General features: G+C 41.4%; 9 protein-coding genes across 19 annotated transcripts in view; 1 reads left to right on the forward strand and 8 right to left on the reverse strand.

The window, feature by feature from the left end:
• Window positions 1-1159: 1159 nt before the first annotated feature.
• Window positions 1160-31842, reverse strand: fhl5 (four and a half LIM domains 5). 4 transcript variants are annotated; one of them, XM_070546857.1, is made up of 8 exons: window positions 31753-31842; window positions 8411-8503; window positions 6312-6422; window positions 6000-6162; window positions 5735-5909; window positions 3741-3910; window positions 3420-3606; window positions 1160-3316 (listed from the first exon to the last, which is right to left on the reverse strand). In XM_070546857.1, exons 4-8 carry the CDS (start codon window positions 6159-6161, stop codon window positions 3165-3167), a joined length of 846 nt encoding a protein of 281 aa, XP_070402958.1. In that variant the 5' UTR covers window position 6162; window positions 6312-6422; window positions 8411-8503; window positions 31753-31842; the 3' UTR covers window positions 1160-3164. The 4 variants fall into 4 exon arrangements, with proteins under 4 accessions (XP_070402958.1, XP_070402956.1, XP_070402957.1 ...); XM_070546855.1 differs by having other exon boundaries at window positions 6000-6166; XM_070546856.1 differs by lacking the exon at window positions 8411-8503 and having other exon boundaries at window positions 6000-6166; window positions 31753-31833.
• Window positions 25260-31890, reverse strand: LOC107392154 (4-galactosyl-N-acetylglucosaminide 3-alpha-L-fucosyltransferase 9). Its single transcript, XM_015969774.3, has 2 exons — window positions 31753-31890; window positions 25260-27410 (listed from the first exon to the last, which is right to left on the reverse strand). Exon 2 carries the CDS (start codon window positions 27400-27402, stop codon window positions 26329-26331), a length of 1074 nt encoding a protein of 357 aa, XP_015825260.3. The 5' UTR covers window positions 27403-27410; window positions 31753-31890; the 3' UTR covers window positions 25260-26328.
• Window positions 31891-41979: 10089 nt separating this feature from the next.
• Window positions 41980-61072, reverse strand: LOC107392156 (4-galactosyl-N-acetylglucosaminide 3-alpha-L-fucosyltransferase 9). Of its 3 annotated transcripts, XM_015969776.3 has the most exons (5): window positions 60513-61071; window positions 60283-60385; window positions 50973-51202; window positions 46438-46593; window positions 41980-46274 (listed from the first exon to the last, which is right to left on the reverse strand). In XM_015969776.3, the coding sequence occupies exon 5, from the start codon at window positions 46264-46266 to the stop codon at window positions 45187-45189; it is 1080 nt and encodes a 359-aa protein (XP_015825262.1). In that variant the 5' UTR covers window positions 46267-46274; window positions 46438-46593; window positions 50973-51202; window positions 60283-60385; window positions 60513-61071; the 3' UTR covers window positions 41980-45186. The 3 variants fall into 3 exon arrangements, with proteins under 3 accessions (XP_015825262.1, XP_054597676.1, XP_070402962.1); XM_054741701.2 differs by lacking the exon at window positions 46438-46593 and having other exon boundaries at window positions 60513-61072; XM_070546861.1 differs by lacking the exon at window positions 60513-61071 and having other exon boundaries at window positions 60283-60499.
• Window positions 61073-62657: 1585 nt separating this feature from the next.
• Window positions 62658-67888, reverse strand: manea (mannosidase, endo-alpha). 5 transcript variants are annotated; one of them, XM_015969783.3, is made up of 5 exons: window positions 67793-67888; window positions 66517-67092; window positions 66112-66221; window positions 64404-64480; window positions 62658-64328 (listed from the first exon to the last, which is right to left on the reverse strand). In XM_015969783.3, the coding sequence occupies exons 2-5, from the start codon at window positions 67019-67021 to the stop codon at window positions 63695-63697; spliced, it is 1326 nt and encodes a 441-aa protein (XP_015825269.3). In that variant the 5' UTR covers window positions 67022-67092; window positions 67793-67888; the 3' UTR covers window positions 62658-63694. The 5 variants fall into 5 exon arrangements, with proteins under 5 accessions (XP_015825269.3, XP_015825267.3, XP_015825266.3 ...); XM_015969781.3 differs by having other exon boundaries at window positions 67697-67833; XM_015969780.3 differs by having other exon boundaries at window positions 67580-67796.
• A 468-nt stretch (window positions 67889-68356) lies between these two features.
• LOC107392159 (serine/threonine-protein phosphatase PP1-beta catalytic subunit) lies at window positions 68357-79523 on the reverse strand. Its single transcript, XM_015969784.3, has 8 exons — window positions 79373-79523; window positions 74668-74799; window positions 71084-71314; window positions 70898-71002; window positions 70736-70807; window positions 70460-70611; window positions 69980-70114; window positions 68357-69885 (listed from the first exon to the last, which is right to left on the reverse strand). Exons 1-8 carry the CDS (start codon window positions 79422-79424, stop codon window positions 69781-69783), a joined length of 984 nt encoding a protein of 327 aa, XP_015825270.1. The 5' UTR covers window positions 79425-79523; the 3' UTR covers window positions 68357-69780.
• A 4838-nt stretch (window positions 79524-84361) lies between these two features.
• plb1 (phospholipase B1) lies at window positions 84362-105458 on the reverse strand. 2 transcript variants are annotated; one of them, XM_015969785.3, is made up of 43 exons: window positions 105137-105458; window positions 104675-104721; window positions 104536-104596; window positions 104365-104434; window positions 100292-100326; window positions 99731-99797; window positions 99524-99569; window positions 99317-99382; window positions 99108-99173; window positions 98957-99012; window positions 98771-98837; window positions 98573-98677; window positions 98423-98476; window positions 98104-98163; window positions 97934-98014; window positions 97802-97862; window positions 97674-97732; window positions 97462-97535; window positions 97357-97400; window positions 95876-95984; window positions 95713-95764; window positions 95552-95632; window positions 95385-95450; window positions 95204-95304; window positions 90049-90130; window positions 89760-89864; window positions 89586-89681; window positions 89439-89510; window positions 89277-89354; window positions 89137-89197; window positions 89009-89067; window positions 88587-88654; window positions 88442-88485; window positions 88240-88339; window positions 88101-88152; window positions 87938-88018; window positions 87318-87383; window positions 87136-87230; window positions 85206-85287; window positions 85025-85129; window positions 84828-84923; window positions 84669-84743; window positions 84362-84600 (listed from the first exon to the last, which is right to left on the reverse strand). In XM_015969785.3, the coding sequence occupies exons 1-43, from the start codon at window positions 105195-105197 to the stop codon at window positions 84388-84390; spliced, it is 3219 nt and encodes a 1072-aa protein (XP_015825271.3). In that variant the 5' UTR covers window positions 105198-105458; the 3' UTR covers window positions 84362-84387. The 2 variants fall into 2 exon arrangements, with proteins under 2 accessions (XP_015825271.3, XP_054597674.2); XM_054741699.2 differs by lacking the exon at window positions 105137-105458 and adding an exon at window positions 104824-105063.
• A 5042-nt stretch (window positions 105459-110500) lies between these two features.
• On the forward strand, window positions 110501-112895 carry LOC107392162 (protein yippee-like 5). The gene is made up of 3 exons (XM_015969788.3): window positions 110501-110664; window positions 111870-112042; window positions 112157-112895. Exons 2-3 carry the CDS (start codon window positions 111902-111904, stop codon window positions 112379-112381), a joined length of 366 nt encoding a protein of 121 aa, XP_015825274.1. The 5' UTR covers window positions 110501-110664; window positions 111870-111901; the 3' UTR covers window positions 112382-112895.
• Window positions 112896-116018: 3123 nt separating this feature from the next.
• Window positions 116019-127593, reverse strand: lclat1 (lysocardiolipin acyltransferase 1). The gene is made up of 6 exons (XM_015969786.3): window positions 127376-127593; window positions 121971-122138; window positions 121566-121764; window positions 120797-120943; window positions 118150-118266; window positions 116019-117236 (listed from the first exon to the last, which is right to left on the reverse strand). The coding sequence occupies exons 2-6, from the start codon at window positions 122136-122138 to the stop codon at window positions 116710-116712; spliced, it is 1158 nt and encodes a 385-aa protein (XP_015825272.3). The 5' UTR covers window positions 127376-127593; the 3' UTR covers window positions 116019-116709.
• An 11864-nt stretch (window positions 127594-139457) lies between these two features.
• The window catches only part of lbh (LBH regulator of WNT signaling pathway), a 5676-nt gene continuing 2697 nt past the window's right edge, over window positions 139458-142436 (reverse strand). Inside the window, exons 2-3 of the mRNA XM_015969789.3 lie at window positions 141584-141686; window positions 139458-139926 (exon numbers count right to left, since the gene is read on the reverse strand). Of these exons, the coding sequence (XP_015825275.3) occupies window positions 139699-139926; window positions 141584-141686 (331 nt within the window). The 3' untranslated portion in view covers window positions 139458-139698. The remainder of the gene's footprint in view (window positions 139927-141583; window positions 141687-142436) is intronic.

Genomic DNA, 142436 nt, shown 5'->3' on the forward strand with positions numbered 1-142436 from the left:
GAGATCGCTTTGGGCCTCTGCTGTAAAAAAAAAAGTGAGACGGGGACCAGAAAAGCTTCTGCCGATCACAATTCGACAACGGATTATAAAAACACAGATAACACTCAAAACATGCAGATTCTTCTTGGTGTAAGAGGGGAGGCTCCCCTTTGTTTTGGTAGTTTTGGCGTTGAAATCATCATACAGCGCAACATACTGTGACTCTTCAAAAAAAAAAACCTGAAAACGCTGAAAAATGCTGGCAGCGAAGGTCTTTTCTGATCAGGAAACGGCTGGCAGTGAATGAGTTAAGCAACAACACACAGCTACGGTTATAATCTTGACCCTCCCATATTCCAGTCAGATTAGAAAAGCGAAATGTCTTCAAGAAACCAAAGAAGTCCAGTTGCCTTCATTGAAACCCCTTTGGATTACCATGACCTGGATGACTGAGCAGCATACAGCGTACAGTGAGCGGTTACAAAACTTTTGCTATTCCTAAACGTTGTTTTACACATTTACCTCTTCACTCGTTTCCAGTGATGAAAGGGAATCTGAGGTTTTAATGGAGGTCGAACAATCTGACGAAGTACTCTTTCAAAAAAATGTCACCCTATAACCATCCGTTGGTAAGGTCTTACTTGAACACCAACATACTGCTTTGTTGCAATAATTTAGGTATGTGCTGCCCCCTATCACCAGGGGAAATACACACCGTCATTTAATTATCATCTCAACATTTATCGTTTTATCATTTTGGAACAGTTGAATTCGCCTCAACAAACATCCTTTTTAAATGGTTTATTGTCTTTTTTTTAAAAAAAAAAAAAGAAAGTGAATGTATTGTTTTTGTGAACATGAACAAAAGTTTATGAAAGGAAGGAGATCTTCTCCTGGAGGAGCAGTGGTGTGGCCAGGAAGTTTTCAGGGATGACCTTCCCCTGGACTCCCTTGGGGACGCCACTGAAGAATCCACAACTATCAGCCTAGTTTGAAGATGGACAACTTCAACATCTACACAATGGAATGATGAGCTAATGGTTAGGTATTTGTAACTGAATTTTTTTTTCACAAGCATAAAAATCACCAGGAGCAACGTGTAGCACTTCCTGTGCGTCGAAAGGTCAAACCAGGCCAGACTTTTTTAAACAAAGCTGCAGGAATAACAAAATGAACAAAACCGGGACTATAAGATACTTTATTGATGCTACAATTCTTGTATAAAACAAAATTCATGCATGGATTTTTTTTTCAGAGTGAAAAAAACAACAACAACACAACAATAGGCATGTTTCCACTGTCAGAACTTCAGGGTAGATATACAGGAACCTCTCAACATGCGTGTGATTCCACCTGACCGGACCGGCCATTTCCCGAGCTGTTTACAGGAACCTTCTGAGTACCTGATCAGAGATTGGTACTCGGAGAGGCCCGGTGTCAGTACAGGATCTGCTCGGGTGCAGGATCGGCTTGGGGTCCTTCGACTGCCGATGACGTCTAAGTAGTTGATTGGCTGAACATGAAGCTTACGGAAGTTACGTTATCACGTTATGATTTTGATTGCTCAGAACAAATTTGCGGTCGTAGTCTTAGCGGTTGTAGTCCTGTAGTCCAAAAATCAACACTTTTTGGAGAAAATATGTTTGAATTTCTAAAGGAAATGTAAAATATAATCAAATGATGAACGGTGACCCTCAAAAGCTCTTGATGTTGATGAAATGGGGCAAAATAAAATATATATGATTATTGAAAGACACCAAGCAATATTTTGAGTCAAAGAATGTATTTAGATAACAACTAAGGAAATATACAGATGAACTCCACGTTAATACAAACAGATGTGGCTTCACATATAAGAACTGTTCTATTTTTTGTCAGTCCGATGTTGGTTTTATGCAGTTTCACATTCTTTACAAATAAAGATAATATGGAGTTTTATTAACAAATTACAATTAGAAAGAAAACATTTAGGTGTTAACAAACAAGAATTTATTAACAAAACTGCTGATGTCTTTCCAAAACGTATGTGTGATTTGCAGTAATGTGACGTCATCGGCAGTCGAAGGACCCCGAGCAGATCCTGTACCGACACCGGTAAACAGCCCGGTGCAGTTGGTTGGTGGGACCGCTTCTAATTTCCCTCTGGGATTAATAAAGTATCTTTGAACTGAATTGAACTGATTGGTTGTAACTCAGTCGGAAATGATGTCAGCTCATTAGGAAATAGGAAATGGCTACTATTGCTGCCGTCTCCGTGGTGTCGATCTTTTGTTTACAGCTTTTGGCACGTTTTGCGCCAAACGACGACGCAACACGCTATGTAGCGGTTGCAACGTGTTGACGTCTTAGCTAATTCTTTACAGGGGTTATTAGTATATGGAGACATGTCAGCTAAGAGGAATGGGCCTTCGGATCTCCCGGTCAATTCCCCCCTCGCTACATTTAACCAGAAGTTGTGATAAAGAAAACACGTCTAATATTGTGCAAAATGCATGCAGGGCTGTTGCTAACAATTACACTCAACATCGAGAAGATTTTATACTTTCTTAAACAATGAAATGAGCTATTAGTTAAAAAGCAACATGATATTGGTGACAAAGAGAATAAATGTGTGTGGAAAATATGATTTTTACACTTGAAAGTCACCGCAACTTAAAATATGACATAAACAGCTGAGGTGATGAAACTAACACTAAAAAGGCTTAAAACCTGTGTGCACAAATTAGCCAAAACATTATGACCACAAGACTAATTTGATTATTACACTTTTTCCTTCAAACTAGCTCTGACTAATTAGTTGAGAACAAAGAAAGAACATCTGGTAGGAGTAATGCTAACAGTAGTGCTTCTTGAGAGTTTGGAGGCTCAGCTGTCACTTCAAACTATTTAATTTACTCTTCTTTAAGCTTTTCCCGCTGAACTAGATCTGTTGGGGTATAGATCTGCAGGAATGCTTATGTAGGTTGTAATGCCTAACCAACTCTTTTCCAGCAGACAATTATTTTACATAATAGGATAAATGCGACAAGGCGAGAAGTTTTAATCACTTTTCTTGGTACTGGTCATGGTGTTATGACTGATCATTGTGCGTATCAGGAAGTGTAAATCTAAAAAGATCCACCACATCAGAATATCAGTTTTTGCAGTGATTTGTAAGAAGTTGTTTTCCTTTCGTAAAAGAAAGATCACTTTTCTCTCCCGCAGTCGGTGCACAGAATGTCGTCCCGCTGGGTGAGGAATCCACGTCCCACCAGGGACATGGAGCACAGCGTGCAGGTGAAACACTCACTGTGCCACTGGCGCTCCTCAAAGGAAATATATTTTGCACCTGCCAAGCCTGAAATACCAAATTTGCCATTATTAACTAAAAGTTTCCTTGTGAAACCAGATGAGAGCAGCAAAGTTTCAGAATTAATGGATGGATGTGAGGAGTGACTTACTAGAAATGGGTTTGGTGCAGCCCACACACTTCTTTGCAAACAAGTTGCTGAAGCAGTCGAGACAATAGGGGTAATTTTCCCTGGAGGTGAAACGCTGGCCCGAGAGCTGCTTTCTGCAGCCGATACAGAGGAAACACTCGCGATGCCAAGGTTTGTCTTGGTAGGTCACGCCTCCTGTCGTGATAGCCTAGAGACAAGAAGGCAAATTTGCATGTTTAGATGTAAACTATGGCAAACTTGTCATAGTTGGAAACTTTTCCATGTGGTCACATTACAGAGCAGAAGTCAGAAAGAATAAAAACCTGTTTGTCGCCCTCTTACCTTTTTACAGGCACAGCACTGGTTTGCAAACTGCTTTTCAAAACAGGGAACACAGAAGTAGCCGGTGTCTTTGGGGATGAAGGACTTGGTTCCTATTGGCTGCTGGCAGCGGTGGCACAGGAAGCAGGTCTCATGCCAGCTGTTCCCCTTGTATTCCATTTTTCTGGAACCTGGCACATGTGGAAAGAGCAGCTAAGCCGCCATATGGCACCTCAAAGACAGAAATACATCTTACCTAAAATAGTACCGTTTGTCAGTAGCGTTGGGTTTATCCAGTCCCCGAGATGCACCAGTTTATCATTTACTGCATGTTCAGATATCATTACAAACACTAAAATTAATGTGAAAAAATATTTGACTGTCAAAAACACATTTAAAAATTCTAAAGAAGAGTATGGGCTGCAGAATGAATGCCAGGTCCTTTCCTTTCCTTCTCTTTTCTTTTAGAATTGAATAAAACAAATATTATAACTAAAAATATGAAATGTTTTGTCCACTATAAACAAATTCAGACTTTTCCACTCAACTGCCATCTGACCTTGATTCATTATCTACATTTACTCTACTTAAATTATCCGCCTTTATCTGAAGTACAGTGACTAAACCAAGGGGTTTGACAGGTAGCATGAACCGTCAAAGCTAGCGCTAGTGGCTAGCTCTGGGAAAGGCCTCAGGTTAATGGATTTTTGGCCATCTCAAGTCTCTGAACTTTAGTTGTGTCCTCTGTGTGTTCACGTACGGATGTTAATCATGGAAATATTGGACAAAGAGGGCAAGCGGTGGTGTTGATTGCTCTGTCAAACCATTTGAACTCTTTGCTTCTTTTTATTGGTAAGTAAAATGATATTTCTGTATTTTATTTTGCTGGTTGAATGGAGTAAAACGCTCTGCATAACATAATGCTACTTGGTCATAATGGGCTTGAATATGACGTTAGGGCTATGGCTAATGGACCTCTGATTGCTGCAGAGCAGCAGAGCGTGGGCTCATGCCCGGCTTTGATTGCTGCAGATGATTATCTGGCTTAAGTTTTAGAAGTTCATATTTAATTTTAAAATCTTCTTTCTTCTTTGAAGTGAGGAGTTTAGATAAAAGGGTGCTCTGTGAGGGACCTTGGAAAGAACATGATGTCAATGTTATGATTCCAGGATGTCAACAAGCAGTTCAGGATCTTGTGGCTTGTTGGCAGCTAGAAAATAAAATCCACCTCATAGGATTGAATTAGGTCTGTAGATGACCGATGACCTGTAGATCATCTGTAGGTGAAAGCTGACCATTCGTGGACATTACAGAACATATATTTCCTTTGTTAGCAGAAGCAAAACAATTTAACATCCTGTTGGCATCTGGTCTTTTGATTCATCCCCACATGTTTACACAGTTTCTATTATTCACAATCATTTTAAACCACATTTATTTCAAGTTGTGGTAACAGCAGGTTTAAATTCAGAAATCAGTTTCATTGGTAAAGGTTTGTTAATGCGGTGTGGAAGTGTTTTTGGGATTTTGTCTTATGAGTTTATTTATCTAAATAATGAATTGATCACCAGTGGAGACAGAACTAAGTAGACTCTTAAAGAGAGAGGACCTTAAAGACCAATTATTTTGTGAGGAGATGCTGCTGCAAATAATAAATATATATATATATATACATATTTTTTTCTGAATATAAAAAACGTTTGAGCCAAAAATGACCACATTTAGAAATATCTGCAATGCACTGTGTGAAAGACAATACGATCTGTGATTATGAGTTTATTAAAAGCAGAGCCTGGGAGTTCATTCAGCACCTTGGAAACAGTCATTGAGAGAACAACTGCAGCAGCTATTAATAGAAATTATTTTGGGACAGTTTTGTCATACTGTTGCCTGTTGCTATGGTCAAGACTTAACTTTTCACCATTTCTCATCATATGCAATATCATCAAAGTCAATCAGACTGCGCACTTTATAGAATTTTAGTTTGCAGAGATCCTGTAAATTGCTGCAAGTACCTGGCATGATGGTTTTCTTGCAGGTGTTGCACTTGGAGGAGTAATCGTGCGCATAGCATTCAGTGCAGAGCATTAAGTTGTCTTTGGCTGCAAGGGCCTTTTCAGCCAGCGAACGACTGCACTCTGCACACTTAAAGCACTGCTCATGCCAGTGGCGATCTTTATAGGACAGGTCCTGTGAACGTTTATGACATCATTTGAATAATGCATATTAGTATAAATATTACATCATGCATTACATCCTAAAGTAATCAGGCTTCCATACCTTGCAATTGGAGCCAATTGGTGAAGAGCAGCTCTCACAACAGTTGGCAAACAGGTTTTCATAACACTTTGTGCAGTACTGTGTGTCTTCTTTCATGATGCACTTCTTCCCCAGCAGAGACTCTTTGCAGTAATGGCAGTCAAAACGCTCACTGGTGGACATTCTTTCTTGTTTGTTGGCCAGACAGAATAGCAGGACAAAAATGGGACAATCATGTAGAAGAATAGAAGAGACAGAAACATTTTTTTAACAGCCCAAGCAATTTCTTCTCCCTTTCATCAAGTAAGGAAAGAGGCCAAGAAAAATTTTCACCTTCTTCCTAAAAGGCAGCACCGTTTTCCAGAAGCCACTCCTTCAGCTGATGTGGAGCAAGAATGAGGCTAAATTCAGGGACTGCAGATTGGTCCGGACACTGGGGTGAAGCTGGGATGAAAAGGGGCCAGAGAGGATTATGGGGTTTCTACTGAGGGACTCTTCTATAAATACAGGCCCTCTTATTAGTGGTACTCTCTGGAGAGAAAGCACACACTCCCTTGCATCATTTGTCACCTTTTAAGGGAGCTTGTGGAGCAGACACCAGTAAGCCTCAGGCCAGATATAATCAGTGCTGCTTTATCACAAGAAAAAAAAGTAAATGAACTTTTGGGAGGCAGCAGTAATGTTTGGAAAAGGGCAGCCAGCTGTCTAAAAAATATATATAAAAAATCCAGCAATCAAATGTTTCATTATTGCCTCATAAACCCAACAGTGTGGATTTTGGTGCCACAGCAGAGACAGCTGGTCATTTGGATGCCGTGACTTGTGTGGACACACTCGTGGCCTTTGTCAGTGCCTGCAACACACAAGCTATCGCAGATGGCTTACAAGAGGTATGTGCCAGCAGCGTTCCGGTTGCCAGGTCAGGAGCTCATTGGTTACTGAGAGCGAGTGCCTTGGCAGCACTTCAGAAAGTGGAAGCTGATTGTATGTCTAATCCATTCACAGCAAATATAAGAGTGGAAAACATAGTTTCCCAATCGCTCAAAATGCAGCAAATGTTGCTAGTGTGGGCTGTTTGGTTTCTTTGAGTGATCCAAGAACACCCGGATTAAAATGCTTGTCTGAAACCTAAAACCACTTTATTTAAAGTCTCAAAACAACTGGCATCTTTGACTAACAGGCGACGAATTACATTTGAATCTCACTATTTGTATCTGTATCAGATTTCCAACAAAATGAGGAGGGGGAGTTAGGGCGGACATCTTCATAAAAATAGCCTGAAAGGACCATCAGCATCCTGATCCCTCAAACACACAATCAGGAAGGTCAAACGGAGTGATGAGGCTGAGAGGAATGCAACTGTAAGGAGGTGAACTTGCTCCCTTCCGTCTTCTCCTGACATTTACTACAGAGCCACTCCTTGTAAAGAAATGCATCGAATCTGCAGCCTTATAAGGACGCCAATCTCTTTTTGGACCAGCTAATGATGTTGTATATCTGGGAGGTTTTGACAAACCTCCGAGGGACTATAGGTTATTTTTGGCCCACATATTCACCCCAATAAAGTAATTCCTTGAGGTTTCTCCTTATTTCTAAGTAGATCTGCCCGATTGCACATGCTGCTCTGGATTAAATTACCGCCGAGCCCTTTTCTTCTTCCTGGTGTTCAGATGAGTGACTGATAATCACAAAGCTGTGCAAACATTAAACAATCCCCAATCTGACCAGATGATAACTGTAGACATTGTGTTTTTTAATCTTTGCTGAATCGCAACACGTCCGCCATCACGTGACGTCCAGGCAGTGAGGAGGTGACCTATATTCTTCATGCATCGCTTGGACTTGCATGTCAAATCAGATGTCAACAGAAGCAGATTATCACAATATACTGAGTTTAACACATAATCCATGTCTGGTTCGGGAAGTTACTTAGGAGCTATGTTCTACATTTGATTGACAGTTTTTTGTCTCTGGATTATCAGCAGTGCCCGCTCTGTTGAGCATGAAGGTTGCTGATGTTGCACGTTCCTTTTTGTCCGTTTAATCCTCTGAAGTCATGTGCCAACAGAGTCTGTGTGCGGCCTGTCATGACTCATTAAACAGACCTTTATTTGACCTGGACTCAGGTGTCCTCTTTGTAATTTATTCAGATTTTACAATAAGGTGCAAGTCAAAGTTCTGTTCTTCCCCGAACCAAAAAATAAACAAAAAAAAAAATCAGACAATCTCATAAAATTGGAGGTTTCTTTGTGACGGTGACTCGATGGGGGCCGAGACGGATCAGCACGACACAGATGCCTCCTTTTTGAGGTGCAAAAGCTCTGCCGCAGCAAAGCTGACCGCTGTTTGGCATAGCGATGACAGCATAAGTGGGATCCATTAGGTCGGATTGAGGGGCAGTTCTAGTTGTTAATAAGGGGACTCATACAAACCTGTCCTTTTGCGGTCCCCTGCACTCTTCAGCGACATGGAGAGCTTGCTTTCAACACAGTGTTTTCAACTGAACAGGATAGTCACACAGGGGGCTGCAGGAGGCAAGGACATACAATCGTATCACTCTGCAGTCTTGTAAAACTTTAAACCCCTTCTGGGAGGCCTTGTGAGTGTTCGGGTTTTACCTCTCCTGTCAACCGCTTTCCAGCTAGTTCTCACCAACCTCAGCTGTGCTTTTCCAGGGAATGAGAAGGAGACTGGTGTTTCATCTCTACTGTTAAACAGCAGTGCATTTTTATTTTGCTTAATACTTTAATCTTGAAAAGTGCTTTTAAAAGATAAACTTGCTTCTTCAGGAAAAAAAAACTGTCAAAGATGGTCACCAAGTCAACATTTCATACATGTAGTATTCTCTGTCAGCTATTCACTTGAATATTAACACAAGTAGTGAATGACGTGGAAGCACCTCCATGCATTTTGGCACCTATAGGTGTGGTGAAGACAATCTGCCTATAGGACCTATCTTCTGATGACAGGATGATACTAAATGTCACAAAACTCAAATTTTCATATTAGTTAGACTCCAACGTGCTCCAGAGGCAAAAGAAGCTCCAACCCAGTATTAGCACAGAGTGTCTTATAATAGTAGCTGTGCATATACAGCATATCAAAGAAACCTTTGTAGGAGTGGCATACATATTTATTTGGGTGCTTTTGAAGCTCGAAATACTACCCTACACTTTGACCAATATGATGTGAATTTCCATATAAATATGGAAATCCAGTCTAATTGGTCTTTGAATGGTTAACCAGAAGATTTAAAATTCTTAGTTTATTCAGGGATTGTCAGACACTTCGTATTAATTCAAGAAGACAGTCAAGTTTATAAAAAGTAAGACATTTATTTTCTAAACAATTAAAACATGACAACTAGGACACCTTATGTGATGAATGAATCTAAGTGGATGGAATGTGAGGTGTGACGATGGGTGAATGTGATGTTATCAAAACCTTCATATCTAGAGATTTCTGAGTGGGAGTGAATTTGGTCTGCTATAGCTATAGTGATGGTTTATAAAACCACATCAGACGCGATCTGTTGAGTCTACGTACCAGCTCGAAGACCCCCGTGGTAGATCCGGAATGTTTTGAGGTCTGGGGACCCCAGAGGTACCGAAATCCGTAGAAGAAACCGCAGTGCCGACTAGACCAGTTTTGAGATGTCTCCAGGTCCCGACAGTTGTTATTTGCGTCTTAAAAATAACTCTTAAGGAGTTGAAATTGGTTCAGCTTTACTCTGAAGGAACCGTTTGAGGTCAGCAGTACCGTGCAACAGGTTTTTGACAGCTTGTCAAAAGATTCTCTGGGTTAAAGAGGGTTTGCTCCAGATGGCCGGTCTAAAGCTTTCTCAAGAACTAACTCACTGTGAAGCGAGCTCTGTTTTAATAACTGCCATATTTTGATTTATGGACAAATCAGAATTTGACAAGTAAAAAGGGTTTTACCAACAAACCTCAGAAAACACACCTCCCGTCATATACAGGAGTTCTGATTGGTGGAACCGAAAGCAATCTGTCATGACATTAGTTTAACCTTGTCATCGTCACGTGTCTGAGTGTGTGTGAGCTGTCAGTAGATAGTGATTCACTTGTTAAATCTAACTTTACTGATCATAACATAATAATATTCATTTCAACTTCAGTAATTTAAACACAGATTAATCAAAACATTGTTATTATTCTTCAACCATTATTGTCCATTCAACCATATGATTATTTACTCATTTTGTTCATTATATGATTTAATTATGAAAGTTCATCAGTCTTGTGCTGTGATGTGAAGCAGTCTTAGATAAGAGGGACCTTGGGCAAGCACAGTATCTTTCTTGCAGATTAAAGCCCCAATTAAGACTTATGTCTACCTGTGACCCGATACTGAAGAGGTCAACCTGTAGATGGAAAAAAGGACCATTTCTGGAGGCTACACTTTTATAGCATTTAACAGCAAGTGACATCCTGTAGGAAAGTTTGTAGAGAAATTATGAAAGAGTGACATCTCCAGGTATTAAAGGGACTTTATGGAGTTTTGAATTTTTATGCTCGCGATTGCCCCCTCAGGCCAAAAGTGTAACGGCAGCTTCAATAGTAGGCTCGTGCACGAGGCGCACATGCTGTATGTGCACACTCCTTAACGAAAATAACAGCTGAGACAGTCCTGTGTGTGTGTGTGTGTGTGTGTGTGTGTGTGTGTGTGAGTGTGTGTGTGTGTGTGTGTGTGTGTGTGTGTGTGTGTGTGTGTGTGTGTGTGTGTGTGTGTGTGTGTGTGTGTGTGTGCGTGTGTGTGCGTGTGTGTGTGTGTGTGCGGCCCGGAGGACAGAGGACAGGAGAACGTGCAGCTAATTAATTAAATAATTTGGTTCTGTACCTTTCTCTTCAGCACAGCCGACAAAGGTTTAAGATGGGTCAGTCCTCCCTCCTGCATGCTCAGATCATTCCATTCCCTTGCTTGAAAAATTGTTCCAAAATGAAAGTTGAACTCACATCTTTTTTTATCTGTGAATTCAATTAATGTAAAAAAGAAACTCTAAATAAACTATGTTTGCATCCAGAAACGATCCCAGATCCTCTGCACGAAAGCCTGACGTCTTACTAGGCGATCTAAAGCGCCAGTAATGTCCTTTGTATCTGTAACATTTATATCCTTTATGATAGCTGAAACAACGTTCAAAGAACGGTTTGGAGGGCTATGCCTGAGCGTGAACGCGCATGAAGCAGCCTGCTCGAACCGAGCAGCTCCCTTTTTCTGTGATTTTACAGAAAACAGGCAATCACAGTAAAAATGCCAGGGCTCATTCTACAGGACCAGGGCATTGCAGGAGAATGTATGAAGAAGAAATTTATTATTTCTACACACGTTTTGGCTGTCAAACTTCCATAATGCCCCTTTAAGCTTTAGGTGTTGTGTTGGTAACCTAGCAACAACTGAGCTTACAACATAAATGCAGCATCCGTTCTTTTTTCAGCAGAGCTCGTTATCTTGTCCAGGGTCACTGGGTGCTACCAACTAACCCAGCTGTCATCAGAAGACGTGTGTGTGTGTGTGTGTGTGTGTGTGTGTGTGTGTGTGTGTGTGTGTGTGTGTGTGTGTGTGTGTGTGTGTGTGTGTGTGTGTGTGTGTGTGTGAGTGAGGGAGTGGGGTGGGGTGGGTATTCTGTGGTCAGGTCACCACAGGGACAATTTAGAGACACACAAAACACACACAACCATACACACTCAAAAGAACCAACAATCAAACTAGAGTTGAAGGAAAGAAAGGCAATTCCTATATCATTCATTATTTTGGTAAATCTGCTGTGGTCTCTAGTTTGGATGAAAGCCCTGTGAGTCATTTTTTGTGGGAAAAAAAGCTCTGGCGCTCTGGTTTCAGGAAGTAGGAGGTCGTCAGAGGAGTGGAGGGCAGACAACAGCATCTTGTCTCTGACTGACTAACAGCATCACTCTTCCACTGCTGCTCTGCAACGTTTATGTTTTATCTCCACAAACAGCACAAACTTGAAGGATTTCTTCTATGTTGTGTAGCTGCTAATGCTAATAGTTAGCCTCTATTCGCTGATAGGCACTCTGCTCTCTCCTGGTTGCAGAAATCAACAACAGCCTTCCCCTTTGCAAGCCAAAATGGGCGAGTCCATGCATGCTCATTTTCAGTGTGACTTAAACCTGAGAGGCTTATTCTGACCTGAGCATTTCTCCGTCTATTTTCCATTAGCAACTAATGCAGGAAGTAGGGGTAGAAGAGTATTTCCACGCTATGCATGCACGTGAAAGTCTGTGGGATTGATCGTATTTAAAAAATAACAAGTATTATATGTTTGTAAGTGAACCTCATCTTTATCCATCAAAAGAAGAAATGATAATAAAACTGAACCCAAAACACTTTATTCATAACAACAAATACCAGCAAGCTTGTGCTAAATTTCAAAGTAATAATTAAAAACTTTACAGTATTTAGTAGATGCTAAGTCTTCTAACCAGACAACAAGTCACCATAATACAACAGTGTCACTTATATTATAAAAGCCAGATAAAAATAATATATTTGATCTCATTATAAACATGACGACTGCATTCAAAGATCCCCCAACCCAAGCTCATCCTGTTCATTCTAGTGTGAGCATCTTGCTGGAAGGGGAGAGTTGCCCCCCAGTGGGTTTATTGTGCAGTCTGGGAGAACAAGATGAGAACATGCAGTCCCTGAATGCATGCACTCTCCCAAGAAATGTTGATTGTATCTTTTATATTCTTTATGAACATGCTGCTTATTTTTTTGTTTATTGTCCTAGAGAGAAATCTGAGCACTAAAAAAGTTTTACTAATTGATATTTAAAGAAAATAGTTGTTAAAATTGTTGGCTCAATGGGTTTCATTCAATCTTTTATTGACTTAAATAGATTAAAATAATAGAAAGCTAGAAAACGTTAATTTTCAAGTAGAGCAGCTACGGGACAGCGATAAATCACTCTCTGTGTACTGCAGCTGTTTACGGCAGAACATTACAAATATAATTGACTCTCACTGGCATCATTTGTTTCAACTATCCCTTATACTGTGCCCATTTGATCCTGTTAAGGTAGTTTGTGACTAGTTCCTGAGTGGCAGGATACACCTTGAACAGGTCATCCAAATTACTTGAACAACCAAGCATCGTAATACGGAAAAGGATTAGGGTCACCGAAAAGGAAAAAAAAGAATTCTAACTTTCATCGCAGATTTCTAACTTTAATAATCCTGAGAGGAAAAAAAAGTCAGAATTCTGAAAAAAATGTCAGAATTAAGAAATGTATTTTTTTCTTTTTTCAGTGGCCCTAATCCTCTTCCGTATGCTTGCTCTCACACATGAGGCTTTTCTTTTACAATTGCCACTTACCATGTGGGTGTTTTAAACTATTTGAGGAAACCTGCATGTGTACATGTATACTGAATATCCTCGCACAAAGGTTCAGGCCCTTCTGAACCTTTGTGCTGTGAGAAGGTGGAGATGCATGTCCTGATCTTGTAATAGAGTACAAGAAAATGCTGCATCAGTGTATCCCTAGTTTGGATATTTTTGCATTCACTCAGCTGATGTTCCCAAAGAAACAAAGAAAACAAAATTACAACAGCAATACAACAATAATAATAATAATAATAATAATAACAATAATAATAATAATAATAATAATAATAATAATAATTAAAGCTGCAAGCAGCGTCATTCAGCCCTCGCTGCTCTGCGCCGCTCCGGCCGGGCGGACAGCCCGGTGCACCCGGTCACGTCCGCGGAACATAAACGTCAACCACCCCAACACCAGAAACCGCAAACGGTCTCCTCATCTGCACCTCACCCTGACTCAGCATCTCCTCTGAGCCCACCAATAAATTACACATCTCACCACTAGGGCATACTCTATCTTTACCAAACTGGTGGTGTGATGACACAGACCAAGTTTAAGTCTATTCTGGCCACGTTTTTTGAACTTATTGAAGGTTAACGTTATCTAGGGGGCGCCGTGACCAATTACAAAAAAATCCCATTGAGGTAAGCTTTGGTTGACAAAGGTGGTTTTCTGTTATTTTGGCATAAATCAGACGTTGCGTGTGTTAACTAGAGCCAGAGAGCCGAAAGGGGGTGGAGCTAAAGGGGTTTGAACCAACAACCACATCAATGTGTTTGGTGCAGTCATGTGATGACACAAGCCAAGTATAATGCCATTCTGACCTTGTCTTTAGAAGTTAATAAAGTTTTAACCTATCTTGGGAGCGCTGTGACCATTTACAACCAAATCCCGTAGAGGTCATCTTTTGTGATCAAAGATGGTTTTCTATTCATTTGGCATCAATCAAAGGTTGCATGGGTCACCTAGAAGCAAAAAGCTGTAAGTGGGCAGAGTTAAAGTGATTTGAACGAGTGAGCACATACATGTGTTGATTGCAGTTGTGTGATGACTCCCACCATGTTTGATATAGTTTGGAGCTGTCATGTAAAAGTTACAAAGGATTTATTGTATCTAGGGGGCGCTGTCCCAAATGTAGGAAAATTTCCCATGGAGCAGTTTGTAAGTTCACAACAATCATTTGCGAGTAGTTTGGTGTGAATAGCATTATGCATGTGTTATTCAGGACCTAATGTCTGTCAGGGGGCGGAGCTAAAGTGATATCAACCAATGACCACAGGATTGTGTTGGGTGCCTTTGTGTGATGACGTATAGCAAGTTTGGTGCAGTTGTGACCTCGTCTGTATGAGTTATTACAGTTTTAAAGGTATGTAGGGGCACTGTGGTGATATTATACAACGTTCACAAACCGTTTGTGCCTCATTGGTTGAAGGGCAGGATTGTTGATTGCCATGTTCAGTCTCGTGCAGATCGGAGGCTGTTTGTGGAAGTTACAGTCAAATGTAAGGTCACGGCATCACTCCAGAATTTGCCATGGCATAAAAGCCCCTCCCTTTCCGGAAAGCTATAAGAACTGAATGGTCATTACAGCATCATGAAGACAGCCTTAGTGTCATGTTGACTAAATTAGAGGGGACAACTATGGGCGTTTCACCATAAAACAATAGACTTCCTGTTGTCAGGGGGCAGGGCTTAGGTGATGTTAGCTGTCCACATTGTCATTGTCTTGAGATGTGGTCAGTAATCACACAGACAATGGTTGACATAGATGTGATCATGCACATGGGAGTTATTACGTCAAGTAATGTAATGGCGAAAGGTCAAAGTATGAAGCTTAGCCATGACCACACCTTTCAACTTTTGAAAAATCTGACGGTTGAATTTTTCCCCCTATGACTTAAGAGTATATAGCAGAAGTTTGAAGGCGATTGGTGAAAAGGGTGACGGGGCATCACTCTCCAAACAAAGTGTGCGAAAACCACTAAATCGAGTACTTGGACCAAAATGGCCGACCTCCTATGCGACATTGTGCTTGGCTCCAAAAGACTTTTTTGTAGGTCCTGAGACAATACATTAGTGTACGTCTGTGAAGGTTCTCAGTCATCCAGGTCATTGTAGTCTAAAGGTTGGTTTATGCTTGACGCGTCCGCGAGGTCCGCACGGCTCCACGCAGAAAAGTTGCGTCATTTTGTGTCATTTTAACAACCACGCCCCTCCACCACGTCTCCGCAAGGCCCGAGATTTCCGCAACGCGCACCTCGGAAAATTTCTAACCACGCGGACGGACGCGGAAAAACATGGCGGACCGGCAAGAACTAGTATGGCAGAGGTTCGTAAATACAGACATATGTATGATTCAGCTCTCAGAGATCACCGGGATCAACATGTTGTTAATAATTCTTGGAGAGAAATAGCTCGCACTGTCGGAAAAGATGAGGACGCTTAAAAATGCTGAAATGCCATGTTGTAAACAGTAATTTCTACTTCTACTATGGTGTAGTGTTGGGTGCATGCCGTAGAGCTCCATGCTGCCCCATTCAGTTTGGGAGAATATTTACTCACCGCAGAGACAAGCCGCACAAACCATAAACGCTGCGAGTTGTGAAGCGCGTTCCATCTGCGAGCCGCATCACCAAGCGGAAAGTAAATGCGTCAAGCATAAAACAAGCTTTAGGAGCTTTGAAAGAAAAGCGTCTGGACTTCATTGAGTTGCTTGAAGACGTTTCACCTCTCATCCGAGAGGCTTCTTCAGTTCTAAGGTCAAATGGTGGAGAGTCCCAGATTCAAACCCAGTGGGAGTTTCCCCCCGAAGAGAGAACAAAAGACCCCCTGATGATCTTCTACATAAACACATGAGCCAAGATGTGAGGGTGGGTGTGGGTCCTATTCAGCCAGAGTTTCGGGTGAGCTCATTGTGAAGCCTGGCCCCACCCTATCATGTGAATTCCTAAAGTCAGATGGCCCAGGATATGCATGGGCATTGAGGCATCTGGGAAGGGATCTCAAAACTGGATTATAGATGGCAGACAGATGTGAGGGTGGGTGTGGGTCCTATTCAGCCAGAGTTTCGGGTGAGCTCATTGTGAAGCCTGGCCCCACCCTATCATGTGAATTCCTAAAGTCAGATGGCCCAGGATATGCATGGGCGTTGAGGCATCTGGGAAGGGATCTCAAAACTGGATTATAGATGGCAGACAGTTGGTGTCGTAAACCACCGCCTCTGTTCAAAGATGGTTACTCACAGTGGACGTAAATGGCTTCCTTTACTCCTCTTTCAAACCATCTGTCCTCTCTGTCCAAAATGTGAACATTGGCATCCTCGAAAGAGTGACCTTTGTCCTTTAGATGCAAATGAACTGCTGAGTCCTGTCCTGTGGAGGTGGCTCTTCTATGTTGTGCACTACAGAACTTCCCTACCTACCTACCTACCTACCTACCTACCTACCCACCCACCCACCTATCTATCTATCTATCTATCTATCTATCTATCTATCTATCTATCTATCTATCTATCTATCTATCTATCTATCTATCTATCTATCTATCTATCTATCTATCTATCTATCTATCTATCTATCTATCTATCTATCTATCTATCTATCTATCTATCTATCTATCTATCTATCTATCTATCGATCGATCGATCGATCGATCGATCATCAAAACTCTAACATGAGACTGTGCTCTAACCTGTCACATAACGAGCTGAATGAAATACAAACATTTCAAATGGACCGTATGACAGCTGCTAACGTTGGCCCTGCCCTGCTTTACTTCTGCATTACAGTTCCTTTATTCGTGTCCATCCTAGAGCTCCTCTCTGACTTTTAAAGTTAGCAGAGTTCATCCTTGGTAGTGGGTTCACTCACTCATTTAACCCTTCACCACTGAAATCAGTTTGTTTATTCCAATCCTCCTAAATAATCCTCCAATCATCCAGCTGGAATCCTTAAGGGTCCCGTAACGTCCATCCTGTCAGAACAGGCCTTGGGAGCCCAGGTGTTACTAGACAGGGCCGGCCCGTCCTATAGGCATTATAGGCAAGTGCTAGGAGCGCCAGCCAGCCAGGGGGCGCCCTGGCGCCACAAAATAAATAAATAAATGAATAAGGTTACGTAACGTTTGTAAAGCAAGTTGATATTAATGTGTCTTAATATTAAAATATCAAGCCCACAACATAATACCTTCTTAGCAAAGTTTATTAAGTAGCACAGTGTGCATTTAAATATGATTAATGATACGTCACTGTGTTGCCGCGCGTCGCGCCCACTTCGCCCACCTCCTCGTCTTTACCTGCTACGAGAACGGTTGTTTGATGAGTCAGCTAGTTCATCATGTCTAAACGGCCTAAATTATCTGGAGCCCAGGGGAGGAAAAAAAGAAAAGAAGAGGAGGAAAAACGCGACAAAGACAGAGGTAAGGTGTAAAATATTGAAAGTAAATGATGATTTCATGACGTTATTAGTTAGCACTCTGGGGATGCTTTAGGACAAACAAAGCTATTTTCTTAATATTGTAACGTTTGTGCAGCACTAAAGCATGAGACACAAATATATTAGCTCTTAACAATGGTTTATTAAAGTTGTTAAACAGCTGGTATAAGCTGCATATCTGGCTCCCAGACTGTAAACATTCAGTCAAACAAGCAACGTGTCGATAACAGAGCAGCAGCAACACATTACAGCAACCTAGGATTATTTTAGTGCTTTGGAATATTTTCTGATGTTTCGTGTTCTGAGAATTCAGTGTTTCATAATAACGCCTAAATGTTATATGATGGTCCTTGGTAACTGTCTGATAGTTTCTTCACAATTCTGTCTGTTTTATATTTTTTATGATTGATTTTTTAAACCTCATAGTAGAAAATTATTTGTATTATGCAAAAATTCTCATTGATGGTTTTCTTCTTTAAATTACTGCAAAAGATTATTGTTGCAAAAAAGTTATAGTATGTCAATGTCCGAGTTCAATCGAAAACCCACAGTTAAACAGATACAGATCAGCAGCACGTGAGAACATTGTCCTACGTGGTTCAAAAATGTTTTGCATGAGACTCATATATGTATGCTGCCAGTTTAGCTCAAATGTTTTCATGAACACTGCATTGCGCATACATTTCTGTATTATTATTTTTTCCAGAAATTAATTTTATTCTTGAAATCATGTATTGATATTTAGCTTGGTGTCATATACTCCTCTTCTGTCTTCAGATGCACTGCTGAAGTTTCTATGTCCCACCCCTGCAAATCCTCCTATCGCCTCTACCTCAGCCGAACAATTAAGCAGTGATGTAGCTGCAGCATCATGCACTCCTCCTGTTGGCTCCACCTCAGCAGCACACCTTAGCAGTGATGCAGCAACATCAAGCACATCTTCTGCTTCTCCAATAGACCCTGCTGACTGGCCATCTCCTCTAACAGATAAAGGTACGCACAGAGTTGGTTCACAGAGGTCCATTTCAAATTGAAAATAGCTTCACATTCCCTACACAAAAAGATGGGCGAAGGTGTCAACATGACATTTTTAACAGACTCTTAGTCAATGGAGAAAAATATATTGAATAACACTGGCGCCACTGGTCCCTCCAACCACCACCAGCAGGTACGGTGGGTTGAGTGACTTGCACAAGGACACAACAGCAGCATTCTTTGGTCGGAGCTGGGATTGAACCTGCAACCTTCTGATTACTGGACAACCCACTCTACCTTCTGAGAAGCTTGAAAATACAATGCAAAGGCTGTTAAGTTGCAGTAACACAAAGACTGGAGATGAAAGAGTGGATCAGACCAGAGAAGATCAATGTTTCTTATTGGCTCTTTAAACATTAATCAAATAAAAATCCTGGGCATGTTTTGGAACGTGATGGGACATTGGTATATGTCCATCACATATTAATTTGTTTGCTAAAGAAATGCCTCATTAGTGTGTTTTTGCCCATATTTTTATTTTCTACACAGCACCTTCAGAGATCAGCACCGCCCCCCCAAAAAAATTAAATCAGCATGAAACAAAAACTGTCATTAACATGACAATATATATATATATATATATATATATATATATATATATATATATATATATATGCAAGAAAGAAAGAAATGAAGAGAATAGAAAAATCACGAGAAACACTACACATTTCTTTAAAAATGAGTTTGATGATTTCTAATTCATATCTTAAATTTTTTACATAAATTTCACAAATCTCTTATCAAATTTTACACTTTCACTGTGTTTTTCCTTCATAAATTCTGTTGGAACTTCATCAGACTGTTCAACAAATAGTAATGAGTTTACTTCATGTGTTGGTACTGACAGTCAAGAAAAAATATCAGTTATCAACAATATAGTTAACATTTAGACCAAACAGATTCTGGCTCATTGTGCATAAAACAGAATTATCTCAAACAATTTTGTCAAAAAAAAAAACAATCACCATCCATCCATCCGCTTACCCGGAGTCGGGTCGCGGGGGCAGTAGCCTAAGGCGAGAGGCCCAGACTTCCCTCTCCCCAGCCACTTGAGCCAGTTCCTCCAGGGGAATTCCAAGGCGTTCCCTGGCCAGGTGAGAGACATAGTCCCTCCACCGTGTCCTGGGTCTACCTTTAGGTCTCCTCCCGGTTGGACATGCCCAGAAAACCTCAACAGGGAGGCGTCCAGGAGGCATCCTGACCAGATGCTCGAGCCACCTCAACTGGCTTCTCTCAATGTGGAGGAGCAGCGGGTCTACTCCGAGCCCCTCCCGAATGACCGAGCTTCTCAACCTAAGGGAGAGCCCAGCCACTCTTCGGAGAAAACTCATTTCGGCTGCTTGTATCCACGATATCGTTCTTTCGGTCACTACCCAAAGCTCATGACCATAGGTGAGGGTAGGAACGTAGATCGACCGGTAAATCGAGAGCTTCGCCTTCTGACTCAGCTCTCTCTTCACCACGACAGAACGGCACAACGCCTGCATCACTACAGATGCAGCACCAATCCGCCTATCGATCTCACGCTCCAGTTTTCCCTCACTCGTGAACAAGACCCCGAGATACTTAAACTCCTCCACTTGGGGCAGGACCTCATCCATGACCCAGATAAGGCATTCTACCCTTTTCCGAATCAAGACCATGGTCTCAGATTTAGAGGAGCTGATTCTCATCCCAGCTGCTTCATACTCAGCTGTGAACCGCTCCAGTGAAAGCTGAAGATCACGTTCTAATGAAGTCAACAGGACCACATCATCTACAAAAAGCAGAGACCTGATCCTCAGGCCACCAAAACGGATGCCCTCCACACCTTGGCTGCGCTTTGAAATCCTGTCCATAAAGGTTATGAACAGAATCGGTGACAAAGGGCAGCCTTGGCGGAGTCCTAATCTCACTGGGAACGAGCTCAACTTACTGCCGGCAATGCGGACCAAGCTCTGACACCGGTCATACAGGGACCTAACAGCCCGTATTAGAGGGCCTGGTACCCCATACTCCCGGAGTACCCCCCACAGGGCCCCCCGAGCGATGCGGTCAAACGCCATCTCCAAATCCACAAAACACATGTAGACTGGTTGGGAAAATTCCCACGCACCCTCCAGGATCCCCCTAAGGGTATAGAGCTGGTCCAGTGTTCCACCAAGCAGTAGTAGTTTTCAATGAATTGTTCACAAAGGTGTTAGACAGACCTGTTCCTATAAGGAAACGTGCAGTGAGAAGGGTATCTGCTCCATGGTTGGATGAAGAATTAAAAGAATATATGAAGCAGAGGGATAAACTTAAAAATGAAGCAGTAAAAACTAATAGTCCAGATAATTGGAAAGAGTATCATAACTTTGTAACTAAATTAAATAATCATAAAAAACGGTTGTATTATCAAAAAAGACTAACTGAAGCAAAATCGGATAGTGCAAGATTATGGGGTACATTGAATGAAATTATGGGTAGGCGTAATAGGTCAGCTCCAACTTTTTTGGATGTAGGGGGAACTTATCTCACTAAACTAACAGAAATTGCTAATTATTTAAACCAGTTTTTAACTAATAAAATTAAGTTGTTGCAAGATTCTATGGAAAATAGTCAAACCAAAATATTTCCTATCAACTAATTAAACAAAAAAAATGTTAAATAAAAACTGCCAATTTCAATTTGATAAAGTGACTGAAGACAAGGTTGAGGAGATAATATTAAAAAGTAAAAATAAACCATCTGGCATAGATAATATTGATATAAAATGGTTAAAGTTAGTAGAAGATTTTATTTCATGTCCTATTGTTCATATAATGAATGGAAGTTTTAAACAAGGTATTTTCCCATCTCAATGGAAAACAGCAAAAATAATACCTTTAATTAAGAACAATAGAGAACCACTGTCTGGTCAAAGCAGTCAACCAATAAGTTTGCTACCAGCTTTAAGTAAAATCATGGAAAAAATGGCATATGACCAAATTCAAGATTATTTTGAGGTAAATGAATTGAACACAAAATATCAACATGCTTACAAAACAAATCACTCAACCACTACTGCACTTATTCAAATAACTGATTATTGCTTAGGGACTATAGATAATAATAAGCTACTTGGTTCTATATTTCTTGATTTAAGTGTGGCTTTTGATGTTTTAGATCATGATATTTTATTACAAAAACTTAAACACTATGGATTTCATACATCTGCTCTTAACTGGACTAAAAGTTATCTTACTGACAGAGAATATCAATTTTATTTCAATGGCAGTTTTTCTGAAAAGGGTCTGATGGAATGTGGTCTTCCACAGGGAAGTTGTTTGCGACCTCTTTTGTTTTCTATTTTTTTTTAATTATTTTCCGTGGGTGCTGCAACATGCAACTACAGCAGTATATGCAGATGACATTACTGTTTTAGCTTCAGCATATACGGAGAGTGCATTGAATGAAATATTAAATAGAGAGTTAAGAACAGTCAAGCAGTGGATAACTGCTAACAAATTAGTGATTAATGCAGGAAAAACTAAATGCATGGTAGTTGGCTCCAAACATACTTTACAGACGATGCCAAAGTTACATTTAACCCTGAGTAACAACGTAATGGAACAACTAGAAGAAGTAAAATTACTGGGAGTAATAGTTGATTGTAAATTATCATGGACAAGCCAGATTAATTATGTTTTACGCAAAATGGGGAGAGGTATGGGCATAATTAAATTTTGTTGCAAATTTATACCACAATATTTACTTAAATGCCTTGTTCAATAATTAGTGCTTTCTTGTGTAGATCAAGCATCTATTATTTGGTCCAGTACAAGTGAAAATAATTTGCATAAGCTACAAGTAGCACAAAATAAAGCTGCTCGTATTGTTTTAGGCTGCCCTTACAGAACGAATGTGGGAACCATGCATGAAAAATTTGCTTGGCTTGATGTGAAGAGTAGATTGAAGTGTTTCTTGGTAACAACTGTGAGGAAAATAATAATTACAAAAACACCAAAAATTATACATAGCAAATTATTGTTTTTTTTCAGATAATCATACTTATAATACACAACAGATAATTGAGATGAAATGTGTTTTACCACGCAGTAGAACAAATCAAATTCAACTATCTTTTTACTATAAAGCTATGCTTGCATGGAATGCATTACCTAGATTTTTAATTTTTGAAAGTAATATTTCTTTTCAGAAGAAACTGAAAAATTTTTTGTTTACACATTTAATTGTATAGTGACTATTAACTCTGCAACGAAGGATTGAGAATCTGGGGTTGAGGTCGAATACTGGATATCGATGAACTATGATACGAATCAATGGACATGATGTCACCATTCTGTTAGATTTTATTTTCAATCTTTATTGGTGTGATTAACTCCTTTCCCGATATTAGCTTATATATGTAATTTTGATCTAGATATGTGATTTCATCTTGATCTACTGGTATTATGTGAATTAGGGATGTGTGTGCGTGAATGTGTGTGTGTGTGTGTGTGTGTGTGTGTGTGTGTGTGTGTGTGTGTGTGTGTGTGTGTGTGTGTGTGTGTGTGTATAGGGTATTATCTTATGTAAACAATTGTATGAAAATGTATGAGACCCCAGGAAGACTAGCATCTGCACTTAGGCAGAAGCTAATGAGGATCTCAATAAAACGAAACGAAACCCAACTTGCCTGTGTTAGTGGTGGTCAGAGGGGCCGACGGCGCCAAATGGCAGCCTCGCCTCTGTCAGACCTCCCCAGGGTGGCTGTGGCTACAAGTAGCTTACCATCACTAGCAGTGTGTGAATGTGAGTGTGTGAAAGCGTCTTTGGGTGTCTAGAAAAGCGCTATATAAGTTCAATGTATTATTATTATTATTATTAAAGCTGACCCGCTGGCTGATTTTACCGCAAAGACTACAGCTCCCATGATGATTTGTGGCGTTTGCACGGAGCCGAAAAGCCCCCTCCTTTGTGTTTTTTCACAAAGAGCTCCGGTGTCTGCAGCTCCGCTGTCTCAGGCCCTGTCCACACGTATCCGGGGATCTGCCAAAACGTAGATATTTTTCTATGTTTTGGTCTGTCATCCACACGAAAATTGAGTTTTTTCACACGAAAACGGATCTTTTTAAAAACTCGGGCCAAAGTGAAGATCAGCGTTTTCTCCGTTTTGGGTGTCTGCGTGTGGACAGACAAAACTGGAGTTTTAAGGTCCGCAACGTCACTTTCCGCGACAAAAAATGCTGACATCACGTGTGCGACCTGTGTTTACACTAGCCGACAGCATGGATGCCCTCAGAGCTGCGCTCGCTTTATCAATTGTCCAAGCGCTTTTTGCTTGTTTGTTTTTGCAAGCGGAATTACTGCTCCTTGGGGAAGACGGCGCTGACTGGCTTCAATTCGGGGGAAGTACTGCCGCCTACAGGTCTGGCATGTCCTTAACAACGTATTTATCCGGGTACGTGTGGACAGAGTTATTTTTTTAAACAAGGTTGTGTGGATGCAAGTTTTTGGAGGGGCGGATATTCGTTTAAAAAAAACCCGGCTACGTGTGGACTAGACCTCAGACAAACTAAACACTCCTCTCACTCAGTGCCGAGTTTACTCAGCTATTTGCCGATGTTGAAGCCCAGAAACAGATATTTTAACCGCTCAGTAATGTGTTCACAACTGAAAGAGAAAGTTTTCCAACTAACTTCCAGACAGAGCTGACAGACTGGGGCAGCAGTAGCTCAACAGGTTGAGCGGGTTGTCCAGTAATCGGAAGGTTGCAGGTTCGATCCTGGCTCCGGACAGAGAATTCTGCTGTTGTGTCCTTGGGAAAGACACTTAACCCACCTTGCCTGCTGATGGGTGGGACCGGAGGGACCGGTGGCGCCTGTGCTCGGCAGCCTCGCCTCTGTCAGTGCGCCCCAGGGCAGCTGTGGCTACATTGTAGCTCATCACCATCAGTGTGTGAATGAGTGTGTGAATGGATGAATGATACACTGTAGTGTAAAGCGCTTTGGAGTCCTTACTCTGAGAGGCGCTATACAAGTGCGGGTCATTTATCATTATCATTTATCATAACTCCAACGAGCAGCGACACGCTCAAACCAGCCCGACTCTGTGGCTGCTGTCGTTCTTTTTTTTCCTCCCCAACACACAACAACGTGGTCAAGCTGCTCAGACATGTTCATCAGCACAAACCTATGTGAGCACCTGTTGTCATTTAATGTTGTCATTATTATGATGAAGATGAACAAAACAACAGGAGTCTCCTCCTCAGCTCAGATCAACCCCATGATGCAGGTATCTGGCTGGAACAGGTGAGCATCACAGTAAACCAGTGGAGCAAACTGAGCTTTAAATATGTTGGTTTTATGTTCTTTTTCTGCTCCAAAACATGAAAGTTAACAGGTGAGATGTTGCATTTTCATTTAAGATAAAATGATATTTTATTTTGTTGATGGCCCGTGAGAAAATATTTAACCTACAGTAAACAGGAAGTGGAAAGGCTGCAGATAGATGAATAGAATAGAAAATCCCTTTATTGTTCCTCAGTGGGGAAAGCTAGATGCCACAGCAGCAATGACACGTATTACAGGAGAAAAAAAGGAGAATAAAAAGAAAAATGAACAAATAACAAGAAAACATAAATCCTGAATAGATTTTAAAAATGCTGAATATACCACAAGTAATGAATACCAATGATGTGTTTTATTTAAAATTGACTTGCTTGTGTGTTATTTGGTTATTCCACATTCAGTGTTAATGCAAAAATAAGTTTGTTTCCAAATTAAAAGGTTCTAAATATGTTGATAAAGAAAATGTGCAAATTTGCGGTCACTTTTTAAAAAAATATTAAGTTTGGCCCGCGACTTCGTCCCAGATTTTCATTTCGGCCCGGTGTGAATTTGAGTTTGACACCCCTGCCTTAGACCATGCAACTGCAGCATATTTCAGTTGCTACAATAGCAACAAACATCTATGGCTTAATAATGTGCAAAAATGTATAAATAGCTGTTTCCAGTCATGTTTGAGGAAAGCACAACTAAGATGTAAATGGTTAGAAAAATGATTTAATATGCATAGTAGTTTGTCTGAGGTGTTGCATTATCAATCCGCTTGGACTGGAGCATTTTTAAATTTTTTTTATTTAAAAAAAAGGACAAATAAACCTCATGGAGCCTATTATTCAAGTGTTCAAGCTAGAGCAAATCAACAATTAAGGGCAATTAAAACCAAAAGACCATACTGTGTGTGTGCGTTATTATTATTAATTTGCCTAATAATAGTTAAATTAAGTCCGTGCATTCCACTATGAAATACAAGGTTCAGAAATTAGCCTTTAAATCAAGTTCTAGAAGTGAAAAAAGATCTGAATGAGGTTGCAAAAAGAATTGTGTGTCAGTGTCTATCTCAAGCATTATAATGGCATGGCAGATTATTGTTCTTCAAACTATTCATGTCAGATCACATGACTTAGTTTCAGACTGTTTTTAGAGGGGTCAACCTCAAGAACCACATTTTGTTTTGACTGTAAACCACGTCATAAAACACGATAGCTGCTGCACAAGCTCTAGGAGCACCATTATCCCCAATACCACTTGTTAAGATCATTGATTGCCTTGTACTCCTTGTGCTTTTGCAAGTATTCACACGCATGGCACGTGCGCATTGACCAGGAACCATAATTGTGTGATTTAAAGTTCTGCCTCCACTTAAAAAATCCCAGATACATTTGTTCATTCTTGTTTGCGATCAGCAGGTACTCCGCCAGCTCCTTGGGTGATTTAAAGTCATCCACGTGAATGAAGGAATCTCCTTGAATAAAGTTTTCATAGTTCTGTCTGGATGTCCCAAGAACTACTGGCACTGTTCCCACAGCAAGTGGATTGTACATTTTTTCAGTAATGTAATCTTTGTGGATGGAGTTCTCAAAAGACAAATAAAACTTACAGCTGGTCATGATGGACATGTAATCTTCACCAGAAATTTTGTTCCTAAAGGCTTGTCCATATGTGTGAATCTCAATGTGTTTGTGCAATTCATTGAAATACTGAACCCGGCGATGTCCCGGGTTCCAGTTACTCACAATCCAGCAGACCAATTTGTCTTTTTTTGGGGGTACAAAGTTCTCTGCAGTTTTGGTTGGAACAATGATGCCATAAGTTCCTTTAATGTCAGAATCCTGACGGTAGTTGAGAGTCACGTTGAATAAATTATTGATTCCAGAAAGCTGGGGTGAATGTGACGGGGACTCTAAGTTCATCCATATCCACTTCTGGAATGGTGGCCGTTGCTGTTGTGGCAGATTGGAGAGGTCCCTGGCGATGTCTCGGTGGTGAAAGATGACTCCATGTGATCTGTTGTACAAGTTTTTGTCTGCTGTGATGAAACAGTCTTTGATGTTGAAGGCAGAGCTGCAATTATCCAGTTTGAAAGTCTGTCCAAATGGCCAATGCCAAACCAGTACAATGGTCAGGCTTGTATTGGTTTTTGGAACTCTCTTGGCTCCATTTTTTAAAGACGTTGGCTCCACTTGATTATATGAAAAATTGCTGGATGGTTTTACATATAACATAAATATAATTATGAAGACCATGACAATGAACACAGTGGTGAAAAGGGGTCGCAGGATTTTGTTAGTCGTAGTAGTTGTCATACTCTGACCTGGAAAGGGCACATAAAAGAGAAAAGCCAGGATGAAGTCATTGTTAAAACGATTGAGCATCAGCATATTAATGATAAATGACCCACACTTGTATGGCGCCTCTCAGAGTAAGGACTCCAAAGGGCTTTACACTAAAGTGTATCATTCATCCATTCACACACACACATTCACACACTGATGGTGATGAGCTATGATGTAGCCACAGCTGCCATGGGGCGCACTGACAGAGGTGAGGCTGCTGAGCACTGGCGCCACCGGTCCCTCCGACCACCACCAGCAGGCAAGGTGGGTTAGGTGTCTTGCCCAAGGACACATCCCGGAGCTGGGCTCGAACCTGCAACCTTTTGATTACTGGACAACCCGCTCAACCTGTTGAGCTACTGCTGCCCCTTCTTTTAGACAACTAGTTGAAATAAAATCAATGCCACATTTAAATAGAGCTATTCTGAATTAATACCACATTTGGCATCAACTTTTTTGACTTGGGCTTTTCTTTGTCAAGAGCAGATAGAGGTTCTTAAGTTTATTTAGGAAAAGGATGTATTTGCAACTTCTTTGATGGACTGCTTCATTGACTGACATCCATAGTGGTGAGTACGTCACATTATTCGTTATCAAATAGCATGGAGGTGACAGTTTAAAAGACAACCATAGATCCTGACCTACGGCTCAGAGCCATCAATGGTAAGTGGCCAGACTATATATTCACACACACACACACACACACACACACACACACACACACACACACACACACACACACACACACAGACACACACACACACACACACACACACACACACACACACACACACACACACACACACACACAGAGAGAGAGATATAGGTATATAGTTTATAAATGGGAAGATTGTTACTGAGATATGATAATAATAACAAGAAAGTTTACAACTTAAATCAGTGGCTAATACCAACAATAATAACATCCTGATTATTTGTACATTATATTTTAGTATATATAAACTGAGCTAATCTGTTAACTCTAATTACATTTCCATCTGATATTATCACAGAAAAATGTGTATTTTTTCTGTTTATTTTAATATCACATGAGTAATAATAAATAAAATGTTAAAAATAAATTATGATACATTCTTGATTGTCTAATTTCTCTTTATGAATATAAAAAAGAATGAGTGTTGGACAATTGATGTCCTTTGAACTACTTGCATGCCATTAAGTGGCATGATCTTACTAACACGCTAAGGGGGGTAAATTAAAGAGCAAGTCAACCCCTACCAGAGTCTTACTCAACTCCCACTTCCTGTTTGAAAAGTGAAACAAATGCTGTCGCCTGGCAGACCGAGAGGGGGGAGCCGCTAACAAATACACACACACAAGCTCACAATGACATTGTGACATCAAATGGTACCAGCCAACATCATAGTGTACCAATTAGCCAATAGCAAAGGCAGATTTAAATTCAAATGCAGTGCAGAGTTTTTACCTGACGATGGCACAACAATGACAGTTTTAGGCAGAATATTTAAAGTTTTACGAAAGTGCATTGAAGTGTCAAATAATTGACTATGAGTGTCTGCAGCATGATTAGACACTCATTTATATAGTTTATCAGCAAAAAAATTTATTTGGGGTGACTTGCTCTTTAAAAGTTTAATTTATTTTTACAGTTTAGTGTTGCACCATGCAAATGAACATGTATACAGTGGTGAAGAACATTTTTTTAAACTCGTACATTGAGTAGAAGGAGTCACCGCTCGTCTGGGAAAGGTGCTGGATCAAAAATTGGAATAAACAAAATAAGAATCCGCACACTTCAATCTGCAATGTAGGAGTTTATTGGTCAAGCTTTCAGTCAGAAACCTTCATCAGGAATGAATGAAGGTCTCTGACCGAAAGCTTGACCAGTAAACTCCTACATCGCAGATCGAAGTGTGCGGATTCTTATTTTGTTTAAAACTAATACATTCCAATTTAAAACTAAAAAGAGATTTATGTTTGTGACTGGTTATGGTCTATGAAGAGGTACTGGTTAAAAGGTCATTCTTCCTTCTTACAGAGGCACATGCTGCTCAATTGGGTTAACAGAAAACCATCAAACAAAGTTTTGTAACAGGTAATAGAGATGAGCGTCCAAGAAAATGAAATTTGATACATTTTCTCGTCCACATTGAGCAGAATTAAACCTACAGCTTAATTTCCCCAAAATACTTTTTAAACAGCAGACAATGATCCAGACAATAAAAAAATTGTTCAATGTTCAAGATTTGTTTTTTACAATCCTAGTGGAGAAACATCCATATTAAAGTCATATTACACATAAAATGTTCAATAGGTCAAATGTTCTACACATTATCATTTAGATGTATATTGTGTTTGTTAATACAAGTGGACTTTATTTCAGTAATTCAACTTAGACTGAGAGACCATCTAAAGGCTCAGGAACCCACTTTAAAATATCTGGCTTTGCATATAACGAGTCTGTGTCATATTATAGTTTCACCTTTTAAGTTGAATTGCTGAAACAAATAATTTTTTTGAGCTTCACCAATCATTATAAAAATAATTTATCTTTGCCAGCCAAAGAGTGAAAAAAAGCTTTTTTTAACTTAGTTTTTATTTTTCCAAAAGGAGGAAATAAAAAAAGTTGACAAGGAAAAACTGGGAGCTTATGTTATTTCTTTTCTTCATATTTAGTTAGGAGCTTCATTGCAACATAAATTAAAAAAGTTATCTGTGTGTCAGCTTGATTTATTTTAAATACTGTTTCTAATAAAGCTGCAGGAATCTAGACAATTTGAATCCAGGCAAAGAATACAGTCACACTAAATGCAAAGGTCAAAGGCTGTTCAGACCAGCTCTGAACTGCATCTGTCTACTCTGTATACACACAAAAGTTTAGATGCAGGAATGGCTTAATCGGAATATTTTTATGCTCATTCCCACTGCTGTCCACACCCTAGAGGAAACAAATCCATTAAAGGCGGAGGTTCTTCGTAAGAGTTAACCTTTACACAGTGTTTGCTCATGACCTGGCTGCGGAGATGACGGAAACAGTCATACTTCCTCCTTGAAAATGGTCCACTTTGCTTATTTTTGTATTATGTCTCGTCAACAGTTGTACAAAAATGAAGGTTAGACATCTCTTCTTTTATTATGTAATTTAACATGTTCTAGTGAAGGGCTCTTTATTCTTAACCTTTAGCATAAATGATACTGTTCATCAAAACACATGAAAATGTCTTTGGAGCAGGTTTGGTTAGGTACTCATCTGAACAGGAACAGAAGGAATATTTTTTTTTATAAATTATTTACAACAGACATGATGACTTTGTGAAAACAAGATGATGATGAAAACAGATGATGAGGAAAAAAACATGATGACTTTGTGAAGCATCATGTTTCAACAAAATCATGTTTTCTGCATCCCCACCTCCTGCTCGCCATATGGTTTGTTCCAGTTTTCTTTATGAGTTTACAGATAGCAAATTTTCCGCTGCTTTTGATCCACCCTGGTCTTCCGGTAACGACAGACAATGATCCAGACAATAAAAAATTGTTCAAAGTTCAAGATTATTTTTTTTTTACAATCCTAGTGGAGAAACATCCATATTAAAGTCATATTACACATAAAATGTTCAATAGGTCAAATGTTCTACACGTTATCATTTAGATGTATATTGTGTTTGTTAATACAAGTGGACTTTATTTCAGTAATTCAACTCAGACTGAGAGACCATCTAAAGGCTCAGGAACCCTTTGCAGGTGTTTTTGATTAATTGATCTGATTAGAGTGTGACACGTTGAGTATACTGAATCTTTTTCACAATGTTCTAAATGTAAAATTTTGAATTTGGGGTTTTCCTAAGCTGTAAGCCATAATTATCACAAATATAACAAATAAAGGTTTAAAATATCTGAATTTACATATAATGAGTCTGTGTCATATTATAGTTTCACCTTTTAAGTTGAATTGCTGAAACAAACTTTTTTGAGCTTTACCAATCATTGTAAAAATAATTTATCTTTGCCAGCCAAAGTGTGAAAAAAAGATTTTTTTTACTTAGTTTTTATTTTTCCAAAAGGAGGAAATAAAAAAAGTTGACAAGGAAAAACTGGGAGCTTATGTTATTTCTTTTCTTCATATTTAATTAGGAGCGTCATTGCAACATAAATTAAAAATGTTATCTGTGTGTCAGCTCGATTTATTTTAAATACTGTTTCTAATAAAGCTGCAGGCATGTAGACAATTTGAATCTAGGCAAAGAATACAGTCACACTAAATGCAAAGGTCAAAGGTTGTTCAGACCAGCTCTGAACTGCATCTGTCTACTCTATACATACAAAAGTTTATCTTACCTTCTTCAGATCTCACAAATGAAAAAGAAAAGATGAATGCCTTCTTTTAAATAAAGTATTTTGAGTCATTTGATGCTCTTGATATGCCTTTTGTGCACAAGATTCAGGAATCGCTTTGTCTGAATATTTTTATGCTCATTCTTACTGCTGTCCACACCCTAGAGGAAACAAATCCATTAAAGGCGGAGCTTCTTTGTAAGAATTTACCTTTACACAGTGTTTGCTCATGACCTTGCTGCGGAGATGACAGAAACATTCATACTTCCTCCTTGAAAATGGTCCACTCTGCTTATTTTTGTATTATGTCTCGTCAACAGTTGTACAAAAACAAAGGTTAGACATCTCTTGTTTTATTATGTAATTTAACATGTTCTAGTGAAGGGCTCTTTATTCATAAACTTTAGCATAAATGATACTGTTCATCACAACACATGAAAATGTTTTTGGAACATGTTTGGTTAGGTACTCGTCTGAACAGGAACAGCAGGAATCTTTTTTTTTTAAATAAATTATTTAGAACAGACATGATGACTTTGTGAAAACAAGAGGCTGTTCATAGTGCAATAGTTAATCATTGATGAGATTACCATTTTTAATCATTTGACAAAACAAAACGCTTCAGCGCTTTGGGCTTCCTGACAGGGTTGCGGAAGGCGCTTTATAAATAAAGCTTTGATTGATTGATTGATTGATTGATTGATTGATTGAAAACAATGGTAAAAATAACAATGGTTAAGTAATGGCTGAAAACGCTGGGCAGCAATGTAAGTGGTGAAGTTTAGTAAAATTACATTCGATTTCCAAACTTGATGCTTAAAATTTTTGTAGTTTTGATCTAACGCAGCTCTTACAGCACAACGTTACCAGGATGCATGAGTTTTCTCAATAACAACCCTAAATCGTACCCAACAAACCCATCCCTTGAGTCGCCTAAAAACCCACCTCCTCCGCTTGGCGTTTCCTGAACATGTTTGAATTTGTCCCTCTTTTATGTTGATTTTATCTCAGTTTTCATTGGTTCACTTTTTCCCTTGTTTTATACATTTGTCTTCTACTAGAATGTTTCACCTTTTTTGTAATTTGTAATCTGTAATTTGAATTGCTTTTATTTTCTGATTTATTCACTTTCTTTAACTTTGTACTGTACCATGTTCAGCACCTTGGGCTTCCTGACAGGGTTGCGGAAGGCGCTTTATAAATAAAGCTTTGATTTGATCCTTTTGTATTTACTGACTGATTTTGTGTCCTATACCAACCTGTTAGGGCTTAATATGATACCAGCTCTTTGCTGGGCTGGAGGAAAATACTTTAAGCAGTCACTTTATCAAACGTCATTTAGTGCTTGAAAGTGAAAATGAAAAATGTGAAAGAAATAAAGTTGCAATTATATGGCGTCAGAATCCCGCCAAAACCCATGTACGCATACTGTCCACATTGCGCGTGCGAACGGGGCTCGCGCATGGAAGTTAGAACCTCTCGAGTGAAAATATACATGGCGAGGAGGTCATTTGTACACTGAGAGGGAGCAAACTGTGTCTGTGAGCGCACAAGGATGTGCACAAGTGACAAACCTGCGTGCGCACGGTGGTCAACGAGCACACGGCAGAGGAAAACATGCGCACGGTAGCCTCACTGCGCGTGTGGCAGCCTTTCTGCGCGCTCGGTTTCTGATTCTGCTCGCTCGGCTGTTGGGAGTTTTGGCACTCTGGAGGCGTGGAAGAATTAAAGTGCCAGAAATTGAGCACTTGAACTTTCAATTTGAGAGCAGAATTTCATATCAAGAGATCGACTTTTTAATTTGAGAATAAGATTTTATATTATTGCTCTCAAAACTTGTAATGCGTGCACTCAAAATGTCTGCTCTCTTTCAAGTTCACTCTGTTCTCCTTCAAATCTTTGTTTCTGCGTTCAGATTTAACCTTCTTACAATGGTATTGTCTTCTCACGTGACAGCTTTTTCTATGCACGGAACAAAACTCCTCCCACAAATCTGTCCCCTGCTCTCACGGATTTTGACTGCTCTTGGCTCTTGCTCAAAACTTGGAAGTACAATCTCCTAGAACCGCTCAGCCAATAGAAAGACTTGTGGGACTGGGCGGGAACAAACCTCTTTGAGGTGCGCTCGTTTTGACCAAGCCCCCACAATGCGGGTGAAAAATTGAAGCAAACCCGGAAATGAAATAAATTGCAGTTCCACCCTCATCCGCTGGGAGCTGGTGTCAGAAGCGAGCAAATCCTCATTGACTCCCATGTTAAAAATACCAGTTTCACAGCAGAAATAAACATGTTTACAGCCTGGTTCCAAAACATGTTTTTTGTTTAAATTATCTAGTTTACACTCATGACAAGTCTGAGGGGGGTGAATTTTTTTCTCACTCTTCTGTTTAAGTGTATTATAAGCATAAAATTCTGTATAATTAATGAGCATCAGACCCACGTGACCACAGAGGCCGTGGAAAGGCCTCAGTAGAGCCTCGGTCTGGCTTGGAAACTGTTCCGGGATTTTGAGTCTCTGTGTTTGTGTATTCTTTTTTGGATATTTTTTGTGCAATTGTTGGACAAAATGACTTGCTGTGGCATTAATTGCACTAATAGAGCGTCCAAGGAGTCTCCACTTCATTTTATCGGTAAGTAAAATTATATTTACCGTATGTATTTTAGGTCACTGCCGAGCTGAGCTTAGATTTTAACATGTACTGTTTAACCATGAAATTTAAATGTAATAGGGTAAAACCCAGTGCATTTAACATAATGCTGCACTTTAGAAAATGGGTTGAAATATAACATGTTGGTGGAGCTGGGTTCCGACTATCGGCTTTTTGGAGCTCTCGGGAGACCGATGTTTTCCACCCGGTTCTCCCCTTCCCGCAGCTCGGCGTATCTCTGGCTGATCGCGGCTTCTGTCTGCTGCGCGGGCTGATGGCTGGGTCTCCCGGCAGCTCGGCGCATCTCTGTCTGATCGCGGCTTCTGTCTGCTGCGCGGGCTGTCTGCTTGTGGAGCTCTGGAGGGAATCCGATGTTTTCCACCCGGTTCTCCCCACACCTCGGCGCATCTCTGTCTGATCGCGGCTTCTGTCTGCTGCGTGGGCTGCCGGCTTGTGGAGCTCTGGGATGGAAACCTTTCCACCCGGTTCACCCCAGCGGAAGCTCTGGTGTTGTGCACAGTTAACTCCAATTGTAGCTAGGTTGCTACCTCCGTTAGCTTAGCTCCCACCTCCGTGTTAGCTTCAGGTTAGCTTGTGGCTAGTTCAACCGGGTGTCGTCAGTTGATCCCAGCCTTACAGCCCCACCCTCAGCTCCACCTCTCTTCCCTTTTGTGGAATTGTCTGAGCTTGATGGAACCTGTGACACAGTCAAAATGGCGGTGGTGGCCACCTCCCATTTATCTTCAAAAATGTGTTATTGGAGCCTATGGAAACCCATTGTCCAATATTTATATGTCGATGGTTTTGACGCTCTTTGGATTTTCCTGTGTGGCTGCCGCATCTGCGCACTAACAGCCTGGCTAAAACTCGCCGGCTCTGATCTGGAGCGGGAGTTTCACCTGCACCAGCAAAATGGACCAGAACCAACAAGACGCTCAAGTAAGTTATTTTTCAAGGCTACTAGCTGCAGTTTATTCCATAAAATTGTTTTGTTATGCTACTTTTTACGACTCCTCGCATTTAATATTACAACAAGGGAACAGCTAGGTGGATTAGGGTCCTACATGGAATAAAATGTCCGGTGTTTCATCCAGGAGCTGGGATCGAGTTATGAGGGGCTAGATTTCTGTCAGGGAAAGATCCAGAAATTTTTTCAAGTGCCGTATTCCCCAGAGTTGGATAAGTGAATGAAAAGGATCGTTTTAACCAGCGCAGTAATTCTTACCTGCCAGCAGTCTGTCTGCTTTAGATTAGAATAAACAATGTAAGTTAATGGGAGGTAGTAGCATTTTGTGTTTAAAACTGTGTAAAATTACTATATTATGGTACCAATTATTCCTGTTGAGCTCAATAATCATGTTGACTGCAAATGAAAAGTAAGAAGTAACACATTTGCAGGAGCCAATTTAGACAGTAGACAAATTTTCACTTAGAGTGGAATATCCCTTTAAATCAAACTTAAAACATGCACGTAAGCAATATACAGAATATTTTAATTACATTTCATGTTTATCATTAATGTTTACTTAAGGCTGATTGCTGGTCACTGATTTTAAAAAATGTCATTAATAGGTTTTCTGTCCATTGTGTGATAAAGAATTTACTCAGGAGTCTATACAATTGCATGCCAGCTTTTGTGGTGAAGAGGAGGAAGAGGACAGGTACATTTTACAGGGTATCTGCAGGTTTAAGGGAGCCAAATGTAAGACTTTTAAAGACCTTTTTTAAGGCCACTTTGACCAAATTTAAGCTCGTCGTCGTCTTCCTCCGCTTATCCAGGTCTGGGTCGCGGGGGCAGCATCCCAACTAGAGAGCTCCAGACCGTCCTCTCCCCAGCCACCTCCACCAGCTCCTCCGGCAGGACCCCAAGGCGTTCCCGGAACAGATTGGAGATGTAACCTCTCCATCCAGGAGGCATCCTGACCAGATGCCCAAACCACCTCAACTGACTCTTTTCGATCCGGATCCAAATTTAAGCTATAATTTCCAATTATTGCCTGGAATGGGTGCTAACCACGTCGCAAATGTGGGATTAACCATCCATTTACCATTAAACTTGCACTTCTCCATGGCGCAAGCTCCCACTAGCTTAACCAGCTAATGTGCTCATCCAAAAATAGTCCCCTTTCATAACCAACTGAATGTGTACGGTTCCGCTTACGCCAACATTGCACACAAAAAATGCTGACCACTAACTAGAAATTCACGAAAATGTCATAGACATAAAATAATCTAGTTCATTGGGTCTTTGGTAATTTAAGACCTTTGGAAACTGTATTTAAGGATTATTTGTAATTTTTAAGGATTTTCAAGGCCTTAAATTTGGAAAAGTAAATTTAAGACTTTTTAAGGACCCGCGGATACCCTGATCTTAGGTGTGTTCTTGCTGTGTCGTATCTCTAATTCCATGCTGTAGTTCTTTTTTAAAACACAGAGCAGTTTTGTTTACCTGTTTTCCCGCTACGTTTTCGCAAACTTCCTCAGGCTGACGCTGATGGTGGTGTCACTTCCTTCTCCATTTATCTGCGGGCAGCAGAGGACGTTGTCACCCTCTGCGATGGACAGGGGAGAGTGGGCTCCTCTCGAACGTCTTAACAGCATCATACTGGATGTGGATGACTCTTCCAAGCACTTAAGCTGGTTTGAATTTTTACAAACATTTGTGTTGATATGTAGGTTTTAAAATAAATAATAATAAACACAATGTTGTTGTCAATAGCTTATCAGACATGCTTTCGTTTTTTTTTAAACACAGAAACAGTTTTGTTTACCTGTTTGTAGCTACGGTTTCGCCGACAGCTGCCGGCTTCTTCAGGCTGACGCTGATGGTGGCGCGTCACTTCCTTCTCCGTTTATCTGCGGGCAGCAGAGGACGTTGTCGCCCTCTACTGCCCGCTCTCCCCTCTCCGACGATGCAGTCCCATGCGTGGTCCAGCATGTAAACTCCGTCGTCCCTGTTCATGGTCCCACATCCACGTCTCCTTATCTCTATTGCTTCCTTGATCCATCTTTTGTATTTTTGTTTTTCGGTGGTTATGATCCGTGTGCTGTCCCAGTCCATTATATGGTTTTCTCTTAAGCAATGTTCTGTTACGGCTGACTTTTTTATTGTACTTTCTGCTTCTTCTTTTGCTGCTCTTGTGTGTTTACGATTTGCCTCTTTCTCGCATTCCTTTCTGTGTTCTATTGTCCGTGTGTTGAGTTGGCGTCCGGTTTCTCCTATGTATGTTTTATTGCATATTTTGCATGGGATTTCGTAGATGTCTCCACATTTTTGTCCAGCTGATATTTTGTCTTTTGGGTGTACTAATCTGTTTCTAACTGTTGTGTATGGCTTTGTTGGTGTGTTTATGTTGTGTTTTTTCATTGTTGCTCTTATTTTTTCCGTTATGCCTCTGATGTATGGTAGGGTTATCACTGGTTTTGGTTCTTGTCTTTCTGGGTTTCTGATTCTTTTTTTGGGTTGTTCTTTGCTTTCTGTTTTTGTTTGTTGTTTTCCTTTGTTTATTGCCCATGTCGGGTATCTGCAGGTCTTTAAAGCGTGTTGTATGTGTTTGTCCTCTTGTTTACGGTCTCTCTCTTCTGTTATTATGTTTGCTCGGTGATATAATGTTCTGATTACTGACATTTTGTGTATGGTGGGGTGTTCTGATGTCCATAATAAATATTGGTCTGTGTGTGTTGGTTTCCTGTATGTGTTTATGTTTAGGGTCCCGTCGGTCTGCCTGGTGATTTTCATGTCCTTAAATGCTATGCTGCCTTCTGTTTCTGTCTCATATGTGAACTTTATGTTGCCCGTGTCGTCAATATTGTTTAAGTGTTGTGTTAGTGTTTCTGTTTGACCTTTTGGTATGATTTCCAGTATGTCGTCTACGTAGCGTTTCCATAGTTTTATTTTGCAGTTTGGGGGGGCGGTGGCTATGGCTTTTTGTTCCAGGTCTTCCATAAAAAACTCGCACAGGGTGGCTGATAACGGGTTACCCATGGCGAAGCCTTCCAGTTGTTTGTATATTGTGTTGGATTTACAAAGACACAGCAAGAACACACCTAAGATGCAGAGAGCTGGTATCAGCTGAATAAATTGTAAATGTTTGTGGAAAGACATGAAAGTGTGGACACATCTCTATTCATTTACTCTTTTTTTGTGACCCACTGTGCTCATCCTTTATTGGCAGACTCAATGAAAACACTGAAAAGTAGTATTAACTCAAAAGCGCCTCAAGGCTGATACTGATTGAGCAACAGAATTCAGAAACCATCATCCATTATCCATCCGTTTTCAGCCGCTTATGTGGAGTGGGGTTGCGGGGGCAGCAGTCTAAGTCGAGACGCCCAGACATGCCTCTCCCCAGCTATTTGAGACAGCTCTTCTGGGGAAATCTCAAGGCGTTCCCTGGCCAGCCGAGAGACGCAGTCCCTCCAGCGTGTCCTGGGTCTTTCCTTGGGTCTCCTCCCAGTTCAATGTGCGTGGAAATCCTCACCAAGGAGGCATCCTGACCAGATGCCCGAGCCACCTCAACTGGCTCCTCTCAATGTGAAGGAGCAGCAGGTCTACTCTGAGCCCCTCCCGGATGACCAAGCTTCTCAACCTATCTCTAAGATAGAGCCCAGACACTTTGCGGAGAAAACTCATTTCAGTTGCTTGTACCCGCAATCACGTTCTTTCGGTCACTACCCAAAGCTCGTGACCATAGGTGAGGGTAGGAACGTAGATCGACCGGTAAATCAAGAGCTTTGCCTTCTGACTCAGCTCTCTCTTCACCACGACAGATTGGTACAGCTCCCGCATCACTGCAGATGCAGAACCAGTCCGCCTATCGATCTCATGCTCCGGTTTTCCCACACTTGTGAACAAGACCCCGAGATACTTAAACTCCTCAACTTGAGGCAGGTTCTCATCCCTGACCCGAAGAAGGCATTCTACCCTTTTCTGATTTAAAACCGTGGTCTCGGATTTAGAGGAGCTGATTCTCATCCCAGCTATTTCACACTTGGCTGCAAACCACTCCAGTGAAAACTGGAGGTCGCTGTCTCATGAAGCCAACAGGACCACATCATCTGTAAAAAGCAGAGACCTGATCCTTGGGCCACCAATCACATCCCTTCAACATCTTGGCTGCACCTAGAAATCCCATTCATAAAAGTGATGAACAGAATCGATGATAAAGGGCAGCCTTGGCGGAGTCAGAAAAAGTCAAGTAATATGTATATATATATATATATATATATATATATATATATATATATATATATATATATATAAACAAAATTAGCCATCTTCAGTTTCAGTTTAGACTTAATTTAACCAGAGTTCAGGCCACATCCAGACGTTCTGGAGCCATTTTTCCAGGATGTTGGTAACACAAAATATTAATTGTTCCTTTTCACTCCTTGAGAGCTTCAAAAGCATTGTATTTTTATGTCTGAGACGTTTTTATATGTAGATCTTAGACGTTAGACGAAAATGTGTGTAGAATCACACAGCCACCAAAAAGAACAACTCCAGTTTTTTTTCTCCTAGAATCCCAAAGACAGAACTAAGAAGGTCTTCTTTCGTTGTTCACCATCTTGGGAGAGCATGCACCAAAAACTTTAATGCAGAGATCATAGCTGTCCAGGTGGTCTTCACAAGTTGCTTTGTCTCCTCTGCTGGTGAAGAGCAAAAAACCAAAGGCTTATGTGCTCAGCTGCCTCTTTCCTCCTCAGCAGAGAGAGTTCTCAGGGTCGGGGTGAAACTCAACAAACAGAGCCTCTCCTTGAGTGATCGTTGAGTGATTTCACCACCTGATTCATTCTTAGAGATGCCGTCATGTCTCCGCTGCTTTCTTTATGTGGAGCCAGGCTTGCTATTCTGGTCTGTGAACTGAGAAGAATCTGAGGGGTGTGGGTCAAGGGTGAGAGAGTCAGGAGAATAGTGAGCTAGTTGAGTACAGGGGTAAAGGTGTGTGAGTCACACACATTTCTAGGTGATGGTTGCATCTTGGGACTGAAACAGCTTTCCTCTGATAATTGGGACATGATGGGGAGAGGCTATGAGGCTCAAGGAAGCTCATTTTCGTTTATTCCTTTCTTTATCTCTACCAGAGGTTTTCCTTTGTAATGGTTTAATTTACATGTTATTTAATGAGCCATAAGACAGTATTCCATAGCAAATATGAAATCAACCTCATGGATCTGTAGGTACTGTTTAACCAGAAGATTGGAACTTTTTATTGCAGGGATTATGTAACAACTTCGTGTTAACTCAGAGACAACAGAAGAGAGAGTCAAGTTTAAAAGTTTAAAGATTTATTACTAAACAAATTAAAACTAGACTAACTTAAACACTAAATGTATGGTGTAACTAAGGTGAATGAGACGGAGAAAGGTGTGTGGAATGTTGCTCAGAACCAGCAAATCCGAAGAAACGATTAGTTCTGGTGGGAAGTGAAGGTGATGTCTTCGCGCTAAGCTTTATTAGGAGATTCATAAACATATTCGAAGCCATTCCATCAGTCTATGTACCCTTAGCAGAAGTCCCCGTCTAGATGAGGAGGTGTAGAGGCCCAGCTTGACCTTTATGGAGCCGAAGCCTGTAAAAACAGCCGCGGCAGCCGACCACCTGTCTTGAGATACTTCCGGGTCATGACAGTTTTGTTGGCATCTAGCGAGACCCAAAACTGGGTCGTGATGGTTCAGCTTTTATTCTGAAAGGGACCATTGCAGCAGTTGGAACAGCAACAGATTTTATCCAGCTTGCCATTGGTACTTTTGGCTGAAGAGGAAAGTTATGGATTGGCCACTCCGACAACTTCTCTAGAGCGCTTTGAACTGGCGTTAAAGATGACGTGGTCATAGTTTTATACTTCGGATGTTTTGGTTTATGGTCTAATGAAAAGATGACAGATTTACCAAGCACCACCCAAATCACGCCTCCGTCAGATCTGGCAGATTCTGACTGGATCAGTAAAAGCAATGTGTCATGTCTTAATGCTACGTGAGATCAGTCCTAGTGGAACATTTAAAGTCATATTACTTATTATATTCTATAGGATTATAATAAAGTAATTAATATTTTGATTTCACAGATTGGTCACATCTTATTATTGAGTAACACTTTGTTTGATTAGCTTTATTAAAAATAGAGTTCTTTGATTTATTAAAAGGAGAAGCAGTTTAGAAGCAAATGCATGAGACCTTGAGGCAATAGCTCATGCAGACTAGTTCTGTGTCAGAGGAGAGGGGAAAAATGACTTTTGGTGGAAAACAGTCATTTCATTCCGTTACACCTTCCCATGCAATACAAATGACTTTAGGAATCTTTTGGAATGCCTCCTATTTGTTTCACAGCTAGTATTTGATGGAGGGATTATAAAGCAGGGAATGGTATGAAATCCTAAAACGGAGATGTGAGGTGTCACTGAGGACAGGGATGGACAGCTGGACCATACCTCTCTGACCCAACCTTGGATAGGAAAATTGATCAATAGTTAGATTAATGTACTAATTTTGAGTTTTTATCTATCATTTACCACAATAGGTCCAATTTGAGGACCCGACAAGTAAATTTGTTTGCTGAAAGAACCAGAAGCTACACTCATACTTCCTCATTTGCCCATTTCTTTTATTTTCTTAGACATCTACATTTAAAACACATTTGGTAAATAACAACAATTTGGCAAAAGAAAAAATAATAATTTCTCACATAATGACTGACTCACTGATTGTTCCAGTAAACTTGCAGAATTTGTGTATTTTGGGATAAATCACGCACTTGGATTTAGTCCCACTCAGTGTATAAAACTAAAGTCAGCACCTGGAAAAAAATCTAGGTGTTCTCTGTAGTCCTGGAGCGCACTTATTATATCAGACAGGGACGGTGATCATCATGTTTGTTTTTGTGCAAAAGATGGAAGAAAGTAAGATCAGACAGACAACATTCATTAAAAAAGAAAACTTTTGCTCCTGTCACCTTTGGACAAGAAAGTTTAGTTTTTGTAAAGAGAGAGGACTTTACTTATGGACCCATGAACAAAAGTTTCATAGTTTTATACACCAGGGCAGGTCGGAGGTCATGATTTTGAACTTAAAACAGCTCCTTTAAGACAAACAAAAGCACAGTGAGTCACACAACCTAGCACAAATAAAGGTGCCCTAAATATCTCCGCTGAATTTTGGCACAACCCTCTCAGTTCCAGACATGCCAGTAGGATTAACGCCTGATACAAAACTCGTTAAATGTAAAAATACCCCGTTTCCCGAGAGGGTGCTCGCTGCAGAACCACAAAGGCGGAGCTGCACCATAAGGTGGAGCTGCACCAGGGTCAGCCCCGCCCATTCACGCAAACTCAGCCTAGCCCACTGACTTCCGTTTTTGTTTTCCAACTTCATCGCAAACTAACCTGACCCACATGAATTATGGCTGTTACTACTTTACAAATGTTAATGCTCCAATTAAACAGGATAAATATAACTTGCTACATGACAAAGCCTGAATACATCTTGAAATGAAACGATTTATTTTAGCAGATATATGCCCACAGCCGCTTTAACAATAATATGGGGCAATAGCATGAGTGAATGACCAATGTGCTCTGGTAGTCCAGTGGTAAGATCATCTGAAACAAATTTTGCTTCCCCCTCAGCTGATGCTGGTTCGATTCTCGGTGAGGTCGGCATCACTCTATTTACCCAGCTGAAACATTGAATTTGTTTATATTTTAGTTGTAATGTTTATTTTCAGCAAAATATTTATGTCTCTAAAAGTTCTTTGAATTTGGTCGTTCCTAAACAGCATTTTAGTTGAAACTCTGCTCACAAATGGACTCACACTGGCTAAATAAACGAATAAATAAATAAACACATTAGTCATTGTATTGTAAACGGTATACCAGTAAATTGTTGTAAACATAGTACTGGCAAGTGTAGCTAGAAATTAAGAAAAGGGGTTGTAATCTACCTAAGATTTCTGCCACTGGGAGTCGAACCTGCGCAAAACTATATGCCAACCTGCCTCCATAGCCTCTACCCCACCACATCTGATATGAAGTAAGTGGTGTTACATGTAATTGTACTATCCAGTGTGTCTTTGGAGATGGGATGTATGGTTTATTGGCGGTGTCTCAGTAGAAGACATTTCAGAAATAATTTGTCAGAAAATTCACAGAATGTCCAGATTTGAGAACCAAGACCAGACCCACTTCAGGGGAGGAGACCAAATTGAAGCTGAGATGGGAGGAAAATGCATGAATGAGGCCAAAAATGGCTTTGGCGTGTTTCTTATGAGGAAATGACAATATAACATGATAAAAAAGTTCCAAAAGTTAGATTTTTAATTATATAGAACCTTTACAAAAACTGTTCAGTTAACTTCTCACCTCCGTCCTCAATCTTGTATTTTTTAGCTATAAAACCCTCTTTGGTTCCAGAATGCTATCAAGTCTGACAACTGGAAGGAATTGTACTGACTCTGATGGAATGGACGGGGCTGACTCTGGAATGGGTGGGGCTGACCCTGGTGCAGCTCCACCTTCTGGTGCAGCTCCACCTTTGTGGTTCTGCAGCGAGCACCACTTGCGTTTCCCAGCGCTACAAGCATTGATTCTGCTGCTGTTTTTCCACTTAAAGTGTCGTTAACTTTCACATTATCTCAAAGCCTCTTGAGGCACCAAAAGTTACTCACAAAGATACAGTGGACTCACATTCACCTCCATACAACACCTGCATGAGATTTGAACTTGTAAAATATTTACAGCACGCTTTGTTTTTCTTCTAATGATTTTTTTAGAGCTCCATACAGTCATTCTTTTTTCAATTAGCAGTCATGTTTGATCCAGCTGACGCCGTCGGTCGGTTGTAGTGATCTTATGGCGTGTCAGGACCAGATTCAATGAGTGAACTGATTTGATCTTACTTCACCTCATGGCCCTCTAGACAGTCAAGTAATATTACAGTCATCAGCAGAAATATGGACAGGAAGCCATTGGCTCATCTTGCATAAAATGTTTGTGATTTTGCTCAAAAACTTTTTTTTAGAAAACCACGAAAATTATTTGGTTAAATCACAAAAAAATAAATCAGTGATGCAACATAACTGAATATCCAAAGCATGTGTGGTCCTAAACAATAAAATCACAATGCATGCACTTTTGCATGGATGAATTAAAGATGCAAACCCATTTTAACTTAGAAATCTTAATCAAATAATCATTTACTTTATCTTCTTTTAGAATATTTATGGAAAGATATTATGTTGAAAGGAAATATTTGAAAAAAAAAAAACAACATTACCGAAAACTAAGAAGGAAACGTGGGAGCTTCATTTTAGTGCACTGCTTCTCCGCTCTGTATTGTTTCATCATCCAGATGGTATCCAAATCAAATATGGCACAGGTGAAGATGAGCAATTCACAACCCGATTAATCAGTAACCTCCTCCTCAAAGGACAACGACTGTTATTGAAGAATGTAATGGGGTAATGCCCTCGACAGCCAGAAAATACAACGACTGTCAGTCTAACTTTACATAATCAGGTATCAGCTGGATCAGCAGTGCAAGTTAAAACTTAGAAAATATTCAACAAAAAGACAGAATTAAAAAAATAATGAGCATCACCCTATTTACCCAACTTCACATTTTCATTGCACTGCATAGGTGACTGCATCGCTACCACAGATGAGATGTATTTATATTTTAATAATGCCTCATTTAAATTTTACACCTTCTTTAAATTTCTGTTTGTCTTCTTCATGAGCTGCCACATTTTATATGTGCTGTAGACCACTTCATTAAAACATGATGAGGAGTACCATCAACCCCAATACCACTTGTTAAGGTCATTGAATGCCTTGTACTCCCTGTGCCTTCTCAGGTAATCACACACCTGGCATGTGTGCTCTGCCCAGAATTGGGCTCTCTTCACTTTAAAGTGCCGCCTCCACTCAAAGTATCGGAGGTACATTTCCTCATTCTTGTCCAGGAGCAGCAGGTACTCCGCCAGCTCCTTGGCTGAAGCAAAGTCGTCCACGTGGATAAAAGCGTCCCCTTGGATAAAGTTTTCATAGTTCTGCCTGGATGTGCCAAGAACTACTGGTACTGTCCCCACAGAGAGCGGGACATATAGTTTTTCTGTGATATAGTCCTTGTGGATAGAGTTCTCAAAAGACAAATAGAACTTACAGCTAGCCATGGTGGGGATGTAGTCCTGGTCAGAGACATGTTCTCCAAAGGCTTGTCCGTACGCATGAACCTCAATGTGTTTGTACAACTCATTGTAATATTTTACCCGGGCATGCTCTGGGTTCCAGTTACTTACAATCCAGCAGAGCAGTTTGTTTTTGCTCGGTGGCACAAAGTCCTCCTCGGTCTCTGCTGCTACGATGCTCCCATAAGGCACTTCAATGTCAGAATCCTGGCGGTAGTTGAGAGTCAGGTTGAATAAGTTGTTGATCTCAGGCAGCTGGGGTGAATGCGATGGTGACTCTAAGTTCATCCACACCCATTTCTGGAATGGTGGTCGTTGTTGGGTTGGCAGGTTGGAGATGTCTCTGGCGATGTCTCGGTGATGAATGACGACCCCATCTGATCTGTTGTAGAGGTTCCTGTCTGCTGTGATGAAGCAACCTTCGATGTTGAAGGCGGAGCTGCAGACATTTAGGTCATAAGTTTGTCCAAAAGGCCAAAGCCAGACCAGCACAATTGTCAAGTTTTTATTGTTCTTTGTGGAGAAGAGAGTCTTGACTTGGTCTGTGGAAACTGTTGACTCTACTGGACCATATATCCAGCCGGTGGACGGCTTAAAATACATCAGAAAGACAGTCACAAAGCATCCCAGAACAAAAATAGTGATCAGAAGGGGACGCAGGATTTTGTTTGTAGTAGTAGATAACATACTCTGACCTGCAAAAAGCACACGAAAGAGAAAAAACTAGATTAAAGTCATGGTCAAAAAACCCAACAATACTATAATAACGTATTAAAGTCAAGACTTTACCAAAAGTTTAATAGTAATTCCATTTTAGATCTCTAACTTTCATTGGTATAGTTTCCTTATTCCACAGACCTGGTTTTGACTGTATGATGGAATCCACACAATCTCCTTTAAGGTTCAAAGCTCACAGAAGACATCTTCAGATGCTTCTTGACTCTTAAGGAGTACGATGAAGCGCTCATGTGGTGTTGTTGATCTGGCATTGGCTGATCTTACTAATGATACCTCCTGTACATGAACAGAAAAAATGAAAATGGAAAGAAATGTGTTTAAATAAGGAGAAATAATTTAATTATGGCACTGGAAACCAGTACCACATCTCCTAAAAGATGCATCTGCAACAAAAGCCAGAAACCTGGACCACTGGAACTCTGCATTTTCAACCTCCCTTATGATTCATGAATGATGCATTTTTTTGTAGCACCAGCCATTGATGGAACACATGACTAATTCAAATCAGTCATCTCCATTGACACATTTATTTTTAATTCAACACAGAAGGGGCAGATACATTGAATGCTGTGACTTTCAGTTCTGAGAAAGAAATTGGAATCTGCCAAAACTGGAATTAGCGTCTCAGAGTTTTACAAAAATAGAAAACATGAAGTGGCCCAGAAATATGCTATCAGTGCATCTCTACCAAGGACACGCTGTATCCCATCTTCCAGCAGGACCACCGAAATCAACTCACTATTTATTTTTACCTGCACTTAAATTGACCTTTAAAATCTGTGTAGCTATGACGACGGAGAATATGCCAACTCATTTGGCGAGAGTGAACATACCCTGATTAAAAAACAGCCTCTGTACTTCAGCTCCAACTCTTTAATTTTCCATCGAAATTCTTTGAGATTTAAGTCCGACTCGTTGTAACCAGATGTTCCAGATGTAAGAGACACACGTGCTAGTAAAAAGACAATAGTAATAGTCCAAATTTCACAAATAAAACTGATGACAAGGCATGTGGGGTCTACTGTATATTTACACATCATGACTGTTGGGCACCAGAGAGAAGAGGACTCGTCATAAAATGTTGTGCACCAATTTTCCAAGTTCAGAGGCACGGATTATAAAACAGAGGGCACAATTAATAAGGGGACAAAGAGATTTGGATTGAGCTCAGGGAACAATAATCTGTGATTGTTCCACAGCTGCTATTTTCAAAGAAATAAACAGAAAACACAATACGACAGAACTGGACTTAATACTCCGATGTACTGGGAAGAAAATTTACGTGTCAAATGACTTAATTTCCCTAACATAACATCTACTTGGGACTTCACTGGAAATGAAGCAGCTACGAGGCTTATCTTCCATTACAGGAAAAAGAGATCAAAGACAATTATGTTGACCATCATTGTTTAAACATCAATAGACTACTTCTGTATTTGTGAAGACATTGTAATTTTTTATGTCAAGAGATATCAGCCATTGTTCTCTCCTCCAAAGCCTCGCCAATTGGCGTATCACTACACTGTGCCACAGCAACCAAATGTATTCCCATTATTTAGGCATGTGTCCTTTGGGTGTCATCTCAGGTTTTGAATATTGCTTTGCACGTTAGCTAGCAAGACTAATCCTTTGTGAGAGAAGCTTTCAAACCTCAGGATGCACCATGAAAACGCGTTTTGTTTGATGCATTGGCTTCTTCCACCTCTGTGATTATCTGGGATCATACTGTCTGCAGAATTGGATATATTTAATTTAGTGATAGCTAAAGGGAAGTGTGTGTTTACACTTTTCATGAACTAATTTAGTGGGAAATCCAAAATGGAGTAATTGGATCTTGAGGCAGCTCGGTTTAAGACTAAAAGAAACAGAATCAGCCCAATAAAAGCATTGTTACTAGTCACTAAATAAAGACGTTGATGTTTTTGCAATTACAGTAATGTAGACAAAAAAAGTTCACCTTTTTTATTGTTTATACGATATTCATTATTAACAATTAAAGGAGCAGTGTGTAAGAATAAATGAAGATGACATTCTGTGGTAAAATTTGGTTACTGCATTCACTCATTCCTGTTTCGTGAGTTCCGTGGCAGCTGTCACTTACAGATAAGCACCAGAAAAGTCTAGATTACAAGTTTTATGGTAGTGAGCATACATTCGTTATGGTAATATACCTTCAGCATAGAGGAAGTGTGGTTTTATAGTCTTGCTGATAGCTTGCTGTTGTTGTTCTGAATGAATCATTTAAGGAAGGAAAAAATTTGACTCATTGTTCACTTCACACTCACACACACACACACACACACACACACACACACACACACACACACACACACACACACACACACACACACATTTCACTGTAATATCAAGTTGGTAATTGAAAAAGTAGCTTGAGATATTTTTTATACCTTGTCATCATTAGCATTGTTAGCTCAATGTTAGCATGGTTATTATCTGATATTAGAGTAAAACAAAATGATGCCGTGACTTCTTGTGGTAAAATAAATAACTTCTGGGTCGCTCTTGTTACTGTCTTTGGTTCTTTAAACAACTCTGATGCTTTTTGCTGGCTGAAGATTAATTAAAAATGGCGGCGCTGCAGCGTTAGCTTGCAGAAAACACAGCAACCCCACCAGAGCTGCCAACTGTAACGCACTGAGCATGACACACGCATGTGACCCTCTTCACACGCTCTCACGCCACACCTCCAATCTCTCATGCTAAACCAGCGCCTGCGCTCCCCAAACGTGTATCACGCACAGTGTGTAGGGCTTACGAAAAATAAAAACAGATGATATTATTTATAGCGCTACTGAACAACATGCACACAAACAACACTTAAGTAATAATTTAACTGGCGTTATTTCACACACAGAATCCCATCTGTATAATCCAAGCCAATGTGCTTTTTTCCGCTCTGGTTGTGAGATGGGCGGAGTGGTGAGCTCCACCTGCTGTTGATGGGATGGGCCAGGTTCTCCCAGAACCGTGAGCTGCAGCTGCCCGCCACCATGACATGCTTTATTTAGAAATGCAGCCGTGTCACCAGCCGGTGTTGACGGAGCTTCAGTCCCGAATGTTTCTCTTTTGTTTTCACTCATCAGTCACAGATCGCTTGCTCACAGCAAGCTAGTCTTTCTACCGTGGCTACTCACTCACATGTTCCCTCTCCTACATTAGTTGGTGACGTGGTGAATTCAAACATTAGGAATCCTAATATTTTAATGTTTTAATTCACCACTTCACCCGTGTGTTTTTCCTGTTTGTGAGACGAACCCCTCCTTCATAACCAGGTAACAGGAACGGAAGCCTGGAAGGGCCAAAATTCCTCAAAATTTTTTCTACTGCTGATATGAAATACATATGATAGAACTGAGTACATTTTATTAGTCCCACAGAGGGGACATTAACTCACAGCAGCACACACACATAGAGAAACAGATTACAGGTAAAACTGATTCCAGCCATGTTTGCTTTGTTAACTTCAATAACTTCATGCTGATGACCCACATGAACACAATCCTGTGTAGTGGATGCAACTACATCATGAAGTTAGCGTAACATGATAGATTTTTTTTCTTTGCAGGAAATAATAACTGGTAATATTATGAATGACATGATATTGCCCACCCCTAGATGGAAATTTAAATAATGTACATTAATTATAATTAAAAGTTCCTGTGTGACATGTATCTGTAACTCTTTACTGCAGATAGATAGATAGATAGATAGATAGATAGATAGATAGATAGATAGATAGATAGATAGATAGATAGATAGATAGATAGATAGATAGATAGATAGATAGATAGATAGATAGATAGATAGATAGATAGATAGATAGATAGATAGATAGATAGATAGATAGATAGATAATGTGAAGAAGTTCAGGAGAGTTGGATGTTAAATTTTCCACACGAAAAGAAAATTTGTATTAAAAAAGGTCAGTTCCCTCTGTAAAGTCTGAGGTACAGAAGAGGATTAGGGCCACTGAAAAGGGAAAAAGAAAAGAAACAGAATTCTGACTTTTTCCCCAGAATTCCCTGTCAGAATTCTGAGATTAAAAGTCAGAATTCTGAGAAAAAAGTAAGAATTCTCTTTTCTTATTATTATTTTTTTCTTGTCAGTGGCTCTAATCCTCTTCGGTACAGAGTAGTATTATTATAAAATGCTAAAAAGAAAGTCGTATGTTCTTTAGATCCAATAATTCCAAACAAATTGGTGAAAGGAAATAATGCACACCCAAAAAGAAAAAGCTTCAGTCGAAGCAAGTTCATTTGAAAATAAAGACATAAATAAACATTGAAATGAATTAAAATAGAAAATGATTAAAAAAAGGTTGCAGATGACACCAGCAGGCCCTTCTTTTGGCAGACATGCTGGTAATTTAAAAAATTAGGAAAAGTACATGTTTACAAGGTTGCATGCTGGCTCTTCATTAAAAATGTTAATACATGTTTGCATTTAAGCAAACAATGTCTGCTGTGACATATGTCAACCGGTTTTGCAGACTCTGTATTTAAAGCTGCAACCTTGAAATCTGAGATTAAATACTAGATGTGTACAGGTGTGGTCCTCTATATACATAAACTGCTTTGTTTTACGAGAGGCAGCGCACAGGTGTCAGCAGGTGAGAACTGTTTGGTTTGTCTTACCCTCTTTGGCTCTGAAGGAGGACCAGGAAGATGAAGGCTGGTTTTTAAAATGTCCAGTGAGATGATGACAACTCCCCTGCTCTTGGAAAGGTTTGTCTTTTGGAGACAGTGTGGAGGGTGGCAGTCTGTCAGTCTGGATTTTTGAATGTTCATTCTTACCGCCGTCTACACCCCAGAGGAAACAGATCAAGGTGTGGTGGGACCATCGGACAGGAACGCCTCTTTGTCACCTTGGAAAACAGAAAATGTAAAATGAGATCCCGGTGAGAGAAACTGGTTGATTTAGTTTTTTTCTTAATCAGACGTTCATTCAAAGACAAAACAGTTGTTTCTTCACAGCAACAAAAAAACAATGGATCAACTTCCGTAAATTTGTAACACATTTTAACACGCTTATCTGCATGCACCACACACACACACTTTCATGCAGACGACCTGCGTTCAGAAGTTTGAAGGCAATTGGTGAAAAAGGCGATGGGGCATCACTCTCCAAACAAAGTGTGCGAAAACCACAAATTCGAGTACTTGGACCAATATGGCCAACTTCCTGTGCAACATTGACCTTGGCCCCAAGAGACTTTTTAGTAGGTCCCAAGGCACTACATTAGTGAACCAAATTTCGTAGTTCTCAGATAAAGCACGGCTTGGGGCTGACAGTTTTAATGGTCCTAGGGGGCGCTACATCAGAAAATAGGCCACGCCCACAAACCTATCACATCCATTTGCAAAACCTCACCAGGGAGACGTCCAGGAGGCATCCTGATCAGATGCCCGAGCCACCTCAACTGGCTTGGAACGTAGCTTGAAGGTAAACCGAAAGCTTTACCTTCCGGCTCAGCTCTCTCTTCACCACAACAGACCGGTACAAAGCCTGCATCACTGCAGACACAACACCAATCCGCCTATCGATTTCACACTCCAGCTTTCCTTCCCCATGAACAAAATACTGAGATACTGAAACTTCTCCACTTGAGGCAGGACCTCATCCGTGCCCTGGAGAAGGCATTCAGATTCAAGACCATGGTTTCAATTGGAGGAGCTGATTCTCATCCCAGCCACTTCACACTCGGCTGTGAACTAAAAATATTCAGTAAAAATATTTAGAAGTTTGAATCAAACATTAAGGATCACCTTAAATTCTTAATTTTCATAAAAATAAGATCTGTACCTATTTAAATTTTTGTTGCATTTTTGTGGTTACAGGTCCTCCTTGTCCCAGAAACTTTCCTTTAATGTCCCGGTAAGTACATCTGAAAACGTTCCCCTTGACATGAACTCTTCCTCCCTCTGATTAACCTCTTGAAAGAGGTCTTTTTTTGCCTTTACTGGTTTGTAATAAAAGACATCTCCAAACTGTATAGTTCTAGTGGTTTATGTTAAGTTACAGCATGTAAAGTTGTGGCAGAATAATCCTCTGGGACTTTTTTTAAACTCATATCACATAGCAGCTGAATAATGGAAGCTCACTGCAGAGACGTCATAATAGAACCGACGTGACAACCTCTGTTACCATTGTTATTATTATCTTTGTTAAGACCCGAACGGTCAGTTTCCCAGCCTAAGTAAAAGAAGCAAAACAATTTCGAACCGGGTCACTGTAACGTGGTGGCATTTACAGAAAACCAGGATCACACACATCTGCTTTATTGTTACGTTCTTAAGGTTAAAACTCAGATTCACTTTTCCTTGTCTTCATCAAAGCATCTTATTTAAATCACCGATTAATCTGGATGCTTCATAATCAAATTATAGGGCTGTTTCAAATCATGATGGAGAGTTGGACATATTTTTATGGATTAATGTAAATATTTGAATAAAATGAGAAAACAAACCAGTTAATTACATATGATTTATGTGCCATTAGAGGCTGGTTGATGTCCCAATCTGATACGATATCAGCACAAATCATACATACTGTTTTGTGGTGTGGAATGTATTAAAGGCTTGATCAAGTGATATTACTCAACCGGAGAACAAGAGCTAATAACAGTAAGTATGAAAAAAGGACATTTTTTCTTAACCACTGGTTGAAAAAACGTGAACCTTAACGTACTGCTAATATTGAAGATTTTTGATGCCGTCTGATATAATCCGATACTGTGTTTTTAGGCTGATATCGAATTACTTCCGATATCAATATCGGAACAGGACATCCCTAGTTTTATTGATGATAAGTCACAGTTGTTTCTGATAAGTGTCAGACTTCATCATCATTTATGTTCACAGCTTTTATGGACTGAATTTCCAGGTGCAGCCAAGGAGGATACTGTCTTTTGTTTGGGGCTTTGGAATGCATTGCTGCCTTATGCAGATGATGCTGTCCTTTTGGTGCGGTGGCGGCTCCAGAAATTTTTTTCTGCATGTGCTATGAAGGAGCTAGTCTTTTTATTGAGGGTGCTATGATGGAAGTGGTCTTGTGTACCTATTGTTCTCTAAAACACCTTCAACACTAGCAGATACACATGCCTGCACAAAACCTCAACAACACCTGAAACAATCATCATAAACATACGAACAATCGCTGACTTTTCCATGAAATCATAAACACATACAGCCACACAGAAAACCATCTATAGTGTTGCAAAGTTAGCTAACGTTAGTGTTAGCATTTCCAGCGGCAAAACTCTCGACTGCTGCGGCGGTTGAGGGTTGACTCTCTTAATCCAGAGCCATGGGTTTTTGTGGGTCTGAGATCACTTCCAAAGATTCATTTGTTTCTGACTGAACCCATGGAGCTTTGGGCAACAAAAACCGATCCACTTTACCACTAGTTCTACCTTTCACTCGTTCGCAGGTGGAAAATGAGGTCAAAGGTTAACATCAATTTCCTGTTTTGGTTTAAGTTTCTACTATCTATATGAAAATTTACTGAATATTTTTGTTTTGTATGTTCAATATCATCACATCCACATGTTAAATTAAAATGAAACTGTAAAAAAAAATAAAATCTAATATTTACTTGGGGGTGCTATGGGGGTGCAATGACTGATCCAGGGGTAGCTATAGCACGCCCTGGCGCCGCCACTGTTTTGGTGTCATCAAACCAGGAGCTTCAGTAGATTCTGGAATGGTTTGTGGCCAAATATGAAGCAGCTGGGATGCGGATGAGCACCTCCAAATCAAAGAACATGAGTCCAGAAAAGTGTAGATTTGCTGGTTTGGCTTAGGAGGGCGCCTCCCTGGTGAGGTGTTCCAGGCATGTGCAACTGGAAGAAGACCTAAGGGAAGACCCAGGACACACTGGAGGGACTATGCTTCTCAACTGGTCTGGGAATGCCTTAGGGCTCCCCCCGAGGAGCTAGCCCAAGTGGCTGGGGAGAGGGAAGATCGGGCTTCTGCTTTAGCTTCTGCCCCGATAAGCAGATAATGGATGGATGAATGTATTGGGAGAAGCTTGGATATTTAGTAGGGACTCGGAGAAGAATTGTTGTTCCTCCACATGGAGCTAGGGTAGTAAGGATGACCCTTGGACGCCTCCTGGTGGAAGTGTTTAAATGTTGGAATAATCCTGGGGTTGACCGAGGACAGAGGTAGACAACCCTGGTCCTAGAGAGCTGCAGTCCTGCTTGTTTTCCAACTATATTTGTTGTTTTTGCTGTTGATTACCTGGATCAGGTGTGTTCTGACAATTGGAAGCTGCAAGTTCATGCATGACTGGAAAATATGCAGGACTGCAGCTCTCTAGGACCAGGGTTTCCTACCTCTGACCTAGGACATGTAGAGGGATTATGGCTCTTGGCTCTTCTGGAAATGCTTTTGGGATGCCTTGGGCTGGGGGACGTGGCCTTCATTGACTTTCTATTGAAGGTGTTGCACACATTTCCTTCCAGTTGGAGACCTCACGGCAAACTCTGGACTCCCTCCAGAGATCATACCTCAAAGCTGGCTGAGGAACACCTTGGAACCCGTTTGGATGTGCAGAAGGAAGTCTGGGGATCTCAGATATCAATACAGTTTTGTCATTAACCAACTACCATAATTTCTAGATGGAAGACCTACCTCTCTGCTAACTCCTTACTGCTATTTAATGAACTATGGAGGACCACCAAATGACTTTTGTCCTTGACCTTGTCTTCCTGACTGTGTTTGGTGCATCGCTGCATGCAACACTCACATGGCCAATGACTCAGATTAGATAATAGCACTTATTAAGTTTTACAGGCTGTGATCATTTGAGCTAAACAGCTCATCTACACATAAATAGACTGATAAACTGTGCTGCAAGATGTCATACTCCACTAGCCCAAAGGTTACTCTAAACCAGTAATGATAATATTTTTGTAAAAAAATAATAATAATAATAATAAAAATAAAAGTGGCACAGCAAAATACAACCTCTCTTCTCTTAGCTTACCATGGGAGCTGGATCAAAAACACAAGAATCCCTGAGTTTATGCTAAATAAAGTTCATTCTACTTATTATTATCATTTTCATATAACCTTTTTTATATAACAAAAATCCCTTTTCTTATGGCTTCTCCTCATTCTCCTTTCTCTGATAAATCTGAAATGCTCACCACATCACTAAGTGGATGTCTCAGCTGAAGAACTCTCAGGCAGATGCATTATCATCCTGAAAATGACTCCATCATCATCATTAAATTTACTTTCCTCTGTTGCAGTGAGAAAAGCACCCAAACTCTTATCGTCTACCTTTAACTGTAGACAGAATAATCCAGATCTCTACTCTGATGCACATCATCAGGCACAGCAAATGTGATTCTTATCTTCAGGCAATAATCTTTAAATGTTATTAAGCTAGGGTGCATGGTGGCACAGTTAGTAGAGCTGTTGCTTTGCAGAAAGAAGGTTGCCAGTTCGAATTTTGCCACTGTGGTCTTTCTGCACAAAACTAGCGTGTTCTCCGATACTCCGGTTTCTTCCTACAGAACAAAAGACGCGCATGTTCAAAGCCCAGGCCACCTTGCATTTTTTGCTTTTGCGGAGGACTGCGTCGTGTCACGCTGTGAGGACACTAGAGAGGTGGCATCCTGTATGGATCAAGATTTCAGTGAAACAAAAGGCACGATGTCTCACTCTAGCAGGACACGCTAACGTCACCAGCACACTCGCTGAAAATCATACATCACTACATTGATGAAAAGAGACAAAAGTGCCACTCTTAACTTTTCTTTTATTAGACCGTGAACCAAACTCTAAAGAGGAGTGGTCGACATGTTCTGGAGTAGGGGTAGGGAACCCTGGTCCTGCAGAGCTGCTATCCAGCAGGTTTTAGATGTTTCCCTGCTTAATCACAGTTGAGTCACCTGTTCAGCAGCTCACCAGGCTCAGGTTAATCATCTGCTGATTAAAATCAGGTGTTGGCGCAGGGAAACATCTAAAATGTGCTGGATATCAGCTCTCCAGGACCAGGGTTCCCTACCCATGTTCTAGGGCAGGGATTCCCAAAGTGTGGTGCGCGCACCCCCGGGGGTGCGCGAGCTGCCGCTAGGGGGTGCGCGAGGTGAAAAGTGTAATGGCTGCGGAGCTCAGAGAAGTCTGTCATATTTCACCAATATTGTAGAAACTCATTTGTGGGTGGGCCAAAGAAAAACTAAGTGGGCCCAATAAATGTAATTGAAAACAAGTATATTTTTGCGCGCGTGTCCTCCGCATGTGCCCTAGCTTCATAATAACAATGCGCCGAGCTTCAGCACTCTGGCCTGCGCACGCCGATATGTTCCGTATTTGATCATTTTTAATGGTGTTGGAGGAATCTGAAGGTGGTGAGTCATTCTGGCAGATTGTAATTAACATCCTGTCTCATGCAGGTGTTCTGACGTTGTAAACCTCACACACAGAACATTGTGGATGTAACAAAATAAACCAAGAAACGATTCAGGCTATTAAAAGCGCGCTGAAGATCTGAAGTTCAGTGTGCGTCTGTCAGATCAGACGCGTTCCAGCGGAACCACGGCTCTTGGGTGCACAAGTGAGCACATCTGGGCTGGGCAGAAGTAATTTTACAACATTGGTTTAAATAGCGCCAAGAACGAGACGTAGTGACTTGAGCGGCTCATGGAGCTGTGCCGCGCGCGTGCACACACACTCAAACACACAAACACAAACACACACACACACAGACAGATTCAATAAGCGCGCACGCTGCGCAAACTCCGGCGCGCCGTCAGACTGAAAGCAGAAATGAGCTCTGCCTCACTGTGATAAAAACTTTTAAGAGGTTTTATAACATTTTTCATTCAAGGTCAAATTAAGATATTAGCTTCTATTTTGGGATGACGTATTAAAGTCGGGTCCGCTCCAGCCAGTGACTCCGAACCTGAACTCATGTTACTGCAGCATTTATTATTCCAGTCCACGTGGCAGCGGATCGCAGATTCAGCCATACCATAAAACAGCAATAAGTCGGTCTGAGGCAAAATATCTTTTCCATATTTTCCCCTTTAGACATTTGATTACGCACAAGTAGGTGATCAGCTCAGGTTTACGCAGAGCAGAAGGAAGGAGAGCGCTCTGGCTGCACAGGTTAAACGTTCCTACTTTAAGAAAACCGTTAAATTGCATTGTTTATGTGCTACCTGGGCACTCTAAATATTTATTTAAAAGTAAATCAAAGGAAATTGGAATGGTATCGAATGCGTTTTAATTACTATTTAAAGAATGAAAGTGATGGGGAAAAAGGTCGATCATATTTTTTTAACCCTGTCTGTTTAGCTTGACGTCTGATATATATATATATATAGAGAGAGAGAGAGAGAGAGAGAGAGAGAGAGAGAGAGAGAGAGAGAGAGAGAGAGAGAGAGAGAGAGAGAGAGAGAGAGAGAGAGAGAGAGAGAGAGAGAGAGAGAGAGAGAGAGAGAGAGAGAGAGAGAGAGAGCCATGCCCTGATGTGGGGGCTGGGGGGTGCGCGCGGCTAAATAAGTTTGGGAACCACTGTTCTAGGGTGTGGTTTCCATGGTTGGTAATGTTGCTAATGCTACTCTCGCATTGTACTCTCATCACTACCCCCCCCCCCCCCCCCCCCCCCCCGTTTATATCTGCATTGGTCGATTGCAGACCAGAGTTGTAGATTTCCTGACAATGACTGAAGACTGATGGAGGCAGAATTTGTTTGTGAGAGAGATCAATAAGCTGTCACTGCGGCCACAGATCTGCAAATCGCCCTGATGTTCACCGTTGTTTGTTACGACTCAAAACACACACAGTATGGCTTGAAGTTGATTGGAGACCAGCTCCCCGTGTGTTGTGGATGGGTGGATGTTATTAAGCAATAAACAATCTTCCATAACATCCCCTTCAACTAGGATTTCAGGAAGCCTGATTTTCCTTAGGGGTTTTTATTTCTTACTTGGAACAGTCACCGTGTTTAAAATAACCTCTTCTGCCGAAACTTCAAGTTCTCAAGCAATTCAGTTAATATTGACAATTCAGCTTCTGCTTAAACACACATTTTCACACCTTTTTTTTTGTATTCTGTCATCAGGATACACACACGACTTTCTGTGTGTTTCAGCATTCCAGCCACAGTCATCTAAACCACTTGTGGCAATAAGGGCTGCGAAAGTCCATCAGATCGGCGTGCTATCACACATCTCTTTCAACATACCTCTCACTACTATAATGAAAATGACACATTTAAAATATGCAGTCCTACCCTAGTGTAGATCTCTTGAATCTCCACACTTGGAGTAAAAACTCTGACATTTTTAGTTTCTTATGGCCATCTAACATCAATCAGATATAGCTAACACAATTTTGTCCACACACACACGCGTGAGCATGCTGTCCTTGCAGATAAACATGTTTTCATGAGGCTTGCAGACATTCCGTTCTAAAGAACATAAATATGGAACATTGTGACATTGAATTTTACTCTATATTACACAATCAAACGCTCACTCTGGGGGCATCCTTAAACGTTCAGAAAAACGTTCTTTCTCTCGAGTTATTTTATTTTAAACAATGAGCACCAAGCTGTTCACCTTATGGAGAGCTTTGTAAATAAGCTGATTTGCAAGACTTCCTTCCTTGTTTCATGCTGTTCTTTCTCTTTTGACCAGCTGCATTGATCTGAATCAGATCTGAACTTCATTCCAGGACAGTTTCACAGTAATAAACACCTTCAGGAATGTGATCAAAACATCTTGCATGTTGACCAGGATGTGGAAGACTCTAACGACCTTCAGGAAGGAGGATCGGGGGTATAGCTGTAGCATTAATAAAGCTCTCACAACAAAATATAAGCAGGTTATTCATCAGTATTCTGCTGAATAGAAAAACATCTTTAAGGCTAAAGACATCGAGTTATTTCTGAAACCTCCAGAGTGACAATAACATGTTTATTGTTGAAGGGCTGAAGGAAATTCTTTGTGCCTTTTGTCTTTGTTTTTTTGTTTGAAACTGACAGCTGTCACTTTAGGGTCTTCAGTTAATCAGGAGTAACGGTTCATATGGTCTATCTGCAGACTCATTTGCATACTTTTTAGATTGACTGAGTGCATATTTCCTCTATTCTATGTATTTTTTCAGGCATGGGCTTTGAAATGTGGGTGCATAAAGTTGCAATTAGCAATTATCTGTAATTCCCCTGCAAAGCGAATGAACCTCCCCCAGCAGTTTTAATGGCACAAATATAAAATGAGAGGCTGCAGCCCATTCAGACTTTAAATAACACGGCTTTTGGTAAATACATTGTGATGTATTTGGGACACGAGTGCTGCATGGGTGAGTAGTCTGCAGCGGGGCTACATTTGAGATGCTGCTGGGGGGAAGAATCAGAAAAAAAAGACGAGAAACCATCTGATTCTGACTAGTCAGAGAGATGCACGAAATCCCAGTTATGATTTTAGTAACAGGTAGGGTCATTTGGGTGCGCTCATGTCCAGGTGGATGCAATCCAGCCGGATGTCCAATGCACTGCTTGTGCAGAGATGACTGCATGCAGGTGACAATTTCCTGCCGTATCGAGCACTGAAGGTCATTTTAAAACACGATCATCTCACAGAGACTTTAAAATGGTTGGGAATATGCTGTGTGTGGGTTGACTCGACACACTAATTGGACCCTAAACGGAGCGGAAATAGTCTAAATAGTAATAAAATGTGGTGAATGAGGCTGAAAATGACTTGAGCTGCAGCTTAGAGTGCAAGATTTAAACAAGAAGTCACATTCATGGGTGGGAAGGAACTGTCGGGTGCATGATGCATCTGAAAAATACAGATATCACCTCGAGAATGAAAGGAAAAGCGAGTGATCGGTGATTATCTGTCCTTTTCTCTGCTCAGGTCGCCTCTAACTAGCCGATTTTGATGTCAAAATCGTGAAAATCAAGAACGTGCATTTCACTCACCATCTCGAAAGGCGTGAGCCAAAACTGAGCTTCCTTTCATTTCCCCCAGAGGTCCGTATCCTTTTCAAAGACACCTTGCAACACGCAGAAAACGTGGATGCGCCTGGAATAAATAGAATTAATTAGAATGAATAAAAATTTTAAAAAGCCACTCCGCTGGGAGTTTCAGCAGCAGCAGATATGTCCACATCCGTCGTCTTGATCTGCGAAAAAAAAATGATGATACCTACAAAAGAGGCTGCTCGAGCAATGTGCGCCGCATCTTCTCTCCCTCCTGCGCCGCACACCGACTACAGATGATGGCTGCAAATGGAAAAAAATAAAATAATTTAAAAAAGAATACAAAGGGCGACTACCTCGTTAGCCTGCACATTAAATTCATTGTTCGGTGTCAAAGGACGCCATGGACGCTCAGGGATGTGATGCGATGTGGAATAATTCCCTGCTGCCTTGCCCATGCGCTACCTTTTGCTCTGTTTACCATTAATGCAGCTGCAGGCTGTGGTGCTGTGTGCCCTAAACGTTTGTCCGTTTGCGCAGAGGGATCCTACAGATCCAGACGTTTTCACTGATAACCACAGAAAAGGGTTTGGGATCAAGAATTTAACCCAGAAATCTCCTCTGGAAGCAGCTGGGATTAATGTCATAAACATAGAAGGATGAGACCTTGAGGGAAAGCCCCTACTTAGTCATTTGTGAATTCACTCATCAACCCAAATCTGTAGAATTTTAAACCAGACATAAAAACTCTTGTGCTGCAACATATGTTAAATGCACTATATTCCCACTGCTGATCACAAATGAGCCAATCACGTGGCGGTAACTCATGTGAAAAGGTGATGTTAGTTGTGCCGGTGGCATAGGTGTTCTTGGCTCACTTTGGACCGTGCCACCTGAGCCTGGTACACCACAGCCTACCTGTGTATTGCTGCTGGCCGCTCGTCCCTTAATGGCCAAATAGTGGACCATTCATCTGATGGCTACTTCCAGCAGGACAATGCACCGTGTCACAAAGCTCAGATCATCAACTGGATTTTTAAACAGGAGTTCACTAGGCACCAACAGTCTCCACAGTTGCCAGATCTCAATCCAGTCCAGAACCTCTTGGATGTGGTTGAATGGGTGATTCGCATCCATTGTTCATCCGGTGATCCTGGGGTCGAGCCATGAGGGCAGAAGCCTAAGCAGAGAAGCCGAGACTTCCATCCACTTGCGCCAGCTCCTCCGGAGGAAATTCCAAGGCATTCCCTGGCCAGTCGAGAAACATAGTACTTGTGTCCTGGGTCTTCCTTTGGGTCTCGGCCATGTTCGACGTGCCCAGAAAACCTCACCAGGAGGCGTCCAGGGGGGCATCCTAACTAGATGCCCAAGCCACCTCAACTGGCTCCTCTCAATGTGGAGGAGCAGCAAATCTACTCCAAGCCCCTCCCGGATGACCAAGCTTCTCTTTGTGGCAAGGTGGAGAAATGAGGGCCCGGGCAAGATTGATCCACAGACTCCCAGGTGAGAGCCACGCACTAACCAGTCATCCAAATGGATTTCCCCTTGGCCAAGTAGCCAGGGTGCATGATCAATCAGGATAGTGACAGGATGCTCACCCTGTCACATCTCCATCTCTAAGAGAGAGCCCAGACACCCAGGGGGAAAAACACATTTGTACCCGCGATCTCGTTTTTTCGGTCACCACCTAAAGCTTGCAACCATATAGGGTAGGAACGTAGACAAACTGGTAAATGGAGAGCTTTGCCTTCCAGCTCAGCTCTCTCTTCACCACAACAGACCAGTACAGCACTGCAGACGCAGCACCAATCGGCCTATGGATCTCACGCTCCATTGTCCCCTCACTCGTGAACAAGACCCCGAGATACTTAAAACTCCTCCACTTGAGGCAGGACCTCATCCCGGACCTGGAGAAGGCATTTTACCCTTTTCCAACTCACACCAACGTCTCGGATTTAAAGGAGCTGATTCTCATCCCACGATTCACATGATGGATGGAACTGTGTGATGCTTTCATGTCAATAAAGACCAGAACCTCTGAAGATTTTTCCAACACTTTGCTGAGTTGTTATGAAGAAGTAGGGATGTTTTAGAAGGCAAAAGGGGAGAGTTCAATCATTCTGCTATGGGACCAGTCAGTCAGAAAACAGAGGGCACACTGCAGGATGAACATATCTCGTAATCTAGAAAGAATGTTTAACTGAAGAGAGCTTCTATGGCTGAACAATGACCCATACAGACATGGAACACATTCTGTTGGGATGACTTTCTCCCTGCTAAGACCTGAAATCCTCCAGATAGCTATTAAGTGTGCACTGTGAGAAAAAATTGAGTTGAAAAGCGAATGCAAAATGACACACAAGAAAAACGATGGCTGCACAACAAAAACACAACTTGTTTACTTGGATTCAGGGACAATTTTTGGAAGTTTCAAAGGCAGATGTGAGGCGAGTCTCAGCTTTTCTCCAAAGGGTTTGACAAAAATAAACGTGGTGGAAGAGCACCAATTTATAAAGTAAAGTAATTTAAGAAATGTGGGAAATAACTCTGAAGTTTGGATCTCACAGACATCAGAAAATGCTAAATTTCCTTCCTTGAGATATATTTCCTGACCTTAAAGGCAACCGTCTGCTGTTGCTGCTCCTTAGCGAGCCCTTCCATGTTCAGTTTGGACCTCATTAAGGTGAAGACTTTGAGTTTAAAACATGGCTTTAAAAAGCTCTTAGGGTGTGTTTTGAGTCATTAAATCATCCCATAATGTGCCACCCTACTTTTATAAGTTTGCATCACTTTATCAAATCTGAATATAAAGCAGAGTTCATCTGCATCAAACCTGAACTGTTCGATAGGACGCTTCCACTTCAGAACCTCTCGGGAGGAATTCGACAAATAACGTGCCACCATTCAAAAATGTGAACTATGTGTGATATGCAGTTTCTGTATCTAACCAGAGAATTTATTCAAGTGATTCGTTCAGACACCTACGCCAGGACACATACCACAGCCAGAAACCATCAACATGAAGATGAACACACTAAAGGAAATTATTTGCCATCCGGTACTTCAGGATAAAAACTGCTGTTTGTTTACGACTCGTGGTAACCTTTTACTCCGGCACGGCTTTGAAAGAAGTGAAGCAACAGCTTTTTACCACCACACTGTTTTGCGTACCTATTTCCTGTTCAACGATGATTTTGGACCACAGAAGGCAAAAACAGCCTTCGCTTTCAGCTGGGTTTGGAGGAACAAATCATGCAGCTTATTTGTGAATGACTAAACATAAGAAGTGATTAAAAGCAGTTAATTCAGTGCAAGATACAGCAGCCAAAATTCAAATAAGTAGTCATTTCTCAATCAATAAATCACCACTTTGTGTTTTTTGCTATCGCGCTCCATCAGTGATTTGGTATCATCAGTCTGGCCATCTTTGTCGCTCGCCACCAAATATGGCGGCCCATTTGCGAGTTATGTCTAGGTAGATAGTTGGCTTATTGGGTAGGTAGTCCAAGTACACCATATGGCTTCTTTTAGGGACTGCTGTTTCAATCTGAGTCCCCTCATGCCACTCATTAAAAGACGTTATAGAGATGAAGTCGGGCCTGGTCTCCAACGCCGCACTTAGCGATGTTTCGTAGTATTTGCCACTGATTCGGTTTCTCGTATTCCGGAAGTTCCACGGTCGAATGCTTGTGTCAATATAGCCCGGACCCACGCTTGGAATGAAAATCAGGTTGTTGTCTTCGCAGAAGGATTTAACAGAGGCCCAGTTCTTCTGAGTAGAGCCGTAGGAAAACCCGTTAGTGGCGAAGTAGGTGTAGATGCCATCAAAGCCCGCAGTCAGGATCTCCATCTTATGTTTCTCCTCAACCAGCAGAGCGATGAAGATGGCGTCATATGGAGTATCCCTGATGCTGTTGTGCTCTGTGTGTTTCAGCAGCTTGGCCCATTGCTCAGAGTTCATCAAGTACGAGTCGTAAACATAAAAGAGCGGAAGGAGTTTGCCAGAGTTTGTTTGATACTTAAAAAATGCCGGGTGCTCTCCGTATCTGGGAAGAGAGAAAACAAGCAGATCATTGATCAGAGGTATTTCCTGAGTGAGACCACTTACTTATGATACTCACTTCTCAATTATGTATTTGACATTAGTGAACATGTTGACTTCATCTCTTCCTTTGTATGGCTCAATGTGGAAAACAACCTGTAAAACAAACATTAATACACGTGCTTTACTCTTTTCTATGTGTATGATGACATTTCTGAAGTAAGACAATCAAATCAAATTTAATTTGCAGAGTACTTTTTATGATTAAATTAGTACAGAGTGCTTTACATAAAAAACAGCAACATATATAGATTAAAAACACAGTTTTTACACATTTTGCACATGCAGCACACACCCTAACCCTCACCCTTTCACTGCACACCACACAGCACAATCAAGTTCTTCAGTATAATAAACTGTACATTCAGGTGCTGGTCATAAAATTAGATTTTCATGATAACGTTGATTAATTTCAGTAATTCCATTCAAAAGTGAAACTTGTATATTGGATTCATTCCTTACACACGTACTGGTATATTTCTAATGTTGACCACAGTTTATGTACATAAAAATGGAACATTTAAAGCTATTAGGAATATTTAAGATAGACTTTGGTTAGAATTACTAGTAAAAAAGTTTGTGGACGTAACACAGAATTTAATAGTAAACAATAGTAATGCCCCGATATGAAATTTTTGGGCCGATACTGATATTACAATCACTGTTATGGCCGATAACCGATATTTGCCGATATTGACATGCTGACATTAATGCTTCTAAAAGCAGCAGATTTTGTATAGATTGAAAATCATTAAAGTTGAATTTACGTTATTATGTACACACAACACACACATTTACGGTTCTGAGATGATTACATTCACTGTTCACGTGACGAAACAATTACACATCAGCCCCTCACCCTCTGAAACAGGCAAACAAATGGAGACCAGATGGAAAAAAATATTGGTTGTCAATATCGGCCCGGTTTTATGTATCAAAGCAATACTGATATTTAAAAAAATTACTAAAATCGGCCAATACCAATATTGATGCTGATATATTGTCCATCCCTAGTAAACAAGTACAATTATTACACACTGTGGCTTTAAGTGATTTATACTGAAGGCCTTTTCAAATCAAACTTCAAAAACACCGGTTTTCTAATCTCACGAGGTTTATTTTTTTTATCCATGACTTTAGTTAAAGAGCAAGTCACTCCAAATCAACATTTTTTTTGCTGATAAACTATATAAATGAGTGTCTGTGCTACAGACACGTGTAGTCACTAATTCGGCAATTTAGTGCATCTTAGTTAAAATTTAAATATTCTGCCTAAAACTGTCAGTGTTGCACCGTCGTCAGGTAAAAACTCAGCACTGCATTTGAATTTAAATCTGCCGTTGCTATTGGCTGAGAGGTACACTATGATGTTCAATGGTACATTATGATGTCACAATGTCGTGTGTGTGTATTTGTTAGCGGCCCCACCCTCTCGGTCAGCTAGGCGACAGCATTTGTTGCATTTTTCAAACAGGAAGTGGGAGTTGAGTAAGAATCTGGTAGGGGGTGACTTGCTCTTTAATTTTACACTGAATACACTTTGTTCATATAATGTGCCATTAGCCCATCCACAGTTAAAGTTTTTATGCTGAGGAGGACTTTTGCAACCCTTTATATCATCCTGTTGTGACATTTATTATTTATTATCCTTTAGCATTTCATTTTCACTATATTTTGAGCTGGAAATGACCATTCAAAGCAGTAGAACGTGCTTTTATCATACAAACCTTAATGCGGTATTTCTGTGCCACCTCCAACAGTGCAGGCACTAGCTCGTCTACCGGCTCACCGTTGTCATCGTTTGTCGAGGGGGGATACCAGGAAACAGCGATCACACCTGAGAACAAACACTAATGAGGTACAAGATCTGCTTTTCCTATGAAACTTCTTTCTCCAACAACATCTACATAACAAATGGCTTGGACCAGTGTTTGAACCTTAACCCTCTCAGGCTCGAAATAAGTTTTGATAAAAGGACGATCAACTAAGTCCTTCAGGGGTACTTCTGAGTTAAAAATGCTCATGAAATACGTATGTGGAGTAACCAGGTAGGTAGGTTTTAACTGTTGCAAACCTGCAACGCCTGTCTCCAGAGGGTTAAGCTAAAAGGCAGAGTAACTGTTTTGTCTCACCGATGGCTGCTGTACGCAGCTGTTGCATATGAGCCTCCATTACAGAAGTGTCCCTGGAACTGTAGGGCCCTAAAGACGGGTAAAAGTTGGACCCAATGTCATCAGGAGGGACATGCCTTCCTTGTGGATATCCCCGAGCTACTTCAGCATCCCAGTGTGGCAGCTGTGGATGGTCCCAGTGGACGTATTTTCCATCAAACTTAGGGTTCCCATACCAGACGTAATAAAAAGTATGGAGATAGTAGTTTGGAGGAGGATACTTCCTCAGTGCAGCTTCCAGCTCTGAATTCCTATCTGACTCATTCATATTGGTGTCTTCTGGTGTTTTCTGATAGTTTCTCTGGCTCTGTGGATCATTCTTTTTGTCTGGAATTACCCAAACATCTCCTGGGCTTTGGAAAGAAGAATCCTCTGTAGTGAGAGACTTTAAAATAAGGGTTACGATGAGTACAAACAGCACTAAAGCGATTGAAGCAATGCAAGTTTTCAACCTAAACCTCGCCATCCTTCATTATTGAAACAGCTGAGCAGGAGTGATGTTGGGCGTGGTGCCATCGAAGATTCAATGGAGTGTTTCTGTTACATATACAAAAAAGTGTTAGATCGGGCAAAATAAATTACGCTAATATTTTATTTTAATAAAGGGTATGTTTAATATTGCATGCAATGTTGCTACTAGTTGTAGTTTGTATCAGTTCAACGTTTATCCGTTTGAACAGCATTTTTATTAACTTTACAAGATATTGTATGAACTTAGGAAAAATAATAGCAAATTTTTAACATCACTTCAATGTTGTCAATTAATTAGCTAAACCGGAAATGCTTTATACGATGCAACTCTAGATCAATAAGGAAGTTTTCTCGAACAATTCAGGCAGGCATAAAAAACTGTCGATTTGTGATCTTTATCAATTATAAAGAGCCAACTACAGAATCCCTAGCTAACATGCTGCTTTTAACTGACCCGTCAATAATGCTAATAGATGCTTCTTTAATCTTTGTCGTTTCCAGTACTTAGGAACTTAATGTGTGCCAAATACACAAAGACCAATACATTAGCTACCTGAACTCATCCTGCACTGAACTTCAGACTTGTTAACAACAGCCAAGCAGGACAGGGCAGACATATTAACTTTATCCTACACACAAAGTGACTCACGTTTATCTAAAATAAACTCACGTCAAAATAAATATGTGCGGATTAAAACGATATTTAATCCAAGTGCTCGAACAACTGCATTTGTTTAGCTGATAACGATGCAGAGGACGGGTTTACCACTTCTGGTTCAGCAGCGTGTCGTGGGCAACATCACCGACTTCTAAACACCATCATTGGTCTTTTCGTTAAAAGTAACTCATCCTCGTGTTTTAGGAATCTAGTGTCCCGCAATGCGTTTAGGGCGTTGAGCTGAATCAGACATTTATATCGCCCCCAATCGGTTGGAAGGCGAAACACACCAACAGTAATGCAACTTTAATATAAAAATGTTTTTTATTCTGAATTAACACATTAGCACCAAACAAGATGTAGAGGAACATATTTTTGAAAACATAAGCAGATACCTTTATTTTTTAATCATAAAGGACTGCATATCAAATAACTTCTATTACATGTAGTTTTTATAGTGTCATCTGATTTTCCATGTTTAAAATCGGTTAATATAGATTTTTTTTTATTTATGCAAACAGCTGAATGAATAAAACACCTGTTTCAAGCAAAATATTTTCAATCTCTACATGTGCTGATTGTAGTGAGTTTTATCAGTTTGTGGTCCTAATAAAGTTTCTCTAATAAAGTTTCTCTCTTTTTTTAAGGAGCTTAAAAAAAGACAAAAGCAACTACAGGTTTCATTGATTTTATTGAATGCATTGACTTTCAAACCAACTTGTACAAATTGCAAAACAGCTTTTGGTAACACTTTTATCATTTTCTTGCCATCCTGAAAGAGATAAATTAAACAAGTAAGCAATATAAATGGATGAAATAAGAAGTAAAAAAAATACTACAAAGAAAATAAAAAGACCAATTTGCTTTCAATTAAATTACAACAGCAGCTTATTTTTGCATTTGAGACTGAAGCAAACACAAATGATACTTATAGCTGGTTCGTGTATCCGTGATAGCATGTAACAGAAAATGAAGCCACATTTTATACTAGGAATGTAACGGATGACTCACTCTGATCTACTTGGTAATACAAAACATGAGATGTGCTCTTTGCCCTGCAGTGCTGTATTCACACACCAGGTGGCAACACAATTACAGCAATGCTAAAGCTGGGTCACCCACTTTTACATCAGATGAGCTGCTATTTCACAATAAAGCTTCCACAAGCTAGTTTTCTTCCGAGTAGTACCATATGTAAATTTGAATAAACGATCAGAATGAATGATTTTTCAAGACTTGTTTATCCTTTGTATTATTCGATGGGTTAGATTTTTTTAATTAGTCACAATTTTCCTTTAACAAATTCCAGATTTAAAAAGCACAATTCCAAAAACACATCTGATTTCTGCATGGAAATCACAAATGGGTGTAATTAAAATTCTCTCTCACCACAAAACAAGGAAATTATCTTTATAAGAAAGAATATTACCAGGAATCATCATTAGCTTTCTGTGTGGGAGCAGTCGAGACATAAAGTAGAGAAATTGGTGTCCAGATTAGGCTTTTAGGTAGATCTGTTCATTTTGTTTTCTAAAAGTGTGACGCTGTACGTTCCTCTATGTTTAAATCTAAATAATATACTTGTGCACAAAAACCACAAAGTGTACTGCTCATGCTGTGATGAGATGGAAATGGAAACACGTGTTGCACAGCTCCAAATTAAACACCCAAAATGATTCATTTAGATGAGGTCAAAAATTAAAAAAAGAAAAAAAAAAAAGAAAAATATACATATATGATCAATCTCTATTTAGTTTTTCTGGAGAAAAAAAATCAGGATTTCTTTCACTTGGTCACACTGCCTCTCATTATAGAAGGCATTTCCTTAGACAACACAGAACCCCAGAAAACCTTAAATAGCACTGGAGAGTAAAACCACGAAAAGAGAGTTAGAATATCAAAAAAGAAAAATCCCAAGACACAGACAGGAAGTAAATAAATAAAACAGATTGATCACAGCAAATTTCTGTATTAATACACATTAAGAAAAGTGGAGCGGAGGAGGGGCTAGGTGAGGAGGGTTACAGGGGGGTGCCATGACGGCTGACCAGGAATGGATTGGATGAGAAGGAGGGAAGAGAGCCTCAGCTGGGTGTTCACCTCTTCTTGGGTGCTTGGGTGGTGCGGGGTGGGGTGACAGGTCGGCCAGAGTTCACACCACCGTACTGGTACTTGGCCTTCTTCTCTGAGGGCTTCAGGATCTTAAAGACGGAGAATCAAGACACGTGGGTTGTTGTTTTTGACATTAACAGATTGTTCTAGAAGAGTATTGGGTCATTTTGGGTTTTTGATTACCTGGAAGGAACACATGAGAGATTCATCAACACTCATCATGCCGCCCGCATTGTCAAACTCCCCGCAGTAGTTTGGAGCAGAGAAAAGTGTGACCAGTTGGCGTTTGGCAAAGAACTCATATCCATCCTCCACAACCTGTTTTAGGACACAACATTATTCCAACACCCACAGCGATCGATACCAAGAATCACATCTTTGGTTAGCTTCAAAGACAAACTGCTCTTGCTGGGCTGAGCTGACAACGCCAACCAGAAATATATGTGATATTTTCAACTAAAACTCAAGTATATAACCCGGTACGGCGTAATCCTAATGAAAAAACACTAAAACATCAGATTAACCGTAACTGGGAGCTTGTGATTATAATAAATGTAAGAAAAGAAAGCAGGAAATGAAATAATTAAAACACAGCTGCCGTTTCATTCCCAGAGAACAGAATAGAGATGCTGCATTGATGTGCATCATTCCCATCTTAATTACCTGGTGGGCTCTGCAGATGAGGTCCAGGTCATGGCGGTTTAAGAACTTGCTGACCACATCAGCCCCAAAGGTGAAGGAGACTCCACGATCATTCTCTCCCCAGCCCTGCACATCTTTATCTGGATCGGACCACAGCAGGTCACACAGCAGGCCTGAGAGACGGACAAAAAATACCAGAACAAGGCAGGAAAGTGTTGAATATAGAAGAGAAACTCTCAGAAAGGGATTTGAAGTTCTGACTGTTACAACTGAAGTACAGCGAGACTCGAACAGCACCTGTATCTGGAACGTCTGTTGGCCTCATGATCCTGCGGATCTGCTCCATCGACTGCAAATCAGGCGAAAGCCCTGAAGCAGAGAATATAGAAAACATTTAATTTTAGAAAGGCTAGTAGGGAAATGTAGATCCTTGAAAGTGCAATGGCGTCAGCGAGTCACCTCCATGGCAGCAGAAGATCTTCTCATCAATAATAGCCGCAATGGGGAGGCAGTTGAAGCAGTCTGTGAAGGTCTTCCATAATTTAATGTTGAACCTCCGCTTGCCTGTAAACACAAACCTCTTAGGCACCAGACACTGGATGAGACACGCGGTAACACACACAGCCTGCGTTTGGGTTTGCTTACACTCGTCGTAGAAGCCATAAATACGGTTGATTGAAGCACATTCGTGGTTTCCTCTGAGCAGGAAGAAGTTCTCTGGGTATTTGATCTTGTATGCCAGCAGGAGGCAGATGGTTTCCAGGGACTGTTTGCCTCTGTCCACGTAGTCACCCAGGAACAGGTAGTTGGCTTCTGGAGGGAAGCCGCCATACTCAAACAGCCTCAGGAGATCTGTGTACTGCCCATGGATATCACCTAAAAATACAAGGTGTTAATCTGGCTACTAAGGATCTGAAAACACTTTATTCAGAGCAAATGGAGCTGAATCAAAGCTCTGCTTGGGTTTCACTGAGGCTGCGTCACATGAATAAAAATCATGACAACTGACACCGGACAAATACCCGTTGAAGAACGGAGCTGTCAGGGAACGGCCAATCACAATCCAGGTTAATTGCAAAAACAAAGCACACACAAAACCCACCTCCACACAAGCTAACAGCTCTCTCAGGAACTCTGGGCCAACCTCGGCTATCTGTGACATTAGAGCTGCTTCCAGCAAAGCACCTGATCTCTAGAGGGGAGACTCGTGTCATCACGCAGGCAAGACCTTCCGTTTATATCCTCTTGTGCCACCTTAAGAGCTGCTCTAATTTTGGACAAACGCTGCTGACACAGATGACTAAAGAGAGTCCCACCTGAACAGGAACTATATTATTAAGACCAAAAATTTAATCACCCACAGTTCTCTCTAGGAGCAGCACTTATGCTACGTGGCTCAGATTTGTTTGCTTGCTGCGCTGAGGAGACAAGACATCCTGCTGTAATGTAATAACATACGATACATAAGAGAAATGTGTTCCCCTTTAAAAACACTGGGCAGTTAAATCACGAGAGTGATGGAGAGATAGTATACGACTGTGCAGCCTGGTTACGTAAGAAAGGTCTGAGATGCATCAGAGAAATAGATTGCTGCTCGAGGCGGTGCAGAACACGCTTTGTGGTGTTATGCACTCTGCACAGTGGGAGTTTGCCACTGGTGCACCAACTCTTCAGAAAGCCAGAACGGAGGTTTCATGTGTGTGTGTGTGTGTGTGTGTGTGTGTGCGTGTGTGTGTGTGTGTGGGGGGGGGGGGGGTGGATTTTTATATACAAAATAGAATTCTGATGTAGATTAAGAGGGTGAATAATGGGCAAAAGACAGCATTTGCTTTCATATTGCCTTCAGGTCCAAAGTGGATATGATGATTACTTTGACAAAAGAAAGTTGTCCAGTTTTACACATTTTGGGGTTAATTAGGATCATGAAAAAGATCCAATGTGCTGTGCTTTATACATTAAAACCTACAAGAGAGAAACAGTCATTCTAGAGTAGATCAAATCTTTCTGAGGCTAAACGGAAGCGATAATCACTTTAACAGGGTTAAATACAGGGAGTGCAGAATTATTAGGCAAATGAGTATTTTGTCCACATCATCCTCTTCATGCATGTTGTCTTACTCCAAGCTGTATAGGCTCGAAAGCCTACTACCAATTAAGCATATTAGGTGATGTGCATCTCTGTAATGACAAGGGGTGTGGTCTAATGACATCAACACCCTAAATCAGGTGTGCATAATTATTAGGCAACTTCCTTTCCTTTGGCAAAATGGGTCAAAAGAAGGACTTGACAGGCTCAGAAAGGTCAAAAATAGTGAGATATCTTGCAGAGGGATGCAGCAGTCTTAAAATTGCAAAGCTTCTGAACCGTGATCATCGAATAATCAAGCGTTTCATTCAAAATAGTCAACAGGGTCGCAAGAAGCGTGTGGACAAACCAAGGCGCAAAATAACTGCCCATGAACTGAGAAAAGTCAAGGGTGCAGCTGCCAAGATGCCACTTGCCACCAGTTTGGCCATATTTCAGAGCTGCAACATCACTGGAGTGCCCAAAAGCACAAGGTGTGCAATACTCAGAGACATGGCCAAGGTAAGAAAGGCTGAAAGACGACCACCACTGAACAAGACACACAAGCTGAAACGTCAAGACTGGGCCAAGAAATATCTCAAGACTGATTTTTCTAAGGTTTTATGGACTGATGAAATGAGAGTGAGTCTTGATGGGCCAGATGGATGGGCCCGTGGCTGGATTGGTAAAGGGCAGAGAGCTCCAGTCCGACTCAGACGCCAGCAAGGTGGAGGTGGAGTACTGGTTTGGGCTGGTATCATCAAAGATGAGCTTGTGGGGCCTTTTCAGGTTGAGGATGGAGTCAAGCTCAACTCCCAGTCCTACTGCCAGTTTCTGGAAGACACCTTCTTCAAGCAGTGGTACAGGAAGAAGTCTGCATCCTTCAAGAAAAACATGATTTTCATGCAGGACAATGCTCCATCACATGCGTCCAAGTACTCCACAGCATGGCTGGCAAGAAAGGGTATAAAAGAAGAAGAACTAATGGCATGGCCTCCTTGTTCACCTGATCTGATCCCCATTGAGAACCTGTGGTCCATCATCAAATGTGAGATTTACAAGGAGGGAAAACGGTACACCTCTCTGAACAGTGTCTGGGAGGCTGTGGTTGCTGCTGCACGCAATGTTGATGGTGAACAGATCAAAACACTGACAGAATCCATGGATGGCAGGCTTTTGAGTGTCCTTGCAAAGAAAGGTGGCTACATTGGTCGCTGATTTGTTTTTGTATTGTTTTTGAATGTCAGAAATGTATATTTGGGAATGTGGAGATGTTTTATTGGTTTCACTGGTAAAAATAAAATAATTGAAATGGGTATATATTTGTTTTTTGTTACGCTGCCTAATAATTATGCACAGTAATAGTCACCTGCACACACAGATATCCCCCTAAAATAGCTAAAACTAAAAACTAAAAACTACTTCCAAAAACATTCAGCTTTGATATTAATGAGTTGTTTGGGTTCATTGAGAACATGGTTGTTGTTCAATAATAAAATTATTCCTCAAAAATACAACTTGCCTAATAATTCTGCACTCCCTGTATTTTCAGTACTTCACTCCAAACAAACTCCACTTGAAAAAAACAAAGCAAGAGTCTCTGGAAACAACTGTAAAGGTTAAAGGAGATATACCTGCTAAAGGCCTTGTTATTTACTGCTGACAGTTTGATTTGATCACAGTTAAGCTCTAGACTCTGAGATGCTGACGCAGCGGGTGTTATACGCAATCAGTTTTTTGCATGCTGTCTTTGTGACTATGATGTTTGGCACTGAACATGACCGCAAGATTTGGTTTAAAAATGGCAATTTGCGCCAAAAAGCAACAAGTTTGTAGGTATGAGCTAAAGATGCACGTTCTCTATTTGTTTAACCGGCTATTGAAGTCATTAAAGGTCAATACTCAGTTAACTATAAACACCCCCCACGGCAATTAACTGGTTAACTATGTGCATCCCTAGTATGAGTGAAGCAGGACTGACATTTTTCCCAAATTGAGCATCATAGCAAGATTATCATTGTGCACTTGTTGCTTTTATGAGAAAACTAAATACGAGTGATACAAACGAAAGCAAAGCAGTAATAAAACAGAGCAAGTAAACAAGCAGATAAAGCATAAATGGTGATAAACTGGGAGAACAAAGACACTAAGGACATGTCCTGACCACAGATCTTCAGGGGAGCCTCCAGCTCCAGTAGGATGGGCTGGCTGAGGAAAATCTCTCTGGACTTGATGCAGAGACCCCGAACCTCTGCCTCGGTCATCTGGACCACCTTCCCCGGACGACATCCTCGCACTGCAGAGGAAAAACAGAGGCTTTCAATCCAACAGACCGCTTCTACGGCCCGTTCTGTTGACCTTTGTGAGACCGTAATGGAACCTCCTCCACTTATGAAAACAGACGCACGGATTTATTCTAACCAGATCAAATCCGTAGGTGTGATCATTCTGTAGCTTTGACAACCAACCTCTCAGGTTCTGAGAGAAGCCTGCACTTTTTAGCCATGTTGTAGCTTTATTGGCTTTGAAGATGCAGTTAGCTAAAATTACTTTATGACTTCTGAAGCAAATCTGAGAAATGCAAACACCAGCTACAGTCAGCACCAACCTATATGGAAAAGAAAAAATACACAAAGGCTGCTACCTTAATATCCTTTCTGTAGGGCATTCAAAGGACTGTTTTTTTTAACAAAAGCCTTATTTTATGTCAATAAAATCAGCAATGGGTAAAAATTAGCCGTTCTGAAAACAAAAATACGAGTAAATCTGAGGAATTATGTAACGAATAACCATTTCTGTGCTGCCTTACAGCTAGACGCCCACTAAACATCCAATAATGGCTAGCTGAGACTTGTGGAGTAAATGCATCTTAGTCAGAGAAGACAATTGGTTACATCTTCTCTCTATTGTTGTTTTATTTCTGTGACAGAAGACAATTCACAACATGGCCACAAAAAGCAGTTAAAATGAAAATAATGACAAGCTGCCTCAGAAATTCAGTCAGACTTAGTGAATACAATTCTAAATTCACACCAAATCAGAACATTCACGGAGTTAAACCCATCACTGTCTGATTTGTTTAAAAAAAAAAAACGTTAAACAGGGAAACAATTCTTCAGATGATGAATCTGACATCCCCGTGCAGCTCAGCAACTTCAGCTTTACCGACTGTCTTTCTATTTCACATTTCATGCATCACATGAAGCATGAAACTGCAGAAGTTGGGCTCTTCACCAGGTCTCATCCATCCAGACTTACTAGAACTGGGATTAACTGGTTTAGCTTTAATCTTTGACCGTTTTAACTTTGCACAGGCTTTCTGCAAGCTTGAACTTTGGTCTGAAGCTAAACAATCATGAAGCATTCTGACTACAACAGTCACCACTTGTTTCTGTATATAAAGCTGTGCAGATGTATAAACAGGTACGGAAAGTATTCAGAACCCTGTCAATTTTTCACTTTTTGCTTTTTTGCAGCCATTTGCTAGAATAAATTAAATTCATTTTTCCCTCATTGATGAACACACAGCACACCACCTTGAATACAGACTATAGAAATATAGAATGTCAGGGCTCTGGCTGGGCTATTTAAGAACAGTCACAGAGTTGCCGTGAAGACACTCCTTCATTATTTTAGCTGTGTGCTTAGGGCTGGGGGTCAATGATTATTTTTAAAACGATTATTCGGACGATTATTTTATCGAATAGTCGACTATTCTAATGACTAGACGATTAATCTAATGATTATTTTTCTATTGCACAATTAATGAAAACCAGAAAATCTCAAATAAATTCCTCAAAAAAATTGATAAATTGTTACTGTAAGAGAATAAACACTACAGGCCTTCCATTTTGTATAAAACTGCTTTTATTGTGTTGGTTGGTTATGTTCTGGTGACGTGTAGACCTTGGGAGAGCAGGCTGCTGCCTGAGAGGTGGTTGGAGACGGAGTGTCTCCATACTGCTTTGTTTTGGTCACTTATGAGCGTGAGGCAAGTGGTGTTACGACTCTCCCTGGGGAGTTCGGCTCGTGTGCAAAAAGGAAGGGACAATAACACGGGATGTAAAAGTTAAAATGATGATCAGGTTTATTTACAACAACAACAAAAATAATCTTTCCATCCACAGGTTGGGAATAATAAAACAAATTCTGCCTGTGGGGAATTAACACAAAGGTACAAATAACTAAGGATGTCCCACTGGGCAAAGATTACTGGGTTCTGGACCAAAATAAAGATCTCCAAGGGGGGGGGACAACACTCCTCCAAACACGCATTATTATTTTCATAACTTCGTTATTATTTCTCCTCAAAGCGCTCAGTCAGACCGAGTGTTGTGATGCAGGGAGATCCGGTCTCAGGGTAGGGGCGGGGTCAATGATGGCGGCTGCAGCGTGATCGTCTGTCTCTTTTATTTAGGGACACGAAAAAGTTAAAAGGAGAGAGAAATAGAAGATAGAAGTTCTTTTTCCACTTTATTCTTCTGTTTCATGATGATAAACTGATGTTAAATTCAGCTTAAAGAGAAGCTGGGAAGAAGCTTTGGATCATTTTAAGTTACAGGAGATCTTGTCTCCTATCTGCTCCTCCAGAGACATCAAGGACATGAGGGTTACATGGTGAGGGTCCCACAGGACAGGTTAGTGGAAAGGTTTGTAGTTAGCTGGTTAGTGAAGGAGATCCATCAGCTGGCTAATTTAATCCTAATCCAGCCTACAGCCTTCTGCTGGTGTTATTATCAGAAAGAATAAAACACACATCTTAAATATTATTGGAAGTTTAGAATTTGTTTTATGTTTTATTATTTTCTGCATCAAACAGAACTTGATTCATTCTCCAACATTTCAGAAATGAACCACTGGGTTCAAATAAAATAACTAGTCAAACATTTCATTTGGTGTTATTTCTGACACCCTTGAACTGTGGCATAAATATTTGACTCTGGAGTTGCTCAGAGACATTAAACACTCATATGAACCCATTATGTATTTTATTATTACATTATGTGTCCTGTAGGTTTTCAGTGCTTTTTTAGATTTTGTGAGTTTTTGCAAAGCGTGTTTTTCTCAGCCTGAGGCGTGGTGTTGAACGAGGAAACAGATGGTTTTACTTTGTTAAATCTTCTTAAATGTTTAAAATGTTTTATCCTAACCTGTTGTGACTTGAGAGCTTTTGAGGGATGGCAGGTTGTGTCAATTACGTTTTTGATTAAAAAATAAATAAATAAAAATAAAAAGCAATTATCTGACATCTTCTATTTATTGATGAAAACAAATCAATATGAAATAATCATGATGCATCGAGATGTCGAATTGAATTGTTGACCCAATAATCGTAATCGAATGACAAGTGAAGATTCACACCTCTAGTCAACATGGGTGCTGTGTGTACATTAATTAGAAATTAATGATTTTATTGATTATAGCAAATGGCTGCAATATAAAGAGTGAAAAACTGATGGATGTCTGAATACTTTCTGTATACACTGTGGCTGATAAAAGGACCATCTCTTAGGTATAATTTGGGACAGAGATATGATTTTATTTCATAACAAATATAATGTAAAAAAGAGGTTTTCTGTTGATTTAATGGAAATGTATCATTTCTATTTTTGCTTTTACACAGACTTTATTTTAAAATGTAAAACATAACACAGCTGTAGCATCATTAGTTAAGTTTAATGTCACCATTTCACTATGAGCTTATTTTGGATTTAGGCTAAATGAGAAAAATAGCAACGCACTGAGAAAGGCTGCGAACACAACCATTTTAAAATTAGTAGTGGTAAAATTTAAGATGATGTATTTACTTTACTGAAAACTCCTCTTTAGATAAGACTATCTCTGTGATAGCCTTGAATGTGGTGTCTTGTCCATAACAGTGTCACAGATAGAAAAGGAAAGTGTGCCAAGGACAGTTAGCTTTAGAGGTTTGGTCTGACTCAGAGCATCTCACAAGGGAACAGAAAACTCCTTTTGTGTGCAGCTGGTAAAATGCCAGCGCAGAGATTTCTGAACACCTTTCTTTCCTTTTGATATTCAACAACAAAGATCATAAAACAAAAAAATGGCTGAACGAACACAAACATCTGATGCAAGATATGCGTGATCAAAGCATGTCTTCTATTATATTCAGCAGATTTAAAATCTCATATTAATGTTCAGCTAATTAGTTTTGGCACTGATACAAATTCATAAAGTTAAAGAGATTGTGAAATCATGAGAGGTAGGAATCATAACAGCCTGCCAACTGTAAAACACACATAAAAATCAAGCCAATCACTCTTTTTGTCATGTATGTTTTTCTGCTCAATTAGTTTAGCTGAAATTCTTTTCTTTGAATCCTTGATGCTCTTCGGGTAAACCATTAAACCAGAACAAACCTCAAACAGAAATGAAATCAGCAAGAAAACAGTCGAGTAAAAATGTAGCTATTGTAAGAAACATATGCTGGGAAAACAGGAATAATCAAGAATGTCCCTGGGTTTAGCGTCCATTGCACTGGGAAAAACGTTGCTGCCCCTCCTACTAAACAACACAAACAGATATATCAGAATTCCGCAACAATTATTTCAGGCATAAAGTTGATTCGTATGCTGGAATAAAAACTAGGACCATTCAAAATCAGATAAAATCCTTATCATAAGTGGGGCACGTCGGCAGTAATTGCTCGTAGTGTTTATAAACATAGCCAGGCAGCTAACGGTCGGTTACGTACGTTGTTAGCTAGAATACAGCGTTAGCAACAGCAGCTAACAGTTCCCTGCGTACTAGAAGCAACAGTCACCGAAATACTACACGTGCAATACCCTAGCCAGATAGTGCAACCCCCCATACGTACTTGATATTATAGATCAAACAAAACCGTGTACCTTCAAGGAGTCGAGAAATGAGGCTGTCCACGTTCAATTCACCCTCCGCCATCTTCACTCTGGTGTTGTAAATTGCGATATCGTCGAGAACGCTAGATGGCGCTGTTTTTAAGAAACAGGTACATTTAAGAGGAGAGCCAGCAAGCAGATTCACACCAAATACCTACCACACACACACACAAACACACACACACACACACACACACACACACACACACACACACACACACACACACACACACACACACACACACACACACACACACACACACACACACACACACACACACACACAGTTTTAACTATCTCTCAAAACTTTATTTAAAAAAAGGTGCAATTCAGTTATAGATTGGTTAACTTGTTTTTAAAATGACAGCAAATACAAATAAACTGTTGTTATTTATTTCTTTGGGAAGGGGGTGTTAAATGTCAGTAAGTATAAATGCCACACACACACATATATACACACCACACACACAGTTTCAACTATCTCTCAAAACTTTATTTAAAAAAGGTACAATCCAGTTATAGATTGGTTAACTTGTTTTAAAAATGACAGCAAGTACAAATAAACTGTTGTTATTTATTTATTTGGGAAGGGGGTGTTAAATGTCAGTAAGTATAAATACAATAACAGATTATTTCCTTTATTATTAGAAAAAGCTATCCAAACAAACCTGCTTGACCCTATGTGGAAAAGTAATTTGCCTAAATTGGATAAATGGTCTTATAGCACACAGGAGGGTGTCAATTTCCTTCCTCAATCATATAAATCAAAGAAATCCCTGAGTTCGTAGTGCTGTAGCTGGGTTTAACACTTTTGACTCCACCATGTTCAGGCATAAAGCTGACCACAAAGGTTGGCACCGAGATACCTTAGGCCGCAGCTCGATGATCGACTTTGTTGTTGTCTCATTTGATCTTCGGCTGCGTGTCTTGGACATTCAAGTGAAGAGAGGGGCTGAGCTGTCAACTGACCACTACCTGGTGGTGAGTTGGTTTCGGTGGTGGGGGAGGATGCTGGTTAGACCTGGCAGGCCTAAATGTATTCTGAGGGTCTACTGGGAACATCTGGCAGAGTCTCCTGTCAGAAGGAGCTTCAATTCCCACCTCCGACAAAATTTTGAACACATCCCGGGGGGACCATTAAGTGCAATTGGGGCATGTTCCATGCATCCATTGTTGAGGCGGTCGACTGAAGCTGTGGCCACAGGGTCATTTGTGCCAGTCGTGGCGGCAACCCCCCAAACCCGCTGGTGGGCACTGGCGGTTATCGATGCTGTCAGGCTGAAGAGAGAATCTTATCCGGTCTTTTGGCCAGTGGGACTCCAGAGGCAGCTGATAGTTAGTGGCAGTAGAAGCAGAATGCAGCTCGGGTGGTCGCAAAGGCAAGAACCCAGGCATAGAAGGAGCTTGGTGAGATCATGGAGCAAGACTTCCGTGCGGCTTCGAGGACATTCTGGTCCACCATCTAACATCTCAGGAGGGGAAGCAGTGAACCAACAATACTGATTACACTGGGGATGGTGTGCTGCTGACCTCAACAGGAAATGTGGATTGGTGGGCAGAGTACTTTGAAGACTTCCTCAATCTGACTGGCACGTCTTCCAGTGAGAAAGCAGAGTCTGGGGACTTTGGGTTGGGCTCTCGGATCTTTGGAGCCAAGGTCACTGAGGTGGTCAAAAACTTCTCACTGGCAAGCCCCAGTGGTGGATGAGATCCACCCGGAGTTTCCTTAGGCCCTGGATGTTGTGTTGGTTGACGTGGCTCTGCAATATTGTGTGGACATCGGGGGCAGTTCCATTGGATTGGCAGACTGGGGTGGTGGTACCCCTATTTAAAATCGAGGACCGCAGGGTGAGTGAGCCTCCCTGGTAAGGTGTATTCAGTGGTTCTGGAATGGAGGGTCTGTCGTATTGTCGAGCCTCACATTCAGGAGGAGCAATGTGGTTTTCAGCCTGGCCGTGGAAATTTGGATCAGCTGTATACCCTTAGGGGGGTCCCAGAGGGTGCGTGGGAGTTTGCCCAACCAATCGACATGTGAGAGGGGAGAGCAGGCAGCAGAGGGCGACAACGTCCTCTGCTGCCCGCGGATAAACGGAGAAGGAAGTGACGCCACCATCAGCGTCAGCCTGAGGAAGTCTGCAGCCGCAGACGAAACGTAGCGTGAAAACAGGTAAAAGTTAAAGTCCCATTAGTTGTCACACACACAGGTGTGTGTGCGAAATTTGTTCTCCGCATTTGACCCATCCCCTGGGAGAGCGGTGAGCTGCAGACACAGCCGCGCTCGGGAACTAATTGGTGGTTTAACCCCCCAATCCAACCCCTTAATGCTGAGTGTCAAGCAGGGAGGCATTGGGTCCCATTTTTTCAAAGTCTTTGGTATGACCCGACCAGGAATCGAACCCCTGATCTCCCAGTCTCAGGGCAGACACAAAGTAACAAAACTGTTCTGTGTTTTAAGAAAGAACTACAGCATGGAGTTAGAAATATGACACAAGAACACACCTAAGACAATCTGCTTGTGTTTTGTGGATTTAGAGAAGGCGTTCAACTGCGTCCCTCAGAGGGCCCTGTGGGGGGTACTCCGGGAGTATGAGGTACCAGGCTGTCAGGACCGGGTACAGGCTGTTAGGTCCCCATATGTCCAGTGTCAGAGCTTGGTCCGCATTGACAGCAGTAAGTTGGGCTCGTATCCAGTGAGAGTTGGACTCCACCAAGGCCGCCCTTAGTCACAAAGTTTGTTCATAATTTTTTGGACAGGATTTCAAAACACAGCCAAGGTGGTGAGGGGATCTGTTTTGGTGACCTAAGAATCAGGTCTCTGCTTATTGCAGATGATGTGATCCTATTGGTTTCATTAGACCTTGATCTACCACTCTCACTGGAGCAGTTCATATCCAAGTGTGAAGCAGCTGGGATGAGAATCAGCTCCTCTAAATCTGAGACCATGGTTTTGAATCTGAAAAGGGTAGAATGCCTTCTCCAGGTCAGGGATGAGGTCCTGCCTCAAGAGGAGGAGTTTAAGTATCTCAGGGTCTTGTTCATGAATGAGGGAAAGCTGATGTTGACTACAGATCCTATTACTGTGTCATTCTGGAAGCATCATCGAAAATAAAGGACGCGTGAAAACCAGACATTTTAACAAAAAATCTTTATCTAGAAAAAAGATGTCAGGACAAAAAATAAGCATTACAAAATTGCAACTCACTTTTTCTTTGTTTTACCAAAAAACACTGTAAACACGGTCAAAAACTACGTTGATCCATGCCATTATCCTTCTAGAATCTTCTAATTTCAACACCAAAAACCGTCTTAACCGGAAATGGTACTTTCAAAATAAAAGCCCACACTTCAGAATAATAATCACTTCAACTGATATTAACCTTATTTACTAAGAATGCTAAAGTTCAAATATAAAACTAATTCTCACAAAAATATAACTTAAACAAGTCTTATTTATGGCTATAACAGATGGAGCATGAGATCGACAGGCGGATTGGTGCTGCGGAGATGCGGGCATTGAACCGGTCTGTCGTGGTGAAGAGAGCTTCGCCTTCCGGCTCAGCTCTCCATTTACCGGTCAATCTACATTCGCTCATTTATGGTCACAAGCTTTAAGTAGTGAACAAGATCGCAGATACAAGCGGCCCAAATGAGTTTTCTCGACTGGGTGTCTACGATTTCCCTCAGAGATAGGGTGAGATGCTTGGTCAACCAGGGGCTCGGAGTGGATTTGCTGCTCCTCCACATCAAGAAGAGCCGCTTGTGGTGGCTCAGGCGTATAGTTGGGATACGTCCTGGATGCTTCCCTAGTGAGGTTTTTCGGGCACATCTAACTGGGAGGAATCCCAAAGGAAGACCCAGGTCACGCTGGAGGGACGTCTTGGCTGTCCAGGGAACGCCTTGGGATCCTCTTGCAGGATCATGGCCCAAGTGACTGGAGAGAAGGTAGTCTAGGCCTCCCTGCTTAGACTGCTGCCCCCGTTACTCGACCCCAGATAAGCAGATGAAAATGGGTCTTTCTGTTCTTTTAATGAGCAAAAGTTTTGTCAAGAGCTCACTTAAATTTTTTTAGATTAATTATCACATGTATTCTTTTTCAAATCCCCTTCTTTTGATGACAATATGAACTAACACATAAATTAACACTTAGTGGATTAATTGAGCTAATGAACCTCACAGCCTCTAATAGTTTTATTTTTCAATGTTTGGGGGCATTATTGTGTATTTTGATTCACATTACATTATTTAAAACCATTTAACCACTTGTTTCAAATTACTGCAAAAACATAATAATAATAATAATAATAATAATAATAATAATAATAATAATAATAATAATAATAATAATAATAATACATTTTATTTCAAAGCGCCTTTCAGGACACCCAAGGTCACTTTACAGAAAACACGTAATAAAATACAATAAAACAATAATAAAACCCAAACAACAAAAAACAAAGAGAGAAACAGTTCAATAAAATCAGAGGTTGTAAGCAGATTTAAACATGTGTGTTTTGAGTTTTGATTGGAAAAGGGTAAAACTGTCGATGTTCCTGATGTCTGGGGGAAGTGAGTTCCAGAGACGGGGAGCAGAGCGGCTGAAAGCTCTGCTCCCCATGGTAGCGAGACAGGCAGAAGGAACCGCAAGATGGATGGAAGAAGAAGATCTGAGTGAACGGGATGGGGTGTGAATACTTATAAGGTATGACATATATGGAGGAGAGAGGTTGTGGATAGCTTTGAAGGTATGGAGGATAATTTTGAAGATGGACCTGAATTTAACTGGGAGCCAGTGAAGCTGCTGGAGAACCGGGGTGATGTGGTGAAAGGAAGGGGTTCTGGTGATAATACGGGCTGCTGAATTCTGGACCATTTGCAGTTTATGAACATACAAATACAAACATGCCAAAGGACCAATACATTTGGGTTTGCATGGTTATGTGATGCTGAATTAAACTCGTTATTGGAGCTGAAGTGCCCCCCCCCCCCCCCCCCAAACAAGTAGATTTTTAAAACGTTGTCTCCTTCATCCCCAGTGAATATGTCATTATCTTCCTCTTGCTGGTCTTGTCTCTGCAGAAGAAGACAGTCCAGGTGATGACCCAGCCAATCAGAAGGCCCACAATGGCCAGCACAGCGGCGAGCCAGGCTGGAACACTACCAGAACAATCTGAGGTGGTTGTGGGAAAACTGTTCCCCTTTGTGAAGATATATGGATGCTCCTGAAACACACCGCATCTTTTTAGTGCACAACTAGGTCAGCAGTAGCATCGTGTAGCAGCTGTCTCACCTCAGTGGGGCACTTTAGGTTATTTCTGGCATTAGTGAAATTGTTGTACGTCTGTTTTTGCCCCACCGGCTCCAACTAAACGGAATAGAAAAACATCTGAGCTTTGGAGAATAGTTATTTGTGACTCTGTTCTGAGCCCTTCAGCTTTGCCAGACTCACCATATTGTTCCACAGAGCAATTGCCATGTCAGCATGTCCTCGTTCGCTGAAGTGGAAACAGTCCTTAGAGAAGTAGGTGGAGTCGGGCCTGCCATCCTAGAAGAAGCAAACATCACTGCGTGTGCATGTGCTCTAAAGAGGATGGGAATCTAAATATGTACACTTGGCACGGTGGTGAAGACTGAGCGATGGCTTACAGTGTCTAGGGGAACAATGGTATTTTTGAAGAAAGGTTGGAGTACTACTGCAAAGTCTTCTCTGCCATCATAGTTGCCTCCATACACCAGCTTTTCAGTCTCAATCTGACAGAAAATAACAGTAATGCAGATGTAATGACCCATCTTAATCAGGACATTTTGGATTTACGGTTTTACTAACCTGTACATCCCGATTGATCCGTTTGATTTCGGCCAGCTCTGGTGAATCCTCTCCAGGCAGGAGGAAGCAGGGACAGACCTGCCTGTGAAAATTAACACAGAAAATCTGTTTTGGCAAAATTTCTCCACAACAAAATTGCCAACAATCATAAAATCTGAAGATGAAGCAGAGATGAAAAAACCACACAGATAGACAAAGTGCGCAGAGAGGTGTCATTATTTTACCTCCTAAGAGCTTCATTATTTTCCGAATGAGAGAGATTATTTGGAAAACAAAATAGTTTTTCTGAACAATTAGTAGCTCAAACAAAGTAAAAAATTGGAAGGTAAATAACTTTAAAAAAAAGCAACACCTCTGATCATTGAAGGTCTCAGGAGGGTTTTAGAAGAATTTACTTAATAGATTTTATACTAAAAACACATTCAGCTTCAGACTCAGTCCCAGGATTCCAAAGGGGTTTGAATGAAAGCAACTGGATTACATGGTTTCTTGAAGACATTTTGACATAGCTTAGTCAACTCTGACTGGAATATGGGGTCAAGCTTATAAACTATAACTGTCTATTACTGCTTAACGAGCTGAAACTACCTATGAATACCCCTCCTCCCTACCCCTGAGAAGTCATTGATGTCGTTAGGTCCTATTGTGTGGGAATGGTTGTTTTGATTAGATGCAGGAGGGTGTGATCTAGACTAAAACTGCTTTGGAATTAGGTTCAAAGCTGCATTATATGGGCCATTCCCATCTGTACCGGGTCGGCCCGGGCCGGGTAGCGTAGGTTGTTTACATATCTGGGTGGCCTGGTATTTTTCCGGGCCAACCAAGGCTCATTCTCAGCCCTCTTCTCGAGGGGGTCTGCTTCAGGCCGACCAGGGCCAACACACCCACTGCTGACAGCAAATTCACACCTTCCATTAGAGCAAGCCTCTGATTGGTGGGTAGAATCAGCCCACATGGGCTTAAGGCAAGGATGTGTGGAATCAACCGGGCCAGGCTGGGGCCGACTGGGGCTACCCGGCCCGGGCCGACCCGGTACAGATGGGAATGGCCCAATAGGTGCTGAAAAGGTGAAACCTGAGGCCTCCTCCTCTATTTAATGTAGGTCTTTCCCGTTTGGCATAGCTTCCTTCACTCCTCTCTCAAACCATCCATCGTCTGTCCTCCAGAATGTGAACATTGTCCTCTTCAAAAGTGTGTCCTTTGTCCTTCAGGTGTAAGTGGGCTGCAGAGTGTTGACCTGAAGAGGTGGCTCTCCTGCATTGTTCCATGAAAATTCAAACCTCTTTGGATTACCATGACCTGAATGACTGAGAATTTTACCAGCATAGTCCCTCTAGGAATTTACAGACATTTTTGTGATTGTTGTGATTCAAACCTCAGATTTGGCTGTGTTGATTTAAAATAGTGGTGCAATCAAACTTTATTTTATATAATGGCTGGTGAAATCATATAGTTATTATATTCTCCCTGAAGAATCTTTATATTGTTGCGTCACTTTGGGAGGGGCAATTGAACGTGCACTCCCACTCTTAACGCCAACAAAAAGGCAAAATAACAGGATACATGACTGGTTTGAAAAGAATACACATAAAAAGCATGCAGATGCAATAAAATGTTCAGATTATACTTGATACTGTTACTCTAGCTCATGAAATAATGTGTGAGTTAATTTTTGTGCACTGGTGCCAGTCAGAGACACAGAAAATAAAGAAGAAAGTGATGATTAAAGCTGAAATTTAAACAAATAACTAAATTTGTAGAATAAAAATGAAATGTTGAGGAGAAGTATAATTAAATGATCTGGTCCAACAAGCAGATGATGTATGGTGCATATGCATGTTTGAGATGTGCAGGGTTAGGGTTGGTTACATTTGCGATACTAGTTGGGATTGCAACATGGCATCTCCCTCCGGTTAATGAAGAATCGTACTTTTGTATCAATTTACACCCGAGACTGTCGCTTTTAATCCTGCGAAGGCCTTCAATCTCCAGGATCTCTAAGACGTTGACAATTGCTCTGGGAACCTGTGCTCAAAAAAGGAAGAATTAAAATTTTTTCCTCATGTAGATCAAATTTTTACTGTATTTAATTAGTAGGAAACATCACCTCACCTCTTTGTAGAGGATGTCCAAGCTCATCCTCATATGATGGCTGTAGTTCTGAGGTGACAGAGTAACCTGCAAAATTTAGACAAATTATTTATGCATACGTTAACACGCACCTTTTTAAACCCCTTTGAGAAAAGGTGCATAATACAGTGAGTGAGACTGGATTTAATCACAAATCACTTCAGGGTTTCTACTCAAAAGACACAAATAATATCTAACAGCTGCCATCACAAAGCCACATCGTTATTTGATGCCACTTTCTGATGTTCTGCTTCAGAGGACACAAACGGTGAGAAGGGCCGTCAATGTCAATGAAGCACGAGGATCCTAATGGAGGGAGAAAGCAAAACAAGATGTTAAAATGAAAAACGGAGGAGGGCGAGCAGAAGAGACACAGGATGTTTATGCCTTGTAGCGAACAAGGCCCGTCTCTGTGGTCCCCTCACTCAGACAGACAGAGGCTCTCATCTCAATCTGACACAATGAAGCTCTAAGGGGAGGGCTGCTTACAAAGCGTCATTATTCTGCTGATATCCAGTGATATCATTAGACAGGGGATCACCAAACACCCAGAGATGGCTAAACACCGGACTGGTGCACCCCCGGATCCCTAACCAACTCACCCGGTCGTTGCAGTACTGACACAGGTCATTGCCTCCAATGAAAAGAGTCACAAGCTTCCAGTCGTTTTGAAAATTCACCGTCTATTAATTTTACATCCAAAAACAAATCAGATCATTACAGGATTCAGCAGAAGGATTTTAACCAAACCACTTAAACACTCACAGAGTCGTTCTTCATGGTGATAATCAGATTGTGGATCTGCTGTGGGATTTCTCTGTATCAGATTAGAAACATAAGTAATCAGTGTTTATGAGGGCATTAATGGTGCAGTAGCTGATAAGAAGAGTGTGGTAAAGCTCACGCCATCTTAGCCCCAGACACCGCCATGTTGAAGCCCGTCTGCCTTTTCCCAATTCCCTTTGACACCCCTTTGATGTCCGGGTTGAACTTCCTGAGGATATCTGATGTATAAAACAAAAAGTAATGTGTTTCTGCACAAATGACCCAAGGATTTGTTTAGACTCCGAGTGCCATCTAGTGGTGATGAAGAGCATTACACTTACTGGGAAGTGTTGTGACAGTCTCAAGAGAGTCATCTCCTCCAATGCTTGGGTTTAGACAATAATAATAATATTTTAAAAAAACAGAAAGTAAGAGAATGTTCACAACAAAACAGATTTCATTACAGATTAGTGTGATGCATCTCACCTCCAGGACACTCCCCTGTATTCATTTTTTAGCTGGAGCAAATTTTGTGCTTTTGCACCAAAACCAGCCTGGGAGCACAAAAGTAGTGGTCACACCTAAGTGTTCAGGGAATATGTTTTTCTGTTTTAACTTCTAGTGTATTTATTTTACTACAAGCCAATTCATTTGGACTTCATTCCTGTTCAGTTAGCTTGCTAGTATGAAACAAACCCATAATAGTCTTCTAAATGATATCGATATCTATAGATATATAGATATATACACACACACACTTGCATTATCTTGCTGTGGGAACTCAGTGTCCTTATTGTAAATATCTGGATGGCTAAACTGCCTTAACCTTCCCAATTTATTATTGTCAACTTGAATATAAACCAGAGCAAGAAGTTGGAAAAACCTGCTTTATGTCAACGTTCACATACCGTTATAGAGTCTCCTAAAGCTGCCACTATCTTGATATCTGCTGGACGTAGTCTGTGAACTAACAAAGGCCCAAAATGAGCATATTTCCTGTCCTAAACCCACCTCAGTTAATAATAGTGTTGCGTACCTGAAGTGGGCACAGAGTTGGATGGAGCTGTGTTCACACAGGAGAAGTCGCTGCCCCAGTTCTATAAAAATAACATGTTTTATCTGATAACAGCATCTTAGAGCTAACATTAAAAATGAAGTGAGGTAAATTAGACTTACCGTAACTGGAGGAGGACTGGGTGGAGGACCTGGGAAGGTGTAGTTGCTGTTGAGGGCTGTTCTCAAGAAAGGGTTTGTCTTTAGTAGGAAAACCCACCAAAAAGTAAAATTAATAAATGTCTTTTAAAACTGTTTAAAGAAAGTTCCTCATGTGTTTCTCACCTGAGAGGGGCACTTCAAATCAATGCCTGATGTAAAGTCTTCTCTGAACGTCTTATTGCCCACTGGCTCCAACTAAGAGATGGTAAGAGTAGGTCTATGTGGGCGAAATACAACATGTAACTTATGTTTTCTGGTAGCTCACTTTACCATGTTGTTCCACAGCGAGCGAGCCATGAGTGTGTGAGCTTTCTGACTGAGGTGGAAACAATCTGGTGAAAAGTAGGAGCGATCAGGTCGGCCATCCTTTTCAAATAATAAAGAAACAGGAAAAGATTCATTAAAACATAAAAGGGTTTATGTGCCATAACTGTCTGTTCTTACCTCTAATCTGGGAAGGAAAACCTCTCTGAAGAAAGGCTGCAGAATCACTGAGAAGTTGTCGTGTGTGTCGTATCGTCCAGAATCAACAAGCTCTCTCATAGCAAACTGAAATGAATAAATAAATGGCCCCAACCATAAGATACCGCAGCAGTGTGTGAATAATAGACATTTTTTTGAAAAGCACTAAACATTGAAGAACTTTGTAGTTTCGGGTAAAAAAAAAAGATTCAGAATTCTCCTAAAGATGCTTCTTCATTTAAAAAAATGGCAAGAAATGTTTGATTTGCACCTGATACGCTCTGTTGAAGTCGATTAACCTCTGCAGTTCAGAAGTTCCGTCTTTGGGCTTCACCACACAGGGACAAACTATTCTGGAAATCAAATCCAATAAAAGATCAGTAGAATGTTTATTTTTTTTACAATTGGAAACTGTTCTTTGAGCTTTTAGAGCAGGGGCGTCTTGGAGAGCCGTTTTCCAGCATGTTTTAGTTGTTCCTCTGCTCAAACACACTTGATTGAGTCACTGAATCGCCTGTGCAGCAGCTCATCAGAAGCCTATTAATTACCTGCTGATTGAAATCAGGAGTTAAAACTAAAACGTGCTGGATACTGGCCCTCCAGGCCTGCAGTTCAGAATCCCTGCTTTAGAGCATATGAAACTGTTGGGGCTCACAATGACCCAGGAGGCCAGATAAATTCCTATTCCCCATAAATTAGATCTGCAATTATTTCAGGACAGGAATATGAAAGCGGCATGTTGATTAGCTGGTTACCCTGCTGGCTCTGTGACAATGCCTGAAGCTGTGTGTGTGTGTGGGTGGGGAGGGGAGGGGTGGGGGGGGAGAGTAAGCATCCCACCACATCCTGGAAAGCGAGTGTGCCAACATTAATTTTGTTTTCCTCTTGTCCAAGAAAGACATTAGCACAGGCTAACATTAGTAGTAGCTCAGCTCAATAGTTAAAGGCACACCATGCAACTTTTTCATATTTTTTAAATAATTTTCTTCAGCCAGTATGTGCTAAAATGACCCTTTACAAGGTTAATGAATTGTCACTCAGACCCCTGTGGCCAGAAAAACCACACTTGCAACTTCAGAGTGGTCTGGACCCTGTTGGACTTTGTAAAGTGAAATAGACATGCCTTGCGCTGGACTCTGATTTCAGCATATTTCATGCATCTTTTATGAAAGCAGCTGATATGTTTGATTTAGTGATGAACCGCTCCTGTAGACACTAATAAAGCCTGAGTAGAAGAAGGGTGTTTCTCAATGTCAAGGCGATGTATTGTGAGGCTAGGCGCCTTGCTTAAGACAATGTCCTTCCTTGGTCAAAGAAAACGGTTATATGGAACAGAGTTGCTAAGCCGCGGTCACATAACGTCACATAATACGGGAGATAACGTTATATTTTATACGCATAAGTTTCAATATAAATATATAACAAGCCTTTTACTTTTTAAATTGTGTATACATTTGTTAAATGAAATATGTAAGCAAGTTACTACCTGCTAGCCACCAAAGCTGAAACCACTAGCATCTAACCAACCATAGCAACCTTCTTTGGATCTAAAAAAAATATTTCAGATATCAGCCCGATAGCGACAGTTAGTTGATTTACATTTAAACATGAAATTTGCCTCGAAAGTACTTGCTGGTTTCTGATCCGCCCATCCATCCATCCATCCATCCATCCATCCATTTTCATCCCCTTATCCGGAGTCGGGACGCGGGGGCAGTAGCCTAAGGCTAGAGGCCCAGACTTCCCTCTCCCCAGCCACTTGGGCCAGCTCCTCCGGGGTAATCCCAAGGCATTCCCTGGCCAGGTGAGAGACATAGTCCCTCCACCATGTCCTGGGTCTAGCTTTAGGTCTCCTCCCGGTTGAAAGTGCCTCGAAAACCTCACCAGGGAGGTGTGCAGGAGGCATCCTGACCAGATGCCCGAGCCACCTTAACTGGCTCCTCTCAATGTGGAGGAGCAGCGGGTCTACTCTGAGCCCCTCCTGAATGACCGAGCTTCTCACTCTATCTCTAAGGGAGAGCCCAGCCACTCTTCAGAGAAAACTCATTTTGGCCGCTTGTATCCGCAATCTCATTCTTTCGGTCACTACCCAAAGCTCATGATCATAGGTGAGGGTAGGAACGTAGATCGACCGGTAAATCGAGAGCTTCGCCTTCTGACTCAGCTCTCTCTTCACCACGACAGACCGGTACAACGCCCGCATCACTGCAGATGCAGCACCAATCGGCCTATCGATCTCATGCTCCAGTTTTCCCTCACTCATGAACAAGACCCCGAGATACTTAAACTCCTCCACTTGGGGCAGGACCTCATCCCTAACCCAGAGAAGGCATTCTACCCTTTTACGAATCAAGAACATAGTCTCAGATTTAGAGGAGCTGATTCTCATCCCAGCTGCTTCACACTCAGCTGCGCACCGCTCCAGCGAAAGCTGAAGATCATGTTCTGATGAAGCCAACAGGACCACATCATCTGCAAAAAGCAGAGACCTGATCCTCAGGCCACCAAAACGGATGCCCTCCACACCTTGGCTGCGCCTAGATATCCTGTCCATAAAAGTTATGAACAGAATCGTGACAAAGGGCAGCCTTGGCGAAGTCCAACTCTCACTGGGAACGAGCCCGACTTACTGCCGGCAATGCGGACCAAGCTCTGACACTGGTCATACGGGGACCTAACAGCCCATATCAGAGGGCCTGGTACCCTATACTCCTGGAGTACCCCCCCACAGGGCCCCCCGAGGGACGCGGTCAAACGCCTTCTCCAAATCCACAAAACACATGTATACTGGTTGAGCAAATTCCCGCGCAATCTCCAGGATCCCCCTAAGGGTATAGAGCTGGTCCAGTGTTCCACGGCCAGGATGAAAACCACATTGCTCCTCCTGAATCTGAGGTTCAACAATCTGACGGACTCTCCTCTCCAGAACCCTTGAATAGACTTTACCAGGAAAGCTCAGGAGTGTGATCCCCCTGTAGTTGGAACACACCCTGCGGTCCCCCTTTTTAAATAAGGGGACCACCACCCCGGTCTGCCAGTCTAGTGGGACTGCCCCCGATGTCCACGTGATATTGCAGAGCCGTGTCAGCCAACACAGCCCCACAACATCCAGAGCCTTAAGGAACTCAGGGCGGATCTCATCCACCCCTGGAGCCTTGCCACAGAGGAGCTTTTTAACCACCTCAGCGACCTCAGCACCAGAGATTTGAGAGGCCAACCCAAAGTCCCCAGACTCTGCTTCCTCACTGGAAGACGTGTCGGTGGGATTGAGGAGGTCTTCAAAGTATTCTGCCCACCGATCCACAACATCCTGAGTAGAGGTCAGCAGCAAACTGCCTCCACTATAGATGGCGTTGGTAGTCCCCCCCCCCCCCCCCCCCCCCCCCCCCCGAGGCGCAGGATGGTGGACCAGAATCTCCTCGAAGCCATACGGAAGTCTTGCTCCATGGTCCTTTGCCTTGGCGACCACCCGAGCCGCGCTCCGCTTGGACTGCCGGTACCCGTCAGCTGCCTCTGGAGTCCCACAGGCCAAAAAAGACCTGATAGGACTCTTTCTTCAGCTTGACAGCATCCCTAACCGCCAGTGTCCACCAGCAGGTTTGGGGGTTGCCACCACGACAGGCACCAACGATCCTGCGACCACAGCTCTGGTCGGCCGCCTCAACAATGGAGGCATGGAAAAGGGTCCATTCAGACTCAATGTCCCCCGCCTCCCCCAGACCATTTTGGAAGTTCTGTCGGAGGTGGGAATTGAAACTCCTTCTGACAGGAGACTCTGCCAGACGTTCCCAGCAGACCCTCGCAATACGTATGGGCCTGCCTGGTCTGACTGGCATCCTCCCCCACCATCTGAGCCAAATCACCACCAGGTAGTGGTCGGTTCACCCGAGTGTCCAAGACATGCGGCCACAGGTCAGATGAAATAACAACAAAGTCGATCATCGAGCTATGGCCTAAGGTATCCTGGTGCCAAGAGCACATTATGGACAATCCATGACTGGCACATAAGTCCAATAACAAAACACCACTCGAATTCAGATCAGAGGGGCCATTCCTCCCAACCACACCGCTCCAGGTCTCACTGTCATTGCCCACGTGAGCGTTAAAGTCCCCCAGCAGAACGAGGGAGTCACCAGAAGGAGCGCTTTCCAGCACCCCCTCCAAGGTCTCCAAAAAGGGAGGGTAGTCTGAACTGTAGTTTGGTGTATAAGCACAGACCACAGTCAGAACCCATCCCCCCAAACAAAGGCGGAGGGAGGCTACCCTCTCATTCACTGGGGTAAACCCCAACGTACAGGCACCAAGATAGGGGGCAACTAGTATGCCCACCCGTGCTCGGCGCATCTCAGTGGGAGCAACTCCAGAGTGGCAGAAAGTCCAACCCCTCTCAAGGAAACTGGTTCCAGAGCCAGAGCCATGCATTGAAGTGAGTCCGACTGTATCTAGTCGGAACCTCTCAACCTCACACACCAACTCAGGTTCCTTCCCCACCAGAGAGGTGACATTCCATGTGCCAAGAGCCAGCTTCTGTAGCTGAGGATCAGACCGCCAAGGTCCCCGCCCTCGACTACCACCCGTCACACACTGCACCCGACACCTTTGGCCCCTTCCACGATGGGTGAGCCAATAGGAAGGGGGACCCACGTTTCCTCTTGGGGCTGTGCCCGGCCGGGCTCCATGGGTGAAAGCCTGGCCACCAGGTGCTCGCCAACGTGCCCCACCTCCAGGCCTGGCTCCAGAGGGGGGCCCCGGTGACCCACGTCTGGGTGAGGGAACATGGTTTCCATTTATATAATTCATCATAAGAGGTCTTCAGGCTGCTCTTCGTCTTATCCCTCACCTAGGACCTGTTTGCCATGGGTGACCCTACCAGAGGCAGAAAGCCTCAAACAACTTAGCTCCTAGGATCAGTGAGACACTCAAACCCCTCCACCACGGTAAGGTGGCAGCCCAGGGAACGGTTCCTAGGCATCTCCTAGGCAACTGGGGCGGGACCGGGACGGGACCAAGACATCAAGGCCATCCTTTTGAAAATACTGCTGGGAAATGTTTGACCAAGGCTAGGTTACAAGACACCTCCCATGTATCCTTGCTCAGCTAGCTAAACGGCTAACAAATGGAGAACAGACGCCTCGGTAGAACATGAACATGGGAACACACCTAGGCAGTTCCTGATGACGTATCTCCTAGGCAACCGGGGCGGGACCAAGACATCAAGGCGAGGTTCCTTGACATTGAGAAACACCCAAAGACAAATGCATAGCAAGGAGGAGAGTTTCACTCACACTAGGGGGTGCTAAAAGCACAAGGCTAGTTTTCTTCTGTAGTTAGCATTACTTTAACATTTATATGTTGCTGATGATGATTTGTTTCTCTTTGGCTTTTAGGTAACTAATTTGCACAATCTATAACCCAAAAGGACTCACTCAACAAACCAGGTGGGGCACCCTAGGGATTTATCTTTGTGCAGATCACGCAGTGGTGTAATACTTAACAGCTCCACCAGGTTGACAACAGCGCGAGGCACCTGCAGGATACACAACACTTATTTGGCTCCCAGATATTTGCATCATGTTTTAAGCTAATGTGACAAAGTTGGGAGCGTACTTCACTATGGAGGATGTCCAGAGCTTGTTGGATTTGACTGACAACATTCCTGGGTGAAAAGGAGATCTGTAGGACAAAAATATGTCTCACAATATACGATTGTGGCAGTTTGTACCATTAAATAAAAACTCAAAAGTGTTTCATTTATGGAGGAGATAAGTGCTCACGCTGTCCGTGCAGAAGTCACAGATGTCATTTCCACCAATAAACATGGTGATCACTTTCCAGTCGTTGTGGAAGTCAATGCTCTAATAGAAAAGACATGTCCAGCTATTACTAAAGATCAAGTTTACCTGGGATGATGCATTTTTGTTTTTCTCCACCTTACCGAGTCCCTTTTCATCTTGTCCACTAGAGCGCGTACCTGCCGCACCATATCACTGCAGGGGAGAACTGAGTTCATCTTCAGTGACAAACTGAGACCAAATCTTTTGAGACATTTGATTTAAAAGTTGAAATAAGATTTTTTTGGGGGTTGGTGGCTGACTGACCCACTCCTCGCTCCTGCCACAGCTTGATTAAGAGAAGCTGCCGGGCTGTTCTGGTTACCGACTCCTTTTGAGAATCCAGTCAGTGAAGGGTTAAATTCCTTAAGGATGTCTGCAAAAACAAAAACATTTTATTGTTCATAGGTATCAAAATCATCCTTTATCCAAATAAATGCATGAATGCAATGTTGATCATTTTTATTCCTTTATTTTGTATACTATAAAACATTCTCATAACATGAATGTAAAAAGGATTTCTTAAGCAACAAGGAGAGGTTTTTCACCGTTTGGGACTGCTTCACAAAAATTTTGAGGGGTTTCAAGGATAATTGTCATTTAGAAGATGAAATGTTACTTAAAAAACTTAGAGAATCCAATGAAATATCAGAAGAAATGACACAAGGCTGATAAAACTAATACTTTTGGGTCTATGTTTAAACCAAGCAAGGTTTTAGAATTGAAACAGGAGCTGTGTCCTTTTTTCCTTAGTCCCTTCCATGTTTTCTACCCCCTCCCATGCGCCCTTGTGTTTCTGGCCCGGGCCCCTCTCATGTTTTGTCCCTTTCTCCTTATGTGTCCCTGGTCCTTCTTCATTTAGTCCAATCCCCAGCCTCTTAGTTTTATTTCTCATTAGTTTTCCCCTTATTTTTGTGAAGCTTTTCGTATTTCAGGTCCCTGTTTGTTTAGCCTCCTTTTCTATCCATGACCTTTGACCTCTGTGTTTCCTTGGCCGTTGTTTATTTCTTTTGTTTAGAGTAGTCTTTTCTCCTGTTCTTAGTTTATTCATCAGTTAGCTTTTGTCTTTAGATACTTTGTGTTCATTCCCTACTTAGTATCAGGTACGCCTGTCAGAAACCATCATACCTGTTTCCCCTTGTCTCCTCTCACACCTCAGTTCTATTTAAACCCAGCTGAGTTTCCATTTCCCGTTGGTTTCTTGTGCGTTGTCATTCATGTACTTCCTGCTCCTGCTCTGAGTTTGGATAATAAAGACTTTTTTTTTTGTTTACCTCACCTGGCTGCTTCCTGGATCTCTCCACACCAGGCGTGTGGAACCCTGGTCCTCGAGGGCTGGTATCCTGCATGTCTTTGCTCCAACACGTCTGATTCAGTGTCGGATTCACCTGTTCAGCAGCTCCTCAGGCTCTGCAGAAGCCTGTTAATCACCTGCTGATTGAAACCAGGTGTGTTGAAGCAGGGTTGAAACTAAAATATGCTGGATAGCAGCCCTTGATGGACCAGGGTTCCCCACCCATGTTCTACACCCTCCTGCCTTTGGGTCCTAATGTCAACAACAACAACAACAGATTGTTGTATTTTAGGGTTCTGGAACTTTAGAGTCTCTGGAGGAAAAATTCCCCTAGGTGGCAGCTTTATAACAATAAATAACACCTTTATTACATTTGCTCCAACCACCACCACAAGTACTATATAGTAGTGAAAATCATAAAAACTATTAAAGAATTCAGAGGAATCAAACATACTTGGTAGAGTCGTCACCGTGGTAACATTTTCATCACCTCCAATGCTGAAAATGAAAGAAACAGATGAGTTTTTTTATCATTACACCAAATACAAAGTAAACTCACCTCCATGACAGTCCTCTGTACTCATTAATCACTAACAGTAGATTGTCGTTTGTTGCACCCACACCATTGGCTGCCTGTGAATAGATAATATGAGAATGAAACTTGTGAAATACGATCACAACGTGCTCAAACGTGTTAGATGTGTGTTTTTTGTATATAAAAGTAATAAAATGAGACTATTAGCAAGAAAGAAAAGAAAGAAAATGACTCACTGTCAGCGAGTCACCCACGGCTGCCACCACTTTAATATCTGCAGGTCTGAGCTCATGAACTACACAGAAGAAAGTGCAGTTTTATTTCATATTAAACTCAACCATTTCATGCTTGCAGATGTTTTTACCTGACTTAGGTGTGCTGGAAGATGGACTGCGCTCTGTGCAAAGCACCTCTGTGCCCATGACCTGAAAAGATGGAGTTTAATCTAATATTCCTCATCAGAAACTCTGTGAACCAAACTCTGAGAAGTTCTTACAGGATCTGCTGGTTTAGAGGCCGTCCTCAGAGACAGAGTCTCTTCTTTACTATTCATCTGTGTTCGTAGAAAAGGATGCTCCTGGAGGGATATTAACGGATATTTCATCTTTTTGTTTCAGATGTTAAGAGTTGAAAGGTCAGGAGTTTGAGAGTAGAAACATGTCTCACCCGTGTTGGACATGGGATGATCATGTCCACACCCACAGTCGGGCCTGATGCTGGTTGGAGCTGAAGGAATGAAAAGTTAAAACTGAACACACCTTCAACCAGTGACTGATTACACAATCACACGCCAAAGAGCCAATGAGAAACAACCCTGAGTTTAATCTTTACATATCTTATCTAATCTGTGAGATGAACTGTAATCGATGTTCCATCTCGCTTTAGATTGGTTTGATAGCCTTTTCAGCCCCATAATCTACATCATGACACTTTCATCACACTCACTTGAAATTGTCATCCATGTGTTTTATTTATAAGAACTTACCAGGTTTGTCCACAGTTGAATAGCTAGCCGGTTGAGCTCTGACCAAGTGTTTTCCTGTTAAGAAATGACAGATTAGCTTATAATCTTTCGTGGAACATCACAAAATAGCTTCCAGTTTATATCACGGACTCTTGATTCCTCTTTACTTACTGACTCTGAGTTGGTTTTGAGGAACGCAGGAGAAGACTGCAGCACAACACTGAAGTCTACACCGTTGTACCATGATGATGCTTTTAAACGTTGATTTAGAAAGTCCTGAAGGCAGGTCAAATCAGAGTCAGAGTCAGAGCTGCAGCAAAATATGGCTGCAAACTGCAAACACAGAACCAATTGTTGTTGTTGTTTTACCTGCAGCACCTTCAGTAAAATTGCTTTTTGCAAGCGTTGACTTACAAGTTCATCTCTACAATTACATCTGTGATAAAACAGAAAACCAACCAAGTTTTTATCACACTTGACACCTGATTAATAAACCTACAGGCTTCATGCTGGATTAACCTGGATTAAAAGAGCATCAGATTGATAATTACTCACTTTTCTTCTGTATAATGTCCACTCCAGACTACTACATGAACTAAAGTGCGATGCAACTGTAAATAAACACAACCCAACATAACGTTATTTTATCTTATTTTCATTTTGTTTGTGGGAGAAAAAAAAGTTAATTTCAAAGTGAATTAAATACCCGATTCTGCAGCATCTGTAGCGCTTCATCCACTTCCTGCACTACAGTTTTGACATTCACATCTACCTGCAATAGAAAGAAAAACATTTTAAGTTTCATACTTAAACTCATTTATTCTCATACATATATATGTATATATATATATATATATATATATATATATATATATATATAAATATATATATATATATATATAAAAGAAAATGTACCTGTGGTGAACAGGTGCAAACCAGATCTGCTGGCACAAACAGAAACACAATCTTCCAATCCGTCACCTGACAGGACATAACATTACTAATATCAACTGATAAAGTATGTTAAAATTAGATGAATTAGTTAAAAACGTTAATTAACACGAGTTTTGGGAATAAAACGCTTAAAATTCAGGAGAACAGTCTTGTAAAATGAGATGATACCTGATTGAGTGATACACACAGATCCTCAACCTCCTGTAATAAACTCCTGCAACACAACTCTCACACGTGAGAAATTACACCCCAATTTACTCTTATGTTCAGTAAATATTTTGTGCGTGCGTGCATGCACGTGTGTGTGTGTGTGCGTGCGTGCATGCACGTGTGTGTGTGTGTGTGTGTGTGTGTGTGTGTGTGTGTGTGTGTTACCTGGTTTGCAGTAAGGTCTGATCCACATGCTGAGTGATCAGCTCAGGATTAAACATGGAGATTAACTCTATTCAAACAGAAATCTCTTTAATGTCATGCTTAATACATAAATCATTACAGGGTTGTAGCTGCTGGATATTATTATTGTCATGAATGAAGGTCAGTGACTTGTTTTTATGCCTATTTTATCTTAACGTCAACAGATAAGCTCAATAAAACTACACAACTGTTCTTCTGTGGCTTTTCTACAACGCATGTTCTAATCTGGCATTCACTGGTATACAGTCTGCCCTTGATCTGACCTGCTGTGCAAACCTTGAAATTATAAGTTGAGTTATTCAATCTAAAAGGTCCCTAATTTTGTTTTAATCTAAGGCCACAAAAAGTCTAATCAGACATTGGTCGATTGCTGCAAATACTTGAAAAACAAAAAAGAAAGAGTAATGCTGCTTAAAATGTTAATTAAAAATATTAATTGAAGCCTTGATGTTTAATTTTTATTCTGTTAAAAATGTAGGATTATCTCAACAACACACAACAGATTTGGAGCGATCATCTTACCTGCTAGTCTAGTGAGGACTCGAGATACTTCATTCCTAATACAATACCACGTTGCACAAGAAAAAAAGAAGAAAAAAAAAGAAAATTTAACTGTTTCATTTAACATAATATTTCAGTTCTATCCAGAATGCATCCATTTTGTCATTTCTTCTCAGTGATCCACCAAAACAACCTCTTCTCCATCATGGGATGGTGTTTCAAAAGGTCAGATGGCAGAACAAGAACATAACTCTGTAGGATGCATCAAAATATAAACCTTACTGTTTGTATTATGACTTTCATACACCTGAATTTGAAATAATTGACAAACCTGAGAAAGAATGTTTTTATTTGCATGAACTCTCTACTTGTAAATCTGGCTTCTCAAAGCAGCTCTTCTCTGTGTTTTTATAGCAGCACTGTCTGTTCATACTTTCCTTTAAAGGAGCAATATGTAAGAATTCTACAGCAAAATATAAGTCTACTGTCTCAATCATGTTGGAAGAAAGGTTATATAAATAGATTTTCTTCTCAGCTGTCTGGGGGATTGTCAGGTTTTCTCCTTTAATCATGGCCAAAGAGGAACGTAGTTCCTGTTTACAATCTATAAGCCCATGAGGTTGCAGAGTCTGCACCGAGCTAACGCTGCCGCGTCATCATTTGCTATTCAACACCGGCAGGCAAAAAGCTCCAGAATTGTTTAAAGAAATAAAACCAGTGGACAGGAGCAACCCAGATGTTGTTTCTTATACCCCAAATAAGTTGCGGCATCTTTTTGTTTTACTCTAGGTGAAGAAGGCTAAAGGATACAGTTGAGCTAACAATGCTAACTGTAAATGTTTGGCTCTAAAAAAAAATCTCAAGCTACTTTATACCATCTACTCGATATCACAGTTAAATGTATGAGTGAAGCAAATATTAAGTTAATATTGGCGTTTCACTTCCTTTAATGAGTCGTTCAGAACTGTGACAGCAAGCTAACAGCAAGACGGAAAACTGAACTTCCTGTAGTAACGAACACATTCTACCGTAATAAGTGTAGTAAGTGCTTACCACCATAAAACACCCAAGAGTGCTAACACCAGATATGAAATATTAATCTACTTATAAGCTTGCATCAGCGGTTCCCAAACTTATTTAGCTGTGCACCCCCTTCTATGTCCCGACCATGTCGACACCCCCCTCCCAGCCCCCACATCAGGGCATGGCTATATATATATATATATATATATATATATATATATATATATATATATATATATATATATATAGATAGATAGATAGATAGATAGATAGATAGATATAGATATAGATAGATATAGATAGATATACATATTTATATCTATATATATACATATATGTCATCCCAAAATAGAAGCTAATATCTTAATTTGACCTTGAATGAAAAATGTTGTTATAAAACCTCTTAAAGGTTTTTTATCACGGAGGAGGCAGCGCTCATTTTTGCCTTCAGTCTGACGGCGTGGCGCAGCGCAAAGACGGAGTTTGCGCAGCGTGCGCTTATTGAATCTGTGTGTGTGTGTGTGTGTGTGTGTGTGTGTGTGTGTGTGTGTGTGTGTGTGTGTGTGTGTGTGTGTGTGTGTGTGTGTGTGTGTGTGTGTGTGTGTGTGTGTGTGTGTGTGTGCGGCACAGCTCCATGAGCCGCTCCAGTCACCGTGTCTCGTTATTGGCGCTATTTAAACTAATGTTGTAAAATTACTTCTGCCCAGCCCAGATGTGCTCACATGTGCACCCGTGAGCCGTGGTTCCACTGGAACGCGTCTGACCTCTGACAGACACACTCTGAACTTCAGATCTTCAGCGCGCTGTTAACAGCCTGACACGTTTAGAATGCTGTCCCACAGTCAGCGTGCTAATATAATAATATAATAATGCTAAAATGCTCAGATGGGAATCATTTCTTGGTTTATTTTGTTATATCCACAATCTCTCAAACCTCCACTGTGAGTGAGGTTTACAACATCAGAACACCTGCATGAGACAGGGTGTTAATTACAATCTGCCAGAATGACTCACCACCTTCAGATTTCTCCATCATCGTTAAAAATGATCAAATACGGAACATATCTTGCTATTGACAGCGTGCGCAGGCCAGAGCGCTGAAGCTCGGCGCGTTATTATTATGAAGCTAGGGCACATGCGAAGGACACACACACACACACACACACACACACACACACGCAAAATATACTTGTTTTCAATTGCATTTATTGGGCCCACTTACTTTTTCTTAGGCCCACCCACAAATGAGTTTCTGGCTACGCTAATGGTGACATATGACAGACTTCTCTGAGTTCCGCAGTCTTTGCACAGTGGGTTGTTTAGAAAAATGGGCTGCAGTACCAACATTTGACCACAGGATGTCATTCATTCTCACATGTTGCACCTTTAAGTCACTGATTGATGAATGTGAAAAATACAATATATTTTATTTGGTGTCTACACAAGGTCCCTCAGGGGGACCTATGGCGGGTACTCCTGGAGTATGGGTCACCAGACCCTCTGGTACGGGCTGTTGGGTCCCTGTATGACCGGTGTCAGAGCTTGCTCTGCTCACAGTGAGCTGAGCTCGTTTTCGGTGAGAGTTGGACTCTGCCAAGGCTGCTCTTTATCACCAATTCTGTTCATAACTTTAATGGACAGGATTTCTAAGCACAGCCAAGGATCAGGTCTCTGCTTTTTGCTGATGATATGGTTCTGTTGGCTTCAAAAAACAGTGATCTCCAGCTCAAGAGGTTCACAGCCAAGTGTGAAGCAGCTGGGATGAGAATCAACTCCTCTAAATCCAAAACTGTAGTCTGCCATCTCCAGATCAGTGACGAGGTCCTGCCTCAAGTGGAGGAATTTAAGTATCTCAGGGTCTTGTTCATGGGTGAGGGAAGAGTGGAGCATGAGATCGATAAGTGGATTGGTGCTGCATTTGCGGTGATGCAGGCGTTGTACCGATCTGTCGTAGTGAAGAAAAAGCTGAGCCAGAAGGCAAAGCTCTCGTTTACCGGTCAATTTTCGTTCCTACCCTCACCTATAGTCACGAGCTTTGGGTAGTGACCGAAAGAACAAAATCATGGATACAAGCAGCCTAAATGAGTTTTCTCCAACTAGGGGGAGACCCAAGGGAAGACCCAGGACATGCTGGAGGGACTGTCTCTCAGCTTGTCTGGGAACGCCTTAGGATTCCCCCGGAGGAGCTGGGTCATTTAGCTAGGGAGAGGGAAGTCAAGGCCTCTCGGCTTAGGCTGCTGCCCCTGCGACCTGACTCCGGATAAGTGGCTGAAAATGGATGGATGGATGGATGGATGGATGGATGGATGGATGGACGGATGGACGGATGGACGTATGGACGGACGGATGGATGGACAAGGTTATTAAACCAAAATTTGTACACTTTGGTAAAAGGAACATGAACAATGAGTTTTCTGTGTTTACAGGGAAACACTTGATGCACTTATTTGTTTGATGAGCTGCACAGCGGGTTTCCTGGTGTTTTTAGCTAAAAATAAAAAATAATGCCTGTCTTAAATAATCTTTATTAGGTCTGTAACATATTATACAAATATTTCCAACGTTAATTTATTTATATTCACTGATTCATCAATCATTCCAGGGCATTTCTAGATTCTAAATAAATTATATGTTATCCACATCATATCTAAATAGATCATTTGATACTTCATCCAATAGTCAACTGCAGATTGTAATCTAACTTTATGTAGTGGGGGTATTTACTGTCCTGATTAATGGAAGGTGTTGTCAGTCAGCGTTGGCAACCAATTACCAGCTGGCTGTACGACTTTAAAGGGCCAATGATGTTCAGCAGTGATCTGTTAACTAAAGGGCACACCCCCTCTTCTTGTCATGCAGGTAATGTCGCTAATTTTGTCGTGCGACTGTCTTTGCCTTCCATCACTTATCACGTCTTGTTAATTCTTAGGGTGCAATTCCCTAGGTGTTGTTGTTGTTTAATTCCCCTCAAGTATTTCATTATACTGTAATGCCACATATAAATAGTCCAGCTAATAAAAGTGCATTTAATAAAAAATAAGATGCTAGCGAATGTAATCTTGTAATCGTACCTGTGTGCGAGAGGCAGTCCCAGTGTGTAAAGTCCCCCAATATCAGCAGGAGTGAGAGTATGAACTGATGCTGAGAAAATACATCAAATATCAGTAATAGTCATTATTAGACAACAGCAGGATGGATGAAAAACAAAGTAATCCCTCAGATTAGAGTGGCACGCTCTTTACCTGGGGATGAAGTCAATGGAGGAGGTATCGGTGAGCAGAGCGTTAGCCTGTCACTTTCTGTCTGCAAATAATAAAAATTAAAATAAACTCACAGAGACCCATTCATGGGACAAGTTGGTAAAGGTTTTAATTTCAGTACCGTTTTATCTGCTGCCGGTCTGTTTTCTTGCACAAATTTCATGCAGTCTATAAAAGATTGGACGAGGTTAAATCAACAAGTGAAACGTTTTAATCAAAAGGTTAATAATAAAATGCAAATTAAAATGCACATTTTTGTAGGGATCAAACCTTCTTCAAGACCTTCTCATTTAATCCAAAGAGACGTTGTAAACTTCCTCTAAACTATTCACATCAGCAAAAGTCACATAATAAAAAACTGGTAAAAGTTTAAACTCTGTCTAATCTAGTTCCATTTGGTTAATGTGTTCCCATACAACATGAGTGTGAACAAGCACGCAAAGGCCTTAGAAAAAGCAGGTTAGCTATTCAGTTACCTGATCACTAATCTCACCTCACCGCTCTACTCTGCACAGAAAATCCTGACGTGTAACAAGTAAATCAGTGCACGACAACTAAACCCCTGCTGGCGTTTTGCATTCACCTGTGAAGATAGTGCCGAGTCCTAGAAGAGCTCCCAGAATCAGGAAGGTAGATCTGGGCATGATGCTGCAAGATATTAGGTGTCTCTCCACACTGAGGGGGTTGTGTGTCTGCCTTCTGCCCTTTTTTCCTCCCTCAGCCTCAGAGAGACAATGAGAAAGAGCTTCAGCTGACTGTAAAAGCACCTGAGAAGGGCGTGGAGAACGCAAAGGGTCCAGTGGCGGTAAAGTGTTATAAGGAAGGGGGAAATCTTTGATGAAAAAGGTGATGAAACAACGTTTGTGTTCTTTGCTGAAGAACAATAAACGGTAACCGAAACAGTCTTATCTGTCCCTCCACAGTTAATATACAGACGTACAATAAACAGACACGTTTTGACGTCGGTGAGATGTTAAGAAACGTTGAAATGTTTATGGCCATCAGAGTGATGCATGTTGTGTAATGTACTTTCTAGAAGAAACATTCCAGAGAGTTTGGTTGGTTTTATTTTAAGATTTATGCTGAAAAATGCTGAAAAGCCTTCAGATAATATCAACATATACATAAGAGTTCACATAACCATCCTTTCAAGGAACAAAAAGGGATTTAATGGCGCGTCAAGTGTTTTTTCCCTCATATCGCCGTGATCCAACTCATTCTGGTGGACAATCTCCATTTCAGAAGAAATCGGCTAGTGAACGTGTTTTAATAAGTTAGGATTGTTACAAAGCTTGAGATCTGGTGCTGGTGGCGGTTCTCAGTCATCCAGGTCCTGGTAATCCAAAGGGTTCAAATGAAGGCAACTGGACTTCTTTGGTTTCTTGAAGACGTTTCGTTTCTCATCCGAGGAGCTCTGTCAGTTCTGACTGGAATCCGTTCATTTAGCAGCTGTTGTTGTGCCTTTTAAGTCTCAAGCTCTTTGGAAGGAGACGCTGTTGTCGACATCTCAAGTTGAAGCAGAGGTGGTTTCTGTAGTCAACCAGCTTCCTTGATGTCCTCTCATATTCCCAAAGTGTAGGATTAATAACAATAGACAGCTACAGTTTATAAACTTGACTCTCAGAATTGACAAAGCTCCTCGAATGAGAAGCGAAATGTCTTCAAGTAACCGAAGAAATCCAGTTGCCTTCATTTGAACCCTTTTGGATTCTTGAGATCTGGTGATTGTGAAGGTTATTGGAGTCCAGTGAACTCATCATGTCCAGTAAACCAGTTAGAGATGATCTGAGCTTTGTGACCTGGTGCGTTTTTCCTGCTGCCATCAGGAGATGGGTCCATGTGGTTATGAAGGGATGGACATGGTGCTCAGGTGGGGTCAAAGGGGGACAAGAACATCTCCCTCACCCCTATTACACCAGCAGTGGCCTGAAGCATTGATACAAGGGTGGATGGATTCACGATTTCTTGTTGGTGACACCAAATTCTGACCTGATTATCTGGATGTTGCAGCTGAAATCCAGATTGATCAAACCAGGAAGTGTTTATCCAGTCTCTTATGGTCCAGTTTTGGTGATCCTGTGTGAATTATAGCCTCGGTTTCCTGTTCTTAGAAGACAAGAGGGACACTTGGTGTGGTCTTCTGCTGCTGGAGTCCATCTGCTTCAAGGTTCATCATGTTGTGGTTACGAGATGCTGTTCTGCTCTATTACATAGAACCAGTCTGTCAGTTATCCTCTGACCTCTGACATGAACAAGACAATTTTATCAACTCAGTAGATATGAACTCTTTCAGACCTTTCTCTGTGCACCATAGAGATGGTTGTGGGTGAAAATCCCAGTAGATCAGCAGCTTCTAAAGTACTTATACCAGTCTGATGCTACTTTCAGACTCACTGGGATTTGTTTTCGTCTTTTATCCACATTCAAATTCTTCTGCAAGCTGCCTTCGCCACATCTAGATACTTGAAAACCTAAGGATCTCACTGGGATGACATAACGTTTAGAGAAAATAAGCACATTTCCCTTTAGAACCACTCTGAATTTGTACTTGTGGCGCTTTTGAAACAGGCTTTATAAATGCTCTGTCCGCTTTATTAGGTACACCTCTTCAGCTACAGGACAGGAACTGATAATCAGCTGATCACAGTGCATTCAAGAAGTGGCTTTAATGCTAAGGCAAACGAAAAATGTCAGCAAATTTATGATTAGCAAAATCTAAAATTACCATCACATTTAAAGACAGGAATCATGTAATTCATGGATAGGTTTTTAATACATTACAGGCTGCAATCCAGTAGAAATAGAATGATTTAACTTTTGGAGATGTCTGGAGACACGAGTAGATCACTATAAGCTTTATGAGTTTGTCCTTAGATTAACTGCAGATAGCCTGACCCTTGGAATCGCTGTAAAGTTATCAGATTTCTATCAAGAAGCAAAACATTTACAGTACACTCCATCACGACATGTTGCATAAAGTAAAAAATAAATATATAAATAAAGCTTTTTCATTTCTGGTACTTTGTGTCTGCAGGAAAGAGACAAAATTAACTCCAATTGCTTTACTAGGTGAAGCAACAATTTTTTGTGCTGTTGTATTTGCTGACGTGTGTTTGGGAAGGAAAAAGTAATGGTTAAAAAAAGTTAGTTGTGGGATAATAATAATAATGAGTGCTTGGATGATTTTTGCCTCAAACTATAGAGTAGACTGCTTTAATGTAAAATCTGCATCCCTGCCTTCTCCAGGTCAGGGATGAGGTCCTGCCCAGAGTGGAGGGGCTCAGAGTAGATCCACTGCTCCTTCACACTGAGGGGAGCCAGTTGAGCTAGCACAGGCATCTGACTGGGATGCCTCCTGGATGCCTTCGTGTTGAGGTTTTCTGGGCACGTAAAACTGGGAGGAGACCTAAAGGAAAACCTAGGACACGCTGGAGGGACTATATTTCTCAGCTTCCCAGGGAAAGCCTTGGGATTCCCCCGGAACAGCAGGCCTAAGTCTGGGCCTCTCTGCTTAGGCTGTTGCCCTCAGGACCTAACTCTGGACAAGCAGATGAAAATGAATAAATGGATGGATGGGTATTTATTAGTCTTTGAACCAATAACTATCAAATCAAATCAAATGAAAGCTTTATTTATAAAGCGCCTTCCGCAACCCTGTCAGGAAGCCCAAGGCGCTGAACATGGTACAGTACAAAGTCAAATAAAGTGAATAAATCAGAAAATTAAAGCAATTCAAATTACAGATTACAAATTGCAAAAAAGGTGAAACATTCTAGTAGAAGACAAATGTGTGAAACAAGGGAAAATTGAACCAATGAAAACTGTGAGATAAAATCAACATAAATGACGGCCTAACTCAAATACATTCAGGGAACGCCAAGCGGAGGAGGTGTGTTTTTAGGCGGCTCTTGAAGACTGGCAGAGATGGGGACAGCCTAACTGAGGATGGCAACTGGTTCCATTGTGACGGTGCTAGGACTGAGAAAGCCCGGTCTCCGCGAGTACGACACCTAGAACGAGGGACAACGAGCAGGCCTTGGTCAGAGGAGCGCAGAGCGTGTGATGGGGAGTGTCTGTTCAGGAGTGTGGCCAGATAGGGGGGAGCACCACCCTGGAAGAAATTAAAAACAAAGACGAGGAGTCTGAAGTGTGAACGATAGCAAACCGGAAGCCAGTGCAGGGAGGCCAGAACCGGACTGATGTGGTCCCGTTTCCTGGTCCCAGTCAGGAACCTGGCTGCGCTGTTCTGCACAACCTGTAGGCGACGCAGTGATGACTAACACAACCCTGCATATAGAGAGCTGCAGTAATCAAGCCTAGAAATTACAAAAGCATGGAGTACCCGCTCCAGGTGGGCTCTTGACAGCATGGGCTTGATTTTTGCAAGGCATCTCAGGTGAAAGAAACTGGACTGGATCACAGAGTTGATGTGAGCATCAAATTTAAGTCCTGCATCAATTTTCACCCCCAAACTGGTAACAACTGGTTTTGAGTAGGGAGAAAGAGGCCCAAGATCAACATAACGATCCACATTCCTGCTGTTGGGGTGAAAAACAATGAGCTCTGTCTTTCCCTCATTCAGATGCAGAACGTTGGCCATTAGCCAAGACTTCACCTCATTAATACAGGACACAAAGGACTGGATAGTGTGACCTTTCTCCTGACACAACGGAGAGTAAATCTGGCAATCGTCAGCATAGAGATGGAATGATAGGCCATGTTTACAAAAGATTGACCCCAGAGGTAGCAGATAAATGGCAAACAAAAGAGGACCAAGGATCGACCCCTGCGGGACCCCCCAGCGGAGCCCCTCCCAAGAAGAAAAAACATCACCCAGTTTAACACAGAATGTCCTGTTGTGGAGATACGATCTAAACCAATCCAGAGCTTACCCTTTGATCCCAACCCATCGTTCCAAGCGATCGAGTAGAATTGCATGGTCAGCTGTGTCGAAGGCTGCCGTCAGGTCTAACAACAGAAGCACCACTGATGTTCCCTGATCTAGTGATAGATAGATGTCATTTAGGACCCTCAGTAGAGCAGACTCTGTGCTATGGCCAGACCTGAACCCTGATTGGAAAACCTCAAACAGATCAGAGTCAGCTAAATGTGAGACCAGCTGCTGATGAATGACTTTCTCAAGCAGTTTTGATGTAAAAGGCAGGGTAGAGATAGGCCTGTAATTTTCGATCACAGACATCAGCACCAGGTTTCTTCAGGGTCGGCCGAATAACTGCTGCTTTCAAAGCAGCTGGGACCACACCTGTGCTGAGGCTCCCATTGATAATCTGACCAAGTGAAGGGCCAAGGCACGGAAAGGCAGCCTTCCAGAGACGAAGCGGCAGAACGTCAAGTGGAGAGCCAGATGGCTTCTGCCTCGCAACAAGCTTACTCAGCTCAGAATATGAAACAGTATTGAGGGAGCTCAGGGTGGGTGGTGATGGAGGAACTGGAACCGGGTCAACAGAGTTACCAGAAATAGCTGCTCTAATGCCTGATGCTTTATCAACAAAGAATCTGTGAAAATCTTCAGAGTTTCCAGCAGCTGTAGGAGACATGGAGCTAGGCTCCTGATACACCAGAACAAAACATAACTATATCTGACATATTTAATTATAAACTACTAATGTATGCTGGTAAAATCTAGTACCTAGATATATTTATTTTATATTACTTATTAATAACTTAATTGAATCTATAAGTTAATCCCTCTAGTCTAAATCTACAGAAGATTTAGTTTTACCTTATGGCCGCCAGAGGGCGTCTGCTCTGTTATCAGCAAATCTTTCATGCAAGTGCTGGATGGAGGAGCTGCCAGACAATCATTGTTCCAATGGGATCAGTAAAGTTAAGTCAAGCTTAAATTATCTTTAAGAGCAAAAATGTGAATGACAAAAGGAATGCTGCCATGCTGCTGCGGAGGCTGTTACGTCACAACCGGATGTTGATACTAGCTGGAAGCACAGCGCAGTCAGGAACAGCTGAAAAAGGAAAACAAAGCCACGACGACGACAGACAAAACAAGCGATTTACTCCTAAAATACGGTTAAAACGTCCGTGACACCGCGGCTGGAGGAACTGTCCTGATTTGTTTAAACCTTTTTTATAAAGGTAGGCGCTTCGTAAAGGGTTTTCCTGAAATTAACGTTTTTGTTTCCTTTCTTTTGCTCTTAGCCTGTTGTCGCTGTTAGCCAAGATGCTAATACGACGTTTGTTTATCTTCCTTTTTGACTCAATTCGGAGTCAGTCTAACAACCAGCATGTGTCTTATTTACATTTATACACACTTCTTATTTAAAAGTGGTTACTTCGGTGCTTTTAGTTGTGTCATTTATATTAAACAATGTTCAGAGCCCCCTCTGTGGTCACGCCAGAACACGGAGCTCTTGATACAAATCAATGTAAGGTCCAAAAATTAATGAATGCTCCAGGAACAGGTAGCAACAGCTCATTTTAGCCACTGTGCAACAAATCAGCTTATATTTAGAAAATGATTAAATGTTTTTTTTTGTCTTTTTCGACTCCACACCAACTCGTTTTTTTATTTATTCCAATATTTTTAAGCTTATTTATCATTTTCGTTATTGGGTTCCGTTATTTGAGAGAGGTCTTGTATATTTAAGGTTCATTTTAAAGTTTTGTAACTCATATATATATATATATATATATATATATATATATATATATATATATATATATATATATATATATCATTTTTAAAGTTTTGTAACTCATATATATATATATATAAAAGATAAAATAAAGGAATAATAAAACAAGAAAATATAAAATATTTGCAGTTTTTTTTAGTAAAATTCCACATGTTGTTTGGAAAATCTGACTTGCACTCATTGAGCTTCTTTCACTTTGATAAAATATCCTAACAAGCAAAAAATAAAATAGGATCTGTTATAACATTCCTTTATAAACAAAATATAAAATATGTAAAAGAACAGACATACTAATAAATTAGCCGACAAGAAGAGTAACAAAACATTAACATTGGAAATTAAAACAAAAGGACAGTCAATCTGATCTCTAATTATCAGAATATTCTATACATTTAAGCTAAATCATGGAGCCCTGCATCCATGAAACACCTGAAAGGATCAGAAGTATTTTTTTTTAAGATTAAAATGAATAATTTCTAAAACAAAGCAAGATGTTTTACTTAAAATCTGCCACTTTCTCACTGGGCTTTGTTCTCTAATCCACACAAAAGTAAAATAAGGGATGCAAATGAAGGTGAAATGCAAAAAATAGCAACAGAAGCTGGGACTATTTAGTATGTGTTGCCTTCTTCTCCTTGTTGGTAGAGGTGAAAGTCCTGTAACTCCACGACTGCACAATGGGACGTATTTTCCTCGACCACATTGGAGGAACACGCCTCTTCTCGTGTGCCAACTGCGACACCATCCTGACTAATCGCTCTGAGCTCATCTCCACACGCTTCACAGGAGCCACGGGCAGAGCTTTCCTCTTCAATAAGGTACGGTGAAATGAAGCGTGAACACACCAGCTGTGACGTGTACTCTGTATGCCTACAGCATACTAGTATTTTTGTTCTGAGCTTCAGAAATTGTGTTCTGTCTCCGTGCCACAGGTGGTGAACCTGCAGTACAGCGAAGTCCAGGACAGAGTGATGCTTACTGGCAGGCACATGGTGAGAGATGTCAGCTGCAAGAACTGCAACAGCAAGCTGGGTTGGATCTACGAGTTTGCTACAGAGGATAGTCAGCGTTACAAAGAGGGACGTGTGATCCTGGAGCGAGCGCTGGTCAGAGAGAGTGAGGGCTTTGAGGAGCATGTCCCCTCTGACAACTCGTGAGCTCTGGGTCTTATTGTCCACTCTTCTCCTCTCTCCTTTAACCCTGCTTCTGCATTGCGCAACACCACCTACAGACTTAGTGGCCAGTGAAGCTCTGACTTCCATCCTCACTCTTTCCTGTGTCTTCAGCTTGTGACTTTAGACAGGTGATCAAAGAAAAAAGAAATGTGCTGGATCTGGTCTTGCTGAATAGGCTTCCCCCAAAATAGTCCCTAATGTCTGCATCACCCAGCACAGCTGTGAGCATCACCAGGCAGCTGTACCTTCACTCGCACAGAGTTTTCATCACCCCTGCACACTACACACACTCATGGTAACCCCTTCATGAGGGGCGTCACACATCTTAACAACCAGCCTCCCCTACAAAGCATCCTTAAATAAACCTCACCTTTCATTTATTGGAAACTGTGCTCGTGAACTTCGTCTTGGCGTGTTTGTCGCTGGCAGACCGCTCCATCGTTTTTTGTTCTTTACCCTTTCTTAGCTTTTAGATTTTAATGATCGTAGTACTGTTTGAAAAAAAAAATCTGCTTTCATTCAAAAGCTGCACAGAGGACCGCACAGAATGATGTCATATTTGATTATTCGTTGTAGTCCTGGACAGTGATTGAGTTGTTTCTTTAAGTCTTGCTCATGTGTGAATATTTTTATTGATGCAACATATTTAAAATGTTCAGGAAGTGGCTTTGTTGTCCCGTAACCATGCAGGAGACCGCCGTTACCATCCATGTGTGTCTTCTGTCCCACCCACTGCGATTACTAAAGAATGGATCACATTTAAAAGTTGCTTTAACTCCAGAGAAACGGCTGCAAAGCTAAATATTTACCAGGCTGTAAATGGTGTTCTTCATTCAAATGGCTGCAGATGTTCTGTCATGTTGGTGACTTCGCCCAGCGAGGTGATCTACCCTCTTTATGTAAAATGTGGCTGGAGGCGTGTTTTGTCATCAGATGACCTGATTCATAAAATTCAAAGCCAGGCGCTTTAGTCCTTTAGAATATCCAGAAAAGCTGTTTTTATACAAGCAAACTGAGAAAATAAGCATTTTGTATGAGATTGGGAGAAATTCTGGATTTGTTTTGCATCACAGCTCAGTGTGTGAATGCATGGGAGGCTTTACCAAAAAGCTTTAGTCGTGTAAAGTTGTTTCTACAAGAAAAACAAAACAAAACATTGATGTTTGTGTTTCACAGTAAGTGTACAGTCAATGTTTCTTTTTTTTTTTAATTAGCATTTTATTTAAAAGCTAAATGTTTTTATTTCTCCACATGAACGTTGTTTCTTCTACGACTTCAGGAAGATATGTTCTGATGTGATTTCTAAATAAAGACGCAGTCTTGCTGACAATAAATAGTATTTTTTTATTTACTTAACTGTTTCCCTGAAGCTAAAACCTGTAGGTGGCAGCAGAATCCTAAGAAACAAGCTCAAGATTCCTACTGAAGATTGTTGCTGATGCAGAACCATTTGCCCGCTTCTGACATCAACCTGCTTTATGTGCCTTTAGGAAGCTAAAAATCAAAAATTCAACATGAAACCAAACACAGAAATGGACAAAATTACAGCAAAGTCCCACTTTTAATTCCTAACTCTGCACTAAGAGAATCATCCACCAAGAAGAGGTTTGATTCCACTTTTATTTTTGGTTTAAAAATAGGAAACGACGACTCACTCCTAATCCGCCCACTAATATTGCGGAGCTGCTGGGGTTATTTATAGCTCTAATGCTGCTGGCAGCCTTCTTTGATGGTGTGTGAGAGACTGGAGGAACCAACAACAGGTCTGCTCTTCTGCAGTCACTCCTGGAGGCATCCAGGGCTAAACTTAGCTCACACAGACTCACCTGGCTGCAGATTTGTGATTTTAGAGACTGAAGGCATTTATGCATGGAGAATATCGATGCATTTATGACTTGGTATGACCAAAGGATAAATAGGTTTTTTTCTCTAGTGTGCTACTTTATAATCCAAAGTAGATTTTGCTTTAATTTCTGTGTAATCCCAGGATTGTCTGGCGTCTATTGAGATATCCATCTGGTATGTAGGGGCAATTATCTGTTTATGTAAAATGAGATGGCTATTGCTTTAACCTGCAGGATAATCTACATACCAGGCCAACACTTAAGATGCTCATGGACTGGAATTTGCTCATATAACCAAGATTTGCACCAAAAACACAAATTTTCCCCAAATTAATATGACAAAGGGCAGAAAAATAAAGGTAAGCTCTCTTGAGTGTCATTTGGAACAGATTGTCAGCCTATCACCCATCTTCCACCTGCCAGATATCTCAGATGCTGAAGAACTGTATGGGATTTAAATATGCTGCCCTGGCCTTTTTACTTTACTGAATGTCACCCTCCAAGATGTAGAAGTTAACTTCTGCTTCCAACTCCCTTTATACACACACACACACACACAGGGATGACATCATTGTCACCAATAGAAAATAGCATGCTTTCCATTGACATCATTCTACATCCGTTGCCAGGAGACATGGGAGTCAACATGAGTTACTATGGCGACTGCACTTCACCTTCAAAGCTCCTGACCTTTTTGGTTGTCAATGGCAGATGTGTGTGTGTGTGTGTGTGTGTGTGTGTAACAGATGAGACAAACTATGGTCTCAGTGTTGTGTAATATGAACATTCAAGGTCTTGTAGGGATTATTACTCCATGGATTTAAAGAGTTGCTCAGACATTATACAAGATAACCTGCAGCGGATCAAAGTCTCACCGTGATGCTATAATAGAATCCGTGTCGAGGACTGAAAATAAAATAAAAACACTAATATTTTAAGCTCTCAGTCCAATCAAACAACCTCTCTTTGTCCTTCACCGTAAAATGGGTTTCTTAAGTTGCACGTTTCCTAAACAGCCCATAAAACCAGACAAACAGAATCAAAGGAGGCTTTGTAGAAGTCATAAAGCTGCTTCGGGGTATATATGTTTATTTAAGAGAGTGCCTTTAAACATTGTCCACGTCGTTTCCTGAGGACAGCGACTTCAGAGAAGTCGAGGATCTGCAGTAAACTAAAATAAAAACACAAAGATCGTTACAAATATATAACCATGTAAACGTCTACATGCCTTTAGTGAAATGATTAAAGCTGCATCACAGTGGCTGGGATGAACCTTTTTCTTTCTGCTGTGTTGCGGACTGAAGTAACCAGCTGTGTCAGAACATTGCACAAAAACTCCTTTACTAAGACACAACTGCACCTTTCCTACTGAATTCATGGGACCTGTAATAAAATGCAAAATATGAAAGGGGTGGAGTTGAAGAGCTGCTCCAAACTACTTTAATTTCTGTCCTTTTTTGGCATGGCTGGAGAAGCTTTCTCAGCTGTTGCTCGCTAATTGAGTTTAGCAGGCACATCGATGCCTGCAGTGGAGACAGGGACACGGAGAGGTGGGCATTATGGGGCTTTTTGGGATTAGGTCAACTTCAGGGCCGGTTTTCCACTCCAAGTCTGGCTCTCTGTGCCACCCTGCACACCGAGGGGTAATGTTGCCTCAACAGGACATTCTTCCACCTCATCAGCACCAACCTGCCTCCACAAGGCATCTCTTCATTCCCAGAAAGGGCATAAATCTCATCTGCTTTTACTCAGACACATGATTCCGTTTAGGAATTTGATTTAATAAAAGTCTTACTGGCAGCTTTGCCAGTAGCGTAGGAAGATAACCCTCCCTCACAAAAAAAAAAAAAGGATGATGTTCCGCTTGGCTACCCTTTTTCTCAACTTTGGTTTGTGCAGAAACAGTAATAAAACAACATGGTAACTTGTAGAACCAACTGCAAACACAAGACACCGAATGATGCCTAATCAAAGGTAAACAATTATACACAAGTGCCTGTTTACTCCTGAAATGTCTTTCTTTAAGCTAGCATAACATGACTGATCTAAACGTCCACTGGGTATGTCGCACGTACAGCTGGTCGGCGGTAAAATGGATCTGCTCTGTTTATGATGGTTAAAAAAATGGCAACGCTGCATTTACTAAAAAAAACTGTTACAAAGACGAGACAAAATAACTAACAGCTTTTTTTGATGATGGGGAAAACTTCAACATGATCAATGCTAAAACTAAAACGGGTCAAATCTGATCGAGTTGAGTAACTTGTGCGAGTAGAGACATACAAAGGTCAAGTTGAACATGTAGTCCTTGAACCCAGCAAGGAAACATACTCCGTTACAGAAAAGGTAAGCCATGCATGCCTCCTGTTTCTCAGAACGGACCCCTATAGCCCTCTGGACTGAACACAACGGATCTGTTTTAGAGTCCTTTCTGGTTATAAAGTGGAAACATGTAGTTTAGTTACACTACTGTGCTTTTCCATCTAACCTCTTTTGGTTCTCAGCCACATCTGAGTGTGTGGACTTCCAATATCGATGGCAAGCCAGCTCCACCAGTTCCAGCCCACCAAACAGCTTATGCAGGGCCGTGTAAACTCCTATCATGACTAGAGCGTAGAGCCTGAAAGGGGCCCAGAGCCACAAGCCGATGAAACAAAAAGCCACAAAGCTGCTCCAGTACAGCAGTGAGGCAGCTTTGATCAGAGCGACACGCAGCTCGGATTTACAAGGCGGCACGAGCGCAACGCCGTCCCTGTCGAAGCCTCGGGGTTGGCTCGAGTAGAAATCCCGCAGACGGACCTCCTTCTCAGCCCATCGCTCTTGACACCAAGACTCCAGCTCGGAGGACGAGGCGGGGAGTGAAGAGACTGGATAGCGGCGGACGTGAAAGTGGATCTCACGAGGGAATTGACCCATTATGAGGTGATGTTCTGTCTGAGGGATGTTCTTGGGGTACGCCACCGTAATGTCATGGACAGCGTCCAGGTTATCACCTAGAAAACGACAATTTGAATAATGAATGGAAACATCTGGGCTAACGAAAATCTTAAAATGACAACAGCTGTGTTTGGAAGGGGTCAGTGTAAAACTGCAAGGTATAGAAACTGCCCAGGAGAACCATTTCACTTAGTACTAATCATCCAGGGATTCATTATAATTCAATATTGTTCCTTTCTAAGAAAAAAACAGAAAATTCCTGAAGGAATTGTGAAGGGGGCTGCCCGCTGGCGCATGTTTTGCCAGGCCATGCACTCTCTCCCTATGTATTTCAGGGGCAGGCCCCTCATAAATAAATAAAATCTCAAAATTACAGGAAAACGCATGACACAGTGCCTGTTCCTGCACAGCTGAGCTCTACCGAGGTAAAAATAGAGATGAAAGCAGCACAGTGGACCTGGACAAAGACAGCACGCACATCATGTCAGTCAGTGACGCAGAAAGGGGAGGGCAATTAGCTAAGGCCCATGATATGATATCACAACACCTGCCTGGAGAGTTTGTGCCATCATCAGCAAACAGGGTGAGTGAGGACGACACCGATGGGGCAGATGTGGCATTTAAGACCCCTGGAGGACTGCCAGAATTAGCTCATACAGAAACATGAACATCTCAGGGGAGCAGCAGTGGGATCAAGCACAAATCCAGGGCTTAAAAAGAATAACAGGTATGATCCCACCTCTATAAATGCCGGTGGGATAACTCCAGTCCACGCTGTAACATGTCATTTTCCGTTGGTTTGTGCTGATAAAGGCTTTCTGCTCTGATTTTAGGCTTTAAGGTCTGCTTATTTTCTTTTGAACAAACGTTCATCATCAAAAGTGCATGCGTCTGGCCAGCCTGCAAGCGTGTTGGACGGAGAAGAGACGTTACATAACTTCAGAAGCTGGTGATGCGCATCGTCCTGACCTTTTCGGAGTCTCTCCACAATGAAGGTGAATCCGGTGGTGCGCGGATGAAGCACATATTCCACCTTTGGCAGGTTGTTCTGTACAGCATATACATCACTCTTTGCTCTTGTGTTCTCTGCAGAAGAACGAAACAAAAAGCCTCAGAAAACTACAGTCCTGATTTATGTTCATTGTTTCTACAAATGTGCACCTGAAACAATTATTTCACCTTCGTGAAAGTTATCAAAATTTTAAGTGACAATACGGACTTGTCACTCTTAAGTTGAAGGCTTGACAAGCTTAACACGGGGTGATGGAAATGTTTTACGCTTAAAGCCTTTAACCCTTTGATGCATAACGGTCACTACAGTGGACAGGTACTCAAAATTGTTATTTATTTATTTTTGCTATTAAGCACAGCTGTTGAAGGCTTTATTGCATTTGAGCCCCTCCATTTGGACTTCAGTAAGTCAAGCCAACATATTTCATGTTCAGAATGCACGCTGTCCACTGAGATGGACATGTAATAAACTATGTGTAAGTTAAATGTTACAAAAAATATGTAAATATAAAATTTGTTTCATTCACACCTAAAGATGAATGAAAAAAAAATGTTTAAAAAATCATGGTTGAAGATTTCATAATTCATGCATCAAAGGGTTAAAGCAACACTTTAATCTATTGTTTCCAAATAGGTGTCGGTGGTTCTTGAGCCCTACATCTGAGAAACTTCACATTGGACGGTACTCTGGAGCCTTCTACTGAGCAGAAACTGCTCTGAACAGTTTTGTGGTTTGGGCTGGTACACTAGTGGGAGGTCTCTGCCTGCTTTACAGCAATAGCTGCTGACTGTACCAGTAGCTAGCTGGTTTAAAAGCTAGCAGTCAGCCTTTTCAGTTTGCTGACTGTCAATCCGAAGAACAACAATTATTTTGCTTTTGTTTCCATCATGGCGGAACCTGGAATTTAAAGTAATTTATTTGGAGGCTTCCGTAGTTGAGAGTGGTTTATGCATCCCTGACCGGAGCTCCCTTCTCAGCCAATGCTGACATTTTTAATCCTAGAAAAGCTGTTTTCAGGATGGAACTGTTTCTGTGTTTGGATAATAATAAAATAAAATAAAATATAACATAACATAACATAATATAATATAATATAATATAACATAATATAAAGTGTAGGTTTGTGTAAACATTTTTAAAACAAGACAAAAGCGTTCAGTTTAAATTTATCTGACTTGCATCAGAATATTCAAATCATCCATCACACTGACCAACATTCTGAAAAATCTTTGCTTTTGACATAATGAAGTAAAAATAAAAATTCTGCCACAACAGCTGGAAACAAAAGGATTTTTCATGTGGCTTAAACATAAAGCATTTATAATTAACAGGTCCAACATTGGTGCGTAAAATATATCAGTCGTGCCAGAATGCAGCGTTTAGCAGTTCACTTTTAAAAAGTTTCTAAGGAAGCATGCAAATAGCCTTATTTATAGTGTCTGGTTTTCTAAGCAGAATTCACAGCGTGCACTTAGTTTGACTTTGAATTCAGGTCAAAATAAAAAATATCAGATTAAGTTTTTGAATATTTATTCCGTCATTCATAATTTTGTTTAAGAAAGGAAGAAAATAAATAAATCAAGTAAATAAAAAGTCAGATTTGGAATGAAGAGATCTTATACCATACCGCCCAACCCTAAGGGGTACGCACTGATGGATGGATCGTGATCCAATCATTAGGAACGGGACATTCACAATGGTTGGATGAGGTTTTTCCAGAATTGTACCTTTCAGAAGCAATACTTTTTTTAAAAATATAAAACAGTTAATGTAGCGGTAGCCATCACTAGGACTGGACGATAATTCAATAGTTCAATAAGGCACGTGGTGCGATAGGAAAAAAATGGGTGGATAAAAAAAGTTTCCTTTTTTTCATTATAACCTATTAGGTAGCAGCATACTACTCACTACTTACTCCTAACCAATCAAAACCACAGACTCAGGCACGCTACGTCACCAGGCCCTCCCCTCTTAAACCAAAACAGAGTATGAGGCAGCAAGATGTCGCAGAGAGAGGAGGCGGAGAATAAAAATAAAATGGCCAGGGCTGCACATAAAATATATTTTCTACTATATTTTAAATATTTTCCTATAATTATCGATATCGATCAATATAAAAATAATGTATCAATATACTATTTTTCTATATCATCCAGCCCTAGCCATCACTATGTGATGAGCATTTCAGTCGATTTGGTAAAAAAAGAAGAAAAAAAAGCTCCAGAAAAACATCTTCTGCACCTTTAAGGAAGCACTTAATGCAACAACTTCTGCACAAGATACCAGAACAACGATGAGCACACACTCGGGTTTCATGTGTCAAGTTAAGCCTTTAGCTATAAGAGGCTTAAACACAAACATGTGAGGACATGGAAACGAACAGTAACTCAAATGTTGAACAACATTCAAAAGCAAAGGGACAGTTATTTTGCTCCCATAAACACGACCCATTAAAAAACCAGAGGTGCAACCCAAGACCTGATGAGGTTATGGTTAACAAGAATGTGAGATCTCAATGACTTCTAATAGCTTGTTTTGGGTTTAGACGAAATGTAGGCTGACTGTTCCATGGATGGGTGGATATTTGCCTTCTTTACTCCTCACCAGTGAGGTCGGTGCCCTCTGGGAACAGCAACAGCTGCAGAGGCTCCCTGATGTCACAGAAGTAGTCCAGCATGTTTGCTAAATGTTTCTTGTCCACCTCCCAGCGACGGTGGATGAAGACAAAGCAGGCCACCTGCATTGCCCAGCCTGCAGAGAGCATGTAAAGTCATTACAAATGTAACTGATTACTTTTATTTTTACTTTTTTTTTATCTGTAACTGGCTCCAGGACACTTCAAAGCAGACTTGGTCTCTCGACCTTCCCTTCACACCCAAAGGAACATTTGTAAACATAAATGGTTAAAAACCAAAACTGGGTGAGTCACTTTTCTGCTGCAAAAGTATCAATGTAATCCTCTTAAAGTGTAATATAATTAAAGCAATTGTAACGATACCAGTTTCTAGTCATGGAATATCTAGAATCTTTTTTTACTGAGCTGTCTATTTGAAGACCCAAAGAGTCTTCCTTTACTTGAGTTTAATGACTCGTGGGTCTGTAATGAGTGGCTTATCAAATACATAAAAAACATACTCGTCTTAAAGCTGTTGGGCACTGGGAATAAAAATAAAGAGCCAAAGACCTGGGGAATATCTTTTAACACTGTTTGGACAGCCTAGAAGAAAAATCTGCATCCTTCTAAGAGGAGCAGACCATTGCACAGGACTGTAAATTGTTATGCAATTAAATGTTTTTTGGGAAATATTCTGTGCAAGTGTGCTAAAGTGTGTCTGTGTGTGAGTAAAGGGCAAAGCACCCACTGCACACACACCGAAACCAGGAACGATCTTGAGTGTGGCCTTGAGGCAGATCTTTTCCAGACGAAGGTAGCTGTACCGGAGCAGACAACACCAAAGAAACATCCAGTCCAGGCGGGTGCGGTGGTTCATGATGATCACACTTCGCTCCCCCGGAATAAAGCCGTCTCCTGTAATTACTACCTTTACCCCAAACACCAGCTCTAGCAAAGACTAGCAGTGGAGAAAAGAACAAGTGCAAAGGAAGGAAAAAGACAAGGGGGGTGAGGCAAAGAAAGAGGTTATACAAAAAGATAACAGAAAAAGAATTGAGTTCAATAGATCTGATTAGATGACGAGTGTCTAAAATACTCAAAAATGACATTAAATGTAATCAAATAAGGTTTTAGACCTGGACTGAGTCAGGTTATCACACTCACCACAGGAAGGGTGAACCAGGTAGCGATGATCCGATCAGTGATCCAGCGGTACCAAGCAGGAGAGAACAGCATGAGCGGCAAAACTGGACCCAGCATGAAGATGCTTCCAAAGAAACTACCCAAAAACAGCGTGGTAATGAAGTACAGGCCTCGCACCGATACAGCCATCTGTGAGGGTTAAGAAACAGGACAACATAAATATTCTTAGTCATTAAAAAGCCCATCAGCAACGAGAAACTAATGTAGTTATTGATATCTTCATTAATAAAGGCTGCCGTTGGGACACATTTTCCTACAAACAGTGGAAAAATCCAGGACAGGCATTCTAAGCATGGAAAGTAAATATGGGAATCTTTCTGTTGAAACTCTGGGTGCATCATGACTGAATCAGGTCTGGCGTTGACAGACGCGCTCATTGAACATGCGGGATACACTCAGCTTTTTCCGACATTTTAAAAAATGTAGCACATGACAATTTAAATGTTTACTGATGACAATCAAAGTGACTCTGCCTTTCATTTGTGACAATGTACTGACCTCAGTAAAGACAGAGTTTGATGTCAACTGCACAAATTCATTACTTGTCATTTAATGCTTTAATTAATAGAAAAGACAGAAAAATGAGTTTCTAGCAGCTTTGTGAAAAAAAACAATTAATGGGGCCTCCAGTTGTGCGGGGTCTCGAACAGAATGACTATAACTTACATGCAAACTTAGGACTCAATGCAAATCTTGCGTTCTGGAAGCATAGCGTGTAAAAAACAGACTTGCAACGTGATTTTTCACAGCCAATGGAAATGCACCCATCCACTATAACGGCAGCTAATTGCTGCGTACATTTCACGGACGTTATATTATGGTAGGCATAGGCATCCAAGAGCCAGGCTCGGTTAAGTTGGTAATGACATTAAGTCTAAAGAAAAGGGTTGAATATCATATATAAAGAAAATCTGAGTTTTCTGAAATAAAACACTCCACAGACATACATGCATTTAATCGTAAAGCACGTCTTTTTGTTTAGTGATTAAGGAGTCCGGATGTGAAGACTAGAGTATAGGTTTAAAAACAATCCTGCAGGACTCTAGTATGCAGCAACAAATTACAGATTATTCACTTTTAAAGATCATTTCCTGCTTCTCTGGTGCACGGAGTCTGAGATGATGCCACAGGGAGCACCATCACTCCCTCAGCAGGCGTTTTCCTCTCCTCTCTGAACTTCAGTTCACACCTTTCAACCTCAATTACTCTTGTAATAGTACCAACCCTTTGGCTCAGACAACTCTTATCACTGCGCCTCTGTAGACTGCTACAGCAGGACCATGACGCAGTGATCCTCATGGTAAAAACCACAGTGGCTCTCGGTACATTGCAAAAGTGTTTGTGTGCACGACTATGCTGACAATAAGGGTTTAAGGGTTAACCAGCTTAACAACGGAAAATGTGGCATGACAAGTGATAATAACAGGTATGCTCAGCAGAAATGAAACTATTGTGGCTTGGTCCTCAGCACGTTAAAAACAACTTGAGGTTTCTGATGCAACAATTAGATGGATACCATCCAATAAACAATGACAGTTATATAATCTTTCTCTTTTTTTTTAAAGAAATCTAGCATCCAAAGACAGTTGGGTTTGGTTTCCTGGATTAAAATGTATTTTAATGTCCAAAGAAATAATCCTGAAAGGACTCTACCAATTACAACTCCAGAATACTCATCATCACTGTCCAAGTCTGGATTCTCTGGCAGTCTTTTGGCATTCCTGACTTTAAGCTAGGTCCAGACAGCAAAAGGCTTGAGCATGACTCTATTATGAGCTTAGTGTGTGTGTGTGTGTGTGTGTGTGTGTGTGTGTGTGTGAGATTGCGAAATTCAGAGCGACACCATGCAAACAAATAGATTTAGCTAAACCCTGTTTTCCATTTTCATTTGCATCTTTTATCCAAATGAAAAAGCAACGCTGGATGGAAAAAGTGAGATTTATCTAAAAGCTTAAAGAGAATGGACAGAAAGCAGTCGACTTTCTTTAAAGAGACAATGTGTAGTTTTTAACCTTCAAGCCCAATTTATACTACTCCGTCTGTGTCGGGACGGACGCAACGCCAATATCTGTCCTTTTGAGTGCTCTCCGACAGGATCGCAAGGGCGGATGAAGTTGAGCTCTCTTTTCTAAACATCCGTCCGTCGAGATGGAGAACACAAGCTTGTGATTGGTCAGGACACCGCTGTCGTCAACAGCGTCGCCATTGTGCCCACAAAAACATAAAGAGAGCGGAGGATAACTAGCAGACATGGAGAAGCTTGAAGAATCCCTCGCGGAAAAACTCTAAAAATGTGGAAGTTTTAATCCCCCGTGACTGGAGGAGTGAAAAGATGTGCAGCAAGCGTTTTATTCGTGGACGAAATGACGGGAAATGTGGGTTGAGGTCGCAAGCGCATGAAGGGGTGGAGGAGAATGAGGGACAAATTTGTCCGTGTTAAAAAGTCTCTTAAATACAGAAAAACACAATATAAACACACTATCTTGGACCGGATACATGACAGGATACCACAGAGCAACGCTACGCCCTCTGCTGTCCTGGAGGGGACTGGCTTTGCAACACTCCCCAGAAGACGGAGAAGTATGAGGGCAAATTGCCTCCATCCGTGTCTCTCCTTGGTGGAGCTGACGGAGAAGTATAAATTATGGGCTCGACACACGGGAGGCGACATCGCCTCTCCTCCATTCATTTTCAATGAGACATGCGCGACAAAACGATAATCGCGGGTCTCCCTCCTACCAAGCGAAACGCAAAACACGTGCGTGTGAAATTTTGCACTCGTGCACGTGTCGTGCATAGGCGACCCAGCGACGCGATCCCAGAAAGTTGAAACGTTTTCAACTTTTCATCGCTGTCGCTTGGATGAGGACCAATCAGCTGAGGTTTCATTCATTGACCATTGAGCGGACAGGATGCTCCGTACACCTCCGAGCAAACATGGAGGAGAAGTTGATTATTATTATGTTTTATATAGTATAATCAGAAGTAAGATTTCACATAACTCTAGTAGCACCTTGTGAAACATCATATCTACCCCTTTATTAACTCTGAACCGCTTAAATAACCTTAATTCCCTCCAACCTGACACAGCCAAACAAAATAACGGAAGTTTTGATTTCGCCATGGAACAGAACACGTAGACGGTTTCGCCGCTGGCGGCTGCCGCGGGTCGCCTCCCGTGTGTCAGGTAATAAAAGTGACGGCGACAAATTTCGCTGATCGCGGTCGTTTGTCTCCTCCAGTGTGTCGAGCCCATTAGGCTTTAGCCTCTGGAAATATCCATCGAAATGTTGTTGAAAATGAATGAAATAATGCCCAGTTGTTGAAAATTATTGGCAGTTTTGGAACATATAACCATAAAAATTGGGTCTAAAAAACATGGGAGCGGGTCTAAGTCTGTGGGGGATGCCATATTTCCTTCTACGGGAGCCCGTGAAGACAAAACGCATTTACTGATTAGTAACAATCGGTTACAACACTTTTCATAAACGCTGTTGTTTTACGCTCATCGCCAGTGATGAAAGGGGTCTGGTGTGCTAGTCATTTTGCTGGAGGTTGCTCTCCAAGGGATTTTTGACCTTAATGGCCATCGGCTGCTAAGGTCTTACTCAAACACAAAAATATCACTTGCTTGCCTTGATTTAGGTATGTACTGCCCCCTTTCGCCAGGAAAAAATACACATCGTCACTTTAAAACAAATGTAATCCATTCCCTGCCAATAAACTGACATTTTTGCTACATTATTGCAACATGTCAACTCTCCAACATTGGGTGGTTTTCTAAACCTTTTTTGGAGAAGCCTCTTTAGGCAGTGCAACAGCCACTTGTAATGTGCATGGAGGGTATTCAAGTGGTGGAAAAGATGGAGCTGCATTCAAAATTTACGCCATCTTAGAAACAAACTTCTGTCTCTTCTGGCTTTTCTCTTCGGGGTATAAGTTTCCTTCTCGTCACTACTTCCCACACGCAGCTCTCAGGTGTTGTTCAGAGAAAATTGAGCCTGCAGGTCGTACTTTTAAATATTTATTATTAATGTACTTTCTGAACATGTTTTGGCAGATAAACTAAGGAAATGACACAAATACAAAAAAGACTAATAATGATAAAAACAAAATACTTGGATGTGTTTTTCTTTATTCATCGGATCAGAAGTTTCGGATTCTGTATCGACAAATACTCAGAATTAAGTGACTCAGATTAAGGACAGAAAAAATTGATCAGAACATTCCTAAATATGAAACGCTCAGTGAAGCAGTAATTATGTAAGAATGCAGATGTTATCGTGCTGACTTTAAAGGCGTACATAACTCTAGAATGGTTTTAATCATAATAAAAAAATAACTACTGCCCAACCCTGTGCATAGCTACTCGCTTTGATGGCTAGAAACAGCAATGGAGCAATTATTTATTGGCTTTGTGATGCCTGACTAACTGGAAATATTTCCATTTAAATGTCTTAATCCCACTTTAGGTAATGGGTTATGCCCTCTGTCTGGATTTGAACTCCACCCAGATAGGTTGATGTGCTGCTTTGTTTCATTAACAAATATATACCTAATAGCTTATTTTAAACCCTGAATATGGCTTTATCCAGGTGAAGATGGCCAGATCTACACTCTCTTCTTGTTTCCAGAGAAACAATCTAACATCACTGGTGGGAAAAGACTAAGGAAATGGAAAACAAACTTATCTATTGAGCCTGAACACAGATAAGGACAACACTGATGTGGCTGGTTTGACAGAACAAATGGAACGTTTAAAACAACTTGTTAACATAAACAAATAAAAACCATCTTGAAGATCTTTCACTCTTCCATTATTGTCCCTCTCTGTGGAATCATGAGGGAGGAGATGCACAGATTAGTAATATTTAGATATTATAACAGAAAATCGTGCATTTTTCCATCGCTGTAACACTTTCCATTATACTTGGGTGGGGCACAGACTAACCATGAGGAACCAGGAAGATCATGAGTTGGACAAATGGACGCATATAACGTTAAACTTTAATTTATGAGACCCTTCTTCTAGAAATATGCTTTTCACTCACTGTTGCATCCCATCTCCTAATGTTTAGTGCAAAAATGCAACCATGAAACTTGAATTGGACTGATTAATGAAAAAAACTAGAGCTACAGTTCACACGACACCTGAAGACATTTGACTTTATATAAATGTAACAAGAACCCTTAAATTTATTACTCTCAGCTCAGATTTAGGCTAATGTGAGCAACAAAGACATAGCTAATCGATACAGGAGCAATACAAGTTAAATTAATGGCAAAAGTAGCTCAAGTTAGTCGACGATAATGCAGTAACAACTACCGACTTGTGACAACGTGGTGTTATATTAAGGTATACTCACTTTTTGTGGTAATATATTTGTCCTCCACAGTCCAAATTAGAATCAACTGCGCAAGTCACGCTAAGTCAAAACACTTGTTTGTGTCATAGTAACGACCATGCTAGCTGCATGCTACATTAGCTAGCACGCGAAGCTTATCGATTAGCAGCTGAGCTTCGCTGCTTGCTCAAAGAGCTACGCGAGAATATAAAAAAAAATCTTATTCCGACAGAATTAATTTATGACCACTGAACCTAAACATAGTTTAGCATTGAAACGCAACGATTTCGCAGCAGACCTAATAAAATGCAACCTCTAAACTCTTCACCTCTCACCCATCCCTTACACTCGGGTGTGGTGTTAACCATCGACATAGTGTCAACAGGGGGCGCTGTTTGTGCAAACTACTTTTTCTTAAAGTTCAACCTGACAAAACCTCAGGAAACACGTGGAGCGAAGTTATTCCCTCACACAGAGTAGATTTCATACACTGATAGTGTGTTATGTATTTTTAGATGCAGTCACGTTAGCTGCACCTGTAAAGTCTTTTGATGAATGTGCAAAAGAGGAGAATGAGGAGATTGGCAGTGGAAAACATGCATGCAGGCACCTAATGAACAAGTGAACCAGGATCTTGGGGTTATTCTACTTATACCAAATAATTTAAACCACACACTTCATGCTGTAATGCATAAATAACTGAAATGAATGTGACAAAATCATGAAAATATCCTAAATAGATCCTGTGTGCATTAACATAAACACACAATCAGTATTCTGGTTGTGTTGTTACTAATTTGTGCATGTGCAAGATTTGCTTAAAACATCCACATTAATCCAGAAACACCATATGTTAGATTAAAATGCTGTAATTGTGCTAAAAAGAAATATGCCATGCAAAGTAAAATCTTTACATAATAGTCAGGAAAAATGGCCTCATAAGGACTTATCTTCTCAAGGATATGTGAGAATGGAAAAAAAGCATTTCTCTGACACTCATTCATCAAGTTAACTTAACAAAATACTTTGCTTTTAATTATTAATATATGAGCAAGACATATCTGCAAATGAACCCCAAAGTTCACAAAGACATTCATTATTCCTGCTCAGTTGTTAAAGATTAAATAAACATTGGGCTGTGCATTGTTTTAACAGACTCTGTCTACTTTATTTCAGGAAGTTTAACTTTTGAAACAACCCAAATGCCTTTAAATGTTAAGATTGCTAAAATAAACATGTGCTGGGGAAAAAAAGGTAAGCTTGTCTCTGTAACAAATTTTACAGCAATGATCTGCTTTCCTTGGCCTGAGAGGTTTTTCTCCAGTTACAGTGTTTCTTTCCAAGATTAAAAAAATAATAAATAAAGAAATCCAAACTAATTCTGTGTGATACTGATAATATATTTCTTGACTTGAGTCCTCTATAACATAGCCTTTTAAAGCATTGCAAACCTGAGACCTTTGTTTCTTTAACTCTCTGTTATGAGGTGTTCTGCAGCTACAAATTACCTCAGCATGCAGTGATGTGCGTGCACGGAGCGGTCAATGTGTCTGGTGTATCTGAGGGGTGAACATGTGCTCTGTTGTGTGTGCGTGATTGAGCGTGTGCACTCGGTGAGTGAGCGAGTGAGTGAAGCTGAGACAGACTGACAGACAGGGTAGAAAAGAGAGTGCACTTAGTCAAACTCGAGACTTTTCCATGACCCGCTCCCCATGGCATGCACTCTATCTGAGAGACTGTATAGCTTTATCAGTACAAACTTCTCAAGGGTCAATGCATCACTTGAGAGAGGAATGGAAAAACCTTGCTTTGTAACAACCTCCCCTCTCTCTTTTTTTTAGTTTGCTGCCAGCTCACCTTCAAAAGAGCAGCGAACATCCACAAAATTAATGATCGCTGTCCAAGATGATTAAACAAAAGCAGCATGATCAAGTTAAATCTTGTGCCCTTCAGAGTATTAAATTCCTCTGGCCAAAACACACTTTTAATCTAAGAGAATTACACAAGGAGGTCAGCTTTAAAGCTGCTGTTTTACAATGGATGCTAAGATATGTGAAAGCAGACGGGACACTGATTTATGATGCGTTCACATGACTGTGTGGGAGAGACAGTAAAACATTTATTTTTGTAGCTTTTTCCATGTTTTTGTCCTTTCTATTTATGGTTGCCAACTTTTGAGTCTCAAAAAAAGGAATGCAGGCTGTTGTTACGTATGTTTTTATCAAAACATATCTAAAGCAGAGTTCTAAAACCTATCAGCTTCTGGGTTCCAACTGAGTTCTGTCTATAAGTCGTGTTCAGATGGTGGCAGAGGAGTTAAAGATGTTATAGTGAATCTGCAGGACAAGCACCATCGGGTATTTTCACTAGATCCGTGTCCACTGGAACCAGAAACCTGCGTTTCCTGAGGATGCAAGAATGCACTTAGGGTTAAGCCTGGTTTATGCTTCTCCGTCAGCTCCGCAAGGGACAGACACGCACGGATTGACGGAAGCGTTTTGCCCTCATACTTCTCCGTCTCCTGGCAACACATTCTCACACCCTAAGCGTCGGAAACAAACGCTTGGTCAGCCACCCTCCACGTCAGACCCCAGACGCCAATAGTGCCCTTTTTCGTTACTTATGTGCGAAAAGGGTTTTTTTCCTTTTTGTAACTGCAGATCCCAATGCAGCGTAAAACTGACGTGATAAGATATCCGCTGATGCGGCACAGAACCAGCTCATTTAACCGCACCTAAACCTTAACATTTCACTATTTATAACCTTCCCCTCTCCCTCATCCTAACCTTAACCCTCATTTAACCGATGCGGCACCGAACCACCTCGTTTAACCGCACCTAAACCTTTACGTTTCGCTATTTATAACCTTTCCCTCTCCCTCATCCTAACCTTAACCCTCTTGCTACCTAAAACATTACTCTCACTGCGATCAAGCGTTTGTTTCCCCTGTATTCTGACTCTGACAGTCAGAGTCTGTCTGTCAATTTTCATATTTGCCGCCCAAGGGGAACGTTAGAACATACCATCTGGCGAGGGGTAGGTTACACATACCCTCTACTTTTGACCTCCACCTTGGTAGTTGAAACCTCCCCCTCGCGTTGGCTCAGTCCAAACTCGACCAATCACGAGGCGGCTCCCGCCATTCACTTCATAGAGCCGGCTTTTAGAGCGATCGACACACACTAATGTGTTCGCTAGCAAGATGGTTAAGGTTAGGATAGGGGTGAGGGGAAGGTTAAATAAGAGGATAAGGTTAAATAAGAGGATAAGGTTAAGGTGAGGTAAAATGAGCTTGTTTAGTGCCCTGGCTGCGGACATCCCATCGCGTCAGTGTAACGCTGCATTGGGATCTGCAGTCAAATAAGGGGAAAACCCCTTTTCGCACATAAGTAACGAAAAAGGGCACTTTTGGCGTCAGGGGTCTGACGTGGAGGGTGGCTGACCAAGCGTTTGTTTTAGACGCGCTGGGAGTGAGAACGTGTTGCTCCTGGAGAGTGTTGCAAAGCAATTGCCCGGCAGGACCACAGAGGGCGTACCGCTGTTCTGTGGTATCCTGTCATGTAACGGTCCAAGATAGTGTGTTTATATTATGTTTTTTGTGTATATAAGAGACTTTTAACACGGACATATTTGTCTCTCATTCTCCCACCTCTAAACCCACGTTTCCTGTCATTTCCGTCCACAAATAAAACACTTGCTGCGCATCTTTTCACTCCTCCAGTCACAGGAGAATTAAACGTTCATATTTTTAGAGTTTTTTCGCGCGGTATTCTTCAAGCTTCTCCGTGTCTGCCGCTAGTTATCCTTGGCTCTCTTTGCAATGGCGGCGCTGTAAACAACAGCGGCATCCTGACCAATCACAAGCTTGTGTAATCTGTCGCGTTCGACGGATGTTTAAAAAAGTGGGCTCAACTCCGTACGTACTTGCGTGCCTGCCGGAGCCCTACGCAAGGACGGATAATGGCGTTGCGTGTCTCTGCACTGGCGCAGACGGAGAAGCATAAATCAAGCTTTAACCTCACGGAGAGAGTTGACAGATCAGTACGGATTGGAATAGAATGATTTTGCCATTATTGGACCTGGAGGGGTTGAAGACCAACAGAACTCTAAGGCAGAGAGGAAATTATGTACCCAAAACAATTCTTATCTGAATCTGGTGCCCTTGAAGCCTGTGAGGCTGATGTGAAAACTCCCCCCTCAGAAGAAATGTGGAATGCTGCCGTTGCTATGGAAACCCTTTCTCCCTATCCCAGCCTGGGTGGGACTGTGACAGGTGAAGGCCATGGAACTGTATCTAGAACCCTTTTCAGATTGACAATCTGGAATATGTGTGGACAATTCAGTCCGGTTTTGAACCAGAACTGTGTTTTCAGACACACCACTTTTGTACCGGAACTTGTTCTTTCGGCTGCCTTCACACAGCAGGGAAAAGTTCCAGATGTCTGAGGGGGGGGGAGACGTATGGACTTATGTTAAGCATAATTCTGCGCACACGAAGATGCATAAGAGACCTGGATGATGAAGCTCAATGGTTAAAGGAATCACGGAAGCGGTGTGAAGCGCTCCGTCGCGCTTCTAGGCGGTACCGTAGGAGGCGAGCTGCCGTGATTCGCCGCATGCTACAGGAGTGAACTATCTAGGTGCGCACAGCGTCCCCCGGTCCCCTTCTCCTCCCCCTCCTCCCTGTCCGGAACTCGACCTCACCAGTCTGAAGCAGCCACCCGTGACAAGTCCGGACTTGTTACTAGGGGTGTCGTCCGGTTTAATTACGGAAAACGTTATCCGGATGTTTGTATTCAGACACAAAGGTCTTACGGACAGAGTCCTGAACATTTCCGTTTTTCATGGCCTGTCTGAAGGGGGCTCAAGAGTCAATGTGCTCTCTAACCCGTTATCTCCCTCCCCTGTCCAAATGGAGGTGATGAGCGCTGCTCTTGCGGCTGCATGCCCTGAAGTGAGGAGAGTCCCAACCCTACCTCCCCTTCTAGTGGACACTTATGTTGTGTAATGTCTGAAGTCTGTGTGCATATCTGTCTGAGGTGTTTTTTTGCATAGCAAAGCTACCCTCTCTGTCGGGGGTAACTCTGAAGTGCCTTTTTTCCCCTCCCCCTGACTCTATCCTCATATAAACCCTCTTGATCTATAAAGCCGTGCGTACACTGTGCGACTTTTTCACTTTTTTGAGCTGATTTTCCACTCATGCGAGAATCCACGAGATCGGGGCGAGTTTTGCGCCAAGCGTCGTGTAGTGTACAGGGGGTCACGAGAGGCGATTAACACCACGTGACCAGCTACCGAACAGCAATCGTGAGCTCGCACGGACTTCTGGCGTGTTTAATATTTCGCTCCTCCCTCATGAGGGTATCGCACTATTGAAGTGGCGCTGCGAGCAGCTGCGACCCAAAAAGTATCAGAACCGCTCACGGCGCATGCGCGCGCAATCCTGCATCAACACCGCTCGCCCGCTATTTCCCTAATAACACACGTTGTTCATTTTTATTTCTACTCGTTTTTCTACTCACAAAGATTGTCAAGAAAGCGTGTTTGTCTTGTTCATGTCAAATTAAACAGATCACAAAACACAGATTTACTTTCTTTATTTCGTTTTCCTCATCCAACCCCCATAAATCCCTGTGTGTCCTCCTGCAGCACTCCCGAAGGACAACAGGCAAGACAAGACAAAAAAGTCTGACGTGTTGTGTAAAAACTGCTACTTTTAGCATATTTTTTAGGGCCGACGTGTTGCTACCAGACGTACAGTGTGAGCAGTCAGATCGCATCCGAGAACTGGGTCGTGCAGTGTGAGCACATGACTCGTGAGATCTGCTCTGCGAGGAAGTCGTACAGTTTGAGCTGAAGCTGAGTGCTACGAGTGAAAAAGTCGCACAGTGTACGCCCGGCTTTACTGTAGCGCGACTCGTTTTGCGAAGGACCACAGTCACCAATTCTTGTCATGTGTGTATGTATGTATGTCTGATCTCAGAATTGTGTGTACTAAAACAATTGAATTTCCCTCTGGGATTAATAAAGTATTTTTGAATTAGAATTTAATTGAATTTGAACACAATTTTCTGCTTCCTTATCATGTGATGTGTGACGTACGCGGATGAAGATCGGCTTTAGAGCTGGAATGTTTCTTCTCACGGAGCGGGGGCTCGTTCCCACGCCCACATAGCAAAAAAATGAGTGAACGGTTGGATTTAAAATGACAACTTTAGTCGTCAATGGCAGTGACTGAGTTAAGAAAAAGCATCAAAGTCTTTCTAATGGTCTAAAACCAGTTTCATTTATTATCCATAAATAATGTTTACAGAATATGAGACATTATTTACTAAATTCAGTGGATGGTTGGCAAATGTTCATGAATGAAACTTTAATCATTTTTTCAGAAAACATTTAGTGCTTTTTTATTTTTTCTGGGCCGGTTGAACGAGGACACAGGAGTAGTTATACCTGAATCTTCATGTCTCAGCTTTGCACCCGTAACAACACATGCATGTTATGATGTAACTCCAGTGTTTTCCCCTGCCTGTGTTCCCAGTCCCTTCTCACTTTCCTCGCTTTTTTTTCCACCCTGGTCTCTAGACAATGAGGATTAATGCGATGCGGTCACAAGTTGTCTATTTATACCACCAACAACGTATGGAAGAGTAGCAGCGTGTGGCTTTGCACATTAACACGGAACGCTACAACACAGCAGATGCTTCCATTTCGGTTTGGTGACACTGCTGTGCAGAGAATTTGTATCATTGTTCTTAGAAATGCCCATATGTGCTGTGGCTTCATGTCATGGGTGGAAATTTGTCCATGTCTTTATTTTTACTTTTTTTGGGGGGGTGGGGGGTGGGGGGGGGGTCCCTGTGAGGTTGCACAAGGTTAATCTAAAATATCTTAACTCAGATCACCATTCTGCGGTCATTAGTGCTCATCTGGTGTCTTATAAATTGCTGGCGGGGGCTTCAAACATCTCATTAATAAATCATTCGGGGAAAATAACAGATGACACAACCGGGTTCTCATTCCCTTTAGAGAAGTCACGTGCAATTTCTTTTTTTACCAAATGCTTTTTTCCATTCCTGTGGTTTGTTATGTCATTTGGAAAGTACGTTGGTAAAATTTTATTAAAGCGTCATGACATTATTGAGTTTCATTCCTGCCATGGTTGCATTTTACCTTATCTGTGTCTTATCATAAACAACTCAGACACTTTTACTTTTATTTTTTCATGTCCTTTTTTAGTCTGATTTCTTCTCTTCTTTTAATCGTCCCTTCTTGTCTTATGCCTCTAAGCTAATCTTACTCTTCTCTTGTTGCCAGCACCAGATCTGTATCTTCGCTCGGTTGGCCATCTCCACGCAGGTTAAAAATAACTATCAACATTTTTTGCTTCATGTCCTGAGAGGTCCACTTTCTTCTCACACTTGAGGAACCATGGGAAAAGAATCTTTCCCTTACGCACATGGCCCTCATAATAACAAACGGGGTATACATAAAACATCCAGGCTCACGCGTTTGTTTTTGAAAGCTTAGCTCAAACACACACAGAATAAAGCCTCGTTCGCTCCAGGATCACAGCGCTAAAATAGTAAGGTTAGAAGAACAGTGAGACTGTTTGTACTGAAACAAAACCTGCGCTGTGGGAAAGCAGAGGACTTTTCTGCTGCTGTGTAAGTATTGGAAAACTGCTGAAACAACAAACCGAGATAAATGTCCGCAGGGGAAGAAAGAAACAGACTAAGACAAAAAAAATGCAGATTTGGAGGGAAAAGTTTAACACGAGTAAGGAGATAATTGCTGCGAGTTCAGGTGTGGAGCGGTGTCAATGTGCACTAAAGCTGGGAGCGCAGGGAGAATTCATGGGGGTGGCAGGTCAGACACTGCTGACACACTCGGATCAGCATTGAGATTGTTTCCACTGGAAGGAATTCCAGGAATGAGCTAGAAGAGCTATCAATGACTTCACTTGGAGGACAACAGTTTTAATGCTCAGCCAGGCACACGCACACACATGCTCTCACACACTTTTAAAGATACCATGCCTCACTCCAACAGTGGTGTGTGAGACAATGTCCGTCGCCCCTGTACTGTGGGCTCAGTGAACACAGCTGCTGATAGCTCTGATCTGCGACAGGGTCATTAAAGGGTTTAGTTAAGGTGTTCCAAAAGGATCCTTTAAATATTTCTAACAAGTATATAAAACCATGTCATGGCCAATTAAGCCACCGTCAGTTCTAGGAACAATCAGAGTTTACAAAATAGATCAAGTCATTTAGTAAGTATGATTTACCAAGGGCTTAAGACACAGTCATCACTTTCAATGAACTGATTTATTAGCTCTTTCTTTGATGGATGATCTCTCATGACATCATAAGCTCGTGTGGGATCTGTACTCATGTACACGTAGCTGGGCTTTGGTATAAATATCCTCCACCACCCACGTAGGAAAAAACCATTTTATGTTGAGCAGAAAATCCATTGCTTGTGAAGCACGTTAATAAGCATGCCAAGCCTGAAGGTGGCAAGTTCCCCAAATCTTTAGCGTTTTTGCCGGAAAAACATTCCTTGGAATGTAGACAATGACCGTCTTTTACGTCTTCTTTTGCTAGTGTTCACATAGAGCAGTTATTGAAACAAGTAAACACAGGTTGCACATGTGACGTCAGACCATTTTTGTACACAACAAAACTTAAACCTTATTTCTGCAAATTTTCTCTTTAGTTAGACTTTTTGAAAGAATCTTTTTTCGTGACATATATCTTCACTGTCATGTGGACACGAGGCCAAATCGTAGATAATTATCTTTATTACATGGGCTACCCGGCTATGTGTGTACAGAAAGTCAGACTGTTGAGGGAACAACTCTCAGCTTATATCACACCAACTATTAGTTCAAAGATGCGGTTCACTCGTTTAACTGACACATTTGCAGTGGTCTCTAGTAGGAAGGAATGCCTTGTGAGTTGTACTCTGGGTACAGAAAGTCCTGGTGCTCCTGTTTCAGGATCTAGAAGATTGCCATTCTGACTGCAGGGTTTAGAGTCTTATTTCCTGATATTTGCACATCTCGACTCTGATTGGTCAACAGCAATGAGACTCTACCACTGACTCCATTTGCTTTCTTCATAAATCTTCATAAATAACACAAGCCTGGAGGAGTTTTGCCATGTTGCTAACAGTTAGCTTCTACTAGGCCGAGATGTTGCTGCTGTTTCCTGGACGCTAAACCAACAACAGTCTTCCCCGTCGTGAGTCAAGATGGGTGAGTCCATAAATGTTAACTGACAGCATTATATCACACTGTCAGACTTTTCAAATGCTACAGTTTCACCATCATTTACCGAAACATCTACCGAAGTCAAATTCCTTGTAAATGTAATTCTACTTGGCCAATAAATCTGAAATCTGAAATCTGAATCATTTTTCTGCCAGAAGCTAATGCAGGAGATAGATGTAGGAGACTTTTTTGCTGTTCACCCTGCACGAAAAACACAGAGTGACTGATTATAATCAGAAATAACCATTAAAATATGGGTTTTCAGTGAACTACACCTTTAATATTTGTAGAACTGATTGAATTTTAGTCATTTCTGTGTTGGCTAAAGTGACCAACTGTGGCAGCCATCTTAGGTTGAGTTCAAACAGCAATCAGTTGTGTGTTGGTGGCGATTCTCAGTCATCCACGACATGATAATCTTAAAAATTGGTAGTATGATGTTGCTGCGCAAATAGGAAATGCTTGTGTTTAATGTGACACCTTAATTCACATCACCCTGTCCTAAGCATGTGTGACAGTGTGAGCATCCTAACACAGTGTCCCGTTTGATCATGCGCCCTGGCTCCTTGGCTAAGGGGATGTTCCTTTGGCTGACTGGTTAGAGCGTATGACTCACCCGGGAGTCTGGGGATCGAATCCCGCCCGGGCCCTTGTTTCTCCACCTTGCCACACATGCTTAAAGATTCTGAGTTGAAGACAAACCTCCTCCACAGGGTTTCATAAATAATTTGATCACAAAGGTGTTTGTTGAAATATGGAGGCAGAACCAGCGCTGAAGTCAAGAGCTGCTCAAAATATCAAAATGTTACAAAAAGATGCTGCAGGGCCCTTTTTTTATTTCTCCTTAACCTCCAAAGCAAAGGACCTTTTTTATTATTAAAACTGCAGCATATTGGTTTCTCCTGCAATATTGAGAGACGTTAAGATCAGAGGGCTATGACTGACGTCACATCACTGCGCAGTCGGGTGCAAGTCTGTATCTGTTTGGACTGTGTGTCTAACGTCTTCTAATTTTATGTTTCCATGATCTCAGTACTTCTTCCACCAAGATCAAATAAGTGCGAGTAGATAAGTCTCAAAAAATTTGATTCAAAATCAGACGCACTCTGCTGTTCGCCTTTGTCAGCTTCAGAATATTTACAACAGGTTATTTTTTTTCTAATTTTCTTTTCAAAGAAGGACGTGGGATGGAAAATCTCATTGTTTCCCTTCCAGGAAGTGACCATGAGGCGCTGCACTTTGGCCAGTAAGTCAGGTTTCTGCTCCATCACAGCAACTCTGACTTCATGACAATCTAACTTCACCTCAAAGGTAACTAATGAAGTAAGCCAGAGCCATCTCCAGTGATGTACTGCAACAGCAGATTACCCAAGAAGTTTCCATTGTAACTGTAATCTGAAAGTCTGTTTATTCTCCTAAATCCCCATTCGAGCCTTTTCAATGTTTTATTAGACTTGTATAGCAGTTTATACTGGAGGAGTGGCTTCTGCAGACCCACGTGCCCTCAGTATTATCAGATATTTCTGGGTTACACCACCAGTTCTGACAAGAGTTCTCCATATTACGATGTTAAATAGTTTAAACTGAAAGTTGCCATGTTCAGAATGAGATTTTGGTCCAAGTAAGAGAAATATTTTGTGCAAGAAGACAGGAAGTTGCATGTGGCCTGCTCTCGCTTCTATTTATACACACACACTTCATGCATCTGTTTTTATAGAAGAGACGTTCTGAATGCGAGATGCCAAGCAGGAAGCAACACTGCATTTCTCAAAACCACTGCAGGAGATACAAAGAGGCCTATTCCAGAGGTAAAAGAAACTGAAGACCTATGTGTATAGCAAATTCAGTTCTTTATTTACAACATCTTTAATAATCAATGAGAAACACGGTGTAAATAGAAAAAAAAAAAAAAAAAAAAAAGACACCAAGACAAAGATGGCGACTAAACTCCCTGAGCTTTACAAAAGCAATGTGGGACCTGTAGGTGACATGATTTATACACAGCCCTAATGCCACACAGATTAAAACGTTAGTCATGCATCTACAACAATAAAACATTGTTCACCAAGTCCTCTTGAATGAATTGTGAAAAATGAAACCGGCAGATAAAACGACAACACTCCAGCGAACACCTTTTGGTAAATGCCACTTTCAGGTCTTGCCTTTATGGTTATGCAAACTAATCCCACAGAGCAACCAGAATCTCGGAGTCAAAGTATGGTTGTCATCAAAAAACAGGAAGACTTGGAAAAGAAAGTTGTTTCAGCACATCACTAAACTTCAGGGGCTCACGCGCTGGAACATGCGTTTACATCCTTCACTGAGTCTGTCGTTGCTTTATTAAGTGCTTTTGCTTCGAAAATTTACCCCCCCCCCCCCTCAGCTTTCCCATCTGAACCTTCATGCTACATCTAAAGTTTGCTTAGTCATCCAAATACTGCTTCATAGAGGCCAATGTGATGACAGAAATAAGCATTCCTCTGGTGTCAGTGCCTGTAAAGTGAGTTCAGTTACACAGCAGAGTAAAATGCACCCCCTCCCCCCACACACCCCTTTTCTTGTTCTCTGAATCCACAAGTTAGACAAAAAACTAAAACATACACTGAACACCCAATCCTCCAAAAACAAAACTCCCTTCTAAAGAGAAGTCTTCAAACAGCAGTGGCAATAATTATTAAAGCAAATAAAATAAAATAAAAACAGTGTACTGTACAATAATCCCCACAGGTATCACAATAGTTCTGCACATAAGGATGAAGACATGTCAGCCATTCTGGAGTCCAGTAAGTGCAGCAGGAAGCCCCACAGAGCTGGTGATGATCTGCTGCCGTGTGATAGAGCATCGAGTTGAGACATGACCGTGGACAACAAATGAAGGAAGTGTGGCCTAGAGTTCTGCATCGTCCAATTGGCATCCATGTTGAAGGATTTCAGCACAAGATACATTGTGGATCCCTCTACCAGCTAGAGTGGTGTGTGTGCGTGCTTGTGTGTGTGTGTGTGTTCCTGTAAAGTGTAACCAATGTGTGAAAGTCCCTCAGAACCTGCGTGCACAGGTGCTGAACAACCTCTAGTGCTGAGAATTCTGTGCTGGTTGTCCATTTTGGTCACTGACATCAATATGCTCCTCTTCTTCCTCCTCCTCCTCCTCCTCTTCCTCTTCGCTGACCAGGAACTCATCAGGTGGCCAGCGAAGCTCTCCACTCTCAACGTCTCCTTCTGTCGGCTCAACCACGATGGACGGTAGACGATCTTTGAGCTTACAGCAGCGATCAAAATCCGAAGGGTCTGGGAATATCTGGAGGAGAAGCATAAAATGTTTTAGAAAAGATATTCCAGATGAGTCACTTCTCCCCTTCCTCACTAGTGCATGTGTACATCCAGCATCCCTTTACCTGCTGTAATCGGAGAGCCAAACAATAAGTCACTTGCAAGTAGTAATTGCTTAAGTGTTCATAAGAGCAAACATTTTCATGCAGTTTTATCTCACGGTCTTGAAAGTTTTTCCTGGAAGAAGCATGCAGAATTGCATCCTAGATTGGTTAAAATAAATCATCTCCCAGAGAGTTTTATGAAAAGATGCAGACTCTTCTAAACATGGCACGTTCCTGTTTGGCTCCAAGCTGAAGAGCATCAGATATTCCCCGTTCCAGCAGGATAAAGAACAAACCTCAGACTTTCTCAGGAAATCATCCCCCTAGGGAGGGGCTGAAAAGTAAAAGCCTGCCACTCCTGGTCCAAAAACAGCAGTTTCTTATGCCGTTTGGATAAAGTGGATGAATATTTTTAGATCTGCATATTTCACTCCGAGTCACCGGGGGTGGGGGCACTGTCGCTGTCTGGGCAAAGAGCCGAATGGAAAAGAAAGCTTTCCGAGACGGCAGATAAAGAGATCCAGCTGTGTCCGAGTCTTCCTGAATTCCAGAAAAGATAAACGAGGATCAGGAAAGATGAGCTATAAATAAATCAAAACTCAGGTGATTTAGGAGTGTTTTCTTGGGTAGACTCATTAGGACATAAAGGTCATTATGTGGATAATTATTGGGTGCATCTGCATTTTCTGTCCACATCAGTACTCTGTGTGTCAGCAGCAGGGAGTTGGACAGAGTGACTTTGCCTTAGGACAAGTGCACATAATAGGTCACTTCATTATTATTTTCAGGAAAATGGGCAGGGACAGCAGAGTTAACAGTCTTCGAGGTTTGTCTCTTAGTCCTAAGAAATCTGTTCACTTAAAAAAAGCATTTCAGAGAACATCTGGAATTTCATGCAGCTCAACTCCAGTTGGAGGAAGTGACGGGGCGCCATCGCAAGTCTCAGATGTTGGGCAAAAAGGTTGAGACGAGGAAATGCAAAAAGGATCAAGCAACATTCCGATGTTTCTTCTTCCTTTTCCCCTCATCCGCCCAAGACTCACAGCTGGAGTGAACCAAGTCTTCATCCCTTCCATCACTAGACTGCTACATTTCATCACTAAACCAAATATAACTTATTTTGAAACAGCCACTTTTTTCTAAACCAAACTGCTCACAGTTAATTCAGCAGTGACACGCACCAAAGGAGGTTCAATAACAGCTCCTTTTGTTCCATTTCCTGCTTCGGTATAAAAGAAAACGCTAAAGCAGGCGAGCAGTGGTTAACTCTCAAAAATGGCCGACAGCGAAACAAAGCTCTGGTGTCAAAAACACCTGATAGTTGCTTTTCTGTTCTGTGAAAGCTGCTGGGTTTCAACCACACATCTGAACTTTGACCCGTCACGCCGCAACAACAGAATTCAATCAGCTGTCCAAATTCTTGTCGTTTACATTTAAAACCCTCTAGAGTTCACAAACAGCCCCTGATAACCCTTTTTACAGTTCTGTTTGTACGGACGGTTGAAATGTCAAATCTACATAAAAGCAACACAACAAGGTGGGGATTTCGAGAGTCATGCTTCACCATCGTGTGTCTCCCACCTGGAAGGAGAGTCTGTCCTTGCTTGGGCTCAGCCTCATGTCCTCCATGGGGGTGCTGCTGATCATCACCTCAGTCATTTCTCCAACGGGCACAAACACTGGGCTGCAGGGTTGAAAGATGAGGCAGCCATTAGTGGTGTGATAACGGCACATTTGTCCAGACAAAATTCTCTAGAATGAAATATTTTCTCAACACAAAAAACAAAAATGCATCTTAGCAGATTAGTGCAGAGCTTTAATGAGTTTACATTTGATGCGGGGGGTGGGGGTGGGTGGGGGGGGGGGGGGGATTGGGTAGCTCCTGCTGAGTACAAATGAATAATTAAGGTTATGATCATTAGAAAATGTCAAACGGTAAACACCATGCAGATAAAGAGCAAAAGCTACAGTGTATTCACAACTGTTTAGGTCATGCTCTGAATCTTGACCACAAGGCCTTGCATTGCAAAGCTGCAGAGCTTGTGATGCTGCTTGCATGAGGCGACTGCTCCTAAACTCACTGATGTGCACTTACATTCGCCACCAGGCAACAGGCAGCATGAGCGTGATGGGGCGGGCTGTGGTATCAATGCTCAAGAGCTTGATGTGGCTCGGACAAACTTTCCATTTCAATAGAAGGTGCAAGACTTTCTAATGAAAGCATTTTAATAGTTCAAGGCAAAAAGGACCCATGTCTTGAGCAGTCTCAAAGCAGACATGCTAGAAGTTTAGCAGCTTTCTCACACCATTTAAAGCCCAGAGCCTGGTGGTCTGTTGCCACAGGCGTGTGGTCACAGAGTTCTACACTTATCTAGAACAAAGAAATAAACATGACGGAGCATTTGCTGGACTCAGACGTAATCGCCGCATGTAC

The sequence above is a fragment of the Nothobranchius furzeri genome, chromosome 18, assembly GCF_043380555.1.
Source record: "Nothobranchius furzeri strain GRZ-AD chromosome 18, NfurGRZ-RIMD1, whole genome shotgun sequence".
Lineage (NCBI taxonomy): Eukaryota > Metazoa > Chordata > Actinopteri > Cyprinodontiformes > Nothobranchiidae > Nothobranchius > Nothobranchius furzeri.

What these genes read in the sequence shown, in the direction of transcription:
- fhl5 (XM_070546857.1), bottom strand. Translation starts at nt 6,161, where the DNA reads ATGTCCACCAGTGAGCGTTTTGACTGCCATTACTGCAAAGAGTCTCTG. An exon ending in AGTGCTGTGCCTGTAAAAAG is followed by an intron (nt 3,607 to 3,740) that starts GTAAGAGGGCGA and finishes TCTTGTCTCTAG; the next exon opens with GCTATCACGACAGGAGGCGT. An exon ending in CTGCACCAAACCCATTTCTA is followed by an intron (nt 3,317 to 3,419) that starts GTAAGTCACTCC and finishes TTGGTATTTCAG; the next exon opens with GCTTGGCAGGTGCAAAATAT.
- LOC107392154 (XM_015969774.3), bottom strand. Translation starts at nt 27,402, where the DNA reads ATGACAACTACTACGACTAACAAAATCCTGCGACCCCTTTTCACCACT.
- LOC107392156 (XM_054741701.2), bottom strand. Translation starts at nt 46,266, where the DNA reads ATGTTATCTACTACTACAAACAAAATCCTGCGTCCCCTTCTGATCACT.
- manea (XM_015969783.3), bottom strand. Translation starts at nt 67,021, where the DNA reads ATGGCGAGGTTTAGGTTGAAAACTTGCATTGCTTCAATCGCTTTAGTG. An exon ending in GCTGCGTACAGCAGCCATCG is followed by an intron (nt 66,222 to 66,516) that starts GTGAGACAAAAC and finishes GTTTGTTCTCAG; the next exon opens with GTGTGATCGCTGTTTCCTGG. An exon ending in CACAGAAATACCGCATTAAG is followed by an intron (nt 64,481 to 66,111) that starts GTTTGTATGATA and finishes TTTGTTTTACAG; the next exon opens with GTTGTTTTCCACATTGAGCC.
- LOC107392159 (XM_015969784.3), bottom strand. Translation starts at nt 79,424, where the DNA reads ATGGCGGAGGGTGAATTGAACGTGGACAGCCTCATTTCTCGACTCCTT. An exon ending in TTATGGCTTCTACGACGAGT is followed by an intron (nt 71,003 to 71,083) that starts GTAAGCAAACCC and finishes TTGTGTTTACAG; the next exon opens with GCAAGCGGAGGTTCAACATT. An exon ending in AACAGACGTTCCAGATACAG is followed by an intron (nt 70,612 to 70,735) that starts GTGCTGTTCGAG and finishes TCCGTCTCTCAG; the next exon opens with GCCTGCTGTGTGACCTGCTG.
- plb1 (XM_015969785.3), bottom strand. Translation starts at nt 105,197, where the DNA reads ATGCCCAGATCTACCTTCCTGATTCTGGGAGCTCTTCTAGGACTCGGC. An exon ending in AGTCCTCACTAGACTAGCAG is followed by an intron (nt 99,798 to 100,291) that starts GTAAGATGATCG and finishes CTGTTTGAATAG; the next exon opens with AGTTAATCTCCATGTTTAAT. An exon ending in TCAAAACCAACTCAGAGTCA is followed by an intron (nt 98,477 to 98,572) that starts GTAAGTAAAGAG and finishes ATTTCTTAACAG; the next exon opens with GAAAACACTTGGTCAGAGCT.
- LOC107392162 (XM_015969788.3), top strand. Translation starts at nt 111,902, where the DNA reads ATGGGACGTATTTTCCTCGACCACATTGGAGGAACACGCCTCTTCTCG. An exon ending in GAGCTTTCCTCTTCAATAAG is followed by an intron (nt 112,043 to 112,156) that starts GTACGGTGAAAT and finishes TCCGTGCCACAG; the next exon opens with GTGGTGAACCTGCAGTACAG.
- lclat1 (XM_015969786.3), bottom strand. Translation starts at nt 122,138, where the DNA reads ATGGCTGTATCGGTGCGAGGCCTGTACTTCATTACCACGCTGTTTTTG. An exon ending in CCTGGTTCACCCTTCCTGTG is followed by an intron (nt 121,765 to 121,970) that starts GTGAGTGTGATA and finishes CTCCACTGCTAG; the next exon opens with TCTTTGCTAGAGCTGGTGTT. An exon ending in TGTGGAGAGACTCCGAAAAG is followed by an intron (nt 117,237 to 118,149) that starts GTCAGGACGATG and finishes GTCGTTTTCTAG; the next exon opens with GTGATAACCTGGACGCTGTC.